The 119673-nt window shown below is 39.7% G+C and overlaps 4 protein-coding genes, 1 non-coding gene and 1 pseudogene across 6 annotated transcripts; 3 read left to right on the top strand and 3 right to left on the bottom strand.

Annotated features, from left to right (window-relative positions):
* Positions 1-25026: 25026 nt before the first annotated feature.
* FBXO45 (F-box protein 45) lies at positions 25027-35533 on the bottom strand. The gene is made up of 3 exons (XM_068987494.1): positions 35231-35533; positions 29560-29916; positions 25027-25212 (listed from the first exon to the last, which is right to left on the bottom strand). The coding sequence occupies exons 1-3, from the start codon at positions 35531-35533 to the stop codon at positions 25027-25029; spliced, it is 846 nt and encodes a 281-aa protein (XP_068843595.1).
* Positions 35534-36808: 1275 nt separating this feature from the next.
* WDR53 (WD repeat domain 53) lies at positions 36809-48751 on the top strand. Its single transcript, XM_068982568.1, has 3 exons — positions 36809-36849; positions 44414-44909; positions 48144-48751. The coding sequence occupies exons 2-3, from the start codon at positions 44430-44432 to the stop codon at positions 48738-48740; spliced, it is 1077 nt and encodes a 358-aa protein (XP_068838669.1). The 5' UTR covers positions 36809-36849; positions 44414-44429; the 3' UTR covers positions 48741-48751.
* A 19528-nt stretch (positions 48752-68279) lies between these two features.
* Positions 68280-68387, bottom strand: LOC138093392 (U6 spliceosomal RNA). Its single transcript, XR_011146086.1, has one exon. It is a non-coding gene; the product is annotated as a U6 spliceosomal RNA (small nuclear RNA).
* An 11180-nt stretch (positions 68388-79567) lies between these two features.
* On the top strand, positions 79568-85882 carry SMCO1 (single-pass membrane protein with coiled-coil domains 1). 2 transcript variants are annotated; one of them, XM_068988640.1, is made up of 3 exons: positions 79568-79617; positions 83106-83255; positions 85438-85882. In XM_068988640.1, exons 1-3 carry the CDS (start codon positions 79568-79570, stop codon positions 85880-85882), a joined length of 645 nt encoding a protein of 214 aa, XP_068844741.1. The 2 variants fall into 2 exon arrangements, with proteins under 2 accessions (XP_068844741.1, XP_068844748.1); XM_068988647.1 differs by lacking the exon at positions 79568-79617 and adding an exon at positions 79648-79673.
* A 2368-nt stretch (positions 85883-88250) lies between these two features.
* Positions 88251-103314, top strand: RNF168 (ring finger protein 168). The gene is made up of 6 exons (XM_068975122.1): positions 88251-88551; positions 92300-92376; positions 95063-95242; positions 97762-97883; positions 99607-99688; positions 102355-103314. The coding sequence occupies exons 1-6, from the start codon at positions 88251-88253 to the stop codon at positions 103312-103314; spliced, it is 1722 nt and encodes a 573-aa protein (XP_068831223.1).
* Positions 103315-111373: 8059 nt separating this feature from the next.
* Positions 111374-111543, bottom strand: LOC138086477 (small ribosomal subunit protein uS14-like; annotated as a pseudogene).
* Between the last annotated feature and the right edge of the window lie 8130 nt (positions 111544-119673).

The raw sequence follows: 119673 nt of genomic DNA, 5'->3' as shown, positions 1-119673 counted from the left end.
TGATGTCTCTGCTTTTTAATATACTGTCTAGTTGGTCATAGCTTTTCTTCCAAGGAGCAAGTGTCTTTTAATTTCATGGCTACAATCACCATTTACAGTAATTTTGGAGCCCAGAAAAATACAGTCTGACACCGTTTCCCCATCTATTTCCCATGAAGTGATGGGACCAGATGCCATGATCTTCGTTTTCTGAATGTTGAGCTTTAAGCCAACTTTTTCACTCTCCTCTTTCACTTTCATCAAGAGGCTCTTTAGTTCTTCTTCACAGTCTGCCATAAGGGTGTGGTTAGCAAAGGTGAAAGAAATGGGAGTGTAAAGTAGGACTTTGGGATTAACATATGTATGTTGTAGTTTAGTCACTACTTAGTGCCTGCCAGGCTCCTCTGTCCATAGGGTTTCCCAGGCAAGAATACTTGCCTGGGAGAATACTTGCCTGGAAGGTGGATTGCCATTTCCTTCTCCTGGGGAGCTTCCCCAAGCATGGATTGAACCCACAGCTCCTGTGTCTTCTGCACTGCAGGTGGATTCTTTACTACTGAGCCACCTGGGAAGCCCTAACAGATGTGCACTACTATATATTCATATGTATATTACTATAGACAACCAACAAGGAGCAACGGTACAGCACAGAGAACTGAACTCAATATTTTGTAACAATCAATAAGGGAAAAGAACCTGAAAAGGAATATATATATGTATATACATGCAACTTAATCACTCTGTTGTACACCTGAAACTAACAGAACATTGTAAATCAACTATTTACTTCAATTTTTTAAATTTATTAAAAATAAAATAAAGTTATTGTTCCACTGTTTTTAAAAAAAGATGCATACTGAAGTACTTAAGGGCAGAACGTAATGATGTCTTAAAATACACTTTTAAATATTTTAGCAAAAATTAATAAAGTGAACTGAATGGGAAAAAATTCTTGCAGAAGACACTGAGCACACAGAGGGGAGCAAAAACAGTAGGTAAAGGTCACAGTAAACATCAGGTCTCCTAGGCAAGGAAAGGGACCACCAACGGCATTGTTCTCAGTATTTCCTTCCTGCTTAGGTTCCAGCTTGGATGCCCTTTGGGACTGTAAGTTTCTGAAAAACTGATGTCTTTATCAGGACGTCCCCTGGGGCGTCAGACTGGAGGGTAAGGTAACTGAAGGGCTCTCCCATGGAGGAAGAAGAGAGGTTCTGGCAGGCCCGAGGAGATGCTGGAGGAGGCAGATTTCAACTGGATGAAAGGCAAAAATAAAGCTGATTCCTTGGGGAGGCAGCAAAATTCCCCTCTCTGGAAGCATCAAACACAGGCTGGAAGGCTTGGGAGTGCTAGCCTGGATGTTTTCTACAGTCTCTTTCAGCCTCACATGCCAGGACCCAGGGAAAGGAGAAAAGGGTCTGGAAGTGATAAGGGCAGGATAGGGCTGCAGGGAAAGGGGCCTGGACCAGGCACTACCTGGGTTTGGCCTCGAGCTCATTCTCTGGCTTCCCTCCTGGGACACTGTTTCTCAGGGCTGCTTCCTGTCTCTCACAATCTGGAGAAACTAATTTCCTTCAGTGGCTGATCTCATTTGATAAGTTAAGGGAGGGGAGCCCAAGCCAAGCCATCACAAGGCATTTCTTGAGCAGAAACAGAGAGCTCAGTCTTGACAGTTTCTACCCCCATCCTGGTCAGTCTCCACAGGAGGGAGGACTAGGAGAGAAGCTGCAAGTCAAATTACTGCAATATTTGTTTTGAGCTTTGCAAATACTCCATGCAAAACTGGCAAAGAACAGTGACCAGCATATTTCCTAGTTCTGGTGAGGACAGAACAGTACCGTTCAGCCCAACACACTGCACCCCAGGGTCACTGTACTGGGCTTAGATGGGATGCAAAGATGAATCTATGCTTTCCCTTCCCTTGAAGTATTCAAAACCTTCAATGGCAGGAAAAAAAAAGGCTAAATAAATAAATAAAGTAAGAACTCACTGCAAAATATACTTGATTCTGAATTGCCAGGAGAGTATATGGAAATATGGAATCTCCCCAGAAATACTTCACCAACAGATTGTATGCTGTATTCACTCTTATCTATCTGGAGTAGTTTAGATGCAACCTCAGGTGAGGGATAAGGAAATGGCTAAGACCATTGACCCTTTGGTGATCCTGTCCAGACCCAGAATTCAAGAGGCAGATCTTCCTATTAGTTTCCCTCAGTTCAGTTCAGTTCAGTTCAGTCGCTCAGTCGTGTCTGACTCTTTGCGACCCCATGCATCGCAGCACACCAGGCCTCCCTGTTCATCACCAACTCCCAGAGTTCACTCAGACTCACATCCATCGAGTCAATGATGGCACCCAGCCATCTCATCCTCTGTCGTCCCCTTCTCCTCCTGCCCCCAATCCCTCCCATCATCAAAGTCTTTTCCAATGAGTCAACTCTTCGCATGAGGTGGCCAAAGTACTGGAGTTTCAGCTTTAGCATCATTCCCTCCAAAGAAATCCCAGGGCTGATCTCCTTCAGAACGGATTGGTTGGATCTCCTTGCAGTCCAAGGGACTCTCAAGAGTCTTCTCCAACACCACAGTTCAAAAGCATCAATTCTTCTGCGCTCAGCTTTCTTCACAGTCCAACTCTCACATCCATACATGACCACAGGAAAAACCATAGCCTTGACTAGACAGACCTTTGTTGGCAAAGTTTCCCTAGGCCCAAGATAAAAAAGACACCCTTCCTCTCACTGGGGGCTAAAAGCCAAGAAATCACCAGAAGAAATCCCACTGGGTTCTGTCCTGACTTGTCTCTCAATAGCCCTGGAACCCTCAAGAATACCTGTGTCCCAAAACCAGATTCTGTGCCCATGAAACAGAAACCAAAGTGCTCTCATAACAAATGATGCTTTGGAAGCATTCTATTGCTTATAAAACCTTTCCATATCATTATCTTACTTGACTATCTCAACTCTGTAAGGTAGTTATAGAGAGTACTATCAATATCCATTTGCAGATGAGAAAGCTGAGGCTTGAAGGTAAGTGACTTGCCCCAAACCACACAAGCAGTGCAATCAAGCATATGGCTTGTGTCCTGGTCCCATGTGCTTCCTACTGCACCACACCACCTCCACTGTGATAAGCCAGGGTGGCCATGCTGTGTAAAGGCATTGACACTGTGGATCTGGGGGAAACATGGAGATGGTATTAGGATCATGGTCTTTTGGGACCTTTGCAAAACTATCCCCCATCACTGTGCCTTGATCCCTAACTCTGCCCCCAGGTATTCCTTCCCCCCATGGCATGCAGGTGTAGGCCACTACAGGCCAGATCACAAGGGCGGTGCCTCTGTTCTTATCCTTTCGGGGCAGAGGATCACAAGTGAATGGGACAGGACGATGTGTGAGAGAGCGCCAGAGGCCTTTGCACAGAGGTAATTGGAGTCTCTAATCTAATCTGAAAATGATGCCCCTGGAGAGGCAAGGAGCTCAGGAAGCCAGCCAGCTTGCTCCTCCCTCACGCTGCATCTGTTCTTGCCAGAGTGACCCGGTATCAAGGTGAGTATCTAAATGGACCCATAAAGCACGATGGTGGGAAACTGGAGGAAAGAATAGAAAAGGGAAGCTGGAGGAACTAGAACTTTCATTAGCAAAAGCAGAGGGCAAAGAATTAGGAGAAAGGGATTAAAAAACAAACAAAAAAAAGGTCCTCAAAAGTACTGAGAGCATCCTCCTCCCTCCAGAAGAAAAGATTTTGTTAGCTTTACAGAAAAGACTGTTTGTGGCTCAACCCACGGTAGGCTGTGGGTTTAGCTCTGAAATGGGATGAGGAACTAGTTAACTTTTTCCACTCTTTATCGGTTTCCTTCTGTGAGCTCCTCCCCGAAGGGCACCCCACACCACCCCACCCTTCCCTGAGAATCTGAAGTGTGGCGCTGCTGCCCCCTGGTGGGAGAATGCTACAAACCCAGGGAGCCAGGTGCCTTTGGGGAATGGCCCCTTTCCACCACCAGGATGGAAGAGAAACCTCTAAGAAGCAGGCAACAAAACGGAGTATTTTAATGCAGACTGACACTAAAAATCAATCTTTGCCAGAAATATCTGAAACATCTGACTTAGAATCAGCATAAAGGTCTGCTGCTGCTGCTGCTAAGTCGCTTCAGTCGTGTCAGACTCTGTGCGACCCCATAGACGGTAGCCCACCAGGCTCCCCCGTCCCTGGGATTCTCCAGGCAAGAATACTGGAGTGGGTTGCCATTTCCTTCTCCAATGCATGAAAGTGAAGTCACTCAGTCGTGTCTGACTCTTCACGACCCCATGGACTGCAGCCTTCCAGGCTCCTCCATCCATGGGATTTTCCAGGCAAGAGTACTGGAGTGGGGTGCCATTGCCTTCTCCGAAATAGGCCTGCTAAAAGAGGTTAAAAGAAAACTAACAACTATGTAGATCATTGCTTTCATAATTAAATCAATAAATGACTTTAAAAAAAATAAATAAGGAGATCAAGGTAGAACAAGGGGGAGAGTATTGAGTTGAGACAGAAAGCTTTTGATGAGCCTAGACTACCAATCTTCTCCCTTTGGGCTATTTGAAATATATTAACTTTCCTAGACCACAGTGTAGTACTTCCTAGAGGACAAAGTAGGGTTAAAACTCAACATTCAGAAAACTAAGATTATGGCATCCGGTCCCATCATTTCATGGCAAATAGATGGGGAAACAATGGAAACAGTGACAGACTTTATTTTTCTGGGCTCCAAAATCACTGCAGATGGTGATTGAACCCATGAAATTAAAAGACATTTACTCCTTGGAAGGAAAGTTATGATCAGTCTAGACAGCATATTCAAAAGCAGAGACATTACTTTGCCATCTAGTCAAGGCTACGGTTTTCCCAGTAGTCATGTATGGATGTGAGAGTTGGACTATAAAGAAAGCTGAGCGCAGAAGAATCGATGCTTTTGAACTGTGGTGTTGGAGAAGACTCTTGAGAGACCCTTGGACTGCAAGGAGATCCAACCAGTCCATCCTTAAGGAAATCAGTCCTGAATATTCATTGGAAGGACTGATGCTGAAGCTGAAACTCCAATACTTTGGCCACCTGATGCAAAGAACTGACTCATTTGAAAAGACCCTGATGCTGGGAAAGATTGAAGGCAGGAGGAGAAGGGGACGACAGAGGATGAGATGGTTGGATGGCATCACTGACTCAATGGATATGAGTTTAAGCAAGCTCCGCAAGTTGGTGATGGATAGGGAAGCCTGGCGTGCTGCAGTCCATGGGGTCACAAAGAGTCGGACACGACTGAGCGACTGAACTAACTGACTGATGGAGAGTACAGTGTTCATTTTGTTTTTTGCCGATAAACATCTTCAAAGACTACATTGCTAAGAGAGTAATGTTCAAAATCTTCAGCTTACCTTCTCTCACGTTTTATTCCAAAGTCCACAGATGGTCCCCAACCCACCTTTCCAGCCTTGCCTCCCAGTAGACTTCAATGCACAGGTTGTGCTCCCTTCAAACTGAACTCTTCACTGCTCCCAAACCCTCCCTCTTTCCTTTCCATTGTCATTTCACTGTAAGGGCTTCTCTCCTATCCTTCCCACTACTCATCTAGCTCTGTGAATAACGTGCATTACACAGATACAAAACTAAGAAATAAAAACTGGCAAAAATAAAACAAGAACAGATGTGTTTCTAAAAAGCCAATAACTTCTTCATTATGTTTTATGTCTTTTGAATTTTGTACAATGTGCCTATACTGCATATTCAAGACACATTAATTAAATGGCTTTTTTCTTAATAAGAAAAAATAGATTAGAAATACTGGAAATATACTCTTTATTCAATGACTTTACAAATTTAGCAAACAGGAGCACAAAAAGAAGGTTTGTTAATTAAAATACGACAGAGTAGACACTACAAAAAACACTTTTTAAGTAAAAAAAAAGGAACAGCAGCCAAGTGACATAGAAAATAGTTTGAGTCTCTAATCCAATCTCTTTTAAAAATCTCATAAGAAAATAATTGGGAGAATTTTGAAGAAATTTTGAAAATTAATTCATGTGTATATCTTCATGAGAAAAAATGAAGTTGGGCCCCTACCTTATACCCTAAACAAAACTTATCTCCAAATGACCATAGACCTAAATGTAAAACCTAAAACTAAGACTCTGAGAAAAAAACAAAGGAATAAATCTTTATGATCTCGGATTAGGCAATGGTTTCTCAAATATGACACCAAAACTTCAACTGATAAATAAGAAATAGATAAATTTGACTTCATCAGGTTAAAAAATGTTGTACTTCAATAGTGAATAGTGAAGTCATGCAGTCGTGTCCGACTTTGCGACCCCATGGACTGTAGCCTACCAGGCTTCTCCAGGCAAGAATACTGGAGTGGGTTACCATTTCCTTCTCCAGGGGATTCTCCAGGGGATCTTCCCAACCCAGGGATGGAAGCCGGGTCTCCACACTGGAGGCAGACACTTTAACCTCTGAGCCATCAGGGAAGCCCCTGTACTAGGGCACCATTATTCCAGGGTATATAAAGAACCTCTACATTTCAACGATTAAAAGACAAATTTTCTTATTGAAAAATGGGCAAATAATTTGAATAGACGTTCCTCTAAAGATCTTGTATGAATGCACGTAAATACATAAAAAGATACTCAACATTATTCAAAACCCACAAGTTACCACTTCATACCCACTAGGATAGCTATAATTTTTTAAAAAAAAAGAAAAAAAAAAAAGAAGCATTTGTGAGGATTTGGAGAAACTGTAACCCTCATACTCTACTAGCAGGAATGTTAAAATGGTGTGGTCACTGTGGAAAACATTTTGGCCTTTCCTTGAAATTTTAAACATAGAATTACTGTATTATCCAGCAATTCTATTCCTAGGGAATGCCACTGAAGGAAATTGAAAGCATATTTTCATGCATAGGTTTGTCTAAAAATATGGATACAAATGTTCATAACAGCATTAGTAGTAATAGCCAAAAAGTAAAGACCAAAATATCCTTCAACTGATGAATGGACAAACAAATGCAGTATAGATATATGGAATATTATACAGCCATAAAAAAGGAATGAAATTTGGCACATGCTACAACATGGATGAACCTTGAAAAACTTATGCTAAGTGAAAGAGGCAAGACAGAAAAAGTCACATATCACATAATTTAATTAATTTGTAATGTCCAGAATAGGCAAATATATCAAGATAGAAAGTTGCTAGGGAACTGGGTAAGGGAAGAATGGGGAAGGACTGCTAATGGGTATGAGATTTCTTTTTGCTGTGTTGAAAATATTCTGTGCTTAGATAGTAGTGATGATTAAATAGCTTTGTGAATAAACTAAAAACCACTGAATTGCATACTTTGGTGAATTTAATGGTATGTGAATTATAAAGCTATAAAAATAGTTGAAAGTTTTTTAGAATTGAAGAAAAATATGAGTTTCCATATGAAATGTACATGGTGAGTATCAAGCAAGATAAGTAAAAATAAATTCATATCTGGTTACATTGAAGTGAAATTGTACAATAATAAGTATAAAGAAAAAGATTTAATAGCCATAATGGAAGAAAAGATTAGCTATAGAGAAGAGACAGTTAAACTGACAGCAAAGTTCTTATCATGCCAGACAACAGTGCTATTTTCAAAGAGCTAAGGAAAAGGAATTGCTAACTTAGAATTTGTTTCACTAGTCAAACTCATTCAAGCATTAGGGCAAAATGAAGACATTTTCTAGACATTCAAAGATAAAGAGAGCCTCAGGAAAAGATACCTGTTGAGTGCCCAGATACTGGTTTCTAAATGTCATTCCCTGCTAAAAGAACCAGGCTTCTTGATAAAACAATTGATTTCAGGTCTGGAAAAGTGCCAGAGGAGCCTAGGACATTTTGTCATGCTAGAAATTTATTTCATGTAAAAAAGATGACATATGGCGATTTCTCTGGTGGTCCAGTGGCTAAGACTCCATGCTCCCAATGCAGAGGGCCGGGTTCGATCTCTCGTCCTGGAAGTAGATCCCACATGCCGCAATGAAAACTGAGGACCTGGCGTGATGCAACTAAGACGGAGAACAGACAAATAAGTTTTGGTTTTTTTTTAAGTTGACACATGTATAAGGTTATCCATTGCAGTGTATCTGTAATAAGGAAAGACTGGAAATAAACTAAATGTTCATCAGTAAAGATTGGAAAAATAAATGATGGGTCTGTCATACAATGGATACCACAAATTCGTGTGAAAGAAGTCTGCGTGGCGATGCCGAGTGATAACTCTGGAACTAGACTGCCTAGACCAGAGCCAGACTCTGCTGTATCCCAGATCTGTGACCTTGACAAGTTATTTAAACTCTGTTGCCTCAATTTCTTTATCTAAAAGAGGGATAATAACATTACTTATCTCATAAGATGGTTCTAAGCCTGCTGAAAATGAGTTCATCATAGATAAATCAAAAGAATTCCTATATCCCCATAACTGATGAAAAAATGTAATGAGGAACTAATTTCACTCTCAATTTTAAAAGACAAACACCTTATATAAGGTATATAATATAAAGAAAGAATATTTCTTTCCTACTAGTAAGATTTCCATCCATTTGAAAGGAGCTCTACTGGTTAACAAACACTCCTAATTTCTCTGCCTCTTTCCTTCTTTTGCCTCTTGGAGTACTAAGTGTTATTAAGTAGTAAATTTAGGAAGAATAATCTGGACATGCTAGGTTCAGCTCTATTTTTCTTCTTCTTGGGGAGCAAATTGCTGACAGTCTCCTGTACATAGCTATATCTATGAGATCTTTTGCATAAATCTTTTGAATGCCTACTAATATTTAGTACCAAGAACTTGACTATCTGACCTAAAACTATATTCTCTAACCTGGTCTCCATCAATGAAACATAGTATTTTTTGTCTCCTAAGTACTACTCCTTCATTTCTCAATTTTTCCAAATCCAAGTGGAAAGCCCTATCTAATTATCATACCCTCAAAGATAATACTGAAGGTCATAAAAGATGACAAGCTATACCACGATCATGGATGAAAATACACTTTATCATAAAGTTGTTTTTTAATATCAGTTCTTCCCTAATCTGTTAATTAACCATGTATATTGATTTATATTTTCTAACATCACAATAGAACTTTCAGATAGCTTGACAGGTTAGATATAACATTTACACAGAAGAACAAAAGACCAAGAAAAAACAAAACAACTGTTAAAAATCACAAGGTTAAGGAACTTACTCTTTCAACAATGAAGATTGACAATAAAGTAAGAATACGACTATATGGTATTAGCCTATTGTAGAGATATAAACCAAAGGAACAGAAGAGGGAGCCCTCAAACTCATTATGTATGTATGAAAACTTGGTAAGTGATGAAGGGGATATTATTGCAAATCAGTGGAAGAAAGCATAAGCTATTTAATAAATAGGACTAGGATAATAAGTTAATCATATTTTAAAATAATAATATTTCTACTTTCTCCAAAACAAAAAGTTCTCAATAAAGACCTATATTAAAAATGTTAAAATGCCCTTTCCTCCTTTGAATCACAGATGTGGACAAGAAGTCTGAAATATCTTTTCTGTCTTTCACAGCCTTTGATACGCATTTGTCACAGTGCTGTCAACCAATACCTTCCCTGTGTCAGGAGTCCTGTGTTTAACAAGACTTCGGGGCCAGAAGTGTAACATAGAGAGAGAAACCAACAGTCTACTGGATGACTGCTGTGAGCCTCTTTCAGGCAGCCTACCAACGAGCAGGCTCTCAGGGAGGACCACATAGCCCAGTCTACAAATTTTCTGAATTATTGGACTGTTTTTGATGCATTACTCATGCCAGCAAGGCTAAAATCTTAATTATAAAGACAGCTTGTTCAGATGATTCTGATTCCTCCATGCTGCTGCTGCTGCTGCTGCTGCTGCTAAGTCACTTCAGTCGTGTCCGACTCTGTGCAACCCCATACTCCCCTGTAAATGCGTGAGGTCACAGGAAGTGTGTAGTCCCTCTCCTGCACACAATGCATAGTGTGTCCAGCTGTGCCTGGCCTGAGCACACTTCCTCAGGGAATGGTCAGCGTCTGTGGTACCACATGCATGACCTGCATTCCCTTATAACTGCAGGGTGACACATGCCTGTACCATTATCTGTGGGGTTTGACCTTGACTGCTTGATAAACAGAAATATTGCTAGTGAGAGTAAATTGGGCCAAATGTTTTGATAATTAATTAGGCAACACCTAACAAAGGTGAAGATGAGTATAACCTATAGAATGCCATTTCTAATAATATATTCTAGATAGACTATAGCATATATACATAACACAGTCAAGCTTTGTTTGTAATAATAAAAAATTGGAAATAACCCATTTGTCAGCGGAAGAATGAATATATTGTAGCTATCTGTAAGATGAATACTGTAGAGAAATCTAAAATGAGTTAACATCTCTGTTTAGGTATGGATAAATTGTAAGGATATAGCATTACAGAAGGATGTAAACAGTATTATGATATGTATGTACATACATATATAGTTTTTAAATATGCAAAACAATGGTAAACTTTCGTGGAATCATGTATATGTAGAAGTGAAGTGAAGTTGCTCAGTCGTGTCCGACTCTTTGCGACCCCATGGACTGTAGCCTACTAGGCTCCTCCCTCCATGGGATTCTCCAGGCAAGAGTACTGGAGTGGGTTGCCATTTCCTTCTCCAGGGGATCTTTCCAACCCAGGGATTGAACCTGGGTCTCCAGCATTCCAGGCAGATGCTTTAACCTCTGAGCCACCAGGGAAGCCAAGTATAAAAATTAACATGGGAATGAGAAGTCAGATTCTGGAAAGGAAAGGAATCAAATCACAGGCAAGGGAATACAGGGGCTTCAATTGTATCTATAATATTTTGTTTCTGGGGAAAAATTATCTTAAGCACATATGGCAGAATGTTAAGATTTGTTAAAGCTAAACAGTGGGTGTTTGTTGTTATTCTCTTTATTATTCTGCTTATTTTAAAAATGTCAAAATTACACAGGAATAGTCATAAGATAGAGAAAGCTTCAAGCATGTGCCTGCAGAAAAGTGTGTGGGAATCAAGTCAGTGGAGTCGTAGAAGTCCAAGGATACAGAGAAATGAATTTAAAGTTGGTTGGAAGCTATTCATCAGAAAGGAGAAGGTTCAAAACAGTGTCGTATCCAGATCCTGAACTCACCCCATCCCATGGGCACAAGAGATCTACAACTACGTATGGAAGAATACACTCAGTAGGAAATCTGAAAACTGGATGACTAGAACTCATACAACGAAGGCTAAAATGACAGCATCAAGACAGGTCATAGAAGCAGAGAGACGGGCTCATCGAGGGAAAACGCACACCCCAGCTGCAGTGATCCTCACTCAGAGGGATCACAAAGGTATGAATCTTTTCCCCAAGGAGCAAGGGATTATAGCTTCACATCAACCATTAGATCCTACATTGGAGAGAAAGTCAGTCAAACACCCCAAACGCTTGGCTTTGAAAAAACAGTGGAAAATATGTTCAGCAAAACTATAGAAATTCAGGTAATGGAAAACCCACTTTTCTCCTGTTTTTTATTTAATTGAAGTATAGTTGATTTACAATGTTAATTACTGCTATATAGCAAAGTGATTCAGTTATACAAATACATACACATTATTTTTAAAGTATTCTCTTCTATTATATCAGAGGATATTGAACATATTTCTATGTTATATAATAGGACCTTGTTGTTTATCCAGTCTATTTATAAAAGCTTACATCTGCTAACCCTAACCTCCCACTCCCATCTCTCCCCCGAACCCCTCCCGGTTGGCAAAACCACCAATATGGTCAGTGCATGTGTGTGCTCAGTCGTGCCTATTTGTGACCACATGGACTGTAGCCCGCCAGGCTCTGTCTGTGGAATTTTCCAGGCAAGAATACTGGAGTGGATTGCCATTTCCTTCTCCAGGGATCTTCCTGACACAGGGATCAAACTTGCATCTCCTGTGGCTCCTCATTGGCAGGCAGATTCTTTACCACTGAGCCACCTGGGAAGCTCTCCAATCTGGAAAACCCACTTTTAAAGGGCTCATGCACAGACTTTACCCAAAAAACAGTGCAAAATTATCAGATTGAAAATCATATGGACCATAGGTGATAGGGGTTCCACTTACTAATCTGTAAATTGGTGTAGCCACTATGGAAAATAATATGGAAATTCATCAAAAAATTAGGAATAGAACTACTATATGACCCAGATATTCTATTTCTGGGTATTTATCTGAAGAACATGAAAACACGAATTTGAAAAGACATGAAAGTTGCTCAGTCCTGTCTGACTCTTTGCAACCCCATGGACTGTAGCTCCCCTCTTCTCCCAGCCTCCTTTGTCTATGGAATTCTCCACGCAAGAATACTGGAGTGAGTAGCCATTCCCTTCTCCAGGGGATCTTCCTGACCCAGGGATCAAACCTGAGTCTCCTGCATTGCAGGCAGATTCTGCACCATTTGAGTCACTAGGGAAACCCACACTGTATGACCCAGCTATTTCACTTCTGAGTATTTATCTAAAGAACCTGAAAACACAAATTTGAAAAGATGTATGCACCACCAAGTTCACTGTAGCATTATTTACAACAGCCGAGATATGGAAACAAGTAGTCACTGATGGATGAACAGATAAAGAAGATACGGTATATATACAATGGCGTGCTATTCAGTCATGAAAAAAGAATGAAGTCTTGCCATTTGTGGCAACATGAATGGACCTTGAAAGTACTATGCAAAGTGAACTATTCAGGTGGAGAAAGACAAATATCATATGATTTCACTCATATGCAGAGCCTAAAAAAACAAAATGGATGAACAAACAAGATGAAACAAAAATAGATTTACAGATAGAGAATAGATTCGTGGTTGCCAGAGAAGAGGGTTAAGGGGTAGGCAAAATGAGTGAAGGGGGTCAACTGTATGGTGATAGATGGCAGCTAGACTTGTGATGGTGATCACTTTGTAATGAATACAGATGTCGAATTACTACACCTGAGGCTCAAACAATTTTTAGATATTAAAAAAATAAAATTGGGTGGAAGAGAGAAATCAACTTTATGATATTTTTGACATCTGGGACATGAACATTGCCTGAGATGCTTTAAAATAATAATGAACAATATTTGGAAGCCTTGGTAAAACACAGTTTGCTACAAATTCTATAAATAATTAGAACAAGATTTTAGTGAAGTGGTGGTTTGACAAACTGTAAATTGCTATTAATGAATTGCTGCTACTGCTAAGTCGCTTCAGTTGTGTCCGACTCTGTGCGACCTCATAGACGGCAGCCCACCAGGCTCTCACATCCCTGGGCTTCTCCAGGCAAGAACACTAGAGTGGGTTGCCATTTCCTTCTCCAACTAGTGTTCAACAATTTGCTATTTAGTAAATTGAGAGATGTTTGAGTACTATTTATCCTTTGAGGGTATGTTCAAAAGATACCTCCTCCATGAAGGTGCTTGGGTTGAACCTCTCCCTCACCCACTTCTTCTTCTAAAGTCCCACAGCTTTCTCTCTGCACTTCCCTTAGGTGTTATTATTTTCTACTGTACATTACAGCTATTTAGGCAGATCTTGGCTTCCTTGGTCGGTCATGAGATCCTTGGCGACAAAGTTTTACTCATCTCTACCTGCCTGATAGTGTGGTAAACATAGTAGGTCCTTAGTAAATATCTGAATAGGGGAAAGGAGAAAGAGGGATCAGGAGTGATAACTGAGAAAAGGATCAAGTAACCAAAAGCTCCTGCTTTTTGCAACCTACAAAGTGAAAGGTATTTATAACAATCTGTGCTTTGAGTTTAGGCCATAGACTTCCACTGTTCCAACATTTTCTCCTCTTGGGCCACGTCCTTTGAGATGAAGTTCTGCCAATTTCTACCTGCATGCTCTGCCTACTCTGCCAGCCTGCCAGTATGGTGCCAGGGAAGTGCTATCAGAGGAAACAAAGCAAGAAAATATGATGAGAGCTTTTCTCTGCAGCAGTAGCAGACCCCACTCTCATGCTGGGGCATGTACAACAGCAGATGAGGAAGGCTTGGGTGGAGCCCAGGGGCCCAGAGCCAGGCTGCCATCAGGATGCTACACAGAAAAGCCAAGAGATGAGACAGGTATGGCTGCTGACAGTCAGGACCAAGCAAGAGGTCTCTGGATGGGTTTAAAGTTGCCAGATTCAGCAAATAAAAATGCAGGACATCCAGTGAAATTTGAATCTCAGATAAACAATGAATAATTCTTTAGCATAAGTATATCTTATGCAACATTGGGGCATACTTATACTAAATTATTCATTTATCTGAAATTCACATTTCACTGGGCACCCTGTATTTGACCTGGCAACCCAGACACAGGTTAAGGGTTATGTAGTTATTGCTGATCATAACTACCGGGCAGGGCACAAGAGGAGAGTTCATAGACGTGAGAGAGGAAGCACAGACGCTGCATGTGGCTTGAGAGCATGGATGTGAGCTGTGCCCCTTCCATCTCCTCCCCACCCCTGACCCCCACCATCCTGACAAATAAAGCAGCTGTCAGAGTGTCTCTGTGATCCAGCCACCACCACTATTCGTGTCTGCCTCTTCGAGTATACTCACCTAGTTATAGGTTGTTTATCTGTTGACATGAATCTGCATCCCCCCCTTGAGTGGAAAGCAATCAGGCTTTTGAGTCAGAGATCTGGGTCCAAATCCCAACGCTGAAACTTAGCGAGTCACTTATCCTCTGAGAGACTTGCGTCTCTCTTGGGAAAGGGTACCATTGAGCTGTTGTGATAAATAAATGAGAGGATGTAGGGAAAGCACACCACAGGGGCTCCGAAGCATTAAGCACAACACCTGTGAGGATGAAGAGTGTGGGGATGGAGTCTAGCATGGCACCATACAGGCTATGCTGGAGGTGCTGGATAGATGTGCGAGAGCTGAATGAACACCCAAGTGAGGAGGGCAAGCCCCACATTAATTCCCTACACTAGAGACTCTTGGTATTTAATTCTTGCTTCCCGTCATGATTCTGATGGAAAAACAGATAAGAAAGACGATCATAATTTTCCACTAGCCACCTCAGATAGGGCCCTGAATGAGAGATGTGCAGAGGACAAGACTTCGTAATACACTCGTCCTTTACCGTACCTTTGTGCTTCCTCTCGGGAGATGCAGCTGGGTGCTAATGAAGCCAGATCAGCCAAACAAAAAGCAGATCCCAGAGCTTGCTTTCCCTTTGGATTTCAAACCTCACCAGCCTTTCGTCTCTCTTTAAAGCAGGGAATAGAAGCATGAGGCAAGATCATAGTTTCTTTTTTCAAGATCCAAAAGACCTGAGCTTTTTATTCTTACCCTCGGTTTAGCAAACCAGCTCCTGCTAAGGTGCAGCCACTGCTGCCCAGGCAGTGTCTGTTGCCTCTCAGGGCTGAGTCTGGCATGGAGCCACCTGTCCTCTCGGGTGCTGTTTCGCTGTGAGCCTCAGCCTCCCCACAGGGTTGCCCTGCTCTCCTCTCTGTATCTCTCATTCTCCTCACCTCTTTCTGCCTCTTTTGTGTTCCCCCCTCAGAATCCCTAAAAGTGCTACTCTTCATATGGCCAAAGCACCTTTATTAGTGTTTGTGCGGTATCCAACCTCTCTTTGCTGTGACCCTGCCCACCCTCCCAGCCATTGGGTACAGAGTTGGGACCCTAGCAGCTTCCGGGGTATTAGTGAACCCACTTCCCACCCACCACACGATCACAGCTGACTGGACACCTAGGAGTGGGAAGTGGAGTCCCTATCTTTGGGATTTGGTATTGGGACTAAGAGTCCAATCTTATCCTTGGAAGGAGCGATATGGGCAGCCATTTTCCACAAAGTGAACAATGCAGAAAAGAAAGAGAAGTGAAAAGATGTCTCAGAGGCGAGGAAGAGGTGATACTGTTGAGCATCTAATTCTTTTCCCTTGCCTTGTCCAAGTCCCTTATGAAGTTCAACTGCCTTTTGGCCATTGACCTCTGTGAAACACCTCTGTATCTGTCTGATAAACTTCTTTTGCTTAAACTACCTGAAGTTTCTATTGATTTGAATATTTAAAAATATTCCTTATTTTAGGACAAAATGAGTTAAAAAAATTTTTTTACACACACACAGGAACACACAAAAATTGCTTTTCTCTTATGATTGACTCCTAATGTTATTTACCTATTATATAGTATAGAACAATAATAATAACGAGAAATGTACTGAATGCTTACTATAATATGTTCTCAGTGCTGTTCTAAAGCAGCTCAATATGCCTTTCATTTCAACCTCACAACATCCTTTAAAGCAGGAGCCCCCAACCTCCGGGATCTAATGCCTGGTGATTTGAGATGGAGCTAGTTTAATAAAAATAGTAATAAAGTATACAATAAATGTAATGTGCTTGAATCATCTCGAAACCATTTCCCACTTCCTGGTCCGTGGAAAAATTTAGTCTTCCATGAAACCAGTCCTTGGTGCCAAAAAGGTTGGGGACCACTGCTTTATAGGAGTTAGCACCCTCCTTTTACAGGGAAGAGAACTGGGGCATAGGGAAATCAAATGTCTTCTCCAAAGTTACAGAGCTAGTAAATGGTAGAACTGGGGTTGAGTCCAGGTAGTCTTGACTCCAGAATTCATGCCCTTAACCACTATGCTATGTACTTCATAAACTCTGAGTTACCAATGAAACCTGACAAAAGACCTTCCGACGAATCTGTAACACCCTCGAAAACAGTTCCTGGCCTTATCCGCTGATCCAGTGAACAAGAGAATACAGCATCAAAGTTGCTCCCAAAGAGAAATAAGAAAATTGGTAGAGCAAAAACTTACCAAGTATGTTAGTTTCCTAGGTCTGCCATAGCAAAATACCACACACTGGGTGACTTAGAAATTTATCTTCTCTCTGTTCTGGAGGCCAGAAGTCCAAGATCAAAGTGTGGGCGGAGCTGGTTCCTTCTAAGAGTTGGGAGGGAGGAATCTGTTCCATGCCTCCTTTCTCCTAGCATCTGGTAGTTTTGCTGGCAATCTTTGACATCCCGTGACTTCTGCTGAATCACCTAATCTTTGCCTTTCTCTTCACGTGGTAGTCTCCCTCTATGCATGTCTGTGTCCAAATATACCCTTTTAGGCAACAATGGTTTAGAGGCTCACCCTATTCCAGTATAATCTTAACTAATTACACCTGCAATAACCCTATTTCCAAAAAAGGCCACATTCTGAGGCGCCTGGACTTTGACATATGAATGTGGGGGGTGGGGTGGGACACAATCACCCAAAGCACCAGCTTTTATCATTTATCTCCTGTAGCAATTTTCAATGATTATATCTCCCTTTTTTCAGAGGTAAAAAGTTTGACTCTAACATGTGACAAACCATGGGTGCAGCTTCTCAGCTTTGGTTTAGCACTCAAATTTCATGATCACTCTGATTCAGGAAGGATACCAAATCCACTGTCCCTGAAAGAATCCTGCTAAGGACACTGACCTCTTAAATGATTGCCTAAATTTGACTCACTAAAGATGACAGAAGGATCAACGGAAGATATTTTAGATGCCATAGCTCCAGCTCAGGGTCTGCCACTGACTTGTTCTCAGTATAGGGCTAGAGTTTTATAAATGCATACAACATAAGGGCTTCTCCAGTGGCTCAGTGGTAAAGAATCTGCCTGCAATACAGAAGACATGAGTTCGATCCCTGGGTTGGGAAGATCCCCTGGAGGGCATGGCAACCCACTCCAGTATTCTTGCTTGATAATCCCATAGACAGAGGAGCCTGGTGGGCTACACAGTCCATGGGATCACAACGAGTCGGACATGACTGAAATGACTTAGCATGCACACATGCATACAACATAAATTACATAAACATAAAAGTATATCTTATATGAATTATATATTTTCTCCTGGTCATAAAAGAGATTTTGCCACCACTCTGTCTCTTCAAAAGTCGGTTATGGACTTCCTTGGTACAGATAAGAATCCACCTAACAATGCAGGGAACATGGGTTCAATCCCTGGTCTAGGAAAATTCCACATCATGGAGCAACTAAGCCTGTGCTCAACTACCGAACCTGCGTGATCTAGAGCCCATGAGACACAACTACTGAGCCTGTCAAGTGCAATTACTGAAGCCCACGCTCCCTAGAGCCTGTGCTCCACAACAAGAGAAGCCACCGCAGTGAGAGGTCTGTGCACCAGGAAGGGTAGCTTCTGCTCACTGCAACTAGAGAAAGCCCACTGGCAACAACAAAGACCCAGGGCAACTGAAAATAAACAAACAAAAGAAAAAAGTCATTCCTGAGTGGTGATTTCTAGTCAGGGGAGAATTACCTAGGAACTAAAAAACAGGGGGGGATGACAGAGGATGAGATGGTTGGATGGCATCACTGACTCAAGGGACATGAGTTTGAGCAAGCTCTGGGAGATGGTGAAGGACAGGGAAGCCTAGCGTGCTGCAGTCCGTGGGGTCGCAAAGAGTCAGACAAGACTGAACAACTGAACAACAATAACAAAAAAATCTAGTGATGTTGATACCTGAGTGCATCCCCTGTCCATCTAATTTACTTGGGCATCTTATCATTTAGAAGTTTCCCAGGTATATATTATCTTGATGGTGATGGGTGTATACCTCTGTCAAAGTGTGCACTTGAAATAAGTGTAGCTTGTGCATGTGAAGTCGCTCAGTCGTGTCCGACTCTTTGCGACCCCATGGACTGTAGCCCACTAGGCTCCTCTGTCCATGGGATTCTCCAGGCAAGAATACTGGAGTGGGTTGCCATTTCCTTCTCCAGGGGATCTTCCCAACCCAGGGATCGAACCCGGGTCTCCTGCATTGCAAGCAGACGCTTTATCCTCTGAGCCACCAGGGAAGCCTGGTGTAGCTTACTTTATGTCAATTATATCTCAATAAAGCTGTTCAAAACATTAAAAGCTTCCCAGGTGCCTAGGAAATTCCATGGACAGAGGAGCCTGGTGGGTTACAGTTCACGGGGTTGCAAAAGAGTCGGACACGATTTAATGACTAAACAACAGGTGATTAATAGTGAATATCCCAAAGTGAGAACCATTGAGCTAGGTCAACCTCATCACTGAAGCACATAAGGAAACAGCCTTAAAGGAAAGAAATCTGCTCTGGAATCATGTCACGGCAAGCAAGACTGCCAGGACTCAGAGCTCGTGACTCCTGAACTATTATTTCAATGTTCTGGACTTAAAACCAAGATGATAAAGCATTATCGAGCTCCTCAAAACATTTTAAAAGAGGCACTTGTAAAATCTGAAGTTCAGCAATTGTCACACAGAGATGTAAGCCATGAGTTAAAACCAAAAAACCATACCAGCCTTTACTTGGTAGTTCAGTTCAGTTCAGTTCAGTCATTTAGTCGTGTTCGACTCTTTGCAACCCCATGAACCACAGCACGCTAGGCCTCCCTGTCCATCACCAACTCCCGGAATCCACCCAAACCCATGTCCATTGAGTTGGTGATGCCATCCAACCATCTCACCCTCTGTCGTCCCCTTCTCCTCCTGCCCTCAATCTTTCCCAGCACCAGGGTCTTTTCCAATGCGAAGAGTCAACCCTTCGCATGAGGTGGCCAAAGTACTGGAGTTTCAGCTTCAACACCAGTCCCTTCAATGAACACCCAGGACTGATCTCCTTTAGGATGGACTGGTTGGATCTCCTCGCAGTTCAAGGGACTCTCAAGAGTCTTCTCCAACACCACAGGTAGAGTCACTACTTAAAAGCATAGTTGGTTGTCCTTTCAATATACTCCAGGTATACGCTCCCCTCACTCTGTCCACTCTGTTGTAAAGTCTAGTGGGGTTGGTAGAGCTCTGGACAATTTGGTTGTGAACTACATATATCACTCTCTGGACTGCCAAAGGGGGAGAGGAGTGATTGACCTCCCTCATTCCAACCCTAAGTATCCTTTCTTTCAAAAGTAAAGGTAACCAACAAAGGGCACAGATAAGTAACAGACCTCCTGAACGTTGGTTGGAAAACATGAATAACATTAGCTACATTAAAGATATCTGGCCTACTTCTATTGTTTCTAATTAGTCTAATTGGATATTAGCATTTTAATAAAATTATTTCAGGAGCCTTTCTCAAGGGAGATAGGACCTCACAACTATTCGCATTACTCAAGTTTATCCTCCATTTCATTTATAAAGAAAAGGAGCAGAAAGACAATACAGCTTACTAGGTGTCTACCACAGAATAGACAGGACTTGACTTCCCTATCTTTCTCTTATGTTTTCTTCTTTTAAAAGAAACAGAAATTAAGGACTGTCAACAGAGTGACCAAAGAAAATCTCCCTAAATGATTATTGCTTCTTGAGTCACTCATTCATAGTGAAATCCTACACACGCAAGCTGAATAATGACAATCTTAAATCTTGAGGGGCTAGTTCTTTTAACAAACCATATTCTGAAAAGCAGAGAACAGGTTGCTCTCACAAATTTTAATGAATACATTAAATAAAAAGCAAATGGCTTGGGGGAAGATTCATAAAAGAAATTAAGGCAACAGACTAGTTAAGCTGTTCCTGGTATCTCTTTCCACTAAACAAAAAAATACAGAAATTCTGCACCTACTTAATTTTCCTTTAGAAAATTAAAACTCTTTAATTGTAACATATTATTAATACATCAGGCAACTTTTAGCAACACGATCAACTGATTCTTGTAAGCTTTTGGATCACAGGAGCCATTTGTTCAGCCACTCCTGCTTCTTGTACTTCTTATAACTCTTGGCGAACAACTGCATTATCAAACAACTGTTAGCTGAGGGTGGAGGTGAGAGCAAAACAGGATCCTACTGAATTACTATTCCCTACAGTCTATGTTCCATTTCAAACGTGGGAAACACGGATTCCATTGTTAAAAGCCATGGAATTTATAGGTAAATCCCATCAACACATTTGGCTATGAAGGTATTCTGCTTTTCTTTCTGACCAAAGTATAAAAAAATTCCTTGTTTTAAATGTAAGCAATCACAAATAGTTAATGTTTGTTTAAACTTTTATTAAGAAACTAAAGCAAAAAAAGAACTTCAAAAAATTAATATACAGAATTCTAATTCTAAACAAATAAGAAATCTACACCAAGAACTAAATAGCAGAGTTTACCGATATTCAAGAATAAAGGGGAATGGTTAAAACGCATTCACAGTCACTATTTTTTCCTTACAAGCCTTAGATTTGGACAGGATATAAAAATTTGGACAGGATACAAAAATTTTTCTCATCTATCTTTTGTTATTATAGCCTATAAATTCAGAGAAGGTGTTTTCTTCCTATAGCATATATGCAATTATGCAATTCCCTGCTTACTGGGTTTGATGACATGGGTATACAGATGAGTCCATCAAAGATTCTTTCTTAATGTGTTTAAGGAAGATAAGACATGAACAAATAATAAATATAAATAAATTTATACAAGTTATAAAGTAATACAGCATGAGTTGAGTATAGATAAATACAAAGACTAGGAAACTTCAAGGAAGAAATTACATTCAGCTAGAGAAACTGAGGAATGCTTTATTAGAATAACATTTGGGTTGGGTATGGACTATTCCTTCTCAGAAGGCTTTATAGTGGTTCTGACTGTGGTGGTCTTGATTTCTAGAAAGTAATCTCAATACTGATCTTTAAAACTTAAGTTTCTATCTTATCAAACTGTTCATTTTTTAAAGTGATCAAAAATATAAATATTACAGTCTATATAAACAGCAGTTTGGGGACATAAATAAAAAGTTAATTATAATACCTACTATGTGTGTTAGGGCTCTATTATTTTCAAAACTCTCTTTCTCTGATCAAATCATATCTAAAAGGCAGAAGATGCCTAATCATAGAACCACGATTTTTAAGTATTCAACTGAGCAATACCTACTTGCTTTACATGCCTTATCAAATCCATATCCAAAATCACAGGAATAAGAATGAAGGAGATGAAATCAATGGTTTAACATTCAAAAGTCAGATAATGAAAAAATAACGGCAGCTAAGAAATGATATATATTAACCACAGAACTCTTTGTATGAAAAGTTTTAATGAATTGTGAGCCATTGATCATTACAGACTTTAAACCTTAATATTTCTTCTTTCCTGTGTGAAACCAGATAATTAAACCAGTCTATCTCAAGTATGACAGAAGACCATAGTATGAATAAGAGTAATGTTTTCTTACCCAACACATGCTTCACTAAAGTTAAGAACCAAAGAGAGTGCTCCTGGTTTCCCAAGTCAACAGAGCAGATCCAATTACACATTTCTTCCTAATCACAGTTTCAGTTGAAATACAACAAATACAGCTTTGCCTTTCAATAGCACTTTTTATCCACAGCACAAGCACTTTCCCATTATTTTCTTCTTTACCCTCAATATCCTTGTGAGGTAGTGAAGGGAGGGAGCAAGGATTTTTTTTGCAGATGAGAAAACTTAAGGTGAATCTTGATCAGTGGTTCTCAGCCTTGGCAACATACTGAAATCATCTAGGAAGTTTTTTAAAATCCTTATGGTCATGTCATACCCCAGACCAACAACAGAATCTTAGGGTATGGGACCCAAGTATCAACATTTTTCAAAATGCATATGACTCCAAAGTATGGCTAAGGTCGAGAACCACTGGTTTAGATTATTTTTATTTAGTTCAGACGTAACTGTCTTCTACTTAAGTGCTCTCTCAGTAGAAGTGAAAAAGAGACTCCATTTCCTCAAACACGGGAACAGTTTGTCTTAGTATTCTATACAACTACTATTGGTATCCGGTAACAATTTACCTGGTTATAAAGGAAAGCTCCTTACTCCCCTGATGCTCATGCTAAACAAGAACCTTCATTTTATAAAATTTGCAAATCAGATATTAAAGAATTTAAATCTCTGAGATAAGAATGGCTTTTTGTTAAATATTTAGGCAATTATTGGATTCTAGGTTCAATATGCAATAACCATGTGTTTCTGTTTTTCATTCAGCACCTTCAAAACTTTGTTACAAATCAACGTTTACTAATAAGACAAAACGTAAGATATAAAAAAAAGCTCTGAGCAAAAGCTCTTGGAATTGATCATATCCCAATCTAGTTTTCTAATTAGTTCAATATTTATCCTGAATCAGATCTCTTCTTTAAATTTTAACGTTTGCCAAACTGAGTTGTTCCACACCAAGAAAAAAATGCATTTCTGTAGCAGCTATATTCTCTAATATATTTAACATATAATTTCACTCTGTAGTATTAAATATGGTTCCTAGGAAGTTTCTTCCTTGATGTGGGTATCAAAAAGGATCTTTTACAGATTTCACCTTTAAGCAACATACCAAATATACAATAAATACTTCTGTACACCTTTCAGGTGGCAAAAATGAAATCTTTGCTCATGACTGAAATCCCTTGCTTCATGGGAGTACTAATAATATTAACTCTCAAGGAGCAACCCAAGAACCCCAGCCAACTGCTTGCTGTCCCTAATTTTATTAGATGCAAAACAAAATATGCATACAGCAAAACCTAAAAAGTACAAAGATCCCACTTGCCTTAGTCAATTCTTATCACAAAGATGTATCTGAAACCATACAATTTATACTTTCATACAGAAAGATACTTGTTTCTGTTTCTTTTCTAACAAAAGAAATTTTCAGTTCATGTATGTTGAATTATTAATTTGAAAAACTATTAGTGAAATCAGATTAGTCAAAAATTCTGAATAGGAATTAATGTTAAACTCTTCTACTATAATGAAACCTTCAAAATATTGCCAACCTGAAGTTTCCAGCACAAGGTCTTTTATTTCAAGTCCCATGGGGGCAATTATCTATAATGAGATTAAGAACATTCTTAAGCTGGGTTCAGGCTGGCACTGTTTCAGGTGGGTGAGTAAACATTTTCTTGACAACCCCAATGACAAGTTTGAGGCTTAGACTGTTGCATGATGTAAACAATATGAACTTAAAAAGATTATAATATCTACAGCATTATAAAGTTACAAAATAAAGGATCATTGATCAATTATTTTCTTAAGGTCTGTGACTAACAACTTTCATATTTGAGGCCTATAAGAACAAATGGCAATGTTCTTTATTCTTACAAGACACTTTCTCAGAAGGTCAAAAAAATAAAACCAGATACTATAAGATGCACATTATTATTACTGATATATGTATGATTAGAAATAGATTTGCCTTCCCTCAATCTTAGCCTGGAGACGAGGGACCTTTACAATAATTTTGATGGTTAAAAAAATAAATCAGACTGTAACAGCCATGGAAACTGTAAGCCAAATATAATACGAAACGAGCCGATGCAACACATCTTCTCTCAAAATCCTCTTCTTTGTAGTTACCAAACTGTCCCTAATGTTTTCCTAATTTTGTACCATGTAGTGGTTTTTAAGAAACTGAACAAAGCAACTCCTTTGCCCTGTTTTTTTTAACAGTTTTTTTTTTTACACACATACTGTATATACAACTTTTAAAATAGCTGCACAATTTTATATCTCACTGTTAGAGAAGTGCAGTCCAGGCAGACCATGCTTCTCAATATATTAAAAATATTAAATAAAACCCAACCAGTTTCATACTTTTCCAATAGTCAAGCTGGTTGGAAAAAAGGGTCTGGAGAAAAAACAGGCAGTTGTAAAACAGGATCAATCTTTCTTCACAAACACACTACTTAAAAACTCTTGCTAGTTCCTTATCTTATCCCTTTGACACCATCTCTATGATCTCACCTTAAAAGTTGGAAATAACACATTGCTAACTTAGAGACAAAATCTGTTGAAACATGCATATGTCAACTGCCCACTCAACCAACTGCAACCCTGAGGATTTTTCTGGCCCAGTAGAAAGAGGAAACACTAAGATCATCTCTGCTGTAGAGTTGCTTCTCCAGTTAACAATATCATGTGTTTTTCAGGATGTTTCTTGGGCATGCATGTATGACACTGTCACTTCATGATTCTACTTCCCACAAGCAGGTATCTCCTCCACTCTGTCTTTCATCCCAAGAAAGCCACTGTCATCCATCCAAAGGTTTTCCAAGGTAAACCAAAGTCACTTCTGTGTTGCCATATACAGCAGAAACTGCTGGATATAAGCAGACCTTTGGAAGTCCTCTAAAGGCAACCCCCAGGAATTCATATCCACGTTCAAAAGCTAGAGTCTTATCTTCCATGTCCAAGATGACTCGAATTCTTTCTCCTATCTGCAAACAGACATCAAAAGAAGGTTAGAAGAAACCCATCAAAGGCATAGCTAGAGGAAATTAAGTTGAAAATATTATTAAGAATATACATCTCAAAAGTTATCTAGAAAAACCAACCAAGTTATTTGGTCAGGGAGAAACATCGAGGAAAAGAACACACATCAATTTCATCACAAATGTTTTGATGGTCTTTTTTTAAACTTAAGACTTGTGTGGGATCAATATTTAATACTGAAAATTTTAATATTCTTTCTGAACAGTCCCAAGATTTTATTTATTCTTTTTAAGGGCTTTTTAAAGAAGGTTACCACTAAAACGTATAACTTGGCACATTTTACCAAAAAAGGCCCTCTAAATTTTCTCAAATTACTACAGTAAATGCATACAATGGAATGTTATCCAGCCTTAAAAAGAAATTTTAGTATGTGCTACAACATGAGTGGACTTTGAAAACATTACGCTAAGAAAAATAAGCTAGACATAGAAACACAAGTATTATACTATTCCACTTATACCAAGCACCTGGAATATTCAAATTCACATAGACAGAAAATTGAATAGAGGTCACCAGAGGCTGGGGGAGGAAGAAACATGGAGTTGCTGTTCAGTGGGCACAGAGTTTATGCTGGGGTGATGAAAAAGTTTTGGGTATATGTTGGGTATACATAGTGGAGATGGTTGCACAACCCTGTGAACGTATTTAATGCCAATGAATTATACACTTACAAATAGTTAATAATAAAGACTGTTGTGTATATTTCACCAAAAAAAAATACTATAATAAAACATTTAGCCATTAAATTATACAAAGCAGTTCTACATACAATATGGAAATTATATAATTATGAATTGTCAAATCTGGCTATAGGTTCTAAAGACATAAAATACACTTATTAAACAATCACTTTGTGGTCGGTCCGCTACTCTGAAAGGCCTGTTTGTTAAAAAAAAGAAAAAAAAGAGCAGCACTGATTGTTAAACTAAAGAGAAGCACAATTATCCAGTTCTTTTCACATATGGAAAAGTAAACAAAGAAGTAGCATGTTTTATCCTTATAATTTGCATATATTAGAGGTTGTTCCATCTATATACTTGGAAGCAGAAAGTCCTAACATTTTTCAATCAAAAATCATAATTGAACACTTTCCAGTTATGATATCCCCCAACTGCTATCATTATGTTCCTTCACTGTATTTCGTATCACAAACAACTACCAATATCTTTTCCTCTTTCTCTGCCCAACTCACAGATTAATCCCATTTTACGGACCTAAGAACTTCCAAATTACCAACATCATTACTTTACAAACAAAGCACAAACAACAACAAAAATAATGAGTATTTGTTGAGTGATTTTATATTATCTCATTTAAAATCTCACATCACTCCTAGGAGTTAGCCCTATTTTAAAGAAGATGAAATAAGAAAACAGAACCACTCCCCATGAAATTTTCAAGTTTGCTTTACCTTTGAGTATATAGCAAGCCACAGAACAAGGAGTAGAAAGGCCAAGTTTTAGGTGTCGGAGGACAAAATTTAGAGATAGATAGCCGCACAATTAGAAACTTAGAAGAACTCCAGAAGCAACAAAACCACAAAGAGGATGAGCCCCAAAATAAACTCTGCCCAAATCCTTGTGTGAGGACTGCATTACACAAACACAGGGAAAACCGCCAGGGAACCAGGCAGAAAACGCAGCAGCTAGAAGCCAAAAAAACTGAACAAAGACAATAACTGCTATATACAGTTTCAGTCCAGGCAAGTTAACTGCCTACTAGAACAAGAACACCTACAGTTTTCAGAACAAAGCAGTTTCTAAAGGAACTAAACATTCCAGAGTTATTGTATTGTCTACCAGGTCCAGTTTTCACCAGTTCTCAATTTAAAAAATGAATGGATATGAAAAGAAGCAGGGAAGTACAACTTATACACGTGGAGAAAAAAGAAGTCAGTAGAAACAGACTTCAAGTGGGCCCTAGATGTTGGATTTGGAAAAGACTTCAAAGTAGTTATTATAAAATATATACAAAGAACTAAAGAAAAACACAGTATTAATGAATGAACAAACAGATCTCAGTAGAGAAATGGAAACTATAAAAATGAACCAAATGAAAATTTTAGAGCTCAGGGGCACAATCACCAAAATTCACCAGCCTGACTCAATAGTGTTGAAATGACCATAGCGTTTAAATGACAAGAAGAAGAAAAAAAACTGAATTTAAAGATAGAACAACAGAAAGTAATAAATCCAAAAAACAGAGAGAAAAAGGGACATAGCTCCAGAGACACAGAGACAAGGAGAATATCAAGCAGTTCAACAATTACATTAAATATAAATGGACTAACTACTCAGATCAAAAGATTGGGTTAGATAAAAAGAAAGAGAGAAGCAGTCTGGGGGACTCATTTTAAATATAAAGACAAAATAAATGTAAAAGGACGAGGCAAAAGAGGTACTCCGCAATAGTAAACCTAAGAAACTTGGACTGGTTGTACTGACATAAGACAAAATAGACATAAACACAAGGAATATTACTAGAGTCAAAGAAGGTCATTTTGGGTTTCTCTGGTGGCTCAGTGTAAAGAATCTGCCTGCCAGTGCAGCAGACATGGGTGCAATCAGTCTCTGATCCTGGAAGATCCCACATGCTGCAGAGCAACTAAGTCTGTGCACCACAACTACTGAGCCTGTACTACTGAGCCCACGTGCCCCAACTACTGAAGTGCCTGCACCCTAGAGCCCGTGCTGCACAAGAGAAGCCACTGCAGTGAGGAGCCCACACAGCTCAACCAGAGAGGAGCTCCTGCTCGCTGAAACTAGCGCAAAGTCTGTGCAGCAGTGAACACCCAGCATAGAAAGAAATAAATTTTTTCTAAAAAAAGGTATACGTAACAATTATACATATGCATCTAATAACAATTTCAAAACACATAAAGCAAAAACTCACAAAACTGAAAGTATAGACAAATCAACAATTATAGCTGGAGATTTTAATAGTCCTTAGTAAATGACAGATCAGGTAGACAAAAAATATAGAAAGCAGAAGACATATATATTGTTAACCAATTTGACCTAATTGTCTTTAATAGATTATTCTATCCAGCAACAGTATATATTCAAGTACACATGGACATTCATCAGGATAAACCATATGCTAGGAATAAAACATGTCTCAATAAATTTAAAAGGACTGTAATCATATACAGTATGTTCTTTGAAAAACAAAGAATAAAGGACTTTCACTTCAAAATCACGGCTAGTGACAGAACTTTATCTTCAATGATTATTAAGTCCAGACATCTTTCTCCTTAGTGTATCTGTAGAGCCTGAAAGAACAGTAAGGAAAGGATTCTATGAAAGAAAACCTTCCATACTTTTTTATACCTCAGGAAATGAGATATATTAGTTCTTCTACTTTATTATGCTTGACTTGAGGTCAATACTAAGGCTAGAACTTTCAAACCACACGTTCTTCTAAAATGTGCCATCTATAATTCTTTAAAATTTCCAACTTATCAGATTATTTTTTAGATTCTGCTGAATCTATGGTGATCATATAGCTTTTACAAATGGGAACTATAATTTTGATCCTAGAATAAAATGAATATGGCTGAAGGTTAAGATGAAAATAATTTTAAAATGCAGTAGTTTTGTCCAGTGGTTAAGGTTCTGTGCTTGCACTGCAGGGAGCAGAGGTTTGATCCCTGGTCGGGGAACTAAGATCCTACATGCCATGTGGTGGGGCCAAAAAACAAAAATTAAAATAAAAATGTAGTAGTTTGCCTGAACTTGCTTATCTTTATAGCAATCACTGACACCTCCACAGGCTTTGAATACAATCCACAGCTCAGTAAGTAGCAGACAAAAAGTATGTATATACATGCACAAAGGTGCATTTGTGGGGGTGAGGTATCTAGAAAAAGCAATTTAGATGTGCCATGTTGTAAGAAAGATTACAATCCAGAGTACAAGCTGGCAAACTCTGGCTCCTGGGGCAAATCTGGGTTGCAGAGTATAAATAAGGTTTTACTAGAATAATAAACAACAGAGTTGAACACTTATGAGAGACAGTATGGACCACAAAGTCTACATATTTACTATCTGACCCTGTACAGAAAAAGTTTGCCAACCCGATATAAAGACAGATTGCTCAGACTGAATATGTATAAGGAAAAAAATATTAAGATACTAAAAGATAATCAGAGTGGCCAAAAAAGGCCAGTTACACTATTTATTTAAAAATTACCAAAAAGACAAATAATGCTGCTATATAAAACTTTGTAAATTTAAAACAAATTAAGGCATGATTTAACAAAGGCTCACTTCAGAAAACACTCGGTTTCTCACCTGATATTTTGGTGCATTGTTGCATTGTGGAAAACTGCCATTGACTTCTCCATTATGTAGTAGATTATTGTCCACTAGATTCCAGCCCCAGCTCTGGTCATCGCTGCCCAGCAGTGCCACATAACCTTGGCACTGCATGGGGGCTCGTTTTGTAGCAATTCCAATCACTGCCACAGTGCCCAGAGGGCCCTCCCACCACACTTCCCACGCATGGCGGCCCTCACTGAAACCGATCTTGGTCCTTGCACCATCAGTGCTCTGAGCGATGGGGTTTCGATGTAAAGTAAAGCCATTCTTCTTAATGTATACATTCCTGGAGCAGTCATTAGTGCTGAAAGCATGTTGGAAAGCACGTATCTGAAAAGATGACCAAAGAAAGAGAATTTTATTTTTCTTAAACATTAAAAAGTACCCAAACTTTAGGGCACATGTTTTTAAACAATAAAATTATATATTTTAAGTACTACAATAAGTATTTCTCAAAAATGGCTTTTTGGGGATGAGACACTAACACAATAAATTACACAACATTAAAGATAAAAGTGCCAACTGTTTCATTATTGACCAAAATTTTAAATCACTGTATAATTTCTCCAAATAGACTTAAGACATCAAAAGATATACACAGAAATCCTTATATTTTAGAGGGAATACTGAGATGTTTTTGGGTGACATAATGATATTTGGGAACTGCTTTGAAATATCCAAGAGTGGAGTGGGAGATTGGACAGGGTAAACGTGAAACTAGGCTGCCCATGAGTTGATCCTTGGTAAAGCTTGGTGATGGGTATAGGGAGGTTGTTCCCTCTACTCTGGTTTATATTCCATATTTTTACATTAAAAAGTTCAAATATGTACAGTTTCCATGTAGGCAATGCTGTCATCAAAAAGAACGGTATTTTAAGTAAAACAGGGAACTCAGTCACATTAGCTATCAAAAATTTTAATAACCACAAACTATCTTAGATCTCTGCCTCCTTGCTAGGTATTACTCATACACTAAGACATCACCACTCTCATTTTACGAAATCAAATAATCCCCTAGATAGCATCTAAATTCAACCACTAAAATTTATAAAGAGATAGTCATTAACAGCAGCTACCATTAACAGGTTAGTTGACTTTCAGTAATTACTAGTCTTTGAAGCTTCCAAAATAAAGACAGTGAGAAAATTATTACTGTATCATTTCTCATGTTTTGGACTTCCCTGGTGGCTCAGACGGTAAAGCGTCTGCCTACAATGCGGGAGACCGGGGTTCGATCCCTGGGTCGGGAAGATCCTCTGGAGAAGGAAATGGCAACCCACTCTAGTACTCTTGCCTGGAGAATCCCAAGGATGGAGGAGCCTGGTAGGCTATAGTTCATGGGGTCGCAGACAGTCAGACACAACTGAGCGACTTCACTCACTCACTCTCATGTTTTAATAGCTTATAGCTTTTTGGTCTGTATGTTTTTCAGAAAATCCCTTCTTTACTCAAACTGTGCAGAAGCAGTTGAAGGCTAGGATCTATTGCTTTAGTTAATCTGAGAAACCAATTCTAGAATCAGAATTTCAGCATAGGAAAGACCTTAAGAACTTTACCTAGTTAAACTCAGGAATTAGGACACAGGCATAAAAGTCAACATGTAGTCAGCATAAGCACCTCAAAGATAAGTCAAACATCCAGTCCCCGCATCCAGTGTGCCATCCCCTTTGCCATCAGTGAGTACTTCACTGTTTAACTGTTGTACACCATCAGATCACAGATTAAAACAAAAACAAAAAACCTCTTTGGTTCAGGTGTCCCATGTTTTCATAAGGGGGATGTAAACCTGAAGTATATCTTATTTTTTTCTGTAACTATTCTTATTATAACAACCTGAAAGTGCTATACACATCCCAACCATTTGATTCTAGCCAAAAAATATCTTAAAAAAAAATCTAATCTAACCTAAATTTATCAAACTTTTACAGGAAATACATGAGAACATGTTAAGCAAAACCACAGGAATGAAATCAGCAAAATCCAGACTGAGGATTATTCTCTACAGGGTAAACACCTGGGTTTCTTCAAGAAATAAACTGCAGGGGTGAGAGGTGGGAGAGACGGAAGGAGTATCTGCAGACTAAATTAGCCTTAAGAGACGTATCAACTGTCATGAGAACCTTACATAGATAGATCTTACTTACATAAACTGAAAACTAAAGACACAGCATTTGACATTTTTATGAGAAAGCTGGAATTTGAATGCCACACTTCCCATATTAAGGGGTTATTTATTTATACTACAGATGTAATAACGGTTTTGGGATTTAGTGTCCTTATCTTTTAGAGATAATATGAAAAATGAGATAAAATGAAAAATACACAAATAAAAACAGTCTATAGTTCTTGCTATGCAGTCTCATACACAATATGGATTTTGCATTATAGCAAACAGCTTTCAGATCTAGTTTAGGATGTAAGTTTGAGATTTAGAGAATTACAATTAGATGTCAAGTATTACTGGAATAACTAATGTTACTTGGTAATATGTAAAATACAAATTTCTAAAAAGAAGTCAAATCCTAATTAGACTGACAACTCCAAATGCTTTCCAGTTTTACACTGGCCCAAGCCTGTTCTTACCCTTTCCTCAGTTACCCTTGCTCCCTGGAAATCATATTTGACTCTTCCTTCTTCTTCATCCCACCTCACCCAGTCAGTTGTCCATCTATGTGGACTTGTTTTCTTGCAATTTCTCTCCCAGTTATCCTCTTCTCTGCTCCATACCTTGAATACCTCTGGTACAGAAACCAACCCCTGCCTTCTTGAATTCATCTTATGGACTACTAGTTTTTCTAAAGCACAGCTCTTACTTTGTCATTCCTTTGTTTAAATTTTGTGGTTTCCAGCTGTAAAACAAAGCCTAAACTACAGACTGAAGCCTGTATGTCAAGGACCTCCATGATATCTCTAGTTTCAGCTTACCTTTACAATCATATCTCCCACTACAATTCGATCTAACCTATTTTATATCTTTAGCCTTCCCTCTAAGCTACAAACTATAACAGATGCCTATCTGAAAACTCTTGATGTCTTAACACTGTAAATTCTGTGCTACCAAAACTGAACTCATTGTTATTTCTCCAAAATCTAGCCCAGGTAATCCCTATATTACGTAAGCCAGATACCTAGAAGTCATCCTGAGCACCTCCCTCTTCCTCACCCTGATTTCAAATCTACTGCCAAGTCCTGTAGCTTTTATTTCCTAAATTTCTCACCATCTCTTGTTCTACATACTTACTACCATACATATTTCGAAGGTTCCCCTCCAATTGGTTGTCCATTCTTAAGTCACAATAACCTCCTAAAAATGTAAAACTATCACATCACCAACCCCCATACTCCTAACTGTCCTTCACTTACAATTTAAAATGGCTTCCTTTTGCTTGGCTCCAGTCCACCTCTTCATCTTTATCAAACTTGCCTCAATTTTGCTCTCTGTGGTCCAGCCACACTGATTATCTTCTGTCACTCATACTCACCAGGTTCCCTCCTGGAAGGCTCTTCTCTCTTTCTCTGGCCTATTTATCCTTTTTTTTTTTTTTTCTGGGTCTCAGTGTTATTTTCTCAGAGAAAGCCTTTCCTGACCTCACTACTTAGGTCAAATTCTCCACTACTGACATTCAGAGTACCATGGATCTAACCTTCATAGGACTCATCACAAATCACAAAGCATCCATAAGCATTTGTATTTGTTTTTATTCAGCATTGCATCTGCAAAACTGAACATAGTACCTAACATTCTTTTTTTTTTTTTAATAAAAATATATACTATTCAAATCCTCTGCCTTCCACTGTCTTGCTTTTTGTTCAGGGTATTTCCTCTTAGTAAAATGTTCATATTCTCCCCATTTTAAAAATTCAGCTCAAATACAATCTCAATCTCAACCCTTCTAAAGCTGTTCACTCAACTTGTGAATCTCTTTCACTAAAATTCCAGTTTCTAACCAATAACCACTAGTTATTTCTGTACATTTTTTTTCCTCTTCTCCTAGACTGAGGACTTTCCTACTAGGCTATGTATATCCTTCTCAATTAATCTTTTATCTTCAAGATATTCAAGAAAAGTCCTGCAACATCTGAATGCACAAGTCTATAATACCTACAGTTCCAGTGGTACAAAGGCATACAAAGTATTAAAATTTATAAGCCTCTGCAAGGATACAGAAAAACAGGTAACACAGGCTGCCTCCAATCTGGATGGTGGGGGTATAAGGACTAAAGAAAGACATTTTGCTTTTAGATCACTTTGCTTCTTTTCAACACTGACTCACATGAATACATTATTTATTACATATTATTACATGAATCTTGAATCATGTGAACATGTCTATTACAGGCCAACTACAAAAATGTCTTAATTTAAAATAAGTAAAAATGATAAACTTTACGGAAAAATAAAAACTAAATAAGATTCATGAAACCTATATGTTTATTAGGCACAGTAAGACAAAACAATCTTCTGCCCTCTACTATATGAATTACAATTATTATCCATTGAGCATCTACTAACTGTCCTTGCAACTCAACATGTTATTTCACTTAATAGATAAACAATTTGACATATTTAAAAGTAGTAATCCTTATCCTAACCTTATTAAACTGAAACCTATTTTATTACAGAAGACTACTTTTACATTTATTTCACATGGAAAAAATTTTTTCCATGTGAAAATTTACTTACTCTGGCCCCACTGGCAGTCTAGCATTAAAAAGATATGTTTTCCCTTTTTTAGTTGTTAATGTATTTTTATGTTTACCATATTCTAGATCAGACTTTATCCTCTCTCATGTATACTCTTGGTGACTGCAATCCTAAATAGCTGTATCCATCCAAACTCAACTCAAGTTTACAGCCATTTGTTTATATTGCTTGAGGAATGCTCTCAGTCCTACTAAGATCTGTTGCTTAACATTTTTATTTGTATATGAAAGCAAGACTAAGCACAAGAGTCTGGCAGCGGGGGGGAGAAAGGCACCAAAAATGGAAACGGCATGTTGGATGACAAACAGAACATAAGAGACACAGCAGCAAGGTGGAACTATGAAAAAGTTGGCAAGGCAATAGCCAGTAATAGTGGGACATGGCAATATTACGACTGTTAAGTGGCGCCAATGGTACGATGTTCTATTCGAAGCCTTTATCTTTAAAGTTAGCAGATGCCTTGGACCACACTTATTTATAAGCCTGTAACATAGCGGAGGGAATTTAAGGTACTTGGGCAAAAATAAAACAGTTATAAATCAGAGCTTGGAAAACGTGAGGTGAAAGCAAAAATCTTAGAAACTAAGTCAATAAGGCAGCCGAGATGATCTAATAAAGGACAGAGAGAAAAACAGGATTCGAGTACTGAAAGCTACAACAATGGCCTGTTTTTAAGGGAACAGACGGTGGAAAGCAGAATGAATGATGGAAATCAAGGATGGAAAACCATCTGATCCTTTAAAAAGTACATCACGGAAGTGGGGTGGGTTAAGGAGCAGAACTTCAACCCAAAGAGATCTTTATGGCGGGGGAGGAGAGGTAAGGTACTGACTGGAGCGGTGGGAAAGCGCTTCTGACTCAGAAGCTTAGCTGAGAAACACTGAGAGCTGCGCGGAGAAGCGGGACAGGGGGCAGCGGCGTGGCGCGGGGCTCCCTCACCTTGGCCTTGTAGCTGGGCAGGTTGCAGAGGATGTCCGTGCGCAGAGCCTCCTCTGCCAGGCTGCGGGCGCACAGGCTCCGCCACACCTCGCTGTTCTCATCGCCGTGCAGGCAGCGGTACCAGTGCTTGCACACCAGGGCGCAGCTCCGCAGCTCGGACAGCTCCAGGTAGGAGAACACCAACTCCAGCACCCGGCTGGGCAACCGGCCCCCGGCCCCAGAGCCCGAGCCGGCGCCCGCGCCGCCGCCACTACAGCCAGCGCCGCCCGAAGCTGCCCCAGCCCCCGGGGCCGGCGCCGCCATCGCCTCACCAGCCGGCCCGAGGGCCGCCGCCGCCGCCGCCGCTTCCCCCCGTCTCTGCTCCAGAGGCCAAGCCTCGCCTTGAGACCGGAGCAGCTCGCTCACCGCCCCTTTCACAGCTAACCGCCCGGCCCCTCCAAACCACTCCCGCCCCTGCCCGGGGGCGTCCGCCGCGCGCCCCGCCTCACTGAGGGCAGACGCACCGACTGCACGGGCGTCCCCCGCCCCTCCCCCGCGGCTCAGCGCGGTCGCCGGAACCGCCCGACTCGTACGGCCTCCCCGCGGCGCGCCCGTGGCTCCGCCATGCGGGTTGAGGGCACGAAGCAAGGACGCACGCCCAGCTCGCGCGGTTCCTCTCGGCCCCGGATGTGACTATTTGGCTGCGGCGCCTCCCGCCCTACGCTAGATGGGATTGGGCGCCCGGCGGTGAGGTCATCGCCAGGCGCCTCGGTGGGAAGCGGGAAGCGCAGGTATGAGGTTGGCGCGGGTGGGTTTCAGGCTATCCTCCGTCTTTCCCCCTTTTTGATCTAGTGGCCTCGCGTTGGCTTTTTTGGTCCCCTTTTCCTATAAGGTTTACCTGAGTCATTTGCGTTCCTGCTTGACCATTCCACCCTAACACAGGAAACTTCCCTCTCCTTACTAGCCAGTCCTAGCTCCGCCACCTTGAGTTTGAGTTAGATCTTCCTTTTCCTTCGGCAGCTGAGGTCGTGTTTTCCTGGTCAGGCCCTCTTGTTCTCCCTTAGTCCTGTATGTAGCGTGAGAGGTCGCTACATTTGAACACCTGCCGCCCCCCTCCCATGTTTGGGTAACCTTAAAGCGCTCTTTAAGTGCTACATTATTTTGGACAAAATATGGCCTTTCCCAGTCTTTCCTACTAACCCACCGGTTAGTAGGCGAATTGAGGTGTGTTTTTAACTAGTCATTCTACTAGGGACAATGACATGGAGGCTATAATTAAGAACACTATTTGGAAGGGAAAGAATTTCAGCATTATTTAGTCATACTAGTTTTCCTAGGTGGCCAGAACGTTTTCCGACAGCCTTTAAAGAATGCTCGGTAAGAGAAAATAATAACCATCATGTAAGACAGGCAATCTACTGGGGCCCTTTACGGGAGAGTTTATATAACTCTCAAAGCAACACTGCAAAGTAATTGTTAAATAGGGTTCACAGATTCCCTTAGTAGTTAATTCCACCAGTTAATTCCAGTCTTTCCTTTATGTAGTAAGGAATCTTTTCGAAAGCTCTCCTGCTGTGAATAATCCATTTCTTGTTTTCTAGTAAAAACAAAAGAACAGCACCTACCATCTCTACTCTCTGGTAAGTGGTGTTTGATTACTACTTGCCAGTCCCTTCTTCCTAGCTGTTTTTTCCTCCACGCTTAGTCACCCAGATTCTTTTCTTTCTTACTAGTATCAGTGCCACAGCCCTTCAACCACTCACTTTGGAAAACTGAAATGTGTAAAGAAAAGTTGACCAGTATACTTATTACAATGATAGTGACTATCATATTATTTAAACCTCAGGCTAGGGGAATTTATTATTCATTTTTCAACTTTCAGCTATCCCAGGAAGGCAGTCCATGTTTTGTCTGGAAAGGCACTGAAGTTTCTTTTACATCTTCAAGGATAGAGTCGGTCCATCCAAGAAGGTGACAAAGAACAGACAAAATGAACAGCTTTAAAGGCACAGTCACTTGAAAAGGACAAGTGGGTACATGGAGATAAGACAGGAGCAATTATTTTAGAGAGCATTTGGTTATTAAAGACATTGGCCTCTATTCTGTCTGCCCTGGTTAAGTGAGAGAGAGCCTTTGAAGGATCTGATGAAATAAATCTAGTCCAGTTAGTGAGGTGACTTTTTATGGCAAAGTACCCCCAAGTGGCCCAGGTAGGATTTCAAAGTAGGGAAAGCTTTCCTTTATCACTACCTCCTGTTTTCTTTCTTGCCTGCTCATCACCCTCTGGACCATGTCCCCTCGCCCCATGTTCAGTACCTTCTTTCTGCCCTTTGGCTGCTTAGAACTTCCATCTTAGCACTCCACCCTTCATAAAAATGTTTTCAAGGTACCCCACCTTCCTCATGCCCACACTCCATAATCTCATTAGGTGCTGGAAGAAAGGACTCTTATTATCTCACAATAGGAAATGACTAATTACTGTGCTTGACCCTTCAGGCATCTACCTTTGAGAAGAGAAGCTTGTTGACTTGATACCTGAGTGGAGATAGTGGCACTTAGCTACTTCCAGGTAGCTCTCCAGTCCCAGTAAAACAAAAACAAGAAACAGCAGTTTGCCAACTCATTTCTAAAAGATTGTTTTGATTTAACCCATATGTAGTTAATTTTTCCCACTACCTTCTACCACAGCAGTCTGATTAACACTTTTTCATTGAATATTTCAAATAATAACAAATAACTTCAATTTTGTAGATTAAGTAAACAAGTGATTTGGGTCAGGAGGTGGGGGGGTACGCTGGTTGAATCCCTGATCAGTACTCTGGGTGATTAAATGCCTCAGAATGTATGGATTTCTGGGGCTTTCCCAATTCTTTTTTCCTAATATTTCCTGTAATAGGTCTCTATTTTAATTTTTCTGACTAGCTGGGTAATCAGTGAATATTATCCATGTGGTGTAGACATTGAAAGTGAAAGTGAAGTCGCTCAGTTGTGTCCTACTCTTTGCGATCCCATGGACTGCAGTCTACCAGGCTTCTCTGTCCAAGGGATTTTCCAGGCAAGAGTACTGGAGTGGGGGTGCCATTGCCTGAAGTTTCATTTGTTCTTTACTCTGGTGGGTAGACATTAAGGCAGAACTGACCTTGGACTTGTTGGGAATAACAGTCCAAGAGATACTACTGCTTCCATTATGAAATACTACAGGAACTGTATTGCTGTCTGTAGTAGTCTCTTGAAGTGCAAAACTCATTTATTGCCTAACTTCTTACACTTTGGGGTGGAGTTTAACCAGATGTATCTTTAAAATTGAATTAACCTTTTCTGGAAAAGAGTTACATTAGGAAGAAAACCTAAAACTCTTGTCTGCAAGTCAGCCTTACTTAGGTCCTCTGTGGGTAGATCTGTGATGGAGAAATAGAAGTACTAGAAACCCTGCCTTTTCTTAGTGAAAAACCTAATATTCCAACAGAGATCCAAAACCTTTATGGACACAAAATCCTAAAACTGTAGAGGGCAGACTTCTCGACTTTAAAGTTAACTCATTGTAGAAAAATTAAAACTCTGACTTAGGAATAAATGATCAATACTTTAAAGATTCATGACATAGTTAAACTGGTTGTAACTTAAATAGCCTTTTCAACGATTAATTAAAAATTCATATTTTTGGTTAGGATATTGTCTCTATCATGTGAGTCAACAGTCATCACAAATGACAGTTCCTAAGCCTAAATATTAATACCTTTCATTTTAAATTGTGTTGAGTGTCCTTTTTCCTTGATTTATCTGGAACATTCGGCAAAAGTCCTTGTTATGGTTTGTTGTTGTTCATTCACTCAGTTGTGTCCGACTCTTTGTGACCCCATGGACTGCAGCATGCCAGGCTTCCCTGTTCTACACTATCTCCCGGAGTCTGCTCAAACTCATGTCCTTTGAGTGGATGATGCCATCCAGCCATCTCATCCTTTGTTGCCCTCTTCTCCTCCTGCCCTCAATCTTTCCCAGCATTACACTCTTTTCCTATGGGTCGGCTCTTTGCATCAGGTGGCCAAAGTATTGGAGCTTCAGCTTCAGCATCGGTCCTTCCAATGTATATTCAGGGTTGCTTTCCTTTAGGATTGACTGGTTTGATTATGGTAGAAAATTATTTAACTACTATTTCAGTACTTGTCAGCAAAAATCGAATCACCAGAGTTCCCTGTCTTTATCTGCCTGAGGCATTTCCTATCCAAACCTCTCCTTTAAAATGTATTTGCTTCAGTCTCTATTTAATTAGTTTTTTCTGTTTACTAATTGAGTGCTTCTGCTAAAATTTTTAAAATGTATTTTTGTCTTTTTTATACTTTGTTTTGTATATGAAAAATGCTATATCTGATTTTGTGATTATGTTTCTGTTACTTTGATTACTATTCAGTTCAGTTCAGTTCAGTCACTCAGTCTTGTCCGACTCTTTGCTACCCCATGAATCGCAGCACGCCAGGCCTCCCTGTTCATCACCATCTCCTGGAGTTCACTCAGACTCACGTCCATCGAGTCCGTGATGCCATACAGCCATCTCATCCTCGGTCTTCCCCTTCTCCTCCTGCCCCCAATCCCTCCCAGCATCAGTCTTTTCCAGTGAGTCAACTCTTCGCATGAGGTGGCCAAAGTACTGGAGTTTCAGCTTTAGCATCATTCCTTCCAAAGAAATCCCAGGGTTGATCTCCTTCAGAATGGACTGGTTGGATCTCCTTGCAGTCCAAGGGACTCTCAAGAGTCTTCTCCAACACCACTGTTCAAAAGCATCAATTCTTCGGCACTCAGCCTTCTTCACAGTCCAACTCTCACATCCATACATGACCACAGGAAAAACCATAGCCTTGACTAGACAGACCTTAGTTGGCAAAGTAATGTCTCTGCTTTTGAATATGCTATCTAGGTTGGTCATAACTTTCCTTCCAAGGAGTAAGCGTCTTAATTTCATGGCTGCAGTCACCATCTGCAGTGATTCTGGAGCCCAAAAAAATAAAGTCTGACACTGTTTCCACTGTTTCCCCATCTATTTCCCATGAAGGGATGGGACCGGATGCCATGATCTTCGTTTTCTGAATGTTGAGCTTTAGGCCAACTTTTTCACTCTCCTCTTTCACTTTCATCAAGAGGCTTTTTAGCTCCTCTTCACTTTCTGCCATAAGGGTGGTGTCATCTGCATATCTGAGGTTATTGATATTTCTCCCGGCAATCTTGATTCCAGCTTGTGTTTCTTCCAGCCCAGCATTTCTCATGATGTACTCTGCATATAAGTTAAATAAGCAGGGTGACAATATACAGCCTTGACGTACTCCTTTTCCTATTTGGAACCAGTCTGTTGTTCCATGTCCAGTTCTAACTGTTGCTTCCTGACCTGCATACAGGTTTCTCAAGAGGCAGGTCAGGTGGTCTGGTATTCCCATCTCTTTCAGAATTTTCCACAGCTTATTGTGATCCACACAGTCAAAGGCTTTGGCATAGTCAATAAAGCAGAAATAGATGTTTTTCTGGAACTCTTTTGCTTTTTCCATGATCCAGCGGATGTTGGCAATTTGATCTCTGGTTCCTCTGCCTTTTCTAAAACCAGCTTGAACATCAGGGAGTTCACGGTTCACGTATTGCTGAAGCCTGGCTTGGAGAATTTTGAGCATTACTTTACTACCATGTGAGATGAGTGCAATTGTGTGGTAGTTTGAACATTCTTTGGCATTGCCTTTCTTTGGCATTGGAATGAAAACTGACCTTTTCCAGTCCTGTGGCCACTGCTGAGTTTTTCAAATTTGCTGACATACTGAGTGCAGCACTTTCACAGCATCATCTTTCAGGATTTGAAACAGCTCAATTGGAATTCCATCACCTCCACTAGCTTTGTTTGTAGTGATGCTTTCTAAGGCCCACTTGACTTCACATTCCAAAATGTCTGGTTCTAGATTAGTGATCACATCATCATGACTATCTGGGTCGTGAAGATCTTTTTTGTATAGTTCTTCCGTGTATTCTTGCCACCTCTTCTTAATATCTTCTGCTTCTGTTAGGTACATACCATTTCTGTCCTTTATCGAGCCCGTCTTTGCATGACATGTTCCCTTGGTATCTCTAATTTTCTTGAAGAGATCTCTAGTCTTTCCCAATCTGTTGTTTTCCTCTATTTCTTTGCATTGATGGCTGAAGAAGGCTTTCTTATCTCTTCTTGCTATTCTTTGGAACTCTGTATTTAGATGCCTATATCTTTTCTTTTCTCCTTTGCTTTTCACCTCTCTTCTCTTCACAGCTATTTGTAAGGCCTCCCCAGACAGCCATTTTGCTTTTTTGCATTTCTTTTCCATGGGGATGGTCTTGATCCCTGTCCCCTGTACAATGTCATGAACTTCATTCCATAGTTTATCAGGCACTCTGTCTATCAGATCTAGTCCCTTAAATCTATTTCTCACTTCCACTGTATGGTGATAAGGGATTTGATTTAGGTCATACCTGAATGGTCTAGCGGTTTTCCCTCCTTTCTTCAATTTGAGTCTGAATTTGGTAATGAGGAGTTCATGATCTGAGCCACAGTCAGCTCCTGGTCTTGTTTTTGCTGACTGTATAGAGCTTCTCCATGTTTGGCTGCATAGAATATAATCAATCTGATTTTGGTGTTGACCATCTGGTGATGTCCATGTGTAGAGTCTTCTCTTGTGTTGTTGGAAGAGGGTGTTTGCTATGACCAGTGCATTTTCTTGGCAAACTCTATCAGTCTTTGCCCTGCTTCATTCCGCCTTCCAAGGCCAAATTTGCCTGTTACTCCAGGTGTTTCTTGACTTCCTACTGTTGCATTCCAGTCCCCTATAATGAAAAGGACATCTTTTTTGGATGTTAGTTCTAAAAGGTCTTGTAGGTCTTCATAAAACCGTTCAACTTCAGCTTCTTCAGCATTACTGGTTGGGGCATAGACTTGGATAACTGTGATATTGAATGGTTTGCCTTGGAGACAAACAGAGATCATTCTGTTGTTTTTGAGATTGCATCCAAGTACTGCATTTTGAACTCTCTTGTTGACCATGATGGCTACTCCATTTCTTCTGAGGGATTCCTGCCCGCAGTAGTAGATATAATGGTCATCTGAGTTAAATTCACCCATTCCAGTCCTATTACTAATTACTATTAGATCAGTGGTTTTTTTGGCAGTCTGTGATTTTGTATGTGTGTGTGGCTAAAAGTGGGAGGAAACAAACTCGTGTTGGGAATAGAAACTTTAAGCAGATTAAATTATTCTTCAAAACAGTATTTGGAAATTTATCTCTGTACAATTGAACTAAATTCAGGTGTTATATCTGAAAATACTAAAGCAACTATTGTAGTTTCTTAGTAGATAAACTCTCCTTTGTCTTGTGGAGTGAAAAATTTGTCCAGATAGATTTGTTTGCTTCCTTTTGTCTGATCATTTAATTGTATAAATTGCCCCAGTTTCCTTTTTTGCTTTACCCAGGAGATAATTAGGCTTCCAGGTGGCAGTAGTGGTAAAGAACCCGCCTGCCAATGCAGGAGACATAAGAGACGTGGGTTCGATCCCTGGGTCGCGAAGATCTCCTGGAGGAGGGCATGACAGCCCACTCCATTATTCTTGCCTGGAGAATCCTACCCACAGAGGCACCTAGTAGGCTACAGCCTAGTTGTGGGAAGGGTTGCAAAAGACACACATCTGAAGCAACTTAGCAGCAACAGCAGCAGCAGGAGATAGTTAAGGCAGAGGGTAGTAGTATGTGGCAATTCCAGTTTAGAGAAACAGGCTGCCTAGCATATCAGGAATCTAAGTAATGGACGTAAACGCTACTGCTTTATAAGTGGATGTAGGTGATACTGTGATTTTTAAAAAATGTGAGTATATTTAGAAGCAGTAGTGAATTATTAGTAGCTTTTGGTTATGTTCTGTACTTTCAAATACAGATTAAACCTGTTATCAAGGAGAATTGTTATAAAAAGGTCTTCATTATTTAGAAATTTAGGATTGTTTTATTTTAGATCCTAAGTACAAACCCTGAACGGGTGACTTTGGGGAAATTATTTTAAATTTCTGAGACTCAATTTAATTATCTGTAAAATGGAATGATACCAATCAGAAATGTTTTGAGAATAAAATTAAATAATGTACTGAATTAGTCTCCAGTGAGAGGACCCAAGGGTTTGCATTTTTAACCAGTTCCCTGATGATAGTGGTATAGTACAGGTTCTCAACGGCTTCCGTGGTGGCTCAGTGGTAAAGAACACATGTGCCATGCAGGAGCCATGGGTTTGATCCCTGGGTGAGAAAGAGCCCCTAGACAAGGAACCTACTCCAGTGTTCTTGCCTGGGAAATCCCATGCACAGAGGAACCTGACGGGCTACAGTCCATGGGGACAAAAAGAGCTGGACTTAGCTTAGCGACTAAAACAACAGGTTCTCAGATTCTAGCATACATCAGAATCACCTGGAGGGCTTGTTAAACCACATTGTTGGTGCTGACATCAGAGTTTCTGATTCAGTGGGCCTAGAGTGGGGTCCAACAATTTATATTTCTATAAGTTCCTGGGTGATGCTAGTGCTGCTGGCGACCATACTTTGAGGACCATTGGTGTAATATATATGATGCCACTTTGACTAGCCTGATAAAAGTAACCAAAGTGACAGTGATAATACTTTTGTTGAGTTCTCATTACATACCAGGCATTGTTACATGCACTTGACATTTATTATGTCATTTAATCTTATCTTATGAAATGGATGTTATTATTACCCCTATTTTATCAAGAAGGAAAGTGGATCATAGATTCAGTAACTTGCCCAGCTGATAGGTAATAGAGCTATTCAAACCCAAAGAGTCTTAATTCCAGAACTCATTTTTCATAAACATTATTCAGATAAAGGATATAACCCGATGATTGTGTGGCCCTTTCTTAAAAAGGACTTTTCTTAATTTAAAATAAGTGTATTTATTGTTTATTCCTATGTGACCCTCACATCAAAGGCTGGAGGACCAGGCTTATCTGGGTACCTGATTGCAAGGAAAACATGTAGGCACGTGCCACAGTTTTGTGTTAACCAGGCCTTGTAGGCTTGATCTTCAAATGTCTTTTTATTGATTGAGTTTTTTAGATGTCTTTTATTTTATAAGTGAAATATTAAGTTTGTGTCTTACGAAGTTCTTATATAAAACGTGAGATTATAGTTTTCCCCCCTCTTCACAGAGTTACCTGGGTCATTATGGCAGTCAAGTGGACTGGTGGACATTCTTCTCCTATTCTCTGCCTGAATGCAAGTCAAGAAGGGCTAGTGGCTTCTGGAGCAGAAGGTGGAGATCTCGTGGTTTGGGGTGAAGATGGGACTCTTTTAGGACACACGTGCTTCCAAGGGGCAGAGGATGTTACCAACGTCTTATTTTCTCCATCCTGCCCCACCAAACTCTATGCCTCACATGGAGAAACCATTAGCATACTGGATGTCAGGTCTCTGAAAGAACGCTTGGACGATTTTCATGTAAATGAAGAAGAAATCAACTGTCTTTCATTGAATGAAACTGAAAACCTGCTGGCTTCTGCTGATGACTCTGGAACAATCAAAATCCTAGACCTGGAAAATAAGAAAATTAGCAGATCACTGAAGAGACATTCCAATATCTGTTCCTCTGTAGCTTTTCGACCTCAAAGGCCTCAGAGCCTGGTGTCATGTGGACTGGATATGCAGGTGATGTCTTGCAGAGAGTACATGGGTAATTTCTAAATGGGACTTGCTAATAGAATCAAATTATTGATCGGGCTAAATATGTCTTGGCATTTTCTGTTTTCTACTGACATGCCTTATGTATTTAAGAACCGTAAACTTTATGTCTACTGAATGTTTAATGCTAACTTGACAAAGTCCAGTAGATTAACAAAGTAATTATTAATCTTTTTCTCTATGCTTTTTCTAAAACATGAGAATTCGAATATTTGATTCCAAACATCTGTTTAAACAAAGGACCATGCTAAATACAGAGTTTATCACCCACTCACTCTCCATAAAGTTTGTAGTTTTAAAAAAAAAGTTAGAGGGCCTGAATCTATTACTGTTTTTACTCTAAATCACTGGAGTGAGAATAGGCATGGCTTCCCTTTGGTGATCACTTACCACTTTACACTGCTTTACATATATTAGTTTTCTTTCTAATCACACCCTGATGATACTGTTTCTTTTTTAGAAATGAGGAAACTGAGATCCAAATTGAGTTTTCCCACAGCTATCTGAATTGGAATTCAAACCTCAATCTCAGGTGGGAGGGGGGTTCATGTTTGGGAACACATGTAAGAATTAAAGATTTTAAAATTAAAAAAAAAAATTTTAAAAAAAACAAAAAAAACCCTCAATCTCTCTGACTTCAAAGCCTATATTTTTTCTCTGTGACACCAAAGATAGTTATTTAAATAGATGATATGTGTGCCCAACACTGCTCTAGGCATTTAATCTACTTTCTCAACTGCTTATAGTATCTTACAAGACTCCTTGTCACTTCCAGGCCAGTGATCTTTACCACTCCTCTATCCTTCACACCTCCTTATAATTTAGAAATAAATGAGACTAATTTTAGTTGTTGTCACTCTGACTGCTACTGGTCTTTTTACTAGGAAGAATCAGTGGATGTCCTGCTGCGCTGGGGTAGCCCCCAAACAATTAAAAATTGTCCTACCAAAAATTTGTAGTGCCTCTGTTGAGAATCATTTTACACCTACAGGGCACAGTGATCCCATGACATCAAAATTCCTTTTCTACTCCTAGGTCTTGCCCAAAACTTTAATAAATTTATATTTTTCTACACTAATGGAGATAATCTGCTTACTTTGTTGGGCAGAAAGACCTATACAACCAGTCAGATATCTGTTTTAAGTAGGCGGATTGTACAGTGTCTCTTTGACTACTCATTCACTCATCCTTAAGTTATACCAGTTTTCAATCACTGGTTCATTAACTGTGTTAGACATGGCAGTCAACCAATTAGATGTATAGCAGTCACAAATTAGACAAGAAGCAGGCATCCAGAATTTACCATTTTACCTCCAGTTCCAGATGAGAAAGTTTAGTGCCAGGCAGGTGTTAGAGAATACTCTAGGAAATAAATATATTGTGAAAAGAAGTCTTTTGGGTTTTTATTTGTCAAGAATTGCTAAAAATTCACTATAGATTAACTGCTGCATTGGGTTGTGATATATAATAAGAGTGACTAAGATAGTACAGTCATTACTTCTGACTGAAATTCTTTAACTGGAGTTGAAAGTATAATTTCTTCCAGTTTACTTCTTAAAATCTGGTTATCTGGTATTTTTCTGAACTTTAAGAATAGCCAGCCTATGGAGGGGTCCAAGAATGTAGGTGTAATAGTGGAAGGGAGTTTTTATCAGATTAATGATGAGAGTTATTTATCTCTGAACAAGGTGTTTTATCTCAAGGCAGGAACTAAATTATTGCCACACATAATAGATAAGTTCAACATACCTATCTTTGTTATTAGAGAAATTATAAAAATTAGATCCTTTGATTTAGATAGGTTTAAGTAGAAAAAGCTTACTCAAAGAAGCAGGGACCTTAAGAATGAAGTGTGATTTATTAAGACACTTGAGACTACTTAATCTTTTATTAAATAGACACAATATTCATAATGTATTTTTAAGGTATAAATAATAACACTAAATAAATACATGTGAACCCACCACTCCAATACAGTTTTTTCTTGTAAGGACATTTGGAAATTTGAAGCCGTCATGAATTTCTGTAGCATACACACTGGTTTTCTTTATCCCTCATTTCCACATTTGAAAGTAAATGGTTTCAAGTTTTCTTCTTTCTGGAGTTTGAACAGTCTCTAGGACCAAAACCTAAGTATCCAGATAGTGGAAGAGCCTTTTTTTTCCCCTTGAAAATGAATCTTTTATGTGGAAAGAAATGTTTTTGTATGAGAAATTTTTGAGCAGGGTTACTTTGATATGCTTGCATTCATGTCTGACTGTCACTTCTTTTGAAAGTAGGCTGTCTTGAAGGAAGTTACTTTGAATAGCAAACCAAACCTTGGTATAATCAGCAGTGGTAATATTTTCAGTTCAGATCTGTGCTTTTGACTAAACAAGGCCATGCTTATCCTAGTGTCCCTTTTAAATCATGAGCCATAATTCAGGGACGGTACTAGATGGTGAAATAAAGCTGTCTTTTCGCTCTGAAAGTATAAAAAAATATTTGCTTTTTCAAGTTGGTTGCTCTAGGAAGACAATTGCTGAAGTTTGGAGAAAAATCAATCCACAGAACTTATTGTTTTGTTTTAAATATTTTTAAAATCACATTTTATCTAAATCCACTTAGTAGGTCTAAGATCATGGTAGAGAACAACAGTAAAAAGCCAAGTATACCAGGATGTCAAATTAACAGACTTGTTTAGAATTTCTGCTCCTTTCTACAGGTACTATGCCAGGCATTGAGCTTCCCTGGTGGTGCAGACAGGAAAGAATCTGCCTCCAATGTGGGAGACCAGGTGTTATCCTGGGTTTAGTTTATTTAGTTGATAGGTATTTCTACTTGTAACAAGCATAGGCTAAAATTAATAAATTTCCTCATTTTTAGTTTTACTTGTAGCAGTCAGGGTAGGATGACTTAAAGAAATTGGCATCTTGCTTAAGAGTTTGGATTGCACATTAAAGGGTTTGTTGATCCAGAGTTACTCAGGATCTTGTGTTTAAATTATACCTTCCTTACTGCCCTTGGCATTCCAGTTTTGGCACCAGGGTAGCATCCCGCTGGCATGTTGTGGTGCCATCTGAATTTTTTTTTAATATTGCTGGGAATGTATCCTGCTAATCATTCTCAGACTAGTTTGGTGATTTTGTTAGAAGCAGAATAAGCATGTTCGTGAAACAAACTATTTAGAACTCTAACTGTGTAACTTCCACTTACTTAAAGGTGATGCTGTGGAACCTTCGGAAAGCCCGGCCACTCTGGATTACAAATTTACAGGAGGATGAAACAGAAGAAATGGAAAGTCCACAATCACCTGGTCAGCTTTTAAACCCTGCCTTAGCCCACTCTGTGTCTGTGGCATCGTGTGGCAATGTTTTTAGTTGCGGTGCAGAAGATGGTAAGGTTCGAATCTTTAGGGTGATGGGAGTCAAGTGTGAACAGGAACTGGGATTTAAGGGCCATACTTTGGGAGTTTCTCAAGTCTGCTTTCTGCAAGAATCCTATTTGCTGCTTACTGGCGGGAATGATGGAAAAATAAAGCTGTGGGATGTAAGCAGTGAAATTGAAAAAAAACATAAGAGTCCAACCAAGCATACTCACAGGAAGAAAACCAAAAGGGCAACTTACACCAAGCAAGGTGGAAACACTCGTGCTTCAGTAACAGGTGAAGATGAACATGGCAAAATTTTACCAAAGTTAAGTATTGAACATGGAGAAAAAGTGAACTGGCTCTTAAGTACAAAAGTAAAGGGGTACCAAAATATATTGGTAGCTGATCAAACTAGTTGTATATCATTGTATCCCTTAAAAGAATTTTAAATCCAATAAAACATTTGAAAAACTGCAGCAAAACATTTTGTAAGTTAAAAAAAATCCTGATTCTTTGTTTAAACTCTTTGTCATATGTGGAATAATAGCATTGCATAACGTGAGCAAAAGGAGATAATTGGGTAACACTTCATATGGTAAATGAAATATTAAAATTTGGTGAAAGAGAACGAATATTCACTGAGTCCTGATTGTGCTCCAGCATTTTACATGTGTTTCATTTCATATTCCAGATCAATGAAGTGGGTGACTTCCTTCATTTTATTACCACAGGAATCAAAACTCAGAGATGTTAACTAACTTGAGGATCCAAGAAAATTGCAGGCACGATTACTTACCTGCAAAGGATCTTCATTGTCTTGTCAAGCTCTTGCCTTAGGAAAGCTCACATCCTGATCCAAACATGGTCACCGCATTAGTTATAACATTAGTAATTCCAGGATGTCATGAGGATCTTTACCAAGTCGAAAGAAGAAACCTGTTCTTGCTTGTTCTGTGTAAAGCCCAGAATACTTTACTGACAATCACTTTTTGCCATTTCTAAGAAAAGTGTTCCAGGGTCAAATCAGTTTAGGATATTAGGCAGCCATCCAGGCTGTGATGCTGTTGGGACCAAGAATAAGCTGAAATTATGAATAAGCAGAAACTCTGACTAAGCAGAAGATATGAGGTAGATAGAAGAGGTTGAGAATAGAAGCCAAGACATTGTGTCAAGAGTAAGTTTTCATCATGCCCTGGATTGCTGATTTTTCTGCATGTTCTTTCAACTTCAGCTTTAACTGCCTACTCTTATGTTCAAAGATGTAAAGAGAGAATCTGATTAGTTACCATTAGCTCTGATACAATCACCTCTGATCAGGAGGATGTTGTCATTTAGTATCAGTATTGCCAAAGGAGCCCCCACAGGTAAGGGAGCTAGTTCTCAGAGACGAAGAGTAAGGGTTGTACTTATCATCCCCAAAGATCTATAACCAACTTGATATTTTGGTAAATTTACAATGTGAAAATTACAGTGTGAAATTACAACGTGAACAGGTGCAAAGTGAACTCTTCTTAGGTCAGTCATTTTGCTACAGTTTGGCTTACATTCTCAAGCAACACAGTATACCTAGATTAGTTAATGAGAGCTTAAAGAAACACTGGTAAAGTAAGCAAAAGAAAGTGCCATCACCTTGGCTTATAGAGAATCGGGATACTTTTTTTTTTACACTGTGCAGCATGCAGGATCTTAGTTCTCCAACCACAGATTGAACCTGTGTTGCCTAGAGGAAGCATGGAGTCTTAACCACTGGACTGCCAGGAAAGTCCCAGGATACCATTTTTAAATATTGCTTACCTTGATTAGCCAACCGGCCCCTCAGATAACTGAGTGAGAACTTAAGTGGCCTCACCTTCTAAGTGGGCTGCCAAAGTCCCCAATCTATAGAAGGTTGAAAATGTACCCCAAAATACCAGGTTCTAATCCCTGGAACCTGTAAATGTTACTTTATTTGGCAAAAGGTTATTTGCAGATAAACATTACAACTAGTAAAGGATTATGTTAAAGGAACATAATTAAGATAATTATATACTTACCTTTTTGCTTTATTAGACTGTAAGATGCTTGGGGGCAAGGGTCTGCCTATTGAATTTCAGAACTTGTGGTTTGGCCTGTCCTGGACCCCCCAACTCACAAACAATAATCATTAAATGAAACAAGGGAGATCCAGAAGGTGAAAATGTTAAGAGATGTGGATAGAAAAAAATAAAAGGTCAGCTTGAAGGGAGCTGGCAGCAGGGTTGCCTGGCAACCAAACTGAACCCTTTGCTTATGCTTTAGATTATTTTTAATACCAGTTATGAGGGCTGCACATAGCTCTCCCAACCAGTGCTCAGTTTACAGATACCCAGACATGCTCATTTCACATTTGATGTTCTTTCCAAATTACAGTCAGTTTGTACTCTGGGATAGACAGTCCTGAAGCTGATGCAGTGCCACCCAGTTGCTTCTCCCTGCCAAGAGCAGAAATAACCTTCAGGATTAATCAATCACCCTCTGGCATAATTATGTATAATTCTGATGCCTTAATCTATGAATAGCTCTTCCATAATCTCAGTTTTCCTGTTTATAAGTGGAGGATTAATGAAAAACAATGATACTGCACATGTGTTCTATGAGTGTATTTGGTTTTCTGAACTGTCTATGACACTTGATCTCAAAATGCATCAGCATGCATCTCCTAAAAAGGTCACTTTTCAACATAACTGTATTACTGATATTATATCCAAGAAACTTAGCAATAATTCACATTCTTGTTCTTAGCCAATTGTGACTAATATTCTTAGCTAAAGTCTGATGATGAGAGACAGTAGCAACCAGAACTGCAGAAGACAGGTCCCTTAGCCTTGAGCAGGTCTCACAGAGATGAGAGACGGAACAGTAAGGATCTTGTGGCTCAGTCTGGGGTCTGAACAGAGGTAGGTCTCCATAGCCAACCCTCTTCCTGTGGCATGTTCCCAATGGGGAATATTGCCCCTTGCACTGGACTGAGGTTCATTTTAGAGACTAAGTTGTCAGACAAGAGGGAAATTGTGGAAGAGTAAGGACACAAGTCAACTGAAGTGAGCAAAATATGCTGTCACCACTACTACCTGGGCCATACTCCAGCCAAAGAAGCAGGATTTAATCTAGCCCAGAAGAGGATGTGAGAGAATTCAGGACCTGTCATATACCTGGAGAACCCTGCCGTACCCTAGTACTCTTAGTGGAGGAAAGGACTGAGCTGAGGTTTGATAGAGCTCCATCAGGTCTTTTTCTCTAAAGCCATAAAAATGCTTGAGGAGAGTGACCCAAAGTTCACTTGGACATGGTTTCCCTAGAATCATTCTCGGCAATGAATGAAGAAGCATCAGTGTGCAGTGATCAAGTAGAAACAATAAATGTCAATACAAGAGGTCACAAATAGGTAATGACGTGAAAGTTGAATGCAGTATTTTTGTTATGAACAAGATTGTTAATCATGTTACAAACCAATGTGTGGCTAGATAAATGCAATGTTAATATTTTATTAAAAATCATTAAGATATTAAAGATTCAACTAGGGACTTAGCTGATGGTCCAGTGGTTAAGATGCCATGCTTCCATTGCAAGGGGGGTGTGGGTTTGATCCCTGGTCAGGGAACTAAGATGCTGTATGCTGTGGGGTGTGGCAAAAAAAAAAAAAGAAAGGGCTCAACTAAAAAACTGTTGAATCAGTAAAGTTCAAGGGTTTAAAATTGCTACACCAAAATGAGTTGCTTTTCTATATACCAACAGTAAAACATCTGAAAAAAGAAATGTCTCCTATTCACAATAGGATCAAAGCAATAAAACACATGGGAGCAAGAAAGTGAAAGATCTGTAAAATGAAAACTACAAGACTTTGCTGAAAGAAATCCAAGAAGACACAAACAAGTGGAGGGACATCCTGTGTTCACGGACTGGAAGAGAGTATTATTGTTAAAATGCACATGCTCCACAATGTCATCTATAGATTCAGTGTAAACCCTATCAAAATTCCTACAGCATTTTTCAAATAGAAACAAATCCTAAAAATGCAGGGCACCACAAAAGGCCCCAAATAGCTAAAGCAACCCTGAGAAAGAAAGCCATCACACATCCTGCTTTGGGACTATACAATAAAGCTATAGTAATTGAACCAGTATGGTACTGGCATAAAAATGGACACACAGACCCAAGAAGGAAATAGCCCAGAATTAAACTCCTGCATATATGATCAGCTATTATTTGATAAGTGGGGAAAGGATAGTTTCTTCAGCAAATGGTGTTGGAAAAACTGGGTAATCACATGCAGAAAAAATGAAATTGCATCCCTATCTTACACTACTCAAATTAACTTGAAAGTTTTAAACCTGAGACCTGAAACCATATAACTTACCTCAACAGGAGGAAAGAAGCTCCTTGATACTACCCTTCACAATGATTATTTTGGACCAAAAGCACAAACAACAAAAAACAAGTAGAACTCCATCCAATTTAAAAGCTTCCACACAACTAAAGAAACAACAAAATAAAAAGGTAACTATAGAATGAAAGAAATTTTTTTTCTAATCATGTTGGATACAAAGTTAATATCCAAAATTTATAAAGAACTTGTACAACTCAATAGCAAAAAAAAAAAAAAAAAAAAGTGTACCGAGGAATGAAATAGACATTTTTTCCAAAGAAGACATCTAACCGACTAACAGGCACATAAAAACGTGCTCAGCGTCACTCCTCAAGAGATACCTCATCTGTAAGAATGACTACTATCGAGAAGAGAAAACAAGTGTTGATGAGGGTTTGGAAAAAAAGAGACCCCTGCTGCACTGTTGATGAGATTGTAAGTCAGTATGCAGAGTCCTCAAAAAATTAGAAATGAAACTAACATATAATCCAGTAATCCCACTTCTGGCTATATGTCCAAAGAAACGAAAACTGGTTATTGAAAAGACATGTCTGACTCTGTGCAACCCCAGGGACTGTAGTCCACCAGGCTCCTCTGTCCATGGGATTCTCCAGGCAAGAATAGCGAAGTGGGTTGCCATTTCCTTCTCCACGAAGAGACATATAAACCCCACATTTATTGCAGCATTATTCTCAATAACAGAAACAACCTAAGTGTGTATCAAAGGATAAGTTAAGATGTGGTACATATATGCAATGGAATACTATTCAGCCTTGAGAAAAAGAAGTTCTGCCTTTTGGAACAATGTGGATGGATCTTGGGAAAAATTTGCTAAGTGAGATATGTCAGAGTAAGACAAATACTGTATAATATCTATTATATGTGGAACCAAAAAACCCCAAAAGAATAAGAGAGTGAAGTGGTCATTACCAGAGGCCAGGGGTGGGAGGATGGGAGAGATGTTTAAGGGTACATATTTGCAACTAGTGTATAAATAAGATCTGGAGATCTAGTGCACAGAACAGTGATTACAGACAACAGGTTGTGTTATAAACATTAGACTTGCAAAGAGACTAGACCTTGGTTGTTCACAGCAGTGAAAGAGTTGATAACTATGATGAAGTTGAAATGTTAGCTATTGCTGCAGTGGCAATCATATTACAATATAAATATCAAATAAATGTGTTGCACACCTTAAACTTAAACAATGTTGTAAGTCAAATATAGCTCAATTTAAAAAAGAAAAAGTTGGGACTTCCCTGGTGGTCCAGTGACTAAGTAACTGCCTTCCAGTGCAGGGAGCACAAGTTCCATCCCTGGTGCCAAGGGGCAACTAAGCCCATGTGCTGCAACTAGAGAGGCCCACACGCCATGATGAGGAGCCCCCAAGCCAAAATGAAGATCCAGCGCAGCCCAAAATGAAATTTTTTTTAATTAAAAGAGAAAAAAAAATTACTGGGACGTCACTGTAGGTCCAGTGGTTAAGACTCCATGCTCCCAATGTAGGGGCATGGACTCCATCCCTGGTCAGAAAAACTAAGATCTTGTTTGTCACATGACACAGCCAAAAGAAAAAAGGAAAAAATTATTAAGATGTAGTAGAGTGTCATTATGTCAGATACAGGGGTTATATAACCATAGACTGATGAGGAGAGCCTTTTTTCTGTAGCTTGTGTGTGTACTCACGAAAGAATGAAAATTGAATAAATTGGTATTTGAACTGAACATATTTTTCTGAAGGACTAAAGCAAACATCTGTGACACAGGATCCTGGCTTCATCTTGCCATTTGATGACACTCCTCTGGGATTCTGTCCCTCCCTCTGAAAACAGGAAGTAATAGATGACGCCCATACCTACCCAGGATCATTCTTGTATCTTGTGGTCCTTTTTCAGCCAAGCTCTGAGGCTGGCCAAAGTGTTCACAAGCACCCCAACTATACATCTCAGATTCAGGAGCTAGACAGAGCTGCAAACAGTATAAGCGTATGCAGACATATGCTGACATGAATTATAAAGACACAGGTGATGGCAGTTTCCTCTCTTCTCAATTATTTCTTGATTATTGATACATACACTTCTTTGGAAAGAGGAATTAAAGCTATGAAGAAATTTTGTTTCTAATATGAAAATACAGGATGATACACAAGGAGAATTTGGAAGGTCACAAGGCTGAAGTCCTATAACGTGAAGGGTTTGGGGATGCAGCAAGCCATGTTCTCACTGGTCAGGTGGTACCCATGTAGCAGGAGGAAAACCAGAGAGCGAAACTGAGGTCTGACTGTATTCCCAGGGATCTGCAATTCTCCAGTATACTTTCTGTTTACTTAAGCTGCTTTGGCTTATGTAATTGACATCAGTAAAACTAAACCTTTTTTTAATCTTAACTTGCTTTTGTATGTTTTGTGACTAGAAAAAGTTTTATTCTAACCATGTAAGAGAGGAGACAGCTGCTCTTTCAAACACTGGAAGTAATTTTTTTATGGCACTGGTAGAAATGAAAATATAGCCTTAGAGAGCAAAAATTGTTAATTCATAATTTTGAACGGAGTTTTTAAATAACCAGTTCGGTTCAGTTCAGTTCAGTTCAGTCGCTCAGTCGTGTCAGACTCTTTGTGACCCCATGAATCGCAGCACACCAGGCTTCCCTGTCCATCACCAACTCCTGGAGTTTACTCAAACTCGTGTCCATTGAATCAGTGATGCCATCCAGCCATCTCATCCTCTGTCGTCCCCTTCTGCCCCCATCCCTCCCAGCATCAGGGTCTTTTCCAATGAGTCAGCTCTTCGCATGAGGTGGCCAAAGTACTGGAGTTTCAGCCTAAGCATCAGTCCTTCCAGTGAACACCCAGGACTGATCTTCAGAATGGACTGGTTGGATCTCCTTGCAGTCCAAGGGACTCTCAGGAGTCTTCTCCAACACCACACTTCAAAAGCATCAATTCTTCGGCACTCAGCTTTCTTCACAGTCCAACTCTCACATCCATACATGACTACTGGAAAAACCATAGCCTTGACTAGACGGACCTTTGTTGGCAAAGTAATGTCTCTGCTTTTGAATATGCTATCTAGGTTGGTCATAACTTTCCTTCCAAGGAGTAAGAGTCTTTTAATGGTATAATTCAATACTATATAATTCACCCAATTAAAATGGAATGGTTTGTATTAAATTGTAACACCATCACTACACCCTAATCTTAGAAAATTTCTCTCCCTCCCTCCCTCCAAAGGAAGCCCTGTACCCATTAGCAGTTACTCCCCATTTCTCCTTAAACCACCCTGCTGCTGCTGCTGCTGCTAAGTCGCTTCAGTCGTGTCTGACTCCGTGCGACCCCATAGACGGCAGCCCACCAGGCTCCCCCGTCCCTGGGATTCTCCAGGCAAGAACACTGGAGTGGGTTGCCATTTCCTTCTCCAATGCATGAAAGTGAAAAGTGAAAGTGAAGTTGCTCAGTCGTGTCCGACTCAGCGACCTCATGGACTGTAGCCCACCAGGCTCCTCCGTCCATGGGATTTTCCAGGCAAGAGTAGGCAATCATTAATCTTCCCATTTCTATAGCTTTGCCAATTCTGGACAGTTCATATAAGTGAAATAATATGTGGTCTATATGACTAGCCTCTTTGACTTAGCATAATGTTTCCAAGATTCATCCATGTTATAGCATGTGTCAATACATCATTACTTTTTATAGCCAAATAATATTCCAGTACATGTGTTAGTATACAAGTATATACATATACACAAATATATGTGTATATATCACATTTTTTATTCATCAGTTGATAGATGTGTAAGGTAGTTTCCACTTCAGGGCTACTGTGATTAATGGGCTCAGTGGTAAAGAATCTTCCTGCCAATGCAGGAGACACAAGAGACTTGGGTTCAATCCCTGGGTTGGGAAGATCCCCTGGAGGTGGAAATGGCAACCCACTCCGGTATTCTTGCCTGGAAAATCCCATGGACTGGACAGAGGAGCCTGGCAGGCTACAGTCCTTAGAGTCTCAAAGAGTCAGACACAACTGTGCAGACACACACACACAATAACTATGTATTTAATATTTTGAAGAACTGCCCAATTGTTTTCCAGAGTTACTGCAACATTTTATACTCTGAGCAGCAAATTATGAAGATTCCCATTTCTCCACATCCTCACCAACATTTGTTTTTTCTTTTTATTGTAGCCATTGGAGTCAGTGTGAATTGTTTGATTGTAGTTTTGATTTGCATTTCCTAACAACTTCTAAAAAAAAAAACCAACTTGTTATCTTGAGCATCCTTTTATGCACTTATTGTCTTGCCTGTTTATGGCAAACATTTTCAGCAAAGTAATTCAATGTGGTATTTCCAACATCATCATCCACCATGGACCACAATCCAATTATGGTTTTCCAACAAATGTTGCTGGAACAATTGGATGTCATATGCCAAAAAAATGAATCTCAACCATTACCTTATACCATAAACAATGGATCATATGAGCTAATACTATCAGTTCAGTTCACTTCAGTTCAGTCGCTCAGTTGTGTCCAACTCTTTGTGACCCCAGGGACTGCAGCACGCCAGGCTTCCCTGTCCATCACCAACTCCTGGAGCCTACTGAAATTCATGTCCATCGAGTCGGTGATGCCATCCTACCATCTCATCCTCTGTTGTCCCCTTCTCTTCCTGCCTTCAATCTTTCCCAGCATCAGGGTCTTTTCCAGTAAGTTTGTTCTTTGCATCAGGTGGCCAGAGTGTTGGAGCTTCAGCATCAGTCCTTCCAATGAATATTCAGGACTGATTTCCTTTAGGATGGACTGGTTGGATCTCCTTGCAATCCAAGGGACTCTCAAGAGTCTTCTCCAACACCACAGTTCAAAAACATCAATTCTTCAGTGCTCAGCTTTCTTTATAGTCCAACTCTCATATCCATACATGACCACTGGAAAAAACCATAGCTTTGACTAGATGGACCTTTGTTGGAAAAGTAATGTCTCTGCTTTTGAATATGCTATCTAGGTTGGTCACAGCTTTTCTTCCAAGGAGTAAACGTCTTTTAATTTCATGGCTGCAGTCACCATCTGCAGTGATTTTGGAGCCAAAAAACAGTCTGTCACTGTTTCCATTGTTTCCCCATCTATTTGCCATGAAGTGATAGGACCGGATGCCATGATCTTAGTTTTCTGAATGTTGAGTTTTAAGCCAACTTTTTCACTCTCCTCTTCCACTTTCATCAAGAAGCTATTTAGTTCTTCGCTTCCTGCCATAAGGGTGGTGTCATCTGCATATCTGAAGTTATTGCTATTTCTCCCGGCAATCTTGATTCCAGTTTGTTCCATCCAGCCCAGCATTTCACATGATGCTAATGCTATAAAAAGTAGGAAATACAGAAAAATATCTTGTGGCTTTCAGTTAGACAAAGGTTTCTTAGGACACAAAAAGCATGAACAATAAAAGAAAAAAATGAAGTCCAAGTTGGACCTCACCAAAATGGAAAACTTCTGCTCTTCCCCCCTCCTCAAAAAAAAAATCTGAAAATAAAAAGTCAAGCCATAAACTGGGAGAAAGTATTTGTCACATATCTATTAAAGGACTTACATACATATTCATTAAGTTCTTACAACTTAATGGAAAGACAATCCAGTTTAAAAATGAACGAAGGATTTGAACAGACACTTCACCAAAGTGAATTTACAAACAGCTAATAAGTACATGAGAAGGTAAGAAGATATGGGCATCCCTCGTACTTCAGTTGATAAAGAATCCGCCTGCAATGCAGGAGACCCTGGTTTGATTTCTGGGTCAGGAAGATCTGCTGGAAAAGAGAAAGGCTACTCACTCCAGTATTCTTGGGCTTCCCTTGTGGCTCAGCTGATAAAGAATCCGCCTTCAATGCCAGAGACCTGTGTTTGATACCTGGGTTGGGAAGATCCCCTGGAAAAGAGAAAGGCTACCCACTCCAGTATTCTGGCCTAGAGAATTCCATGGATTGAACCCGTGTCCCCTACATTAGCAGGCAGATTCTTTACCACGAGACCACCAGAGGTGTTCCTGTATTTTTTTTACTTTTTGAATTTTATTGTACATAAGTTATATCTCAAAACTGATTTTTTAAAGATTGCTTGCTATAAAAAGTACATTTTCAAGACAAATTTCTTCGTGTGTTCTTTCCAAACCCATTACTTACCAACCAGTGTCCTTATACACAGAACATTTGAAGCTTTCATGCTTTTGAGGTTTGTCTTTCTTTGAGTTATCACTAATTTTTGACTTAGAATTTTTTCCCCATAGATTTTACATGCTTTTTACATGCTTGCTTTTTCTAGTTTGAAAGTTGTGTTAGAAATAACACTACAAACAAGGGTTTAAACTGGGCACATTTTCAACAGAAACACTTTGGTTGTTCAGCAGGCACAGGTCCCCCAGAATTAAAAATGTCACTCAATATGTGTCAATAAATGCCCTCCCCAATCTTCCATCATCATTGCTCCACTCATCAACAGCAGTAGCAGAAGTAAGAGGAAAAACGTATCTTCTAAATCATGTTGTTAACAAGGGTTCAAAGAATGGAGACCTGGTGGAGGCAAAAAAAGAAAGAAAAGAAAAGCTTTTATTTGGGGTTTGTTAGGACTGCAGCCTGGGAAGCACAAATCTAAGAAAGCACTTGAAATGTGTTCTTCTGGACTACAAAATGGAGGAAGTTTATACAGGCAAAAACTGCAAGGTCACAGTTAGTTACATAAATTGTCAAGAATTAGGATTGGATCTGGCAAGAAGTAAGGGTGCTTGATAAGCAAGGGTTAGTTGGGGTTCAAGATGATTACGTAGTTGCTAAGTAGAGGTGGGGGGCTTTGAAACTACAAGGTTGCATCTAGGAGCTGCTAGTAGATATTGTTTTGAAAATGGCTGATGGTGTCTGAGTTATATACAGTTCAGAAGGTTCAAGTTCTCAGTGATACAGGGGCGTGTCTGAAACCACATCTACAATGGCCACCCCGCTCCATTTTGGATGCCTGAACCATAGTTACTCCCATTTTAATTTTTAAATGATCTTAAATATGTCATCAGTGTCTGCTTTGGAAAAAACTCGTAAAATCTAAAAATGTTTCAAAATACATGGCAGGTGTAAATATTCAGGTGATTGTGTTTCTTTCTATCTAAAATTCACGAACTAAGGATGCATGCATTAAGTGATAGATGTAGTTCAATTACAGAAATGTTTTGTAACTGAGTCATTACTCTGCCCAAGGTAGTATTAATTTGCCAAATGAAAAAAAAATCTCCTCTAAACCAGTTAGTGTCAAATCCATGATATTAGAGGTGATTTAGTTTCAGCAAAATAACATCAGCCATCGTAATGAATTATTACTGGCAATTTTATTAGTTGTGATTTGGTTTGTGTTCAATATGTAGGTTTGTTTTGATTTTGTAGTTACGTAAGAGTTGTAAGAATCTCATACCTAATATTGGATTTGGACAAACAACTTTGGTATAATAATTAAATAATAATCGATCATAGAAGTCTAATAAGTTTTTTCTTTTGAAAGTGGACAGTACTCAAACTTGAATGCATTGGCTTGTACACAGAGACCTGAAAATCCTCTTGAGTCGTCTTTGGCATCTCTAGGTAAGACTAAATCAGTCAGGTTGCTGGGGAAGGTGGGGAAGTAGCAAAGTTAGAACCAATAGTGTGTTCTGAAGGAGCATTTTTCAGTATAAATTCTAGGATGGCCAAGTAGAATAACTAGTAACATTTTCAGTAAGAGGTTTTGGAGTCAAGAAGGAAGCCCGGGTTTCCGGTTTCAGTGACTGGGTGGATCCTAATGCCATAAGTCTAGGTAAGGAGCCCAGGAGGGTGAACAAGTTTGACTACTTAGACCTGATCTGCCCTGACTTGCCCTGACTAGCACTTCTGGTGTCATTACCATCAGTTCTCCAAAATGACACATAGCCGCTATTATTTATCAGCACTCTTTGGTTGCACGAGACAGAATCCCACTGGAGAGGCAGGGGGTGGTTTGGGGTCCGTTACCAGAATAAGCAGAGAGAGGACTAAGCAGACACTTCTGTTTCTCTTTGTTTCCCTTAAACCTCTTACTCCTAGACTTGCTCCCTTTTGAATAACATATTCTAATTTTCTGATTGACGTTACTGATTTTCATGAGGCATTACTTTTTTGGTTCTAAGAATTTTCAGTATTTTCCCTTTCTGCATTGCTCTGCAGAGATTTAGCTCCCCCTAGAGACACAATCCTGTGGCTGCAGTCCACGGGGTCTCAGGAAGTCGGACACTTTCTCCTTTCTGGGTCAATCTAATTGGAGCAAATCAAACTGTTTTTCCCTATTTCTTTCATACATCATCATTTAAGATCATCAGGAATTCCAGTTCCAGAATCTGCCCTTGTCTCCTTGCACAATATCTGTTTATTTCTGGACAGCTTTCATAAAGGAGAGCACTTTTGGCAGGTTAACCAGGGAAATTGCACAGGCTGACAGCAATAGCAAACTTGAACAAGATTGCAATGCCAGTCTCAGGAATGTGCATGCCAGTGGCTTCTGCATGGGATTATATGCAAAATCGTAGAGCTCTGATTCACCTCATTTGTAAAGCTTGAAACAAATGGAAACAGCTATTATTTGATGTTTCCCTTGAAGACACTTCCAGCTCTGGTTTCTGTTTCCCAGAGGCCTAATGTTACAATCCTCTTGGTGTCTATGATTTTATACTACCACCAAAGGTCAAACAAGAGATAAACAGACAGTAGGTTTACTGCTATTTTGTCTCTTCTTTGTTACCCACAGTACTTTTATAATAATCCTGTTTGGAGGGGGAAAAAAAAAAAAAGAAGAGGGGAGGGAGAGAGGAAGGGAAAACAGAAGGAAAGCAGGCTGGCTCTTTCTTTGTAGGATGACATTTCCTTCAAAGCTTGTGTCTTTTGAGACCAAGGTATCACCATAATTTGGTTTGTAAATCAGATTCACCAGTGAAGATTTTTAAAATATTTAGATGCCTGTGCCCTGTCACTCAAATACCTGATTCAGTACCAATTTCTATTTCATTAGTTCCTTTATTAATCCCTTCATTCTTCTGTCTTTAGCTTTGATTTCCTCTTTTTCAGATGTCTTGAGATGGATACTTAGAGCTCACTGATTTTCCTTCTAAGTGTGGCGTTACCGGCATCCTTCCAGCTACATGTGCCACACTTTCATTATTGTTCCAATCAGTTCAGTTCAGGCTTTCAGTCAGGTCTGACTCTTTGTGACCACATGAACTGCAGCACGCCAGGCCTCCATGTCCATTACCAATTCCTGGAGTTTAACCAAACCCATGTCCATCGAGTCGGTGATGCCATCCAACAATCTCATCTTCTGTCGTTCTCTTCTCCTCCTGCCCTCAGTCTTTCCCAGCATCACGGTCTTTTCAAATGAGTCAGCTCTTCGCATCAGGTGGCCAAAGTATTGGAATTTCAGCTTCAACATCAGTCCTTCAAATGAACAACCAGGGCTGATCTACTTTAGGATGGACTGGTTGGATCTCCTTGCAGTCCAAGGGACTCTCAAGAGTCTTCTCCAACACCACAGTTCAAAAGCATCAATTCTTTGGTGCTCAGCTTTCTTTATAGTCCAACTCTCACATCCACACATGACCACAGGAAAAACCATACCTTTGACTAGACGGACCTTTGTTGGAAAAGTAATGTCTCTGCTTTTTAATATGCTGTTTAGGCTGGTCATAACTTTCCTTCCAAGGAGTAAGGGTCTTTTAATTTCATGGCTGCAATCACCATCTGCAGCAATCTTGGAGTCCAGAAAAATTAGGTCAGCCACTGTTTCCCCTGTTTCCTCATCTATTTGCCATGAAGTGGTGGGACTGGATGCCATGGTCTTAGTTTTCTGAACATTGAGCTTTAAGCCAACTTTTTCACTCTCCTCTTTCACTTTCCTCAAAAGGCTCTTTAGTTCTTCACTTTCTGCCATAAGGGTGGTGTCATCTGCATATCTGAGGTTATTGATATTTCTCCCAGCAATCTTGATTCCAGCTTGTGCTTCATCCAGCCCAGCGTTTCTCATGATGTACTCTGCATATAAGTTAAATAAGCAGGGTGACAATAGACAGCCTTGACGTACTCCTTTTCCTATTTGGAACCAGTCTGTTGTTCCATGTCTAGTTTAACTGTTTCTTCCTGACCTGCATATAGGTTTCTCAAGAGGCAGGTCAGGTGGTCTGGTATTCCCATCTCTTTCAGAATTTTCCACAGTTTATTGTGATCCACACAGTCAAAGGCTTTGGCATAGTCAATAAAGCAGAAATAGATGTTTTTCTGGAACTCTCTTGCTTTTTCCATGATCCAGTAGATGTTGGCAATTTTGATCTCTGGTTCCTCTGCCTTTTCTAAAACCAGCTTGAACATCAGGGAGTTCACGGTTCACGTATTGCTGAAGCCTGGCTTGGAGAATTTTAAGCATCACTTTACTAGCGTGTTGAGATGAGTGCAATTGTGCAGTAGTTTGAGCATTCTTTGACATTGCCTTTCTGTGGGATTGGAATGAAAACTGACCTTTTCCAGTCTTGTGGCCACTGCTGAGTTTTCCAAATTTGCTTGCATGTTGAGTGCAGCACTTTGACAGCATCTTCTTTCAGGATTTGAAATAGCTCCACTGGAATTCCATCACCTCCACTAGCTTTGTTCGTAGTGATGCTTCCTAAGGCCCATTTGACTTCACATTCCAGGATGTCTGACTCTAGGTGAGTGATCACACCATCATGATTATCTGGGTCATGAAGATCACTTTTGTACAGTTCTTTCGTGTATTCTTGCCGCCTCTTCTTAATATCTTCTGCTTCTGTTAGGTACATACCATTTCTGTCCTTTATCGAGCCCATCTTTGCATGAAAGGTTCCCTTGGTATCTCTAATTTTCTTGAAGAGATCTCTAGTCTTTCCCAATCTGTTGTTTTCCTCTATTTCTTTACATTGATCACTGAGGAAGGCTTTCTTATCTCTCCTTGCTATTCTTTGGAACTCTGCATTCAGATGCTTATATCTTTCCTTTTCTCCTTTGCTTTTCACCTCTCTTCTTTTCACAGCTATTTGTAAGGCCTCCTCAGACAGCCATTTTGCCTTTTTGCATTTCTTTTTCTTGGGGATAGTCTTGATCCCTGTCTCCTGTACAATGTCACATACCTCCATCCATAGTTCATCAGGCACTCTGTCTATCAGATCTAGTCTCTTAAATCTATTTCTCACTTCCACTGTATGGTGATAAGGGATTTGATTCAGGTCATACCTAAATGTCTATGGTTTTCTCCACTTTCTTCAATTTCAGTCTGAATTTGGCAATAAGGAGTTCATGATCTGAGCCACAGTCAGCTCCTGGTCTTCTTTTTGCTGACTGTATAGAGCTTCTCCATCTTTGGCTGCAAAGAATATAATCAATCTGATTTCAGTGTCAACCATTTGGTGATGTCCATGTGTAGAGTCTTCTCTTGTGTTGTTGGAAGAGGATGTTTGCTATGACCAGGGCGTTCTGTTGGCAGAATCTATTAGCCTTTGCCCTGCTTCATTCTCTACTCCAAGGCCAAATTTGCCTGTTATGCCAGGTGTTTCTTGACTTCCTACTTTTGCATTCCAGTCCCCTATAATGAAAAGGACATCTTTTTTGGGTGTTAGTTCTAGAAGTTCTTGTAGGTCTTCATAGAACTGTTCAACTTCAGCTTCTTCAGCATTACTGGTCGGAGCATAGACTTGGACTGCCATGATACTGAATGGTTTGCCTTGGAAACGAACAGAGATCACTGTCATTTTTGAGATTGCATCCAAGTACTGCACAACATTTTAAATTCCATTGTGATTTCTTCTTTGAGATATGGGTTATTTAGAAACATAGTAAATATTAACATTTCCCCTGATATTGGGAACAAGAGAAGAGAAGGATATGTCCATCCTTCATTTCTATTTGACATCCTCCAGAAGGTCCTAAGTAGTATGAGGCAAAAAAAAGAAAAAAAAAAGGCTTAAGAATTAGAAAGTAAGAAATAAAACTGTCATTCACAGACAATATGGTTGTGCATGCAGAAAATCAAAAGAATCTACAGATGAATTACTAAAATTAAAAATAAATTTAGGGTGCTGAATAAAAGGATAAATTTATAAAAATTGCCAATATTACTATATAACAGCAGCAATAGGGAAAAATTTTTAAATGTCATTTACAGTAGCATCAAAAAACACCAAATACTTAGTATTAAGTCTAAAGAAATACATGCAAAAGGTCTACAGAGAAAGGTGCAAGATGTAATTGAGAAAAACCGAAGAAAATTTAAAAGTTTTTCTCATATTTAATTAGATGAATTAGATGACTAAATATTATAAAGATATCAGTGTAACCCTAATCAACATCCCAGCTAGTATTATTATAAGAATTAGTAAGCTTGTTGTAAATTTTATATGAAAATGCAAATGGTTCAGAACAGCCCATTCTTGAAGAACAGACGTAGAAGACTCACTATGTGATATTAAGGTTTATTATATAAAGCTACAATAACTAAGACTGTGGTATGGGCACAAGAGTAGATAAACAGATAAATGGGACAGAATAGAGGACAGAAATAGAAGCTTATAAATATGGAAACCTGATTAATGACAAAGGTACACTGCAGAGTAGTGAGAACAGGACAGTCTTGGTAATAAATGGAATTGGGTCAACTGCACATCCGTATGAAGGAAAAATGCATCTGATCTCTTCTTCAGACTCATCAAAAAGCTATTTCTAGATGCGTTGCAAATCTAAATGTGATAGATAAAGTAATAAAGCTTCTAAAGAGAAAAAGAACATTTTCATAACCTTGGGAAAAGGAAAGATTTCATATGTAAGATGAAATGAAAACATTGATAAATGGGACTACATTAAAATTAAGAACATCTGTTCATCAAAACATCATTAAGAGGGCAAGCCACAGAGGGGAATAAGATATGTGCAATGTGTATAACTGACAAAGGACTCTGAGTAAATGATTAAGTGATCAATCAATAAGAGAAAAAAGCAAATCCAATAGTAAAATGGGCAAAAGATGTGAATGGGCAAGTAGATATCCAAAAGAGCAATAATTATATGAAAAGTTGATCAGTTTCATGGAAACCAGAAAATACAAACTAAAACACACCCACCAGAATGGCTAGCATCTTAAAAACTGACAATATGAGGTGCTGATGATGTATGGAACAACTGAGACTCTCATACACTGCACATGAGAATAAAAATTGGTACAACCATTTTGCAAAACTAATTGGCTACCTGTGTAAACTTGACGATCAGCACAGCTTGTGACTCAGCGATTCCATCACTAGATATATACCCAACATGAATTCTATACTGAAAGACATGTACAAGAACGTTCATAGCAGCATTATCTATAATAGCCCACCAATGGGAACAACTCAGTTGTCTAACAACAATAGAATATATAAGTAGATGGTGATATAGTCATACAATGGAATACCATACAAAAATAAAACTAACTACTTCACTCAACAACAAGGATAACTCTTCCAAACATAATGGTAAGCAGAAGGAACCAGTCAAAAAATAATACATACGTCGAGCCATGACAGAGTAACTGGTACCAGACTAAAGCTCCTGCAATAAGAAATTAGATGACTGTACAATATGTATGAAATAATATACAGGTCTTCAGTCATTGGACCATAGGCAGCCGGGAGAGTGATTTCTGAAAGAAAGGAAAAGTGAAGTGAGCACTACAATTTTCCTAGCTTTCTGCCTGGTGGCATTTACCAAATATCAGCATAAGAAGAGGGATTCCAAGTAAAGCATGACAGACTTGCTGAGCTGAGGAGAAAAAAGTCAGAGCTTGTAGAGAGTGAGGCAACTAAAATTTCTGGAACCAGACTACAAGAGAGACGGGAGCAGATATATGCAAAGAAGAAGACCCAGAAATCTGTGTAGGAGTTGCAGTGTGTCTTTTGCCAAATATGAAGCCAAGGAAAGAAACCTATAGGGGAGAATCTTTCCTTGTCTCTTCCTACCTTCCTACCAACCCTCGGTGTTCCTTGGCTTTAGCTGTAGGACTACAATCTGCCTTTGTCCTCACGGTGGCAACCTGCCATTGTGTGTGTCTGTCTTTTCTCTTCTTATAAAGACACTTGCTACTGTCTGAAAATGTTCCCCCCAAATTCTTATGTTGAAACCTAACTCCGGAGGAGATGTGGAGACTTTGGAATGTGTTTGGGTCATGATGGTGGAGGCCCCATGAATGGGATTAGTAAGTTTTACAGAGCTTTATAAAAGAGGCTCCAGAGAGATCCCCAACCCCTTCTACCACTTGAGGACACAGGAAGAAGAGGCCAGCCAGGAAATAAGACGTGTGTCCCCACAGGAAGGCAGCCATGCTGGTACCTTGATCTTAGAGCTCCCGGCCTCTAGAATTGTGAGAAATAGTGTGTGTTGTGTATAAGCTATTCAGTCTGTGGTGTCTTGTTATAGCAGCCTGTAGGGGCTAAGATAACACTAGTCTTAGTGCTGTGTTAATGACCCACCCTACTCCAATCTGATCTTTTTTACTTGCAAATGTCTGTTTATTTCATCTTCATGCTGAAGGGTAGTATTACCAATCGTGGGTTGATAGTTTTTTACCCCTTGTTTTTGTTTGGTTTCATCAGTTTCAAGATGATAGTTCAATTTCTCCTGACTGGTATTTTTTCTGAGAAGTCAGCAGTAATGTTTATCTTTGTTTCTCTGTATTTAATTTATCATTTATTCTTCGGTGCTTTCTATTTGTTTATAATCCTGTGTATTTTATTTTATTTTGGCCATTGCATACAGCTTGTGAGATCTTAATTCCCTGACCAGGAACTGAACCTGGGCCCTATCAATGAGAGCACAATGTCCTAACCGCTGGACCGCCAGGGAATTCCCTATTCTTTGGTGCTTTTAAAATATTCTCTTCATCACTGTTTTTCAACTTGATTTTGTTGTGCTTTGGTATGAGTTTTGTCAGCATTACTGACAAATTAAAATTATATTTAAAGTGTACAACATGATGATTTGATATACACTGTGAAAGGAGTCCTCAATCCAGTTAATTATCACAACTATCACCTCTTTCTTTCTCTTCCTATCTGTCTTTCTTTTTCTTTCCTTCTTGGTGAGAACATTTAAGTTTTACTGTCTTAGTAAACTTCATTTATACAATACAGTGTGATAGTCACATTGGTATGCTTTTCCTTATGTATATTCTGCTTGGACTTCCTTGAACTTCTTGGAATTTAATGTGTCACTAAATTTGAAAATATTTCTGACATCAAATGGCTTTTGCTGCTTCCCTCTCTTGTTGGAACTCCAGTACACATATGGCAGAACTCTTTATATCGTCTCACAGATTACTGAGGCTCTAGTTAGTTCTTTTTCAGCCTTACTTCTCTGTGCTTCAGTTTAAAAGGTTTCTAGTGCCCTGTCTCCAGACCCATTGCTCCTTTCATCTCCAGTGCATAATTTACCCAGTAAATTTTTTAATACATTTAAAAATATATAAATTTATTTATTTTAATTGGAGGTTAATTACTTTACAATATTGTGTTGGTTTTGCCACACATCAACATGAGTCCACCAAAAAATATGGAACGCTTCACGAATTTGCACCGTCATCCTTGCGCAGGGGCCATGCTAATCTACTCTGTATCATTCCAGTTTTAGTATATGTGCTGCCGAAGCGAGCACAATACATTTTTTTAATGCTATTTGTTTTGGCTGTGTTGGGTCTTTGTTTCTGTACGTGGGCTTTCTCTAGTTGCAATGTGAGGGCTTCTCATTGCAGTGGCTTCTGGTTTAGCAGAGCACGGGCTCTAGAGCATGCAGGCTGCAGTAGTTGTAGTACGTGGGCTTATTTGCTCCACAACATGTGGAATTATCCCAGACCAAGGATCAAACCTGGGTCCCCTATATTGGCAGGCAGACTCAACCACTGGACCACCAGTGAAGTCCAACCTAGTAAATTTTAAATTTTAGATTCCGCATTTTTCAGCTCTAGGAATTCCATTTGGTTCATGCATTAGTCTACTGGGGCTGCCATAATAGAATACCACAGACTGGATGGCTTAAACAGCAGGAAATTGTTTGTCACATTTCTGGAGGCTAGAAGTCCAATAACAAGGTGCTGATAGGTTTGGTTATCCCCTGAAACTTCTCACCTTTGCTTGCAGATGGCTGCCTTCTCACTGTGTCCTCACATGGCCTTTCTCTCATGTGTGTACCTCCCTGCTGACTCTTCTTCCTGTAATGACAGTAGTCACATTGGATTAGGGCTCCACCCTTACAATGTCATAAAATTGTAATGATCTCTTTAAAGTTCCTATTTCCAAATCACATTGGGTGTTAAGGCTTCAACATGCAAATTTACAGTGAGGGTAGGGGATACGATTCAGTCCATAACATTGCATAATGGAATATTATTTGGCAATAAAAAGGGAATGAAATACAAGCACAGGCTATAATATGGGTGAACCTTGGAAACATGCTAAGTAAATGAAGCCAGTTGCAAAAGACTACATATTGTATGATCCCATTTATATGAAATGTCCAGAATAGGCAAATCTACAGAGACTGAAAATAAACAGTTGCTCGTGCTGGGGGCAGTGGGGTGAAGGGTTGGGAAGAAACAGGTAGTGACTGCTGAGAGATATAGGGCTTCTTTTTGTGATGATGTAAATGTTCAAAATTGAGGTAATGATAGTTGCACAACTCTGAATATGCTAAAAACTCTTGAATTGTACATTTAAAATGAGTCACTTGTATGATATATGAATTACATCTCAGTAAAGCATTACAAATACATACTGTATGATTCCATTTGTTAAAAGTTCAAAAATAAAACCAATGTTTAATGAGAGATTGTGGTTATCTTTTAGAGAGAGAGGAAAAGCAATAAATGAGAGGGGCCACAAAGGCCATGACAAATCTGGCATATTAGCAATATTCTTTTTTTTTTTTTTAATTTAGCTTAAGGTTACATGAGTGTGTTCACTTTGTGATAAATCATTAAAAGGAAAAACACCATTTCCTCTCTATATGCAATAGTTCTGACACCAGATGTGTGGGGTTTTCCACACCAAACAAGTCTCTAGTTCTTGGCAGACACTGGCTGGATGTCCTACAATTTAACCCAGTTCGAAAACTAACTGCCTGGAGTTGGCACAGACCCACAGGTTAAGGGCTGAGTCACACAAGATTGCCCCCACTTCAGATGCCAAAGTGTAACTTTACTTCTGAATAACTGGGGGGCTACATATCAGGGGTTCCTGTGACCACCTCAAGTTTGGCAATTTGCTAGAATGGCTCACAGAACCCTGGAAAACAGTTTACTTACTGTTGCCAATTTACTGGGGTTTCCCAGGTGACGTTAGTGGTAAAGAACCTGGCTGCCTATGCAGGAGATGTAAGAGATGTGGTTTCAATCCCTGGGCGGGAAAGATCCCCTGGAGGAAGGCATGACAGCCCACTCCAGGATTCTTGCCTGGAGAATCCCATAGACGGAGGAGCCTGGTGGGCTACAGTCCATAGGGTTGCAAAGAGTTGGACATGACTGAGGTGATGTAGCATGCATACACGCACCAGTTTATTACAAATAATAAATTAAAGAATACAAATAAACAGCTGGATGAAGAGATACATAGGGTGAAGGGTCCTGAGTTATAGAAACTTTTATCCCTGCTGAGTTTGGGGTGCACCACCCTACTGGCATATCAATGTGTTCTTGTTCACCAAACTGGAAGCTCCCCAAACCCTTATTAGGACTTTTATGGCAGCTTCATTTCATTGGCATTAGTGATTGCCTTAACATTTAACCACTTCTCCTTCCCCAGAGGTTGAGGGGTGGAGCTGAAAATTCCAACCCTCTAATCACATGGTTGAATCTCTTGGTAACCAGCCCCACATCCTTAGGGGCTTTCTAAAACTCACCTCGCTAACATAAACTCAGGTACTGTTGAAAGGGACTTGCTATGAATAACAATGGGCACTCCTTTCACTTTTGTCACTCTGGAACCATTTCAGTAACTGGGAATTAAACCAAATGTTACAATAAAAGATGCTTCTTTTACCTGTTTTAGGACCTAAGGACAAAAAACAATTATAACAAGAGATGTTCTGTTACTCTTACCACTTAGGAAGTTATAAGAGTTTTAGAAGCTCTGTGCCAAGAACCAGGACATAGACCCAATAAGTATTTCTTATTATATCATAACATCACATCAAGCGTATTGATCTTAAAAGTAAGTTATTTTACTAGCAAAAAATAGGTTTAGTTGGGAATAGCAGAGAGCAGCAGTTCAAGACAAACAAGCCACAGCAAAAACTATAAGCAAGTTCAACAAACAAAGGAGAAGAACATTATTTTATAGAGAAAAAGGAGGAAGTATAAGATTATTATCATGAATGAAAGCCCATTGGAAAAAAGTGGGAGTTCAAGGTAATGACAGTTTCTCATTGGTTAAGTTGCTGGGGTAGCTGATTTCTAGTAGGATACTCAACATACACCTTGTCTGGTTGGGGCCTATAATTGATGATTCTTTCTTGTTGGTGATTCTTCTATTGGGGTCTGTAATTGACAGTTTTCCTGTAATTAACTGACTTGAGTGGTACTGCATAAAAGCTCCCCCTTCCGCCTCTCAATGCCATTTTAGTGACATTTTCCTTTATTAATTTTCACAAACTTATGATACACAGTGTTCTGTGTGTGTTACACTTCAATGTTTTAAAAGCACTTATTCATTTAAAAAATACCAACATATTCGGAGTGGGTAAACTATTTGTATGTTTTTCGCAAGTTCCTTAATGGAAGTTTCCGTAAGAACCCCACTGTCTATGAGTATGCCTATCACACTGACACATCTGGGGATTAGTAGTCAATCTAGCAAGTAGAGTCTGCGGAGATTCTTTGAGATTAATATTTGAATAAGAAATGTTATACAGAAAAATAAAAAAAAAAGAAATGTCATACAAGTATAGACGGATAGAATACAGGTGAATTCTATAGAATACATGTGTATTCTTAATTTGGCTTTCCCAGAGCAGGACCTAAGATGAGAACTGCATTTGGCGTGTGAGATGATTCCATTACCTAACTCAGGTTCGGCTGCTAATGGCTCAAGAATCCTATACAGAGAGAGAAATGCTAAATAAAAGGAAAGGTAGGTTGATTGAGGAAGCTGGCAATCCTGGGAAAGAAGTAGACTCATGTCCAAATGAACCAACTCCCTACTCCCCAGAAATTATTTAGGGAAAAGAGGAGGAGGATACATGCTAAGAGAGGTTGTGGGATGTGTGATCAGCACATGGACATTCTTCTGATTGGTTGGTGGTGAGATACTCAGGAGTCAACATCATCAACCTTCTGGTTCCAACCAATCTGGGATCTACGTGCTTGTGGACAGGACACAGTTAACTTCTTCCATCTGGTGGGAGCTTCATTGTCTGCAAAATACCTCAAAGAATATGGCTCAGAATATTATCTAAGTCCTTGAGGAGGAACTAAAGTTCCTTGACTTTGCTTAATGACTAAACTATTATTATTTTGTCTTGTTTGACTGTTTTCCTTTGTTTCTGCATTTTCTCATTTCTCTGATTAAATTTATTCTTCAGAATTCATGGAAGGCCTAGGAGGCTAAAATTTTTCTACAAACAAGAGGCAGGCAGGGGACCTCCCTGGTGGTCCAGTGGTTAAGAACTTGCCTGCTAATGCCAGGGACCCGGGTTCTATCCCTGGTCAGGGAAGATCCCACATCCTGCAGAGCAGCTAAGCCCATGTCCCACAACTATTGAACCAAAGTGCTGCAACTATTGAAGCCCGCATACCTAGAACCCATGCTTCACAATGAGAGAAGCCACCACAGTGAGAAGCCTGAGACAGCAGCTAGAGAGTAGCCCCTGTTTGCCACAACTAGAGAAAGTCCACTTGTAGCAATGAAGACCCAGTACAGCCATAAATAAATAAATTAAAAGGCAAGTGGAGGACGTGTACGGGGGCGTGGGTAGTGCTGTGTCCTGGGAAAGCCCTATAGGGTCCTGCTCAGTTACAATTCCAGGAAGCGCCCATAGAACAGAAGTAGGAAAGTGAGACAGAGAAGGGAAGGAAGCCAGCACAGAGTACAGGTTCCCTCTGTGGGTAATTAAGTGTCAATCCCTCGAAAGTCCTTTGATAATGGCCTCTATTTTAAAATACAGAAATAGGGACTGAGAGATATTAAGTAACCTGCACAAGCTCACAGATCTAATTTGAAGGGGTAGAACAAGAATTTATACCAATCTGATTAGAGCCCAAGGACAGTTTGGCCTGAAGGACAACAAAGTTTTAGAAACTGGGATTTAGAAATAAGAGGAAAGAAAACCAAGCAGATTGCAAGCAAATGGAATGATTGCCTTGAATCAATGCTGTTGTCTGGATCTTGCTTTTATCCAATGACTGGGCCAGATGAAAGACTGAGTCTGGTCATGGACATGATAAAATGTATGGAATTCTCTTTCAAGAATATGAACTCAAACATTCTCAGTGAATTCTTTTTGTAATCTTTATAAATTTGCAAGCTAAAGAAATCTTCTTCTGATGTACAGCTGTAGACAAATATCTGGACTGAAGGCATTTTCCTGAAGTTTGAACAGTGAGCAATCTAAAAATGTGGGGGAAATCAGGTTGGCAGCCCCCTGACAAAGTGTTCAATATCATTTTAACAAGTCTTATTTCTATCCACATGAGTACGCTTGCCTGGAAAATCCCATGGATGGAAGAGCCTGGAAGGCTGCAGTCCATGGGGTCGCTGAGGGTCGGACACGACTGAGCGACTTCACTTTCACTTTTCACTTTCATGCATTGGAGAAGGAAATGGCAGCCTACTCCTGTGTTCTTGCCTGGAGAATCCCAGGGACGGGGGAGCCTGGTGGGCTGCCGTCTATGGGGTCGCCCAGAGTTGGACACGACTGAAGTGACTTAGCAGCAGCAGCAGTACTACTCTTAGAAGAACTTGTAGAGCAAGGTGGCTATTAGTAAACTTTATGGTAACTTAATATCTGGCAAAAACTCCTGGGTCTTTTCCCTGAGTCAGAAATAACACTACTCACTTAGCATCTATACTTTGAGTTCAGTACTCAAAGGATTCAATTGTTAGTATTTGATTCAGCTCTAGGATAAACAACAAAAACCTGCTGCTGCTTTAGATGCTTATTTCTCAGATGCTTGTTTTCACCAACCAAAGTACTATTTACTTCTCATCACTGCTGTTTAGTTCTTGAGTACAGAGTTCTTTCAAAGACCTGTACCCTGCAACAGAAAGCAGATAGGAATCTAGGTTGCAACTTTGCTATAAAAAATGTTTGTGGGAAAAAATTTTTTTAAGATACAATTGATAAAGAACTATTGTTCAAAATATACAAAGAACTTTTAAAACTCAACAATAAGGAAACAATCTGACTTTTAACAAGGCAAAACCCTTGAACAGACATTTTACCAAAGATGGCAAGTAAGCACAAGAAAAGATATTCAGCATCATTTGTCATTAGGGAATTGCAAATTAAAATAATGATATACCACTATACACTTATTAGAATCACCAAAATCCAAAACAATGATGACACCAAATGCTGGTAGGAATGTGGATCAACGAGAACCCTAATTACATTGCTGGTAGAAGTACAAAACAGTACAACCACTTTGGAAGACAATTTGGTTGTTTCTTACAAAACTAAACATACTCTTACAATGCAATCCAGCGATCAAGATCCTTAGTATTTACTCAAATAAACTGAAAACCTATGTCCAAACAAAAACCTGCACATTATTTATAGCAGCTTTATTCATAGAGACCAAAACATAGAAGTGTCCAAGATTCCTTCATAGGTGAAAGGATGAAAGAACTGTGATACAGACAATGGGATATTGTTCGGAGATAAGAATAAATGAGCTATCAAGCCATGAAAAGACATGAAGAAAATTTAAATGCATATTACTAAGTAAAAATAAGTCAATCTGAAAAGACTACATACTGTATGATTCCAGCCATATGATATTCTTGGAAAGGCAAAATTATGGAGACAGTGAAAAGATCAGCGGCTGCCAGAATTTGTGGGAAGAGAGAGAAGAATAAATAGGCCGAGCATACAGTGAAACTATTCTGTATGACATTCCAATGGTGAATACCTATACTGTATTTGTCAAAAACTATATACTAGACAAGGTTTCCCTGGTGGCTCAGACTGTAAAGAATCTGCCTGTAATGCAGGAAACCTAGGTTTGATCCCTGGGTCTGGAATATCCCCTGGAGAAGGGAATGGCTACCCACTCCAGTACTCTTATCTGGAGAATTCCATGGACAAAGGAGTCTGGCGGCATACAGTCCATGGGGTCACAAAGAGTTGGACACGACTGAGCGACTTGGCACACACACAGACTGGACAACACCTAGAATGAACCTAATGTAAACTAGAGACTTTGGGTGATAAGGAGGTGTCAGTGTAGGTTCGTCCCTTATAACAGATATACACTATGGTACAGGCTGTCTATCATGGCAGGGGGGTGGGGGGGCAGATGTGGTTAAGTCTGTGTGAGGGCAGGGATATATAAATTTTACCTGTGAACCTAAAACTGCTATAAAAAAATAAAGTTCACTAGCTAAAAAAGTTTGAAAACCAATATGACAGGGGACAAGGAGGGTGCAGAAGGTGAGACTGGCAGAAGAGATCAGGAAATTCAAAATATTGGGCAGACAACAGGCCAAATACCAGAGAGGCAATCCAGGATGCAGTGATCAGCAGGTCCTGTTTAGGTGTACACAGACAAGAAGCGTCAGTGCAAGTGTGAGGAGGGGACCAGTCCTGCATCTGGACAGGCAGGGAGCATCCTGGAGGAAGCGGCACTGTGGGTGGAACTGCCAGGCTCTGATCCCACAGCAGAACCATTTGCCCTCTACCCTGTTTTAAACGTTCTTCCAGGGCCTGGGGGTGGTTCCCCAACGGCTTATTCTGAGTGATCTGAGGACAGAAATGCCAGGTTACGTCAGAGTTTCCACCCATTCCTCTCTTCCTTTCCTGTTTTATTTCCTTGTCAAGATACTAGCCACAGGTCTACCCATAAGAAAACTAATGTTAGCTCTAGAGAAATGAAGTGCTTCCGAAGAAACCCCAGCAAAGAAGACTAGGATGTATAAGGTCTCCTTCGTGGAAATCCCTGACTTCTGGTGGTTAGGTTGCCACACTTCCACTGCAGGGGGCCTGGGTTCAATCCTTGGTCAGAGAACTAAGATCCTGAATGCTGTGTGATGGACATCCCACACACATACACAAAGTCTCTTTCATTCGCTGAATTCCTTAAGGACCAAGTCTGAAATATAAAAGGCTTAATCAATAAGGCAAAGTCTCTATTCCTCATAATAAGCATACGATGGAGAAGGCAATGGCACCCCTCTCCCATGGATGGAGGCACCTGGTAGGCTGCAGTCCATGGGGTCGCGAAGAGTCGGACACGACTGAGCAACTTCACTTTCACTTTTCCCTTTCATTCACTGGAGAAGGAAATGGCAACCCACTCCAGTGTTCTTGCCTGGAGAATCCCAGGGACGGGGGAGCCTGGTGGGCTGCCGCCTATGGGGTCGCACCGAGTCGGACACGACTGAAGCGACTTAGCAGCCCCAGCAGCAGCAGCAGCAGCAGCAGCAGTGAAACAGTTCTAGGGGAGATAAATTCAGTGACAGCGTCTTTCTTCTTTTTTAATTAACTTTACCGTTTTCCCAGTCTCTTTCTTCCCCTGACTCCAAGTCCCTGGCAACCACTTTTCTACTGTTTCTATGAGTTTACCTTTTATTTATTAATAGATTCCACATATAAATGATACCATGCAGTACTTGTCCTTCTCTGTCTGACATTTTGCTTAGCATCATGTCCTCAAAGTCCATCCATGTTGTTGCGAACATCAGGATTTCCTTCTTTCTTGGACACTTAGCTTGTTTCCATATCTTGGCTATTGTGAGTAATGCTGCAGTGATCATGGGCATGCAGGTCTCTCATGGACACCCTCTTTTAATTTCCTTTGGATGTGTATATCCAGAAGTGGGATTGCTGGATCATATAGTAGTAGCTCTATTTTTAAGTTTTGAGGAAGTCCCTGAGCTGGTTCCCCTCATAGCTGTCATAGCTTGGATGCTGCAGTCCCAGGCATCACGTGAAGGAAGACCCAACAATATTGAGGGGTTAAGAGAGCATTTTCTTCCATGTATTTCTTTTTATCATTAGAAAAATCCTTCTCCCAGTCACAAGAGGACAGGATTCCCCTTATATAAGGAGCTAGAGTAGTCAAAATCATAGAGATGAAAAGTAGAATGGTGGTTTCAAGGGCTAAGAAGAGGGCAGAATGTGAAGCTGGTGTTTAATGGGTACAGAGTTTCAGCTGGGGAAGATGAAAAAGTTCTGGAGGTGGATGGTGGTGATGTTTGAACAACAGTGTAAGTGTTCTTAATGTCACAGAACTGTACGCTTAAAATGGTCAAAAATGGTAAAACTTTTAAATTGAGATATAACTGACATATAATATTGTATTAGTTTCAGGTGTAAAACATGATTTAACATATGTATGTTTACATAATAATCACCACATTGAGTCTAATTAACTCCATCACCATAAATAGTTATAATTTTTTTCCAGTGATAAGAGCTTTTAAGATTAACTCTTAGCAGCTTTCAAAAATACAAAACAGTGTTATTAGCTATAGTCACCATGCTGTACATTACATTCCTAGACTTATTTGATTATAACTAGAAGTCTGTAACTTTTGACTACTTTCCTCCATTTTTCCCACCTCTCTCCACCAAAAAAATGGTAAATTTTATATTATGTGCATTTTATCACAAGTTATAAAACAAGTTTTTTCTCAGAAGCCCCACAGTAAACCTCCTCTCACATTTCATAGGCCAGAATTCTGCCACCTGCCGCTTCCTAAACCAATGATAATGGCAACATTAATGAAATTACTGATTGGCTTGTTCTCATCAGGATTTACCCTTCCTTGTGACTGGATAAGGTGGATCCCAGAGTCCCCTGAAGCACACAGCTGCTGAATACTTGAACAATATTTGGATTCAGATTCTGTTAATGAGGAAAAAATAATGAAGATGGGGAGATATAGGGGATGATGGCCACTGGATAGGACACCAAGATCCTGGCAAGGTTTTCCCACTGAGACAAGGAAGGACTTGATTCCTTCAGGGCACCCAGGCTTTTCTGAAGATTCACATGAGACTTACTGACTCCAACCCCCAGGGGTCCTTGAGCAGTTACATTGTCTCTCAAATCTCTTTCCTGAGGACAGACATTGTAAATTCATCACCTCACAGCTGACTGTGATATCAGTCTCCTGAGGGACATCTCTGCCTCTGGTTTTATTCCTATTTGGATCCATCTTAAACACCCATACTAGAATAACTTTGCAGAACCAACACATATGTCCAAACTCCTTACCAGGCTATCTAGAACTTTCCACTTTTTTGTAATCCTTGTTTTCAGTCTCCCTACTAGTATGCTTCTTAGGGTAAGGATTTTGCGTTACTCTTCATTTTATTCCCAGTACCTAGAATAGTGCTGGTCATTCATTCACAGGTTTTATCCATTCAATTGGAATTTATGGCAGTCAGCAAATATTGAATAAATGAATAAGTTATTCAATGAATGAATATATCCATGACCTGACTCTTAATCAGTTTAAATGCTATTGTTTTTCTTTTTCTCACATACATTTTTTGCTTGAGAGACACTCACTGATTGTTCCCTGACCACATCACATAACCTTGCCACCCACATGTGTGATTTTATTCAGTTTCTCCGGTTTGTAATACTCTTCTCTCTCTTCTCTGATAATCAATGACCTACATTTCCTTTAAGGCCAAAACCAAATTTCACCTTCAATGTGAGTGATACTCAATTATCCAAGGCTTCAGTGACATACTCTCTCATCATATACGATTTTTATGGTTGTATCTACTCAGCACACAATATTTTTATATATATTTTTTCTTCTCAATATATTTATCTTTTAAATACCTCTTCAGTTAGTATTTAAACCCCTTGAATTCAGAAATCTGCTTTATGCCTGTTTTTATTCCTAATACTTAATCTAATACTATAAGCTTAATAAATATTTATTTGTTTCTAAGGATGGTTGGAGAAGGCAATGGCACCCCACTCCAGTACTCTTGCCCGGAAAATTCCATGGACGGAGGAGCTTGGTAGGCTGCAGCCCATGGGGTCACTAAGAGTCAGACACAACTGAGTGCTTTCATGCATTGGAGAAGGAAATGGCAACCCACTTCAGTGTTCTTGCCTGGAGAGTCCCAGTGACGGCGAGCCTGGTAGGCTGCCATCTGTGGGATTGCACAGAGTCGGACACAACTGAAGCAACTTAGCAAGGATGGTTAGATAAAAGGTCTGAAGCTTCTTTAAAACTAATTTAAGTTCTAAGTGAATAATTAAGCTCTTAAAATTTGAGAGTAGTATTTCCATCAGATTTAATCCTAGTATATGTATACATTTGTGTACCTATATATCCATTTACGAGAATATACACTGAGTCACAGTTACATCTGGTTGTTTTACTATGTTGATGTACTATGGGTCATTTTTCAAAGGCAAATATTATAGTGCATCCCAGGACACCTGTGTTCACACGATCAGTTCTTTGAAACTATATTTGGATGTACAAGCTATTAAAAGCTTCTTGTACTGAGTGACCTTTCAGGCAGAATTTAGATCGAATACTCACACTGCTGCCGCCTGTTGCTGAGTGGATAGCAGCAGAAAACCCTGGATTCAAACCTCTGTGGGGCTTTTGTTTTGCTTGTTTTGTTTCTTTTCATTTTGCCTTAAGAAGATGAACAATGAAACCACAACCCTGATATCCTTAAAGGAGGCAATGAAAAGGTTGCTAAGGGCTACAGGGAGGGAGAAAGCATGGGTCAGCTTTTCTGGGAAGATGGGTGGTAGAAGAATGAAGAATAAAAACAGGCAAATAACTACAGGCATGCTAATTAGAATTCTTTTTCTGTTAATGTGTTCAGGTTCAAAAATTGTGTCCATTAATAATAAAAATCTCCTCCTAGGTGCTATATTCCATTTGATTAATGCATGCGCCATATGCTGGGCTTACAAAAATAAGTGAAATGTGATTTCTGTCCTCAAGGAGCTCACAGCCTTTGGAATAACAGATTTATTCAAAAGTGCTTACAATTTAATGTGACTGACCTTATAATGGTGATGTTCTTAAAGGGCTATGAGAACATGAAAGGAGGAATGAATTTTGCTTGTGATAGTGGGAAAAGGAACCCTTCATAGAGGGACATTTAGACTGGATCTGAAAGTGTGAGTAGGAATTTGCAAGAAGTAAAAATATGGGAAGGAATTCGAGGGTGAGGAAAGTCTGTGTAAACCCCAGATGTTTGGACTATCATACCGTATTCAGTCAGAAGCTAGATGTCTCATGTGACTGGTGACTAAGTCGTGCAAGAGGACTGACAGAGGATGGGGCAAAGGTTAAAGAGTCTACAATTCCTGCTAAGGAGATCCGACTTGACTCTAGCAATGTCATTAGGCAAGTCAGGGCAGCATAAAATGTATATAATAGTCAAGTTATGAGAACAGAATTGTGTTTTAGAAGAATAGCTCTCGGGGATGGATTGGAGATGAAAAGCAGAAATCTAGTTAGACTATTGTAATCCTAGGTTGAAGTGAAAGATGGTGATTAACTGACTTACTAGAGATAGAGAGGAGGGAATAGATTAGAGATATGTTGATGGAGAGAAAGGGGGAAAATAGTGAGTTATTCTGAGATTTCTAGTTCAAGGAATTGGGTAGATGGTGATCCCATTAACTGAGCTGGACAACTGTCACAGAAATGCAGATTTGCAGACATGTTCCTTAGGATTTATTTGAAACGATCTAGGAATGCCTTTGAACGATCAAGGCTATGGTTTTTCCAGTAGTCATGTATGGATGTCAGTTGGACTGTGAAGAAACCTAAGCACCAAAGAATCGATGCTTTTGAACTGTGGTGTTGGAGAAGACTCTTGAGAGTCCCATGGACTGCAAGGAGATCCAACCAGTCCATTCTAAAGGAGATCAGTCCTGGGTATTCTTTGGAAGGAATGATGCTAAAGCTGAAACTCCAATACTTTGGCCACCTCATGCGAAGAGTTGGCTCATTGGAAAAGACTCTGATGCTGGGAGGGATTAGGGGCAGGAGGAGAAGGGGACAACAGAGGATGAGATGGCTGGATGGCATCACTGACTTGATGGACATGAGTTTGAGTGAACTCCGGGAGTTGGTGATGGACAGGGAGGCCTGGTGTGCTGCGATTCATGGGGTCACAAAGAGTCTGACACGACTGAGCGACTGAACTGAACTGAACTGAACTGTGGGATGCCTTTTGGTGAAAGGATTCCAAATAATTGCTTCAATTTATGTAAACCTATTACTGATTGACAAGCTAGAGTTTATCTCTAGAGTTCAAGCTGGAGATGTCTTATAAGAAGTACATTCTTAAAGGTCTAAAAGTTAATACAAAGAGTTTACCAGATATAATAGTTTTGACTTGTAGCCAGATCGCTGGCATTAGGTCATGTAGGCCTATGTTCCTATGAAAATGCATATTTCATACAGAGCCTTGAAAAAAGTGAAAATGTTAGTCACTCAGTTGTATCTGACTTTTTGCAACCCCATGGGCTCTACACTGCCAGGCTCCTCTGTCCCTGGAATTCTCCAGGCAAGAATATTGCAGTGTAGCCATTCCCATCTCCAGGGATCAAACCCAGGTCTCTCGCACTGCAGGCATATTCTTTACCATCTGAGCCACCAGGGAAGCCCAAGAATCTTGGAATGCATAGCCATTCCCTTCTCCAGGGGATCTTCCCAATGAAAATGCACATTTCATACAGAGCTTTATCTATATGCATATAGAATCCAGAGCAATGAGAAAATTCCATTGCTGCAATTTCTGAAGATGGAGTGCAAGGGGAGGGGTTTACTTAGTAAATTCAGCTTAAGACAGTTGAGTCTGATACCACCATCTAAGTAGAGATGTACAAAACATAGCTGAAAATTCAGCTCTAGAGCTTAGGACAGGGGTGGTGAAGTGAAGTGAAGTGAAGTAAGGTGGCTCAGTCATGCCCGACTCGTTGCGACCCCATGGACTGTAGCCTACTACGCTCCTCTGTCCATGGGATTTTCCAGGCAAGAGTACTGCAGTGGGTTGCCATTTCCTTCTCCAGAGGATCTTCCTGGCCCAGGGATCAAACCCAGGTCTCCTGCACCGTAGGCAGACACTTTACCCTCTGAGCCATCAGGGAAGGAGAGGGGTGGTACCTGAAGCTAATTAACCTTGCAATAAAGTGAAGACCAAGAAGAGAAGATGGTCAAGAACAGAACCCTAAGCAATCACAACAGTATTCTGGTCACTGGGGACATAGAAACTCAGGGAACTGGCTGTGTATCACTTCATGAAAGACAATGTGGGTGACTTCACGTTAAGTGAGTTGTGGGGTTTCAGGTCTTTGTGGTTCAGTTAGATGTAATTTTTGTGCCACAGCGCCCTCTAATGATCAGGGTTGTTCAGAGCAACTCAGGTCCCCCTCCCCCTTTTGCTGTTACACTGCCTAGTATTTCACTAATATCACAAATGTCGTAGAAGACATGTTTTATTACTTCTGAGTAAGACCTCTGCTAGGTATTGGGGGACAAGCATAAAGATGTTCAAGAAATAGTCTACGATCCTCTCTCTTCAAGAGTTTACAATTTAGATCACGAAAAGCTAACTCTAAAAATAAAGGAAGAGGTGGGGAGTGACAAGTAATAGAGACAGTGTCTGTGACATAGAAGCAGGCAAGGAGCAGATCTCCAGGTAGAAAGGCTGAGGGATTCAGGCAGGCATGGAATGAGCTTGTCCCTGATGGATAAGACTTTGACAGTCAGAATAAGGGGGAGAAAGCCACCTTAATAAATATGGGTCTCAGCACTTGTTAATAGCTATATGATGGTTAAGTCTTGATCTTTTTGAGACTCAATTTCTTTATCTGTAAAATAGTAAAAATGACTGCTTCACTACTTATGGTTGTGATGAGAATCAAATTAAAGTTTGTATAAAATACTTCTTAAAGTATGAGGTACCATATATTAATAAAGATGAGGCAGATAGTTGAGATAATTAGACAATTCACATGTTTGGCAATATAAGGAATGCAAGAACTAGGATGATGACTAGAGAGAATGGCAAATGGGAACATCTATCCATAACTGTTTAAAATTTAAGCAGCTACTGATAGTGACTGTAAATAATGTATTGTAGCTTTATCTTTAGGCGAAATCTTAGTTTTTTGTGCTCTGACCCAAATTAACCTTTGATTCTGTTATACTATAGAGTAGACCACAAGCTCCAAGCTTTAGAAGCACATTTTAAAGAACTGGACTTCATCAAGGATAATCTGACACAGAAATTTGAAGATCATAGCAAGACTTTGGCAAACCAGGGAGCCCAAGATGAGCTATGGACAGCAGTTCTGTCACTCAAGTGAGTATCTAATCCGAAATCAGTGGAATTTCGTGGTTTCATGAGAGCTTGCAGTGGTTATTCTAAAACTGCGCTTCTAAATATGGTTCCAACAATGGGTTGTGAAGAAATCACATTTTTTCAGGCTCATTCATTCAAAAAAGATTGAGTGCTGGTTTACTTCCCATACTGTGGTACACATCTCAGAGTCCCTTGCTTGGCAAAGTTTGAATAACACAGAGATGGATAATGTAAGTGCTCTGCCATTGAAAAATTTGTGGTATGAGTGGCCTGAGATCTAACCTACCCACTTTTGTGCAAATCCTCTTTTCTTTTTTAAAAAAATTATTTTAATAGTATATATCTGTTAATTCTAAATTCCTAATTTATACTATGGTAACCATACAATTATTTTCTGTGTCTGTGAATCTATTTCATAAGTACATTTGTACTATTTTCTTAGATTCCACATATAAGTGATATTGTGATGTTTGTCTGTCTTACTTCACTTAGTACTGTAACCTCTAGGTCCATCCTTGTTGCTGCAAGGACATTATTTCACTCTTTTTTATTGCTGAGTAACATTCCATTGTAGATATATACCACATCTTCTTTAGCCATTCATGTGCTGATGGGCACTTAGGTTGCTTCCATGTCTTGGCTTTTGTAATAGGGCAAGCCCTATTTCTAAAGTATTTTCTAAACTATAACAGCTGGCTTCTGTTCTGAACCCAAAAGCTGGGTTGGCCTCTTGGTGTGTGTTGGGTCAAAAGACACAACCAAGCCAAAGATTTGGACAAGGAAGGATTTATTACTTGCAGCAAGTAAGGAGAACAGCAGGGATCTTTCCCTAAGCAGTGTCTTCCCAAATATCAAAATCAGAAAGTTTTAAGCTAAGGATAGATGCATAGTCATGAAGGAGCTTGAACAGAGGAGACCAGCACAGAACTGGGGCAAAGGTTGACAGAATTCAAGCTTTAATGATTGAAGTCAAAAGGGTCAGAAAACGTCAACATCATCATTCTATCCTCCACCTGGGCTCCAAAATCACTGTGGATGGTGACTGCAGCCATGAAGTGAAGACACTTGCTCCTTGGAAGAAAAGCTATGACAAACCTAGACAGTATGTTAAAAAGAGGAAACAATACTTTGCCGACAAAGATCTGTCTAGTTAAAGCTATTTGAGAGTTGGACCATAAAGAAGGATGAGCACCAAAGAACTGAGGCTTTCAAACTGTGGTGCTGGAGAGGACTCTTGAGAGTTCTTTGGATAGCAAGATCAAACCGGTCAATCCTAAAGGAAATCAATTCTAAATATTCATTGGAAGGACTGATACTGAAGCTGAAGCTCCAATACTCTGGCCACCTGATGCAAAGAGCTGACTCATTGGAAAAGACTCTGATGCTGGTAAAGATTGAAGGCAGGAGGATAAGGGGTGACAGAGGATGAGATTATTGGAGGACATCATCAACTCAATGGACATGAGTTTGAGCAAATTCCGGGAGATAGTGAAGGACAGGGATGCCTGGTGTGCTACATACAGTCCATGGAGTTGCAAAGAGGTGGACATGACTGAGTGACTGAACAACCACCACCGCCACCTGGGTGGGGCTTTAGTTCCTGCAGAACTCTAAGATACATATCAGATTGTTATGTATATCCTTTTAGGAAGAATTGGGCTTCCCTGGTGGCTCAGATGGTTCAGAATCTGCCTGCAATGCAGGAGACCCAGGTTCAATCCCTGGGTCAGGAAGATCCCCTGGAGAAGGAAATGGCAGTCCATTCCAGTATTCTTGCCTGGAGAATCCCATGGACAGAGGAGTCTGGTGGGCGACAGTCCTTGGGGTCACAAAGAGTTGGACACAACTGAGCAACCAACACTTATCACTGAACTATTGTTTCTTGATATCCTTTCCTTTGTTCCAACATTCCATCACTTCCCTTAAGATCATGAATTACTGAGACCTGTTCTAGGGCAAGCACTGTGGCCAGGCTTAGATCACAAAACTGCTTAGATAAACAATGGCTTTTCTTATGCCAAGAGATCCAAGTCTTGTTCTCTTTCACTGGAAACCTCTAACCCAATCTGTTTATAAAGTTCTCCTAGTATGTTTATACTTCTTTGAATTATCCTAATAAAATTCACTTTATGGCTGCACATAGAGAGTTCTACTGCTTAAGAAGTGCCCACATTTTTTGTAGGTTCACTTCAATGGAATTGAATATTTTATACAGCTACGTCATTGAAGTACTTGTCCACTTGCACACTTGTGTGCTTGAGAAGCTGCCAGATCTGGTGAGAAGTCTTCCCACCTTAGCCTCCATCCTTAGACGAAAAGTCACGAACAAGCGCATCAGAGTTGTATGGGAGTCTGTTCTGGAGGAGTATGGGTTGCAAGAAGCAGATATCACAGCACTGTGTATCTTCTTTGTAGCACATGGTAACAAGGCAGAACACTACATTGCTAAAGTAAGGCAGATGTATATAAGAGATATCAATTTCATGATCTCTAATATGGTAAAGAACCAGGCTCTGCAGGATGGTTTGCTGAAGGCTGTGCAGGTCATTGAGAAGGGGAAAGCAGAAATGGCCCCTCAAGAGAAAAAGTCAACCCTAAAAGAGTTGATACCATCAGTCAAAAGCTAATCTGTTACACTGGACTCAGAGATTCCATGTCTAGTATAATTTATCTTGCAAATGGGAAGCAATACATATACACAATTTAATACAGGCTTATTTTTATAGCAAAAGTGAAAAGTGTTAAATTATAATACACTGGTACAATGGATACTTTCTGTGTAGCAATATAAAAGAATGAAGAAGCTTTCATGTAACTGTATAGTAACACAGAGTTATCGCCAAGATGTGTTTTAAAATATTTCCAACATTATTGCTCAGTGGGAAAAAAAGGGCAGAAACAAATACATAGGCTACTATATCTATAAACTTCTGGAGAAATACATTAAAAAGTGGTAACATTGTTTGTCTTAGGGAAGAAAACTAATTAGAGGCTAGGGATCAAAGGCAGGAAGAAGTCTTTTCACTGTTAATTCATTTTGTACTTTATGAATTTTGAAACATGTGAATGTATGATGTAGTAAATAAAAAAAATCTACTATATTTCGTATGTTGATGTGTATTTTCTTTCTGGTACAGTTCCATAGGTATTTTATACTAGAAAGGGAATTCCCACACAGTAATCATATATTTTATAATCTTTTTTAAACAAATGCCATGCAATATGTAGTGTCAATAATAGAAACATTTTAAAGTATGGATCCTGCCCTACAGGCAAAAGTTACTTAATTTAGAAGGTACAAATTCAGGACAACCAGAATGAGTAACACCTTGGAGGGAAGTTAGGTAGAGAAGGATAAATAATACAAGATGTGTTACCTTTCTGGTTCCTCCTTGAAAATAGGTTGGTTGCCAGATACATGCACTTAGTCTTATCCTTCTCCAGACACATTGTTTAGAGAAACCATGCCACAAAAGAGAGAGAGACTGGAACTATGTCTTGGAAGTGTTACTAAATCAAACTTGGGTCTGCAACAAAGCCAATCTACTGACATGCGGTTGTGTTAAGATAAAGTACAGCATTTATTGCAGGGCACCAAATAAAGAGAACAGGCAGCTTGTGCTTGAACAGACAGCATTACCAAGTCCGAGCTGGTTCTACTCACTGACCAATAAGATGGCAAACTAATGTCTCAAAATAACCATCCTATCTGGGTCTGGATGCCAGGTTCTTTTACAGAATGAGTGGGGTGGAGGGGGTGGGGTGAGGAAGAGAAGTAAAAAGCCCCTTCATCTTGCAAGTATCTCCTAGAATGGCAAGTCTGGGGAAGGGATGTGTCAATTTCTTCCTTCCTGTAGCCATCCACAGGTGAGCAGGGTCCTGATTTAACAGTCAGGCAGAGGGGCAAAGTTCCCTGAGGCAGGCCATCATGTATAAACAGTACAGAAGGGTACTACAGAAAGGTAGGCTGAGGAGTACAGAGGGAAGAATTTTCAAGTTACCGCTCGGGTCTCAGTTTGTTTTGAGGTTTCCCTTTTTCCGCCCAGAGACCAATCTTGCGACACTGCCCGGTTTCCGCAGTCCCTGGGAGCAGAACCACGCGAGAAAATTAGAGCCACAACTATCCGAGGTGGGCGGTGGCTCACCGGTAAAAGAACCCGCCAATGCAGGAGCCGCAGGAGACAGGGGTTCCATTCCAGGTTTGGGAGGAGCACCTGGAAAAGGGCATGACAACCCGCTCCATTATTCTTGCCTCAAGAATCCCAAGGACAGAGGAATCTTTCGGGCCACAGACGATAGTGACGCAGAATCCAAAAGGACTGGACCGACTTAGCAAGCAAGCACACACGCCTCGCGAGGGGAGGGGCGGGCTCCCTCCCGGCCGGGGGGGCGGGGCCAGCAGGGCAGGCGGTGCGCGCGCAGGCCCGGAAGTCCCGTCTGCGGAATGTTAGCTGTCTGTATCCTTTGTCGGTTTTGTATGGTGGGAGGGGCTGTTTTGGCGGGCAGTCGTGACGCCACTAACCCTTGCGGGATTCTAAGGCGCCGCCGCTAAGATTAGGCTTTCTGGCTGACTTTAGAGAGGACAAGGGGTGGGCTCAGAATCCGAGTAAGGCGCGAACGCGGACCCACAGCAGCGGTGAAACGGAAGTCCTGCTCCAACGGAGCGCGCGTCCGGGGGGAGCTGCAGTCTTCCTCGAGCGATGGCCCGAGGGCTGTGCGCCTCGGCGGCCTCCGTCCTGGCTGCCAGGAGCTAAGGGAGCGTTCTCACCTGGTAAGCGGGAGGAGGGGAACTTGGCGCGTGAGCTGGAGCCCACTTTCCGCCCTGCTGCAATGATTGTTAATGCCTGGGAGCAGCCAAGATTCATTTGTTTTCTTTCCGGATGTTTATCTTAAACATGGACAAATACACCGCCTTCCAGGGTCGTACTGTTTACCTGACCTGTATTCTTTCTCTTTCAGGTATTGATGTTGAATATGCCTTATTAGCATATTAAAATGGCTGTACCCAAAGACTCCATCCCTTCCTTGTTAGAATGTCAATGCCAAATCTGTGTGGAAATCCTCTTTGAGCCTGTGACACTGCCTTGTAACCACACGCTCTGTAAACCATGTTTCGAATCGACTGTCGAAAAGGCAAGTTTGTGCTGTCCCTTCTGTCGCCGCCGGGTCTCTTCGTGGGCTCGGTACCGTACCCGAACAAATTCTCTTGTTAATATGGAACTGTGGGAGACAATTCAAAAACACTATCCAAAGGAATGCAAGCTAAGAGCCTCTGGGCAAGAATCAAAGGAAATTGGTGAGTAAAACCCAGCGCGTTTGTTGTCTAAAAACCAAGGTCATTTTGAAAGCCAACGGCCACTAATCCATTTTTTAAAGGATAAAACAGAGAGCCAGTTAGTATTTGTCTAAAATTTTCAGAGGTATTTGGGTTTTTTTGGCCTCAAAATGTTGATTAAGGTCAATGGCAAGATTTTGTTCATTGTTATAATGCCCAGCCTGTGTTCACTTGGTGTTTGTTCGATTAAAAATGAAAAGAAAAACCCAAAACAAAAGAATTGCCCGATAGAGTCTTCAGTCGGTGTGAAGTTATATAAATAGTCGCAGAGGAGCCACAATCGCAGTATAGCAAAAGCAGAAGTAAGGATTCTTGTGTTAATGTCTTTTTCACTTTCAATTATTTTCTCTAACTTGCTTGCCTATATATTGCCATTCATTTAATTCTTAAGCTTGCAGGGAGCCTAAAACAGCTTTCTGTGGCTATCTAGTTCAGCCGTTTTTATTCAAAGGTCCTCCACAGTGTGGACTCTTTATGCCCCAAACTGAACACTTTATGTGCTCAATAAGTCATGCGATGTTTCTTGTTTAGGCTTTGAATGCAATGCTTAATACTTACCTTTTTTTGAAATTCTTTTTACTTATTGTCAGTTCAGTTCAGTTCAGTCCCTCAGTCATGTCTAACTCTTTGTGACTCCAGGGCCTGCAGCACACCAGGCTTCCCTGTCCCATTACCAACTCCCGAAGCTTGCTCAAATTCATGTCCGTTGAGCCGGTGATGCCATCCAACCATCTCATCCTCTGTCGTCCCCTTCTCCTCCTGTCCTCAATCTTGCCCAGCATCAGGGTCTTTTTCAGTTAGTCAGTTCTTCCCATCAGGTGGCCAGAGTATTGGAGTTTCAGCTTCAGCATCAGTCCTTCCAGTGAATATCCAGGACTGATTTCCGTTAGGATGTACAGGTTCGATCTCCTTCCAGTCCAAGGGACTCTCAAGAGCCTTCTCCAACACTACAGTTCAAAAGCATCAATTCTTTGGCGCTCAGCTTTCTTTATAGTCCAACTTTCACATCCATACCTGACTACTGAAAAACCATAGCTTTGACTCTACAGACCTTTATCGGCAAAGTAATGTCTATGCTTTTTAATATGCTATCCAAGTTGGTCATAGCTTTTCTTAGTTTGCCATTTTTATCATTTTTAAGTGGACGCAGTAGTGTTAATTATATTCACAGTGTTTTGCAACCATCACCACTATGTTTCCAAAACTTTCTCATCACTTAGCAGCAGACAAACTCTTAACCATTAAGCTATGACTCCCACTCTTCCCCACCCCCTTTCCAGAGTTCTCTGTGAATTTGCTTGTTTTTTTAATTTCTATGAAGCCCCAGTAAAACACACACACCATCTGTTTAGCAGAATTAAACATCATAGACATCATTTACCACAGAATTAACTCATAAAATGTTCCCATAAACCCCAAAAGATACCAGGACAAATCACCAAAATCAGATCTCCGTGGTATAAGCAAGAAGGAAGCATCTGGGCTGTTTGATGGATCTGAGAACAAAAAAACTTCAGAATAAGCAATAGGTATTCATTGGGAAGGGCTTCCCAGGTGCTTGGGCAGTAAAGAATCCACCTGCTGGATACAGGATGCTTGGGGCTGGTGCACTGGGATGACCCAGGGGGATGATATGGGGAGGGAGATGGGAGGGGGATTCAGGATGGGGAACATGTGTACACCCGTGGTGGATTCATGTTGATGTATGGCAAAACCAATACAATATTATAAAGTAATTAGCCTCCAATTAAAATAAATAAAGTTAAAAAAAAAAAAAAGAACCACCTGCCAATGCAGGAGATGCGGGTTCAGTCCCTGGATCAGAAAGATCCCCTGGAGAAAGAAATGGCAACCCACTCCAGTGTTCTTGCCTGGGAGAGCCCATAGACAGAGGAGCCTCATGGGCTACAGTCCATGGGGTCCCCCCAAAAATTAGACACAACTTAGCAACAGCAATATAAGTGTATTCATAAAATATGTGATCTGTTATGTCTGGCTTCTTTCACTTAGCATAATGTTTCCAAGGTTCATACAAGGTTCTATCATTTATTAGTACTTCATTCCTTTTTAGGGCTGAATAATTTTTATATATATATTTTTTCATTCATTCATCGATGAACATTTGGGTAGTTTTCACCTTTTGGCTGTTTGAATGGGTGCTGATATGAATACTCATGCACAAGTATTTGTTTGAATATGTTTTCATTTTTTGTGTATATAGGAGTGGAGTTGCTGGATCATATGGTAATTCTATGTTTAGCCTTTTGAGGATCTGCCAAACTTTTTCACAGATTTGCATCATTTTAAATTCCCTTCACAATGTGTAATGGTTTCAATTTCTGCACATCCTAACCAACACTAGTTCTTTTCTGCTTTTTAAAAATTTTTTTTCATTTTTTATAGCCATCCTAGGAGGTGTTAACTGGTATCTTAGTGTGTTTTTTAAAATGTGGTAAAGTATACATTACAAAATTTACCATATTAACCATTTTTAGACGTTCAGTTCAAGGCATTGAGTACATTCACATAGGTGTGCAAGCATCACCATCATCCCTTTCCAGAACTTTTTCATCTTCAAAAACTGAAACTCTGTACCCATTGAACAATAATTCCTCAGTTCCTCTCCATCCAGCCCTTGGCATCACCACTGTTACTTCTTGTCTCTATGATTTAACTACTTTATGTACCTTATATAAGTAGAATCATAGTAGCTATTTGTAGCTTTTTTTGTCCCTTCCCTCCTGCCCTCCCTTTCTCTTTTTCTCCTCTCTCTCTTTTTCCCAGTGTGGGCAATTTGGCGACTTCATTTAAAAAAAATAATCCAAGTATAATTACCTTACAATGTTATATTAGGTTCACTATTTCACAACAGTGATTCAGTAATTCTACATAGTACAAAATGATCACCACCTTCTTTCACTTAACATAAAGTCAGACTTTAGGTTGTAGCATGTGAATGAATTTCATTTCTTTTCATGGCTAATATTTTATTGTATGTGTTTACTGTGTTTGTTTATCCTTTCATCTGTCAGTGGGTCATTACTTCCATCTTGGGCTTCCCCCTTTTGGCTATTGTGAATTAACATTGGTGTACAAGTGTCAGTGTCCCTGCTTTCAACTCTTTTGAGCATGTACCCGAAAAGAAATTGCTGGATCATGTGGTAATTCTATGTATTAATTTTTTGAGGAACTGCTATACTCTTCCATAACAGCTGTACAATCTTAAATACTCCTGCCAGCAAGGGCAAGAGTTCCTTTTTGTATCTTTGTTAGCATTTGCTACTTTCTGGTTTTGTTTTCTTTGTTTGATGGAGTAGTGGGGAGATGCTGTCTCATTGGTTTTGATTTATATTTCCCTAATGACTAGTGATTGTGAGCATCTTTTCATGTGCTTGCTGGCCATTTGTATATGTCTTTTTTGGAGAACTATCTGTTTGCTATTATTGTGGGATTGTTTTTTTAAAATTCCTTTACTGTTATTTTAATGGCTTCTAGAGAAAGAGCTTAGTATACCTATTTGTGTGCCATTTTGAACCAGAAAACCTCTGGCCTTTTTAAAAATGGAATTCCATATTCCTATAGCTGTTAATAATTGTACACTTATTTTAATTTTGCATTTTATATTAATATGGGTTTAATGGAAGCTCAAAGCTAGCTATAGAATTCTGTAATTGCCTATAATGTAATTTTCTCTCTTGATCTGAAACAGTTGATGACTATCAGCCAGTCCGCTTATTAAGTAAGCCTGGGGAATTAAGAAGAGAATATGAAGAGGAGATAAGCAAGGTAGGTCGTAAATGTTCTTTTTTGGAAAAATTTTCTGCTATGTTTTTGCATACAGTTTTATGTGCCTATATAAATAAATAATAATATATACTGAAATGTTAATGATTTTAATATAGTTTATAAAGGCTTCAGTTGTTTTATTTTAATGTGGACCATTACAGTTTTGTTTCTGTTTTGTTTTGCTTTTTGGCTGCAAGTCATGTGGGATCTTAGCTTCCTGACCAGGGGCTCAAACCCTCACCCTCTGCTTTGGAAGGCAAAGTCTTAATCTCTGGACCGCTAGGGACATCCCAAAGCTCCAGTTTTTACATGTGTTCAAAATAGTTAAAATTAGCTTTAGTTTATTTATATGTGTTTGGTGCTCTTCTTATGTGATAGTGATCTATAAGCATTTAAGTGTGAAGGAGATTTTTTAAACTTCCCTGAAGCTTTAAGCATAAAGGATGGGAAAACGGTGGTAGATTATGGTGTCTTAAGTCCATTTAGGCTCAAAACCACCATAGACTGGGTGAATGAAGCAACAAACATTGATTTCTCACAGTTCTGGATCTGGTGTTGGGCAAGGGTCTGTTTCCTGGCTTCTCAACAGCTGCCTTCTCACTGTGTTCTTACATGGTGAAGAGAGGGAGGGAGAGATGGATCATCTCTCCTGTCTCTTCTTCTAAGGCTACTAGTCCCTTTCATGAGGACTCCACCCTCATGATCCTATTACCTCCTGAAGGCCCCACCTCTAAATGTCACATTGAGGAGTTAGGGCTTCAGTATATGAATTTTAGAGGCACAAACAATGCCTTTAGATGAGGAAAGCATAAAGGGCTAATTGTGAAGTTGTTTTTCAGTCTTTCAGTCATGTCCGACTCTGACATCATGGACTGCAGCACACCAGGCTTCCCTGTCCTTCACCAGCTTCTGGAGCTTGCTCAAACTTATGTCCATTGAGTCAATGATGCCATCCAGCCATCGTCCTCTGTCATCCCCTTCTCCAGCCTTCAATCTTTCACAGCAACAGGGTCTTTTCCAGTGAGTCGGCTCTTTGCATCAGGTAGCCAAAGTATTGGAGTCTCAGCTTCAGCATTACCCCTTCCAGTGAATATTCAGGATTGATTTCCTTTAGGATCAACTGGTTTGATCTCCTTGTTGTCCAAGAGACTCTCAAGAGTCTCATCAGCACCACAATTCAAAAGCATCAGTTCTTTGGTGCTCAGTCTACTTTCTTTGTTGAGTACCTGATTAGGAAAAGAGGGGTCTTTGGATTTCACTAGTACTAGGAGAGCCTTAGTACTCTTCTACCCTGATTAGTCTAGAGCAATGTTGTCCAATAGAAGCATGATGTGGGTTCATACACAGTTGAAAGCTTCCTATTAGCCACATTTTAATTTTTTTAAAAACATGAAATTAATTTTTATATATATTGTACCTAAAATATTTTATTATGTAGTCAGCATAGAAAGTATTGATTATTCTTATTTAGTCTTCAACTGTGTATTTTATACTTATACTACATCTCAATTTGGACTAGCCACATTTCAATGGCCACATGCAGCTAGTGGCTACTGTATTAGACCATGTGAGCTCTACAAGAGCTAATAAACAATCATAGTATTTAATTGTCAGCATATTGTCTAAACAATATCTTTAAGTAAGGGTTTAAGAAATAATGTTCACAACAATGTAGTAAGAACAGGTTTTATCAGGATGATTTTGGGTATAGATGAAAAAAACTAATTTATTGGAATTCCAGAGATTAGTAGGGACTTCAGGGCTGGTTTCATCCACAGCTCTGGTTCCAATTCTTTGCTGACTTCTGTTGCCTGGCTTTATCCTCAGGCTAATAGCAAGACAGCTGCACATTTCTGAACCTCAGCTGCATATACAATGATATGCAGAGGAAGAAACAGCAGTCTCTTCCAATGGCTTTCCTTTAAGAGCAAGAAAACTTAACAAATCTTTCCTCCTATATCCTTCACTTGAATTGAATCAAGGACTTACTTATTTTCAAGTCAGGTCTTTTGGATTTCTAAAGTAGTTCTTGACATTATTTCTTTCAGGAAGTATAGTTTAAATGCCCACAAGCATGGTCTTAGGTCCAGAAAGCTGAGTTTGAGCCTCCACTCTGTGACTTACTGAGCTAAGAAAATTAGATCACTTACTGATCTATTAAAGTTTTTCTGTCTTTCCTCATCTGTAGATCATATAATGACCACTGTTGTTTTTTCAGCAACTACTGCACCCTTGCCCACCGTGTTTGGAGATTCATCCCAACTTCAGGGAGAGACCCTGATTAGTTTAATTCAGTTTTTATCATTCCATTCCCTTGCTAGTGTTTGGTTCAGAAACCTATGCCAAAGTTAGTCAGAACGTGACCTTCTATTACCTAGGGAAAAATATCCCCTAGGAAGACTTCCAAAACTGTATTATAGTGTAATAGAAACTGTGATAAGGACTGAAATAAGGAGGGATGAGGCTTTGATCAAGATTTCATTGGACTGACTGGGGAGGCTTCCTAAAGGAGACTTCCTGAACTACTTTACAGGAAATTGCTTCTCTAGATTTGACCTTAATTTGAGGGATTTTATTTCTTGCCAATTTGTTGTTGTTTCTTTTTTTTTTACTATTCTTATTAAGAAATATTGCAAGTGTACTCAAAAGTTCAGAGAAGGATTGTTCTTTATTTACTATCTTTAAGGTAGAGGCAGAGCGGCGAGCCTGTGAGGAAGAAGAAAACAAAGCCAGTGAAGAATACATTCAGAGATTACTGGCAGAGGAGGAAGAGGAGGAAAAGAGACAGGCAGAAAAAAGGCACAGAGAAATGGAGGAACAACTGAAAAGTGATGAAGAACTGGCAAGAAGACTAAGCCTTGACATTGTAAGTTTCAAGAAAGAACTTTGAAGTATCTCCATTATTACTGCTTTGTTTGATTTTGAACAGTCTAAAGAGGAAGCATTCACCATAACTGAAACTATTTCTGACATATTTGCTCTACCTAAAACAAAACTTTCTTGGCATGTTGTTACCTATTTGCTCTAATCCAAGTATGTGGTTTTCTGGTTTGTTTGGGGATTTTTTTGTTTGTTAAGAATTTTTTTTAATGTAAATCATTTTTAAAGTCTATTGAATTTGTTACAATATTGCTTCTCTTATTCTCATGTTTTGATTTTTTTGCCATGAGGCATGTGGAATCTTAGCTCCCTGACCAGGAATTGAACCCATACCCCCTCATTGGAAAGCAAAGTCTTAACCACTGGACTGTTGAGGAAGTCCCCCAAGTATTCTATAAAAAACTTCTATTTTTCATAAGTAAATTCAGTTATGTAGGAAGCTGTTTAGTGGAAAATAAAAACTCCATTTCCCCCTCCCACTTCTCCACTCCTATTCTTATTCCATTACATCAGGCTCTTTCCCCAAAGGTTAGCACTATTAATGGTTTCTTTCTTATAACTTTTTTTTTTCACCTAAAAATGATATGTGAATCACACTGTTTCTTTTTTTCTGACTTTTTTTTTCTTTTGAATGTGGGTTTATTTAGTATTTTATGTTCACAAACTTCTTTATCATTTTACATGTAAATGGGAAATGGCATCAGTCAGCATTGCAGAGGTAACAAATGATCCCCATATCTCAGAGGCTTTCAACCACCCACATTTATGACTTGTTCATGATTCATGTCAGCTGATTTGGTGGTGTTCCATGTGAAGAGGGAGTCCTCTTTAGGCCATGCCATTCTTATGCAAGAGGAAAGAGAATAAAAGCCAACCATGCAGTGGTTCCTAATGCTTCTGTTTAAGCATTATGACAGTTTACATGCCATTTAATAAAGCAAATCACTTGACTTGGTCCAACATCAAGGGTCAGGAAGACATTTAGTTTCATAAGAAACTGTTTCCTGACCTTTTTCACTTGATATTTCATAAGAGATTTTTCATATTGCTACATATAGTCTATAATTCTTTTGAAATAGTGGTAAAATATTCCATTGTATGGATGCCAATCACTTTTTGAAAGTGAAGCACATTAAATTCTTTTTTGTCCGTGCTGTGCGGCTTGTAGGATCTTAGTTACCCAATCAGGGATTGAACCCATGCCCCCTGCATGGAAGCACGGAGTCTTAAACACTGCGCCACAAGGGAAGTCCCTAAATTCTTACATAACATATTAAACCTGGATTTTGTTATCTCGCCATGGTTAAAAATTACTGCCTAGGGGACAGTGAATTAAGGGAAGGATGATAGAACACATACTGTAAGACCAAAGGATACAGTGAGACCCAGTGATTTGAAAGGACCTAGCAGAATCACTTGAAGTTCTTTTAAAATACAAAATCTCTGGGGATGGGATTTAGGGAATACCACTCCCCTCTGGGGGTGTGTGTGCAGGTTTGAGAGCCTCTAAAAACAATTCTGCTTTCAAACAACAGATATCTTAAAATGTACTTACCAAAGTGAAGTATATCCAGAATTGATTTTTTTCCCCCATTTTTTGAGAGGCTTGCCATTCATAATATAACTGAGTTTTAGAATGTACATCCTTTTAAAAATTATATTTCCTTTTAAAATTTAAGTGGAATAGCTTCAGAACTTTACACAGTTGAGAAATTAAGTAAAAGATATAGACCATGGAACTTCCCTGGCAGTTCAATGGTTATAACTCAGCACTTTCACTGCCATAGCCCTGGATTCAATCCTTGATTGGGGAACTAAGATCCTGCTAGCTGAGCAGCAAGGCCACAAAAAAGACCAATAGAATAACAAATGGGACAGGAAAGAAAATATATCAAAGAGGAAACCCTGGGGTCAACTTTGTCTTTCAAGAATTATTGTTCTAATTCTTGTTTTCACATGGGATTGTAAGAGCAAATCTATTGATATTTTGGAATAAAAGTTTGTTGGTTCAAGGCCAAATGTCAACCACCACCAAGTATGTTAATTTTTCAAATGACATAGTAGGAAACTTATGGGTCTGTCATGAGATAGGAAGTAAATATTCATGCTTATTTATTGGTATGCCCTTAAATTCCCAAATTAAATTATTTTTCATAAAATAACTTTTATTCCAGGTATAGCCCCAGCTTTTTCAATTTTCCCCTATAGGTTAGTTATAAATATATGAAATTATTCATTAGAAAAATTAAAAAATGATCAGTTAATGAGATTAGTATCATCATGCTCTTTGTTTATCTAACGTAGGGTAATAATGCAATTTAGACCAACTTAGATAAATTTATTAATCTTGTTTATACTAATTTTTGCATGGCCAGTATTATTTCACAGGATATATAGAATTTAAGCATAATGAGCATAATTCCTGAAAAATTCTATTGTGGATTCTGAGTTAATTAATAGCTTATTTTATTTTAAAGTTGTTTTATGCTTTTTCTGTCGTCGAAGAACAATTTCTGTGAGGAAAGTGTTTTGGCTTCGCCTTTGAATTCCAGAAAATCTGATCCGGTCACAACCAAATCACAAAAGAAAAGTAAGAACAAACAAACAAACACTGGAGATATTCAGAAGTAAGTGAATATAGAACACTGCTGTATCAAAATTTGGTCCATCAGCTCTGCATGAAAACCCTCTAGATTGTCTGACATTAATATAAAGTGAAAATAAGAGAGATGCTCACATAGCTTACATTCCTGGCTAACATGAAGAGAAATGTGAAACTTTTTTTAATCTTGACTGCTCAGGATTTCCATGTTGGTACCATTTTCTCAAAATCAATCTGTTGGATTCCTTCTTCTCTTGGTTTGGATTCAAATGAAAAAAAAGTAGTCCAATATAAGGTCATCTTCACTGAAAGAGTTTACAGTTTGGCATCTAGATCTTACCCCACTCTGTTTTTCCCAGTTTATATATTATATTTCTTCCCTACTGTACAAAAAACATGAGTCAGGTAGTCAACAGTAGAGTGAATTTAGTTGCTCCACTGTGCCCCTCTTAGCAGCAAGACAAGTTGATAAGCTTTCCCATGGTAATTCATAGTCGAAGAAGTTTATCAACTACAATCTAGACCTCAAAAACATGTAAGAGCTTTTGGTTCAACTAGATAAATATGTGCAACTGATTTACCCCCTTCCAAAATTCATAGAAATTTAGGATTTGAGATAGTGGAAATTTGAGACAGGGAGATGAAGATTTATAGGGAGAGGGCAGTGTTAAAAGAGGTGGTTGCTATTAAGAGAAAAAGCAGACATGTAGCCTCAATATTGTTAATGCTGATATTATGTAAAGTAGAAATCAAGAGAAAAGCCATTAAAAGAGAAAAGCAGGGATATTTCAAATTGATATAATATTATTCAGCATAAAGGATATAGGGGGCTTCCCAGGTGGTGCTATTGGTAGAAGAACCCGCCAGCCAATGCAGGAGACATAAAAAGGGACAGGCTTGATCCTTGGGTCAGGAAGATCCCCTGGAGAAGGAAATGGCAACCCACTTCAGTATTCTTGCCTGGAGAATCCTTTGGACACAGAAGCCTGACAGGCTATAGTCCATAGGGTCGCAAAGAGTTGGACATCAGTTTGAGAAGCAACTTAGCATGCACATACATAAAGGATATAATTGTCATAAATCTTAATGAATCTAAATATATACTTTGAAATATATAAACAAAAATGTATCACAAATACAAGAATAAACTGATGCTTAGATAGAGACATGCTCTTATGCTAACATATTGATAAATCTCATGTCTCTAAGCAGATAGTTGATATAAATTTGTATGTAATAAAATCTCTTTACCAAAATGGTAAAGAATATGACCATGGACCATTTTTCAGAGATAAAAAGTGTAGAATTTCTGACATAAAAAGAAACTAACATATTCTTTCTCCTAATTTAAAGTGTCATTTCCGTTACTTTTGGAAAGACTGTACAGTCTTAGGTTGTTTTGATGCCAGGACCTACCTATTTAGATTCTTTTGAGAATTAAGGAATAATTTAAATTTGACTTTTGATTCCTTTTCTCCTGTTTTTCACTAAAATATCAATACTTGGACTTTTAAGTTTTGTTCCAGAGCTAGACCAGAATACCTGAGACAGGGAGATAAAATAGCATTTTTTCTGAGAAATCAGCCAAGTAGCAAGTGAGACAACTTTAAGCATAAATAGCTAATCTGGCTTTATTTCATTGGATACATGCCACTTGTGTTTCAAAGCATTCAAATTTGGCAAACTTTTTTATATATATATATTTTTTTTATTGAAGTGTAATTAACTTCGAACTCTTTTTTCTAAAGGTATTTGTCACCTAAATCTCAACTTGGGTCAGCATCACAGTCTGAAGTTGTACAGGAAGACAGAAAAAACTCCATGTCTAAGGTTTGTGGATGCTAAAGATATTCTTGGCTTGGCAAGTTTATTAATGCTATAGATCATTAATACTTATAGTTTCCTACTTTTTAAAAAAAAATTCACTGTAGTAAATGGAATACACCTTCTTAATCATCTTAGTCTCACCTAAGCTAGGAGTCAGCAGATTTTTTTCTCTAAAAAGCCAGATAGTAAATATTTTAGGCTTTGTAGCCCAGGTGGTCTCAGTCACAACTATTCAGTGATTTGTTTTCACGTGGAAGCATCCAGAATAAAATGTAAACAAATGAGCTTGTTTTTGTTCCAGTAAAACTGTTTACAAGAACAGACACCAGGTTGGATTTTGTCCATGGACAAAATTTGTAGATCCCTAACCTAGATCATCAGACTCACAAAACTAAATAGGCTACCCCTGGTACCAGCTTCACTTAAAAGATAACAGAATGGAAATAAAGCATGCTAGTAGGGCAGCATCAGGCATATCTGTTCAGCAAGAATCCTCACTGCAGAGCTCCTAAGTGATGGCCGGGAAGTGAGACCATGCAGAGTGTAGTCACCATGAAGATTTAGAAGTCCCATGCCCCATAAGAGTCAATTATTTACTGTAACGACTCATGGGTGTAGCTTCCAGAGGTCCTGGTAAGGAACACAGCCAGTCAAAGAGTTCTAAGTCGTTTACCAAAGCCCTGAACCTTGGCTTCCTGTAGGGGGTTAAAGACCCCTCCTAGGTCTCCTAGTACAAATGCAGTTCAACACTAAGGGTCATTTTTATCATAAGCTATGAGGCCTAGTGACACAAGTGACATTCCACTTCTATCATATTTCCAGGAAAGTAGCACTAGAAAAAATGAGCTGACACCAAGATCAATGCCTACATAGAAGTTTTGTTAACCAAAGTTTTGTTAATAGGTTCATAAATTTTTTTCAATTCAGGTAGGTGGTTTTATAGTACCTAACACTTAATGGACATTTAGGTGCCCAAAAATGTATGTATTTTCTTTAATCTTCATCACAACCACCAATTCTGTAAGGTATCCTTGTGTCCAGTTATAATTGAGAAAACCGAGGCATGCAGAGGCTAGAGAATTGCTCAGAGTCCTGTGAAAGTGAGAGTCACTCAGCCATGTCCAGCTCTTTGTGACCCCATACACTGTACAAATCCATGGAATTCTCCAGGCCAGAATACTGGAGTGGGCAGCCATTCCCTTCTCCAGAGAATCTTCCCAACCCAGGGATCTAACCCAAGCCTCCCACATTTCAGGCAGATTCTTTACCAGCTGAGCCATAAAGAGTCTCTTAAGTAGAGGTAATAGAGGGAAATTCAAGTCCAGATAGTCTGGCTTATGCTGGGGCTAACGATTGATGGAAGGAGGCATTGAAGGCTGGGATTTTTTTTCTCCCTATCCTGGTATTAATACTCACAGCAAAACATGGTAGGCAGCTTAGAATTTGTCCAACCCAGACTACATTGGTTCACAAGAAATGTTATGAGGAACAATAAATGCAAAGCAAAGTAGGTAAAAGAACAGAGTTAAGATCTTAAACAATAAATAACTTTTGTCTTGAAGCAAATTCTCATTGAAGCCTTTCTTAAGGCTTTCCCATGGTCAAAACTAACCCTAGATCTTAATTTACCCAAGACCTGTAAGTGAGAAGAGTTAACTGGCTAAAGCAAGGGTTCTTAACCTAAGGTCTGTGGGTAGAATCCATAGAGTAAATATGAACCTGGATAGAAGAAAAGGTTTATCTTCCACCTGACCTCTCATTTTAGTGTTTCCTATAGTCATGAATCGGAGAAGGCAATGGCAGCCCACTCCAGTACTCTTGCTTGGAAGATCCCATGGACGGAGAACCCTGGTAGTCTGCGGTCCATGGGATCGCTGAGTCGGACACGACTGAGCAACTTCACTTTCACTTTTCACTTTCATGCATTGGAGAAGGAAATGGCAACCCACTCCAGTATTCTTGCCTGGAGAATCCCAGGGACAGGGGAGCCTGGTGGGCTGCCGTCTGTGGGGTCACACAGAGTTGGACACAACTGAAATGACTTAGCAACATAGTCATGAATATAAGCAGCAAACCATAATACTGTCAACAGTACCTGTGTCTTTGTCACCAATAACATATTACATTTGTTGTAGATCTCTTGAAACATACTCATCCCTCCTTCAGTGTTACAAATTATTAGACTTGTTACTAGATCTTATTATTTAATGTATTAATGATATGCATTATTATATCATAAGATTTTAATAATTATGTTGCAATATAAATTGATCCCTATGTATTTATTTTTATGTTTTAAAATATTATTCTCAGAAGAGGTCTGTCAGCTTCACAAAAATGCCAAAAGGAAGAGGGTTTGTGACACAAAAAGGTATTAAAAGTCCCTGGGTTGGAGGAAGTTTAAAAGATGAAAGGTCAAGTCATGGTGCCAGCTGCTGGCCATATATAAAACTGGCTTGTGGGTTTCATGGGAGTGAAAATGAAGAAATACCTTAAGTTGGCACACAGAATAAAAATACTATTAAAAACTAATATATCTTAGTAGTAGTAATAATCAGGTAATTATAGTATATAGTGACAACTCAGTTTTGGTGTCAGTGTAATAAGACTTATATGTTATGACTTGATAGTTTCCCTTGGTTCATTCAGTCTTTTTCTGTTTTCTACAGAAAATTGACGACAACAGTGATGTGAAGAGCCCTACATGGCAAGACACAGATGTTGAAGAAGATATGCCAACGCTTTCTCCTCAGATATATCTTGCAGTTCAGGAACAAGGTGCAAAATTTTCAGTGGAGTCACCTATGCCTCAGTTATGTACCAGTGGTGGAGAATGGTGCCTTGAAGGAAAAGTTGAAACAGGACCAAGCAGTCGTGAAAAAGGGTTATGTGTCATAAGTCTCGAGGAACCTAAAGCCAGAGTTCCCTATTCTGGAGATGCTGCCACTGAGGCACGTGGTGAAACAGAGAGTGAGTGTACTGTAACAGATACGACACAGTTCCTTAGAAACAACACAGTTGGGACAGAAAATGAAGAGTCCCACCTACCGATCAGTAAAGGTACCTCCAAAAGAAGAAACCTAGAACCTTTGTCTGAAGCAATCAGAGAGCCATGCTTTTCTGCAAAAAGAAAGAAAACGTTCCCCAAAGCCTCCTCAGACCAAGAGGAAACAGAAATCAGCTTGACCCAAAAACTGATAGATTTGGAACATCTACTTTATGAGAGACATAAGCAAGAAAAGCAAGACAGGTTATTAGCATTACAACTTCAGGAAGAGGTGGATCAAGAGCAAATAAGGCCAGACCGGCAAAAAGGATCCCCAGATGGATATCAGTTACGGACTGTGTCCTCACCTCCAGACAAAGTACTAAATGGACAGAGAAAGAATTCCAGAGACAGAAACTCCAAAAGACAAACTGAGCTAGAGCAGCCAAAACCTCAGACCGACTCAAAAAATGAAAACCATCGGCAACCTTCTTTTAAGATCCAGTTGAAATGTTCAGTTAATGGAAGAAAGATAGCAAATTCTACTAGAGATAATTGTAATGTACCTAAAACTGCTCATTCCCTACAGCCTAGTAAGTCACAGAAAAGTATTTTTCAGATGTTTCAGAGATTCACAAAGTAATGCTTGAGTAAGAAGAGTATTTTATAATCCAGTAAGGTTGAGTTGTAAAGCTTTCTATCATAGGTTCTTTATAAATTTTTCATTATCTCTGCTCTGTGGACACACTCATTGTCTCTAACTAAAGGAGCATGTGATTGCAAAGGAGAAATATACAAATGTGTTTCTGCCAGACTCAGTTGTAAGCAAGAGTCCCACTCCCTTCCTTTTTCAAATAACTGATGTACTAAGTATAGGTTGACAGCCTTTACGGATATAAAATTGCATTTGCCAACTCCCAGGAAATCTTCAGTTCCGTGCATTCCCCCCAAAATGCATATTTTATGGCCTTTGAGCCCCTTTTTGTCCTGACTAGTAATCAAAGCAACATTAGTACCAAGTAGCTAAGGGATCCAGGCAGGGTTTAAAAGCTGTTTTCTTGCAGCTTTCCCATATATTTGCAGAGCACTTGACATACATCTTCCATAACACTAATTTCCATCTCTGCTTTAATTAAGTATTATAATATTTTCTTTGACTTAAAATGGGTTGGGGTCAGTGTTAAATCAGAAAAATCGGGGTTTTCTGGAAAATTAGTACTTAGTTGACAAAGAAAACTAGACCGTTGATACAGAGGAGCTTGTTTTGGGATGAGGCTGGGGGGGGGTAGATGAACAGTGTGGGATGATCAGACAGCTGGATCTAGAATGGAGTAGCAGGTGTAGTCTGGCGGAGTGTTCTTCCTCATCCTTTCTTTGCTGAATGACACAAGAAACATTTAGATTTTATAGTTTTACACACCATACTATCTAATCTACTTTTCCAGAGGAAAAAATGGAAAGTTATGTCACAGTATCCTATATTGTAGAACCTGACTAACCATGTGTTTATTTCCTTAGGTTATCATACTGACTTATTTGTGTTTATGGACAAAAATAGAAAGTATGATACTTGGGTTTAGCCCTATCTTACCCCTAAAAGTTAAAAAGGAAGGCAGCAATTTCGTTTTATGAAATTTAACTTAGAGATCTTTTGTTTCAGTAGCATGAACAACTTTGAGCAAATAACAGGTTTAACAGCATTTCTGATGGATGTCTAGTTAACCATCCTATTAAGGTAATGACATAATAAAATGTCCTAGAGTTAATAATTGTAGTTTAAATTTATCAGTGCTTTTGGACATTGATTTTTTTTTCCTCCAAATTTTGTAACCAAAATTCTGTAATCTGCACACTGATGGCGTCTCCTTCAATATTGATTAATTATGGGTAGAATCCTGATGCTAACTTAAAACTTAGTTTGCCCTTTCTCAAAAATGATTGTCTCCTGAGTAATGATTGTACTGAAATGAAGTGTACTTAGAAACTAACCAAATTTTTCTAAAGTAGACTAAAATCTTTTCATCAAACCAATATTTTTTAAGACCAATTTTGCTTTACATTTTAGGGATTCCTCAAATAAAAGTTATGCAGTTAAATCTTCCTGGAATAGTCCATGACCAAAAAGGGAGAAAAATAGTATAATGTATTTAGGATTTACATATATAACCACTTATTTGTCTGTGAAAAGTCTTCCTGACTAAAATTGGTTTTAACACAAATTTTAACTTCTTAGTCTTTCTGATACTCCTACCATGTATGCATCTTTGTGAGAAACTAGTAAATATTTTGTGTCATTAGAATGTATTGATACTTTTCCTTCCATTTTTGTGGAAGGGATATGAGAGTGTTTAATTTCTCAAGGAGTTGTAGAACTGTGCAGAGGCTGAAAATCTGAAAATTAAAATAATTATTAAAAATTAAAATGGACTATATGTTTTATCACAGTTAAAAATTAAAACATGAAAATAAGTTATGTGTAAAAACTACCATAAAGGAAAACTGGAAGACATGGAAGACTAGGGAAAAAGTAGATACAGTTCACCACAAAAAGATAATTTCTTTTTATAAAGTGTCTGCCAGTACATTAAGAAAAAGACTAACAACTCAAAAGAAAAATTAGAAAAGTTTATGTTCCCAAGAAACAGTTCTCAGGAAAGAAAATACAAATGGCTCTTGAATGTGTGAAAAGATGGATAATATCACTTATACCAATGCTCATATGTTTTTCTATCCTTCATTAGTAAAGATAAAGGTGCTTTTTTGGTTTTGTTTTTATCTGTGTATAGGTTTGTTTGGTTTTTTTTTTCCAGTCTTTGCAAAACTGTAGGGAAATAGGCACTCTTATATGTTGCTTGATATGAATAGAAAATTTTAAAGCCCTGAAGAGGTAACCTTGGCAGTTTACCTCTAGTAATTTCTTACTGTTTTCACACATATGTATAATGGCATGCACAAAAGATTTTTCTATGGTATTGTTTATAATAACAAGTTAGAAACAACCTTAAGCATATCAAGGGACAATAAATGATGGTAAAATGGAATACTATACAGCAGTTAAACAAAAAAAACCCACTTTACTGTTATTAAAAAGCACTATAAGATATAAACAAAAAATACAAGTGTAGAATAGTGTGCAACTATTTATCCAAAGAAGAGAATTGAGAAACCTGTATGCAGGTCAGGAAGCAACAGTTAGAAATGGACATGAAACAACAGACTGGTTCCAAATTGGAAAAGGAGTATGTCAAGGCTGTATATTGTCACCCTACTTATTTAACTTATATGCAGAGTACATCGTGAGAAACGCTGGGCTGGATGAAGCACAAGCTGGAATCAAGATTGCTGGGAGAAATATCAATAACCTCAGATATGCAGATGACGCCACCCTTATGGCAGAAAGTGAAGAGGAACTAAAGAGCTTCTTGATGAAAGTAAAAGAGGAGAGTGAAAAAGTTGGCTTAAAGCTCAACATTCAGAAAACGAAGATCATGGCATTCGATCCCATCACTGAATGGCAGATAGATGGGGAAACAGTGGCTGACTTATTTTTCTGGGCTCCAAAATCACTGCAGATGGTGACTGCAGCCATGAAATTAAAAGACACTTACTCCTTGGAAGGAAAGTTATGACAGCATATTAAAAAGCAGAGACATTACTTTGCCAACAAAAGGTCCATCTAGTCAAGGCTATGGTTTTTCCAGTGGTCATGTATGGATGTGAGAGTTGGACTGCGAAGAAAGCTGAGCACCGAAGAATTGATGCTTTTGAACTGTGGTGTTGGAGAAAACTCTTGAGAGTCTCTTGGATTGCAAGGAGAGCCAACCAGTCCATCCTAAAGGAGATCATTCCTGGGTGTTCATTGGAAGGACTGATGCTGAAGCTGAAACTCCAATACTTTGGCCACCTCATGCGAAGAGTTGACTCATTGGAAAAGTCCCTGATGCTGGGAAAGATTGAGGGCAGGAGGAGAAGGGGACGACAGAGGATGAGATGGTTGGATGGCATCATCGACTCGATGGACGTGGGTTTGGGTGGACTCTGGGAGTTGGTGATGGACAGGGAGGCCTGGCGTGCTGCGGTTCGTGGGGTTGCAAAGAATCAGACAGGACTGAGTGATTGAACTGACTGAAGAGAGAAAAACAGTATTGCCAGCAGGGAAAGAAACTGGGTGGCTGGGAGACAGAAGTGGAAGAGTGAGTTTAGATGTTTTTCTACTTTTTGAATTTTCAATCATGTTGAATGTATCATCTACTCAAAACTTAAATATTATAAGATTAAGGCTATTTATGCATCTAAGCCTATACCACTCTAGACAGTTCTTTTTTCCTTTAAATTCTAAGAATCATAATTTAGGAAGAGTTTTCAACGTGAAAAGTAACTGAGTTTTCGCAAATACCATTGTGAATGAATATATTTAGCTTGAATGTACTATTTTTAAATTATCTGAGAAGCAAAGCTTATGCTTTTCAGGTAGCAATGCTGTAGACCTGCAGTCTTGCTGAAGACAATGAGAAGAGCCAGATAAAAGTATACAATGTTCTACTTAAAAACATCAGAAAGCTACTGAAACAATGAGGACTAAGGGGCTAAGATTCTAGAGAGGGGAGACCTGAGAGGTGAACTGATGTTTGCAACCCTTCTTCCACTTGTAGCTTGTGCCTATTCTGAATGCAGAGTGAGAATGAGGACTTCTGGTGAACAGGTCTGCTCTACTGGCAGAACTCTTGGCCAGCTCATGAAGCTGGAGTTTTTAGAGACTTGAAGGTCATCGTCATCAAACACAAGTTACACTTTCTCATCAAGATAACTACAGTTTTGAAACTGTTAAGAGCAGAGGCTAAAAGGGTGAAAACCTTTGAAAAGCAGAGAGGAGTCATCAGGCTCACACTGCAGATGAGACAGAACAGAATTCAGGACCTACCAGAGGAAGGAAGCTTGTTGAACATACCAGAAGCCTCAGCTGAAAGTCCCCCAGCACAGAAGTCTGCAAACTAAATCCCAGGAGCCAAATCTGCACTCTGCGATACTTGGAGGACCTGTGAATGGCTTTAAACAGACTCCTAGAGGGACTTATCTGGTGGTCCAGTGGCTAAGACTCCATGTTCCCAATGCAGGGCACCTGAGTATAAATACTTAAACTGAATAGCCCTTAGATTCCTTAGTTCACATATAAGGAACTGAACTGTGGGAGTAGTAATTTGTGCATGAATTTTGGACCACCAAAAGAAGGGACGTGTGGGTGCAGGAGGGAAGAAAATAATGTCCTTCTTAACTTGGTCTCTACCTGTATGACCTTAGGCAAGCTACTTAATCTGTCTTAATTTGTAAACAGGAATCAATGTAACCAAGAGTTGCTATGGAGAATTAAGGGAAGTAATAGAGCAACTGGCACAGGCCCTGACTCAACAAAGAACCTTAAACGATAGTGTCTCTCCTGGCTCTCCTCCAGTCCCACTACATCTAACCCCACTATTGGGAGAGTCACTTCTCCAGTGACTTCGTGTACTCTAAGTGCCCGTGTATAGCATCCAGTAAAGTGCAGTTGCCTTCTGTATACTCGTGAACACTACTCACCTCTCCCTTACCGGATATATTTTTAGCTCTGTGTCAGAAGGGGCCCCTGACCATGAGTTTCCCTGTTACGGCTCCCAGATCACAAGTGACTTCAGCCTCAGAGGAAACCGTTTCTCAGGTATCTTGTGGCTTCTTTAAATTCCTATACAAGTTCTATACATTTGGTCTGCATAAAGGTGTGTAAAACAAACTGCAATGGGGAGGTGAGCCTCTACTGTGTTTACCCATAACTTGATTCCTGTGTAAAGATCTTAATAAATAATAATTACTTTAAATTTTGTCTCATTTTTTTAACCCTTCAATGTAGCCTTGTGGCAGGACTTGGAGCGACATGGACCCTGAATTCAACTGCGAGGACCCTTCCTTCTCTTTACATTTCGCTGTACATTTCTCTTCAGCTTGGCTTTTGTGGCCCCAGGCTGCTGCACCGAGGCTCTGTGAAACTAGTTCAGTCCAGGTTTTCACTCAGTTGGGGATCATAAATTGAGTTTATCCATTGTTTGTATCCTGCTTCATCTCTTAAAACCCATAAAAGGTTTGGGTGTCTGTTTTTTACTGCAGGATTAAAATCCCACTCTCTGGTCAGTTTATACTAGACAGATGTAGGTTATACTGGGTTTATTGATCGCAGTCCACTGAAGAAGAGAACTGTAATAGGTATTTGAACAGAGTATACAGTATAGAAAAATGGTTAGACAGGTGTTGGAACAAAAGGGAACACAGATAACCCAAAAATGATCACTGTGAGAAGTGGCTACCACCCTCAAAGCTGGGAAACATGGGAAGGATTCTGGTTACTAGAATGTAGGTGCTCAGGATGTGTGGGAAAGTGGATCCTACAGACTTGGAATTCAGATTTTTGAGAAACAACTCCCAGCTACTGCTGGGGCTCTGAAGGTTCTAGAGGAGTTGAAGGCATTTGGAAGCTGGAATCAACTGCTGACACTGAGAGGAACAGCAAAGAAATGCCCCCTTTTCCCTTTCCTCCTAGTACCTCTTAATAGAACTTAATAGGAAGCTTGCTGGTGAAGGAGTCTGGAAAAGGGGTTGGGGGTTTTTTGTTTCTTCAGCCTGGCGGCGTGTGGGATTGCTTGGAACCTCACCCACTGGACTGCCAGGGAAGTCCCTGGAAATGGTGTTTTTTATATCCCAGGAGAGTTTGGAATGACAGGCTTGAGAAAACAGGCAGGAGATAAGCAACGAGAGGAGAGAAAACAAGCACAACAGAGTTTTCCTTTAATGGGTTCTGGGACAAAAACATCTTGAAATCTCTAAGGGAAAAAACTGGAAAGCTATCCTGACAAGATGGAGTAATATGTACGGGAAATGATGCTTAAACACAAATGCCCAGGAGAGGTAAAACCTCATTAAGAATGTATGGAAGTAAACTGGAGAACCTTCCCAAGCACCTGTAGAAAGCCCTGCCAGTTGTTTAGTACCTATTGCTCTGATTATACTTTAGTGTCCCCATCTCAACCAGAACTGATGATTAGAGAGTAAGGTTTCTCTGTGCCACCTTTTGGACCAACAATCATCTGAAGCCACCACTGTCCTGAGTCCCTAAAAGCTTTCTAATTCTCACCCACAGGAATACCAAGAACCCCTCTCTGAAATTTCCTCTACAGAAAATTAAGGCCATCAGACACAATCACTAAATTTCTATAGCTCTTAGGAAGATATCCTAGAAATAATAGAACACTAGGATAAGATTTAAAGGAGGGCATTTTAGTAATTGAAATAGATCATAATGAAGTAACTCTCCAGAGTAATTCTAGACTGAAAAAAAAAAATTAGATGACAAGAATTATGTAATAATCTTAGCAAGAGGCACTGAAATAATACTAAATCAATTTGCTTTTAATGCGAGAGAATCTACTTACAAAGAGCTTGAAGTGCTATAGTTTATGCAACTGCATTCCAAGTTCACTGACTTGAAAACTGTTCAAAAATCTCAAGATCTCAAAAACGATTCTGTTTGGAAAAGCACATTGTAAACAAAAAATGTACTTGATTCTATTGGAAAATGCTTAGAAAACTTACATTAAAAGCTTTTACATATAAAGCTAAAAATTACATGAATTTATTTTTAGATTTTTTGTGTGTGTGTGCTGATAAGTAGGTCACACACCAAAAAGTAGAGAAGAGGTCTAATTACCTAAGACTCAGGTCTCTGGTTGGAAAGAAGTGGTCATTTTAATTTTGCATGATAGCAAAAGCTACCATGGGAGCTGAAACACAATCACGCCTCTTTTGGCTTAAAAAAATAATTCATGCATTATGTATTTTATACTGAAACATTTATTCCAAATTCAGTGGCTTCTTGGGCAGAAGGATAAATTAGTGGCTGGGGTTAACACACACACACACTGCTATATATAAAATAGACAAGCAACAAGGACCTACTATATAGTACAGGGAACTATAATAAACTATATGGGAAAAGAACTTGAAAAAGTATATATATAATATATCAGGCTTCCCTGGTGGCTTAGATGGTAAAACGTCTGCCTGCAGTGCAGGAGACCAGGGTTCGATCCCTGGGTTGGGAAGATCCCCTGGAGAAGGAAATGGCAACCCACTCCAGTACTCTTGCCTGGAAAATTCCATGGACTGAGGAGCCTGGTAGGCTACAGTCCATGGGGTCGCAAAGAGTCGGTTAACACACACACACACACACACACTGCTATATATAAAATAGACAAGCAACAAGGACCTACTATATAGCACAGGGAACTCTACTCAATATTTTATAATAAACTATATGGAAAAAGAATTTGAAAAAGAGTATATATATAATATACATATTAAATATATATATATTACTGTTCTGTACATCTGAATCTTAACACCACATTATAAATCAGCTATAATATTTTAAAAAATTAAACAAATTTAGTGGCTTCTGCATTAAATTGTCTCTAAATGTCAAAAGTTATTTTGACAGTTTAATTTTACAGAAGGTGGTTTGTGTTTTTCTCCAGTCTTGACAGTAGTTGATACAGGAACCATTTATTTTAAGTGAGATTGAGGGGTTGTTTTTTTTTAAGTTTTTAAAACTTGTATTTTATATACAAAGAGCTAGTATTGTTAAGGTAGAGGTGCTGGATGATCCATTTAAGGAAGTTCAATTAGTCCAACTTAATGAAGCCAATGTCCTTCGCATACTGGCGGAAACACTGGCGGCACTATTGAGGCCGTATTTCCAGATCAGACCGTGACGGTTTGAGCAGACCTGGCAAGAGCGAGAACCCTGGCCGAATTTTCTCGAATGGCTCCAGGAGAGCTGCTGGTGACCCATGTTGCTTTCTTGGCTGCAAGGAGGCAAAAGGGAGGGGTTTTCTTTTCCTCAGTGTTCCAAGACCATTTGTATTTATTTTCTGTTTGCATCTTTTGCTTATTTTTCTATTGGTTTGTTAGGCTTTCTTCTCAATTCCTATGGGCTCTTAATGTAATTAGGAAGATTGACGTTTTCTTAGTAATTAGTTACAAAAAATTTCCCTATAGAATTGAGTCCCTGCACACAGGTAGGAAAAGATTGATTGTTTGATAGTCATGGTAATAAGTAACCACCAGAACCGGTTATAAAACCTGTCTAATCAATCAATGACAGTTTGGTTCATTGAATACATATCTGAAAACCAACCAATCAGTAACAGCCTCACGCTTTGAAAGTCAGCTTTAATCATCAGTGGTCTCAGGCCAGTAAACACTTCCTGCAGAGACATCATCATCACACTTCCCTATTTCCTTCGAGCAATGCTGATCACTTGACCACTGTGGCACAGGTATGTACTAACCACCGGACTGCCAGAGAATTCCCAGGTCTTATATTTTGATACCACTTTGCCATTTATCATTTGACTTTAATTATAAGGCTTTTTTTTTTTTTGCCATGCTAAAGTTTTTGACTTTCAGGTAGTTTAATTTTTCAGACATTTGAAAAAGTGGATTGATTTTTTTGTTGTTGAAAGAATTTTCTTCACGCTATAAAAGTTACCTTTTCCCCTCAATATATGTATATTTTATATGGCTTCATTTTTTACATTTCAATATTTGACTCATTTGATGTTTAACCTGGTGTAGGGAGTAAGTATTGTCCAACTTCATTATTTTTTTTCACTCTCTATTCAACTTCCCTAACACCATATTTTTAAAACCCATTATTGCCACTGATCTGATTTCCATACACATTAGAGTCTATATCTGGATTTCCTGTTTTGTTCCACAAGCATGCTATCCACTCATGCCTTGATAGCACATTATTTTAGTCACTGAAGTTTTATGATAGAGTAAGGTACCTCCCATGGCTCTTTTTTTCTCTCATAATATTCCAGTGACTCTTATTTTTCCATATCAACTCCAGAATCTCTTACCCCTTTCACTTTCTTTCCTGCCTCACCAGCAGCTGCTACCAAGAAATACTGCCTCTGCTTTCTAAAGGGATTCCCTCTCTTAAATCTGCCACCACTGAGCCTATGTAATTTTGTGACCTTTCCTCTCCACCTCCCCCTGATCCCCTCCAAGGCTCTTGCCTTTGCCGTTCTCTACTTGTCCTGGGATCCACTCATAGGGCTTCCAACTCAGAATGGGCCCTCACTTTCTACAGAAGAACACTTGCTGATGTTTTTCTGGGATCTGCTACTTCTGGGACCCCTTGGTACTTCTTATTCTTCCCCTTTGCACTTTTTTGACTTCCCAGGTTGATTATTCTGGTAAAAAAAAAAAAAAGTGCTTGAGGCCATGCCTCACGTGGCAGGGGGCTGTGAATGGGCTCCAAGAGCTGAGGGCACCCTCCCTCCAAAACCAGCAAAAATTCTCAAGTTCTCTGTACCACAACTGCAAGGAACTGAAAGCTGCCAACAACCACGCAAGCAGGGGAGTGCATCCTTCCCTCAGTGGAGCCTCCAAAAGAGAATTGGCCCTGGCCAACACGTTGACTGCAGCCTGGTGAGACCCTAGCAGAAAACACAGCCACGCCCAAGCTCCTGGCTGAGATAATATAGGTGTGTCATATCAAGACACTAGGGTTATGTTATTACACATCAGGTTAATTAATATGGGTCCTATGGCATGGGCTGAGGAACTGCTGAGCTTGAAATGATCCTTCCTCTACATTCACCACCCTCAAAACAAGAAGTCTTGCTACTTTAGACTCACTAAGCAGTATAACATGTATCTTTTGATCACCCTTTTTTTCACCCTTGTCCTGGGAACGCCCCAGGAGGACTGTACGCTGTAAGGAGGACTAAACCAGGGGGTTCCCTGGCCCTCTGATGCCTAGTGGAATTATGCCGAGGGGAGCCCTAGCAAGAAATCAGAGAAGGGAGAGTGTGGCTGAACCATACATCTCCTTGACTGCTCTGCAGGATCGCCACAGTTTGGCGGGCTATGCCTCTCAACTGAAGGTCACAGTTCCTGTGAGAGCGCGCCCTCTTTACCGTCTCCCTCGCACCAGAGCCTCTCCTTCTCGGCTCTGGTGGCTACTTCCCCCTTTCTGCCCCGCAATGGAGTGGGAACAGCTGTCTGGCGCTGCTACACGGAACCATCTTGTGCCTTCCCTGCACCACGCCCACGCCTTTGTAAATAATCCCTCTTCTCAAATTATCCAGTGTAACTGGCCATCTATTTCTTGCCAGGCCACTGACTGGTACTGTTAGCTCCACTAGGAAACATACCAGATATTAAAAGTCATGTAAATGTTCAAATATCTTGAAAACTCATTAAACAGTACTCAACAGTACTCCTAAAATGGATGCACTATTCTTGCATGTAAATTATACCTCAGTAGATTTTTTTAAAAATTAGTCCATGAAATGCACCCGTGCCCACTGGTTCCCATGGCTCTCTGGATGATCCTTTGCATATTTCCCATGACACAAGGGACCCCTACCTACATGCTCCCCTGCGACTCAGGAGATCCCTGAACCACAGAGAAAAGTAGTTAACAGAGGGGAAAAAAATCGTTCATGTCTTGCTCAAGTTGTTACACTAGCTTCAAATATTTGTTCTAAATAAAGATGTATATGTGTGTGTGTGTGTATACACACATATATATAATTTTTAGTTGGAGTATAGTTGATTTACAATGTTGTGTTCGTTTCAGGTATATAGCAAAGTAATTTAGTTATACATATATATATATTCTTTTTTAAACAGACCTTAGGAAAAGGTAAATTTTTAAAGTTTGTAATCTGAAAGTACTAAGAGAACTGAACCTCAGCTGTACGTGTGCTTCTCTATTTCTTCTTCCTGACTGCAGATCTTAGGAAATGACAGTCTTACTTTAAGTTTGGAGACTGTCATCTGTTTCCTTTGCCTGCTAAGTCGCTTCAGTCATGTCTGACTCTGCAACCCTATGGACCGCAGCCTGCCAGGCTCCTCTGTCCATGGGATTCTCCAGGTAAGAAGACTGGAGTGGGTTGCCATTGCCTTCTCCAGGGGGTCTTCCTGACCCAGGGATCGAACCTGCATCTCTTACATCTCTTGCATTGGCAGGCAGGTTCTTTACCAGTAGCACCACCTATTTCTTCTACTCTCTATTAACTCTCACTTTAGCTATTTTCAATCAGTAGTTAGGAGAAAAAGACACTTATTCCTATGCACTGTTATGTAACTACCTACTGTATTCAAAATATTATTTAATAATTTCAGTGACAGATATCCAGGCATTTGAAGAAAAGTTAAAATTCAGACCATTTCTGGAAATGTGTTGAAAAATGACTTTGTCCAGGATGCTACCAACCTGCTTTCCCTCTCAAGCCACTTCTTCAGAATTTCGGCTTTTCTAAACACCTCTTGCATTTGTGCATCCCTGGGCTCTCATAAATGTCCAGCAGTGCTTACTATGGTAATAGGGCAGTAGCTGAGAAGCCTGCAGGAGCAGTATCAGGGAAGAAAGAGACTGTGTGGTCTTTTGTGTTTTATAACTTGGACATTAGACAAAGACTGGACTATTAATATCACATACATTTTGATATAAATATAAGGATGTTAATTAAATTTAGAAATTACTAAATTTATCCACCTCCATTCTAAAGAAAAGAAATCAACTTATCATTATGTATATTTTTTAAAGTATTTGTTTGGCTGCACCTGGTCTTAGTTGCAGCATACAGGAATTACAGACTTTATTGTGGCATATGAGTTCTTTAGTTATGGAGTGTGAGCTCTTCACTGCAGCATGTGGGATCTAGCTCCCCGGCTAGGGATTGAACCCAGGTCCCTGCATTGGGAGTATGCAGTCTTAGCCCCTGGACCACCAAGGAAGTCCCTTATCACATATTGTTAAAATCCCAATTGCAGGCATCAAATGTCTGGGTTTGGGATTAAGATACTATTATGGATCACACTCAGGATTCTAATTTATTCTGATATTATTGTTGTTGTTTAGTTACTAGGTCTTGTCTGACTCTTATGCAACCTCATGCTCTATAGCCCAACAGGCTCCTCTGTCCATGGGGTTTTCCAGGCAAGATTATGCAGTGGGTTGCCATTTCCTTCTCCAGGAGATTCTGTGACCCAGGGATCAAACCCACATCTACTGCATTGGCAGGCAGGTTCTTTACCACTGAGTCACCAGTGATGCCCACTCTGATACTAGCCTTGGTAAAATATGTGCCAAGAACCTCAAGCTATTCAATTTCATTCTAAATTATGCCTTGCTTGGGGAAAACTGTAGGCGCTCCAATTAATTAAAATTAAAATACAACTGCATGAAGGTGTGAGATGATCATGTTCCTAAGAGTTAACATTTACTGAAAACTAATTATGGACTAGGCAAGTGCACTGGGTGCTGAATATCTCATTTAATCCTTTCACCAGTTCTGCTAAGGAGACACTATTATTGCGCCTATTTTACAGATGAAGGAAACTGAAACTCACAATATTTGCCCAAGGTCAAATCGCAAGAATAAGGCCAAGTCAGGATTTAAACACAGGACTATTTGACTCTAGAGACTGAACTTGGACTACTCACTGTTCTGTTCAGAAAGGAAATGTTATTAGGTAGGTGGAATAGGGAAAAGGAGTCCAAAATGGCGGTGGGTAAAAGACAAGGAAGGTCAAAGGAAGGTCCGAGGACCAGAGTGAAGACTTCAGTTAGAACAAACAGCACTCCTGGCTAAGCCCAATTTGCATAGGGCAGGCCCAGGTGGAGGAAAAAAACATATAAAAGGAGGAGCCAAAGCGCTCTCTCTCTTTCTCTCCGGCATGCGTGCACTCTTTCTCTCTCTCTCTCTCCCTCCCCCACTTGCTCCAACACTCTCTTCTCTTCGAGTCTTTGGGTTGGCATGCCCTCACACTTCGAGAATGGATTCTCCTGCTATCTTCTAAATAAAATAGAGCTGTAACACTGATTTGCCTAAGAGCTATAAGACGATTTGTCCAAGACCTGAGAGCTGTCACGTGCTGAAGGCTTTAACGTCTGTCGCTCCAAATCTTTGCTGTGACAAGACAAAGAACCGAGGAACATACACTCAGGTGACAGAAGTAAGCTACGATCTGATTTATAAGAAAAAAGAAAGGACTTCTATGCAGTTTTAGACACATTTTTAGACAGTTTGCATTTTAGTCTCCCATTTCACATTCCAAACAGATTTAGAAACTTCCCATTTTATAGAAGAAGAGATCAGGGCAGGTGTCACTGCCCAAGGGCATTTTGACAGTAAGTGGAAAAGGCCAGGATTTGTATCCAGATTAGAGTCTAAAGGCCATGTTCTTTCAAACAAAATATGCTATCTTGTCAAATATAAATTATATAAAATAAATATAAGGATTAAATATACTTATTTAACAGCTGAAATTTGTAAATCTTATCTATTTCTGATTATTAGAACTGAGGGTATGGTAAGAGAGGTGGCCCTGGGCAAGTCTTAGGACACAGTAAAAGGCTGATAGGAGGAATAAGCTGCAAAAGAGGGGAGGATCAGGAAGACAGGACAAAAATCAGCAGTTGTGGTCCCAGGAAATCAAGAGTGAGACTGTTGTAAGAAGGTTTAATAAGGAAATGCCAAATTCTATTGAAAAGTTAGTTTAGATAAAGACTGATAAATGTCTATAGGAATTAGCTTTGAGGTATTGGGGGACCTCAGTAAAAGTGGACTGGTGCATTGTGAGCAGAAATCATATTAGAGTCTGTTCTGAAGTGAGCAGGAGGGGAAAAATGGAGAATATTCTAGAATCAGATAGATGTGGATTTGAATTTTGCTTCAATCTGTGCAGTCTTCTTAACCTCTGTTTCCTCAACTGCAAAAAAGAAATAAAAAGACCTTCTTAACAGAGTTGTTGAGATGAAATGACATGGCAAATGTGTGTCAGGATAGGTTTTTGGAATATTAACCAATGTTTTACCCAGTCCTTGCATTATTTGGTCCTTTCCAAATAATGAAAATAAGCCCATAGTCAGATGGGCTATTGGACATTCATTCTTTTGGGAATGATTCACCTAGGAAAAAGCAGAGGAAAAAGAAGTGCTATAGAGTCTCAAAATCTACTCCCCAGAGAGAACTCAACACAAAATGAATACATTTTTAAAAATACCTGATGTTGAGTGAAGGGAATCAGAATTTGCCACCCCAAAATATGCCATTTGGTATAAAGATTATTTTAAGCTGAAAATATTTGAGATTTAACAGATGCAGAAAAATAGATTTCTCAAAGCCTCCTTATGTGACTCGAGGCAACAATATTTTGGAAATAAGGCTGCCATATATTACTCTTCAGGGCAGATCTATTCCTGGAAGGGAAAACGAGAATAAAATCTACCCCAAATTCCTTCTCCACGGCAATTTTATGGCCCTGAAGGAGACAGAAGACCACTCATACCTATATAAATGTAATAAACATTATTGTGACTTTCTTTTATCCTGTTTATCCTCCTAAAATCCTCAACTTAAAAAATTTTCCAAAAAGTCATTTATCTTGTTATAATTCCCCTTCCCCACCCCCACGTTTACTTGCCTGGATGGTATCTAAGCTCCCGATTCTAACTACTCCTCTGAGTTACTCATCACTGAATTTTCCTGCATGTATGTGCACTGCATGCGAAAGAAAAACAACTCTCTTCTGTTAATCTGTCCTCGTGAGTTTAATTTGCATGACCTCAATAACTGAACTTACTGCTGCTGCTGCTGCTAAGTCGCTTCAGTCGTGTCTGACTGTGCGACCTCATAGACGGCAGCCCACCAGGCTCCCCCATCCATGGGATTCTCCAGACAAGAACACTGGAGTGGGTTGCCATTTCCTTCTCCAATGCATGAAAGTGAAAAGTGAAAGTGAAGTCGCTCAGTCGTGTCCGACTCTTAGCGACCCCATGGACTGCAGCCTACCAGGCTCCTCTGTCCTTGGGATTTTCCAGGCAAGAGTACTGGAGTGGGATGCCACTGCCTTCTCCAACTGAACTTAAGGATAGGGGAAAAGGTTTTTTCCTCCCCTACGTGAGTAAGCTAAGATTCCCTGACCTCAGCCCAAATAAAGACTGTCTGGGCTGGCAAAAGGGAGGAGAAGCATGACATGTTCAGGCACAGTATGCCTCTTGAGAGGGAAACTTTGTCCATGTACATGCTTGTCTCAGAAACATGTTGCTTTGGCCCACTGTGGAATAGGAGCAGTAGGGCATTTCTTGTTTGCTCAAGAGTGACACAGACATGTGGCCCTAAGGGCTTTCAGACTCGAAGAAATCCTGCAGATAAGAGAACACCATGGTGCTTGGGGGCCACTGAAGACCACATGGACTGTGCCAATATCTCAAAGATGCTGGCATGAATGGATGATAACCAAGGACCACGTATATCCCCCAAGGGAACCAATCAAGACACCCTAGAACTTAGGAACAATTTGGGTAAAGCATGAGGAAATCAACTTAACTGAAACTTGCCATCCCAGATGACAAGGGTTCAGTAGAAATTAAGTTGAATTATAGAAAACTAAGGCAATTCATGAGTTTCCCAGGTGGCACTGTGATAAAGAATCTGTCTGCCAATACAGAAAACACAGGAGATGCATGTTCAGTCCCTGCGTCAGGAAGATCTCTTAGAGTAGGAAATGGTAATCTACTCCAGTATTCTTGTCTGGAGAATCCCATGGACAGAGAAGCCTGGAGGGCTACAGTCCACAGGGTTGCAGAGTCAGACACAACTGAGTGACTGAACACGCATGCAGTACACACACAAGGCTATTCTACAACTACTTCTTGTTCAAGATTAGTATCAGCTATTTGTGGGGCTCATCCAGGATGTCTTACAATTCTGGGGTAAACCATATCTGCTTGAAGACTGAGTATTAACCCTAGAGTAGGATTAGAACTGAGCCATCCTGAGACAAAAACCATGATCTGGTTGGAAATTTGATGTAGAGGTGGTATGACCTCTCAGAAGTGTCTGTTGATTTCAGAAGTACCACTGGACAGTGATGAGACCAAGCGAAAGAATCC

Source organism: Capricornis sumatraensis, chromosome 1 (genome assembly GCF_032405125.1).
Source record: "Capricornis sumatraensis isolate serow.1 chromosome 1, serow.2, whole genome shotgun sequence".
Classification (NCBI taxonomy): Eukaryota; Metazoa; Chordata; class Mammalia; order Artiodactyla; family Bovidae; genus Capricornis; species Capricornis sumatraensis.
Note: the sequence above shows the minus strand (reverse complement) of the source record. Positions and strands in the feature narration are given on the sequence as shown.

Bases quoted from the DNA above. Each gene is read 5' to 3' on its own strand.
- FBXO45 (XM_068987494.1), bottom strand. From the start codon at position 35,533: ATGGCGGCGCCGGCCCCGGGGGCTGGGGCAGCTTCGGGCGGCGCTGGC. The intron at 29,917-35,230 runs GTGAGGGAGCCC...TCATCTTTTCAG, and splicing joins TGCCCAGCTACAAGGCCAAG to ATACGTGCTTTCCAACATGC. The intron at 25,213-29,559 runs GTGAGAAACCGA...GTCTGTTTGCAG, and splicing joins ACAATGCACCAAAATATCAG to ATAGGAGAAAGAATTCGAGT.
- WDR53 (XM_068982568.1), top strand. From the start codon at position 44,430: ATGGCAGTCAAGTGGACTGGTGGACATTCTTCTCCTATTCTCTGCCTG. The intron at 44,910-48,143 runs GTGATGTCTTGC...ACTTACTTAAAG, and splicing joins CATGTGGACTGGATATGCAG to GTGATGCTGTGGAACCTTCG.
- SMCO1 (XM_068988640.1), top strand. From the start codon at position 79,568: ATGAACAATGAAACCACAACCCTGATATCCTTAAAGGAGGCAATGAAA. The intron at 79,618-83,105 runs GTTGCTAAGGGC...GTTATACTATAG, and splicing joins TTAAAGGAGGCAATGAAAAG to AGTAGACCACAAGCTCCAAG. The intron at 83,256-85,437 runs GTGAGTATCTAA...CATTTTTTGTAG, and splicing joins ACAGCAGTTCTGTCACTCAA to GTTCACTTCAATGGAATTGA.
- RNF168 (XM_068975122.1), top strand. From the start codon at position 88,251: ATGGCTGTACCCAAAGACTCCATCCCTTCCTTGTTAGAATGTCAATGC. The intron at 92,377-95,062 runs GTAGGTCGTAAA...ACTATCTTTAAG, and splicing joins ATGAAGAGGAGATAAGCAAG to GTAGAGGCAGAGCGGCGAGC. The intron at 97,884-99,606 runs GTAAGTGAATAT...TTTTTTCTAAAG, and splicing joins AACACTGGAGATATTCAGAA to GTATTTGTCACCTAAATCTC.